General features: G+C 51.6%; 1 protein-coding gene across 2 annotated transcripts; it reads left to right on the top strand.

The window, feature by feature from the left end:
- The first annotated feature begins 25,803 nt into the window (after positions 1-25,803).
- Positions 25,804-86,566, top strand: ELFN2 (extracellular leucine rich repeat and fibronectin type III domain containing 2). Of its 2 annotated transcripts, none has more exons than XM_073330283.2 (3): positions 25,804-25,892; positions 64,338-64,410; positions 82,303-86,566. In XM_073330283.2, exon 3 carries the CDS (start codon positions 82,835-82,837, stop codon positions 85,238-85,240), a length of 2,406 nt encoding a protein of 801 aa, XP_073186384.1. In that variant the 5' UTR covers positions 25,804-25,892; positions 64,338-64,410; positions 82,303-82,834; the 3' UTR covers positions 85,241-86,566. The 2 variants fall into 2 exon arrangements, with proteins under 2 accessions (XP_073186384.1, XP_073186393.1); XM_073330292.2 differs by lacking the exon at positions 25,804-25,892 and adding an exon at positions 45,724-45,905.
- The last annotated feature ends 14,547 nt before the right edge of the window (positions 86,567-101,113 follow it).

Raw genomic sequence — 101,113 nt, 5'->3', positions numbered from 1 at the left:
GAAGTCCCCGGGGTAAGAGAAGTGATTTGGGGTTTCAAGTTAACCAGAACAGGGAAAAGCTTCTGGCTGGCCTAATTCAGCCTAGCGCCTAAGAGAGGAGTCGACAGTGCCTGGATTCTCTCCCGCCCACGTCTGAGATCTCAGTGCTTCGATTGAAAAAGCCAATCATATCTGAAGAAGTGACAGCAGGTGCAGAGGCAGTCACAGCACAACACAGTGGGTGATGAGGGGGCGGGGGCGACTAAACAACACACTCTGAGCCTTGTGGGAAGACAAGCTGCAGAAATAGGAGGAAAATGCTGGCTCAGGGCCTCATCTGGTGTAAACTGGCAGAGCTCCATTTACCCCAGCTGAGAATCGGGCCCTGAAAGGGTCGAGTCCTTCAGCAGGTGTGTGAGTCCAAACCTTCTTAAACTGGTGGAACATTTCCTTGCCGTACCAGCAAGCACCGCTCCTGTGGAGAACATCTGCTCTCATGAAGAGCCTGTAAACTAATGAGAAGAGCAGGATGTGGAGGAAAGTAGGGTTGTGTTAAAGTGAACTACAAAAGGGCCTGTGGTAACTGTTCCGGTACTATACTAGAAAGAAAAGGGCTCCTCAAAGCAGACACAGGGATCCAAGAGCATTTCTTTAAGCACATAAAAGCCAGCTTAAGGGGACACTGGCAACTTGAAATCTGATCGGTGTTAAAACCTTGTCTTAAAATCAGGTTTGAGAACTATCCCTATCCCTGTGACGGGGTTTTACAATCCCGTTTTATTGGGAACACTCTAATGTGAAAGTTTTTGTGGAATTTTTTTCACTGTTCTCCATGGCAACATTTTGAGGCTTGAGCTGTTTTGACCAGCTCTATTAGATGTTTGTCTCTCATGGGCTGCTGTGAGACACTCCCCCAAAGAGGTGAACCTGACTGAGGCCCCAGGCCTGCAACTGATGGAGCAGAACCCCATGGACTGGAGTGGGGGCTCCCTGTGTCACGGTTCACATGATCAGGGCCTAACTGACTATCCACAAAGGGTTTAAATCCTGGTTCTACTGGTATCGATGGGAGTTTTGCCTCTGACTTCACAGGCGCCAAGATTTCACTCCAAGAGGGGAAATGGTGACACTAACTATGCACTGAAACAAGATGGGAAAACTAGTGACAACTATTTGTGCCCCCTCTGTTCGTTCAGGTACTATCATCTGGGGTGTCACTTGTGACAACAGCAGGTAAAATAAACTCAGAGGGGTCTGTGGTGGCTAAACTGATGTGGCCCCTTAACTGCTGTCCCTTGACAACTTGAATTTTCTGCCTGGTGCAATTTGATCTAGCTTGAATTCCAAGAAAGCTAAAAACTCATTCATTCCACTGTTTACAATGTGTGCGATTAATTATGGACCCCAAGATGGGGTGATTTGCCTATCTCTGATGTTTAAATTGCTTCCCAAGATTGAGTGAGCCCAAGTTAGTTATTCAGACATCTCGTCTGAATGCACCTCATTACAGCACCCATTGCTTTCTGTTCCCGGAGCCAGAACTTGTTATCAGTGAGCTTTGAGAAAAATTAAATGGGACGCTCTGTGCTTGGATTCTCCTAATCTGGCCTGTCTCCTGCTGGAAATGTTGCAACCCTGCTGCAAACGGGACTGATCAGGGGCCTGTGGGGTGGGGAGAGACTGCTGTGACCCCCTTGTAATCACAACCAGAGCTGGCAGGGACAAGAGGATCTTCTGCTGAAGGCCCCTGGGGCAGTGTCCTTTGGGGGTATGCAAAGGAGTAAGGGTGAGATTGAGAAAGGGTCTGGGAGTGAAACCCAGCGTGGGGAAATTGGATAGGGCTGGGAAGGGCAGCAGGAGCCAACCTTCTCCCTCCCCTGCCCAAAGTCAGCTTCATTTGTGGGGCAGGCCAGTAAGATGGGGTGATAAAGAAACAGGGGCAAGGGGCTGCTGGCATAGGAGGGAAAGGGAGGGGAAGAGGAGACAGCCAGAATGGGGGACCGAGATAAGGCCAGATCCTCTGCTTGGGAAAATCAGTGTCGCCTCATTGACTTTAGTAGCTGCTGATTGATGCCAGCTGAGGATGTGTCCCATTGGGAAGGGGTGAGGACACGTGACTGAGTGTGGGGAGGAGAGGCAGCCTGTGAAGGAAAAGGGAGAGAGAAAAGGGAGAGAGGCTGGTCCCCGCTGTTGACAGTCAGGCCAATCCTGCAGTTAAGAACAGTCTCCATCGCTCACTCGGGTCGGACGGTGCTTCAGTGACGAGGTGCTTCTCTTGCTCTGGGGAGCCGTTCCCTGTGCCACCGCTGTCATTATTTATACTCATCCTCTGCAACGGCTGTGCGGCTCGCGGCTGGGGCGGGACAGCTGTGATCTGCAAAGCACGCACGCCTCTCGCTTTGTTAGCACCCGCTGGTGCAGGCTGGAGAGTCGCAACAGCCTTGCTCCAGGGCAGATCACCACAGCTCCGATGCCAGTCCAGCCCTGCTGCAGCTAGAAGGGTAACGCTGAAACCCGGGAGCTGCCTCTCCTTCCCCTGGCCACTGGTGGGAGGGAGCGGGGGAGACTTTTGCTGTTGGAGATCTGCTTCTCCCGTGGGAGACAGCTTGCTGGTCATTAGAGCTAGTGTCAAGCATTGAAAGGCTCCCTGGCCCATAGTTCCCAATCCTCTTAGGCCCAGATATACAAAGGGATATATATATATTTAGGCACCTAACTCCAATTGATTTTAATGGTGGGTAGGTGCCTAAATCCCTTTCCTCATGTTTATTCCCGCCCCCCCACACACACACTGTTCCTCACACATTCATGTCAACTGCTGGAAATGGCCCACCTTGATTATCACTACAAATGGTTTTTTTTCTCTCCTGCTGGTAATAGCTCACCTTACCTGATCACTCTCCTTACAGTGTGTACAGTAATACCCATTGTTTCATGTTCTCTGTGTATATAAAATCCCCCTACTGTATTTTCCACTGCATGCATCCGATGAAGTGAGCTGTAGCTCACGAAAGCTTATGCTCAGATACATTTGTTAGTCTCTAAGGTGCCACAAGTCCTCTGAAATCCCTTTGAGGATCCAGGCCAGTGTAATTAGCTGAGTTGGAATTTGATGGGGAGAACGAGGCGAACGCTCTTACAAAAAGTGCGCTGGGCTCTTTAATGGCCAACAGAGCGGAGAGGACCTTATGTCTCAGCCAAAAGACAGGACTTCCCCCATCCCAGTGGGTCATAATTCCATGCTGGACTGGGCTCACCAAGGAGAGCATCCTCATAGCCGCCCACACCACGTTTGCACCGTACCTGCCCGGTCCTTGGAGGTCAAGCAGTGATTGGGCTCAGAAGAGCCGATGTGCTCCCAGTGCTAGGCGCGCTGGCTGTTCCATTTGCAATTGGGTTGTACGCCAGGGTTGATGTGTGTTTACTGTCTGTACCGCAGTTGCGCCTATAGGCCTCCGTTGTGCTAGGTACGGTGTAAGCACATGGACTAGACCTGCGCGAGGAGTGCTTTGCTGGTCTGCTACAGCAGCAACGGGGCTCCCAGGGCGGGCAAAACTGCACTTCTGGTGATGTGGCTTATTAGCGTCATCGAGTTTAAGGCTAGAAGGCATCACCCGATTATCCAGTCTGACCTCCTGCGTATCGCAGGCCCCCAGCACCCGCACACGAAACCCAACAGCCGAACTTCGACCAAAGTGCTACAGCCCGTGGGAGACTTGATATATGCTGCAGGCAGAGCAGCAGAGGAACTGAGGTGCACCAGTGTCCGAGGCCCCTGCAGTGGCAGGGAAATGGTTGAGAGACACCCAGATATGACACCTACACCCACCCGCTGTAGAGAAAGGCGAAAGACCCATAAGGGACCTGGGGCAGGAGTCCTTCTCGACCACATGTGTGGCTAGAGCCTGAGCACATGAGCAAGAAGCAGCCAGCTGAGCACCTGAGAGAGAAAACGTTCAGGGCCCTGGCCTGGCCTCCTTATTCCAGGACCCCTCTCCCAGCAGCAAAATAAGGTAGGCCTGCAAAAATAGAGCTTTGCTGGTGAGACGGTGTCTACACTAGGGCCTTTTGCTGTCATAGCTGCATTGGTCAGGGATTACCCCTGCCCAGCATAGCTATGCCAGCAACACTATGCAGTATAGCCTTGGCCTGAGCCAGAGACTGTCCCTACCCCCAAGAGCTTACAGATAAATAGGCTTGATGGGAAGGTGTGGGGAACAACAACATAGAGAGCTGAAATGCTGTGCCAAGGTCACACAGCAGAGCCAGAAATCGAATGCCGGAGTCCTGCCCACCTGTTGGTGTGTGAAACACAGCTCAGTTTCTTGGAGCCTTCTGCTAGTGCCGACTCCTTTGGAAGGAGCCAGCACACTACCCAGTAACATTGACGTCTGGTGAGAGGGCCTTAAAGTCAGTCTCCTATCACTGGAATCCCTGCTGCAGAGGCTGGCCAGACTCATTTCACTTGTGACTGTGCTCTGCTGCAGCCACTAGGGAGCCTGCAATAGACTTATTTTACCAGGGGCTTGGTGTGGGCCAGAGGAGTGAGAGGGACGATGCCCCTGTACAGCGGGTGGGGGGAGAGTCGAGCCTCCCCCCCTCAATCCCCATGGTGCTCGGTTCAGCGTTATACAGTGTCTGTTTTTAGAAACAGTGGCAGATTCGCAAACTGAGCCGAGTTTCCAAAGGGACCTATAAAACAAACAGCCTGCCATCTGCTCTATTGTCCTGGACTAGCAGCTGGGGCTGGGGGAGAGGGAGCCCGAGCAAGGGGAATGGAGGGAATGAGAAAAATGAAGGAGATAGTGAAAGCAAACAGGGGGTGGGGTGACGCAGAGGAAAAATGGGATAAGAGAGAGCGAGAAAGCGGATGAGAGCATAGGGAGGGTGAAGACATGAGCTAGAGAGGAGGAGAGGAAAGAAAGGATGAGAGAAAGAGTCTGAGGGGAGAGCACAGAAATAAGAGTGAGGAGCGAATAAGAGGCAGCTGAAGGAGGCTGGGAAGAGCAGAGGCAAGCGAGGCGGGAAGGCTGGAATGGGGGGCGGTAATTGAGAGAGGAGCGAAGTGAAGCGGGAACATGCAGAGTATAGTCCAGGAACAGACCCCGATGCCCCGCACTCAGACAGCCAGGGCAGCGCGTTTCTGTCTCTCCTGCAGGCCCTGGAAGGTCTCTCTCACTCTCCCACCCAAATCCGGATTGCAAAAGAAACAAATGGGACAGCGGGGCCTGCGTCGCCACCCCCACGCAAGGCTCCCACCCTGCCTTGGCTTTTAGTGAGTGCCACAGGGCAGAGATGGAACGCCAGGCTTGGCAGCAGAGTAAATAACAGCGACATAGGTCTCTCCAGCTTGGGAGGGAGGAGTCCTGGTTTTAATCAAAGGTAACTAACAGCTGGTATGCTCTGACCCATAATCCAATGGGAAAAGACCCTTCCAGAGCAGCCACGTGCCCGCTGGAGGGGAACAGCAGCGCCTGCTCCGCACGGCTAGAACCAGAGGGAGCAGTGATGGGAAAGACCTAGTGGGGCAGTTAGTCTGTCCTGCCTCGCCAGTACAGGGTTGTTCTGGACAGTGTGTCCTCCTGGGCTTTCCCAGGTCTAGTTTTCAATTGTCCCAAGCAATGGGATGGCCAAGCACATGGAGTGCACGCTGTAGGCCAGGGGGGCCAACCTGTGGCTCTGGAGCCCCATGCGGCTCTTCTGCAGTTAATATGCGGCTCCTTGTAGAGGCACCGACTCCGGGGCTGGAGCTACAAGCGCCAACTTTCCCATGTGCTGGGGGGTGCTCACTGCTCAACCCCTGGCTCTGCCACAGGCCCTGCCCCCACTCCCCCCTTCCCTCCCCATCCCCTGAGCCTGGCGCCAGTGGGTGGGAGATGCTGGGGCAGGGGAGCTGAGGGGGGGCTGCTGACGTATTATGGTGGCTCTTTGGCAATGTACATTGGTAAATTCTGGCTCCTTCTCAGCCTCAGGTTGGCCACCCCTGCTGCAGGCAAAAGACCCGACTGGCTGCTACCCAGCCTGCATCCCCCTGCTGGGCTCCATTCCATCCACTGTGGAGATGGGGCCAAGCCGAAGCTCTGCATCCAAACCTCTCTGAATGTTGAGCTGGTTCTGAATCAGAGTGGAGGTCAAGACTGGCCCCAGATCTGCAATGGGCTGCTCCAAACACTGAAGTCCCAAACGCCCGTAAACCCTGGAGCAGTTGGCATCTGGGTCGAAATTCAATTACAGGGAAAGACTGAGCCAATCCTCACTACGGTGTGTGCCTCAGATACCTACCCAATGGCAGAGGCACCTGTGTGGGCGCTATCAGTCATGACCTTCATCAAGTTTTTATGGGTCTCTTCCCTGCTCCCCACCCGACCCTCCCTTTCTTGTTGCAAGGCACTTTTCAGGCTTTCATAGCAACATGGTGAGCACAGAACCTGTGGCTGTGTTTGCCAGAGCATCACCAGCCCTCCCTTATCATGGCTAGAAAACATACTGTTATGGTGAGAGTTGCCAGGTGTCACAATTACACACAGTGTTCCAAGCTGTTTTTCCTCTTAGTGTGTGAGCAAGTTTTTAGTCTTGGAAGAAATGAGTGTGTGTTGCGTTGTTGTTGGGGTTACACGAGGTTCTGGGTAGAGAGAGCTGTGAGAGTGGCAGGAGAGTCAGCTCTCTGCCATGCTCTTTGACTAGAGTCCATTCTTGAGGCTGAGTTACTTCCTGGGAACCAGACATTGGTGTTCGATAGAGCCTTGAAAGAAGGGATTGTCTTGCCTCTATTCCAGGACTGGTGTATGTGTGTAAATATGCCAAGTTACACTTTGAGTACACCAAATTCCCCATGGGGAGGCTGATCTGCAAGACCCCCGATATCTGCCACTGCTCAGCAGAGGAACAATGGGGTTACTGGGATCGAAAGAAGGGGCAACAATACCATATGTGCCCAGATGCAGATGGACACTGCTCTCTTTGAGGCCCAATCCTGCAAGATTCAGAGCTACTCCTGGAGGTGCTGATGGCCCTCATCTCCTAATGACTTCAGTGTTCAACAGCTCTGGAAATTTGTCAGCACCTGGCAGGATGCAGCCCCTCATGAGAACCCCAGCTGGTACTCTAAGGAACAATCATGCACTGGCTGGTGAGGTGCGAATGTGAGAGAAAAGGTCACTTAAAAGGTATTTTCCAGATCTACTGCTGGGATTCTATGTTCCTCCCATCTGGAGAGCCCTAGCCCCACTGTGTGCCTGCACAATGCACAAACACACACCTTCCTAGTGTGACACTGATTACCAGTGCAAGAGGGGAGCTAAGGCCAAGAATCTCTAGCGTGTTAAAGCACCTAACGCCCATTGATTTCAATGTAAGTTAGGAACCTAAATATGATTGAGGATCTGGGCCATGTGTTCAGTTCATTCCATCATGAAAGCCCCTTCCCCACATGTATGTGTGAGCAAACACATACACACCTCTCCCCCAATGGGAGATCATAGACACACTGTTCACCAAATGGGACCCCCAACTGTGCCTCTAGATAGATCCTGCTCCAGTGTTAAAAAGGGAAGGGAATTCATTCTTCATGTCCTTTCATTCCTGGGCATCTTTTCCACTAGTCCTCCTCTACCCCTTGAATCCTATGTTGTTTCTCTGCGCAGTGAAATGGAATCCTTCCAGGTATAAATCAGGATGTCAGGACCCTGGCTACAGGGGTGTGGGTTGAGGCTGGGGCCTGGTTTGGAAGGGACTCAAGAACATGGTCTGAATTCAGTCTAGAGGGTCAAGGCCAGAAGCAGCAGGCCGTACCCATGCCATGCCAAAGCATCAGGTTGGAGTCAAGGTCAATGGGCCACACCAGCCTGGAGCCAAGTGAGTCAGCCAAAGTAGGGTTAGCAGAACAAAGGCAGGGTAAGGTGTAAGTTGCTGAGTTGAGGACTAGGAACTGAGGCAGGGTGAGGCATGAGCAAGGAGCAGGGAACCAGGAACCAGGACTAGGCGTGAGGCCAGGTATCAAGAGCAAGGCTGGGGCCAGGAATCAGGAGCAAGGCAAGGTATCAGGAATGCACAGCAGGGTCTGTTTGCAGAAGAAAGCCAGGGATCCACCTAGTTGCACAGACAGCCTCCAGATGTTTATTAAATAGCATGCTTGGGCCAATCAGAGACCGTGGTAGGCTCTTCCAGTCAGGACCTCTGGGCGCAGGACATCCAGTGGTGCCTGAACCCACAGGGCTCTTAGATTGCTGTTCCCCACTACACCAGAGCTGTTGGGGGTGGTGTGGATATGACAGCCACCCAGAAATCAGCACACCTGGGTTCCAGACCCATGGATTCTCACACAGAAGCTGTTAGAAACATCACAGGACTCATTCCTGCTTTGTGGGCAATCTTTGCCTCTGTCCAAGTTGATGTGTGTGACAGGTTCAGTCACAGAGACCTCCTGGGACTGTCACCTGACGTGCTAAAGTTACCTCTGAGCCCATTTTCCCTGCCAACTTCAGACTCCAGAACACTGCCTTGTTGAGTCAGACACGCTAGCCTGCTGCAACACAGAGCCAGGTCTGGTCCACACCCCCACAGCTGCAGACTTTAACCAAAAACAGCTCAGCAGGTTACCTATCAAGCTCCCAATGGGATCCAAACACCAAATAAATCTGTTTTACTCTGTATAAAGCTTATATAGGGTAAACTCATAAATTTTGCACCCTTTATAACACTCATAGAGATATGCACAGCTGTTTGGTCCCCCAGGTATTAATCACTTACTCTGGGTTCATTAATAAACAAAAAATGATTTTATTAAGCATAAAAAGTAGGATTTAAGTGGTTTCAAGTAATAACAGACAGAGCAAAGTAAGTCACCAAGCAAAATAAAGCAAAAATACACAAGGCTAAGCCAAATACATTAAGAAACTATTTACAGGTAAAATCTCACCCTCAGAGATGTTCAAATAAGCTTCTTTCACAGACTAGACTCCTACCTAGTCTGGGCCCAATCCTTTCCCCTGGTACCATCTTGTTAGTTCCAGCAGACATCTTAGGTGGAAAGCAGGGGTGTTCTCATGACTGGCAGCCCCCTTTTATAGCTTTGGCATGAGGTGGGAATCGTTTGTCTCTCTGGGTTCCCACCCCTCCTTCTAAATGGAAAAGCACCAGCTTTAAGATGGATTCCAGTATCAGGTGACATGTTCACATGTCCTGTAAGACCCCAGCCTCCATTCCTCCAGGGCTGGCCTGCAGGTTCCCAGGAAGGTTTGCAAGTAAACAGAGCCATTTACAGGTAATTGATTCTGAAGCACCCTTAATGGTTTCCATTTAATGGGTTTACATCAGTAATACAAGTTTATATCTTATTTTCCTCACTTCAGACATAGAAATAATACAGGCAAATGAATAGGATGACTACACTCAGTCGATCATAAGCTTTGTAATGATACCTTACAAGAGACCTTTTGCATGAAGCATATTCCAGTTACATTATATTCACACTCATAAGCATTTTTCATAGAATCATAGAATCATAGAATGTCAGGGTAGGAAGGGACCTCAGGAGGTCATCTAGTCCAACCCCCTGCTCAAAGCAGGACCAATCCCCAATTAAATCATCCCAGCCAGGGCTTTGTCAAGCCTGACCTTAAAAACTTCTAAGGAAGGAGGTTTCCAAAAACATTATGGAGTGCAACGTCACAGATGTGTGAGCCTCTTCTCAGTGCATTGCACCCTCTAACTGGTGCCTCTTACTCTGAGAGAAGAGCGTGCGGGTGTGAGTGGAAGGGCATAGAGGGGGAGAGTCGCCAGTTACATTTTTGGCCAGTCCAGACTGAGTAGCCAACTCCATTCAGCACCATGGACAGCCCAGCCAAGTGTGGCTTTAACCCCACTCACCTGGCAGATCCCCTCCCAGCTGGTGTCATTATTAGATCATTCTGGAGGTTCATTCAACCCAGTTGGGGCTCATAGACTTTTAGGTGAGAAGGGACCATCATACTCATCCCTGCTTGCTTTGTTTTGCTTCCTAAACAGCAGTGGCTTTCATTTTGCAGCCCTTTGGCTCCTCTTTATGAACCAATATGCAGAGTCGATGGCGCTAAATATGCAGCTGCTCTGAAGCTGCGGCTTAGATTTGGGTTATTTTTTGCAGACAAATCCTCTTTTCTATCAGATTTGACATCAGACAATCCCTCCAATGCCCTCTCTTTCTCGCTCCCTGTGTCTTTCACTATCTCATTCTCTCTGTCAGCCTCTGCATTTTTCTTTCCCTCACCCCTGTCAGCTCTTTCTCTGCATCTCTTCCCTTCTCCCCTCATTTTTGATTCCTGTCTATTTTCCTATAACCATCTCTCCACATACACAGTTTTCTCTTCTCTCCTTAACCCTTGCAGTGCCTCTCTTCTTTCCCCTTTTTCCATAGTTATCTCCTTTGTATCTGTTCCCCCTCCCTCTTTCCTCCTTTTCTCACCCCTCCCTTCTGAGCTGCTCATTTCCAAGGAGCTGTGAGTTTATCAAAGAGCTGCCTCTTTTCTCTGGAGTCCTGCATACAGAGATCAGGCACAAAACACCCAGTGGGGGCCTATCTGGCATGGCCCTCCTACAGTGGATGAAGCCTGGAATACATAGCAGAAGCATTAATCATTTTTCAGGCCAAGCCCTTGCATCCCGGTCAGTCTAGTGTCACACCTCATGGATGATACAGGCCAATAGCAGCACAAAGAAGGAATCAAGGAGGGAGTAGACACAGGCACCTAGAGACTTTGGTGGTAGGCACTATAGAAAATCCATAGATAGGCAGATTAGATTAGATCAACTGCATTCGTCTAGGGTTCTAATAACAACTCTAATCCTCACTGAACAGCATTATAATATGCGCTTGCACACAGGTAGCATGGGAATGGTGTGGGAAACTGCACAGACACTTACAGGAGCAGAAGGGGGGAAACAGTACCTAGGGACTTGTACCCAAAGTCCATTCCAGCCAAGGAGCCACAGAAATCCCCTTCTGAGTCTCCTCCCACCAGGGTTCTGCACCCAGAGGCCATTCCAGAGGGACACGGGGATCCAGTTCGGAGTCTTATCCAGTTCCTCCTCCCAGAGTCCATTCCAGCCTATTCAGGAATCCAGTTCAGACGTTTCCTCCAAGAGTATACAAATCGAGATACACCCCAGAGTGGGTCCTGATCACTCCCTGGCAGGATACCCGTAACTCTTATTGACTTCAGTGGGAGCTATTCTGTAGGGGAAGAATTGGGTCTGAGGCTTTATGTGGACTCCTGGAAAAAATTGTCATCAGGGCTAACCAATCATTTTGCCTGTGTTTCTGGACATTTGCAAGAGTACCAAGGGCATTTACAAAAGCCCCTACAACTCCCACCCTCCATCAGTTACCCTCTCCCTGGTGTTCAGCAGACTGTAACACGTAAGTGCTGAGTTCAGCATGGGATCCAGACTACATGTCCCTTTTCCTAACAGATCCAGAAGGGGGTGCTCTTCTCTGGCTTTCCATTCCTCCCGGAATGGTTTCAGGGCCTGATATTCTGCTTTCTTTAAAGATGGGCCCGTCAGTGTTGTGATGCAGATGACAAGGCCCTCCTCAGCCCCCTGGCACCACAGGGTAGTCAGCATTAGGTTGCTGCAGCAGGACCAAGGAGGAGGGGTGAGCGGATGGGTCTGGCAAGACAGCACAGCCAGGCTATTCAACACCAGTATCTCAGCAAGACAGACTGCGTCCTCAAGTGCAGCCCAGAAGTCACTTGTGAAAGTGATGGGCTTTCCCTGGGGGGAGCTGCTTTTTAAGGGAGCACTGGAAAGCTGGCATTCTGATATTTTTACCAAGCAGATTTCCGAACCTGTGGTACGCCTAAAACAAGAGGTGAGCGAAGCTTGGAGATTGCTCCAGTTTCTCATCATCAGGTTGGTGTATCTATACAGGAGGTTTCGGTTAGGGCCCAGCTCTAACTAAAAATGAAAAAAAAAAAATCCCATTTACTTTCCACCCCTGCTGCTGTTTGTTTAGTTTTTGCATTTCTTTTAGCTGGGAGGATGAAGACAGAGCAGTCAGTTTCACTTCTGATTCTAGGTGCCTGCCCCTCTCCTGCAAGGCAATTAAGCGGATGTGAAATTCTAAACAGGGGAGTTGTCCCTCTCCAGTAAACTAAACTACTGCTTGTGAGCCATCTTAAGTACTTGGCTGGATTGGAGGCCTGGTCAGTGTCACCCTCCAGTTCTCCTAGGCTCACAGGATCCTGTGCTGTTTGGCTTGCAGAGGCTGCAGGAAAACGATATTCTTTTGAAAGCAAACTGTGTTCACTGAAGGTGGGTTTGTTTCTTGACAAAAGAAAATCCCTGAAAACATTTCCATTGATGTTTAGGGTTTCACCAAACCTAAATTGTGGACTGAATTGACCTGATTGCATCCTTTCAAATGCCAGCTGGTAATGCTGTGTCAGGGGCTGATCCTAGCTGATACTTAGCTCCTTCAGTTGGCATTGGAATTCGGAGGAGACAAGGATGCTCAGCACCTGGCAGGAACCATCTCTGAGTCTCTCTAAGCCCCACACTTTCCTCTGGGGCCAAGAAATCCCAGCTGTGTTGAGCCAGGAGGCAGGCAGATTCCCCACTCCTGCTTTCTGTTTACCCATAATAATAATAATTCTGTTTTGTTCATAATAATAATGAATACTGTTATTTAGCATTTCTCTAGCACCTTAATTCCAAGGATCACAAAGAGACCAAATGATACTAATTAACCCTCACAATGCCCCTGTCAGGTCAGGATTTTATCCTCAGATTGGAAAACTGAGGCACAAATAGACTGTGGATCAGCTCCTCAGCTGGTGTAAATCCACGCTGGCTTCAGTGGAGCTACATCAGTTTACATCATCCAAGGCTCTGGCCCAATGTGACCTTGTATTTAATAGTAGAACTAGGATTAGAATGCAGGAGTCCTGGCTCCCAATCCTATGCTCTCACCATTAGACCTTTTACTGTCTCATCTCCCTGGCTGGTGCACCAGCCCCTTCCGCTCTGTGGTGCTAGAGAGTCAGGGAATACAGGCAGGGGAAACATTTTCAGGAGCTTCAAGGAACATGCTGGGCTGACAAGGCAAAGCATGCGCGTGCTGGCATTGTTTAGGGCCTGCTAATGGGTCCTGGGCGGTCAGTTGAGGGATGTCGCCTCCATAGTCCTGGAGACATCCATAAAGACAGGATAATACTCTGTGGCAAGGCCTTCATCTCCCCTCTGTCACCACTCAGCCTGAAATCTGAATTATGCCCAGGCTCCTGGGAGAGGCCTCAGGTCATCCCTGACCAGCCTCTTTGGCTTTATTTATTCTTGGATTAGACGGGGCAGGCAAGAGGAGGGGATGGACCCTTCATCCGAGACTGGGAACAGATCCAAATAGTCCTTGGGAGTCCCTGCTGTGTCTCTGCAGCAACAGTAGGGGAGAGAGAGAGAGAGAGAGAGAGAGAGAGAGAGAGAGAGAGAGAGAGAAGCACACACACACAGAGGCAGACACAGATTTATCGCTATTTATGTCCTTGCTTCTCCAAGGATTTCCCATCACGCTCACGCACTGGCTCTGCTGCGGTCACAGCGATGAGGTTGGCCAGATGATGGACTCATTTGCATAACTGATCCAGCAGTGACTGTAATGGTAGCAATGTGTGTGGGGAGGAGGGGGGGAAGGAGGGAAATTGAGGCCAGACTATCTGCAGGAGAGTTACCAACCATGTGTGTATGTGTAAGGGAGTGTGCAGGGTTTGGAGGATTGTGAAGGAGCTGGCAGTCCAGCGAGAGTGCCAGCAGGGGGCACTCCAACACCACTACTTACTCAATGCCCCCTCAGGGCTGAGCTCTTGGTTGTGAGAGCAGGCAGATTCCCAAAGCTGACTACCCCTTCCCTGGCCCTCCGCCTGTTTGTGTGGTTTGGATCTCGGGTGTGGGGTGTGTCTTCTTGGGTGAGGGGGTGGTGAACAGGGATCTTCCCAGTCACAGCAGGGGGACTACAAACCCACTTGACTTTCTGCAAGATGAAGTAATAGACAACACAAGTGGTATGAGAGAAATGTCTAGGAGACAGGCTGTCGCTCAGACACACCCGCACAGTCTTGGTTCACATAAACATTCAATCACACTTCCCTGGCATGGCAAATCAAGGCATCGCATTCATAAACACACACACATCCACAGACACACGCTCCGAGGATGGGTACGGTAAATATGGAATCTTAGGGACAGCCTTTCACCTTAGGGTTACCCACTCCAGTCTGGGAAACGGAACAGCTTGGGGGCATTGTGGAATGGGTTGCTGAGCCTTTCACTCCTAGGTTGGGATGCAAAGCACCTCATCTCGGGTATTAGCACTCGGGCATCACAGAGGTGGGTGCATACAAATATTGTGGGCTGGATTCTGCTCCCCTTACTCACACTGCATAGGCTCTTACTTCACATGTGGGTCCAGTGGTTTCAGTGGAGCTATTCATGGAGTAAGATGCTACTCAGTGAGAAAGGGGGGCAGAATCGGGCACTAATGACTCAAACCTCACAACATCCTCATGAGCTAGTTAATGGGTAGAGAGAACTCCCTTTACTTGTCACTGGGGGAGAGCAGCACCAGCTTAATAGCACATTGAAACACTGCGCAGCCAGATAGGCCAGGAAGTGAAGAATACTATAGCTGCCTGCAAGTGGAGAGGGAATTTAATAATTCTCTAGCACCTTCATTCCTAGCATCTGAAAGCACTGGACAGTTAAAGAAGTACTGCCTCACAGCACCCCTCGCAGAAGTGATCTTATTGCTAGACTCGTCTTACACAGTTGAGCTACAGCCTAGCTTGGCCAGCTTGCATGTGCTAAAGCACAACCTTAGTCTTGACTAGACCGCTAAAGGTACTAGTTAGGTTGAGTTAGCTAACACGATCCACCAGCTCACCTGTAAAACCTGGTCTAGAGAAACAATAATACCTAGCAAAAAGAACAAGAGGACTTGTGGCACCTTAGAGACTAACCAATTTATTTGGGCATAAGCTTTCGTGGGCTACAGCTCACTTCAACGGATGCATAGAATGGAACATATAGTAAGAAGATATTTATACATACAGAGAACATGAAAAGGTGGAAGTACCCATACCAACTGTAAGAGACTAATTAATTAAGAGGTGCTATTATCAGCAAGGGAAAAAAAACTTTTAAAGTGATAATCAAGATGGCCCATTTCGGACAGTTGACATGAAGGTGTGAGGATACTTAATATGGGGAAATAGATTCAATTAGTGTAATGTCCAAGCCATTCCCAGTCTCTGTTGAAACCTACGTTAATTTTTTCCCCCCTGCTGATAATAGCTCCTCTTAATTAATTAGCCTCTTACGGTTGGCAGTGATGGAGAATCCACCACAGCCCTTGGTAAGTTGTTCCAATGGTTAATTACTCTCACTGTTAAAAATGTTTGCATTGTTTCTAGTCTGAATTTGTCTATATTCCGCTTCCAACCATTTCTCTTTCCCTGCTAGAGTGAAGAGCCCATTGTTAACTGTTTGTTCCCCATGGAGATACTGATAGACTGTCATCAAGACACGCCTTAGCCTTCTCTTTGTTAAGCTAAATAGATTGCGCTCTCTGAATCTGTCACTACAACGCATGTTATCGAATCCTTTATCATTCTCGTGGCTCTTCTCTGAACCCTCTCCAATTATCAACATCCTCGAATTGTGGTCTCCAGAACTGGACACAGTATTCCAGCAGCACTCACACTGCTGCCTAATGCAGAGGTAAAATAATCTCTCTACTGCTACTGAGGGTGCTACTATAATACAAATAAAAACTCGATTTGTGAGGAGGCAGGGTCTCTTTTTAGTAGACAGGTGTTCCCTATTATGAATGATGTTGATTGATTCTTCTCTTGGCAGCCCCAGCAGAAGCCAAGTATTGAATGGGCCATGGAGACTGAACAATCCTCTTCTTCACTGCCCATGAGATGAGGCTGGAATCCATTCCTGGTGGGCCCTGACATCCATTTCAGGCTCTCCTAGTCTTAGAGGCTGCATCCAGAAAGCATTCCATTTCCACTTCTCCCTCCTCTTCTGGGGGGCTGCATCCTGTACGGTAATGCGTTCATGGTACCAGATTCTGATCACAGTTTCACTGGAGTAAAACTGGTTGGAGTTACTCTATGTTTATAACAGTGCAACACAGAGCGGACTCTTGCCCACAGTATTTTGGAAACCCTCTAGTGGTGGTTCTAATTGTAACATATAGTACAGGAAATTGCCTCTTGGACTACACGACCCAGAATCCTTACGAGGAAGCTGCTGGGCGTATCCTTTTGGGGTGTACTGGGGGAAATAAAACATGGTGAAGTTGCAAGCATCCAGATCCCTGTCTTTTCTTACCAAACCCAAGCTCTGTCTGATTTATAAACTGCTGGAATTCTTCTGCAGTAAACGGTGGCCTGTTAGCAGACACAACTTCCTCAGCTAATCAGTAAAATGCTAACAAATTCAGTGAGCACTGAAATTCAGTTTTGGTTCGCCTCCCTCTCCCACAGGCTGCCTCCAGAACCCAGGACAGATGAGCCCTAGAAATCCAGTTCAGGAAAGTTTGAAAAGAGGAAACAACAGGCGCAATGCACAGTATTTAAAATGATACTTTTTTGCCTTTGGAGTTTGGCTAATTTATCATCTATAAAAGTCTCTGCATAATTGTGTCTTGATTAAAATGATATAATTAGGCGCTCTGGATCTCTCTCTCTCCTCTCCCTAAGATTATTTCTGTCTAATTGCTTTAATCTGTGTTTTCATGCACCCACTAGAAAATCAAAGCATGCTCCCATGAGGACAAGAGTGAGAGGGAATAAAGCCTGCGACTCATTAAGCACGGTGGAGAGAGGAAACTGCATCTAAATCACAAATGCGTTAACAAGGTGAAATAAATGTAAAAAAAAAAAGAGAGAAGATTTAAAATTAAAACTCAACACCTGCCTTAGATTTTAATATTAATTAAGGACCTACTGAATAGCAAATTGTTCCTCATTAAAGCCATCTTCCTGCCTTATCGATGGGGCGGAGATGGGGTCGGTTGGGAGATTAGATTCTCTTTATCCATTGGCATTCTGGAAGTGAAGGCAAAAGTGTGGCCCTCAGGGAGTAAAGGGTGGGGAACTCTGCTGGGTGGAGATTGCAGGGCAGGTGGAGGGACTGGAGAGGGGAATTATGGGAAAAGGGCCAGGAGGCCCAATCCAATTCCCATTAAAGACAATGGCAAGGCTCCCTGTGACTTCAGTGGGAGTTGGATGAGATACCAGGTGAGAGCGCTGCATAGGTACCAGTGACAGGCGCCTGACAGATGGATGGATAGATAGTAATAGGCATGAGATGGATAGGATGTAAGGAAATATTGTAACAAACAACAGAAGATGAGGTTTGGACTAAGAAGTAAGAGCAACCTTTAATAAGTTCCTGGCCATATTTCCAGTTTGACTCGTTCTGTTAAGTTCTGGAATCCTGAAAGCAGAGGTGAGCAACTAATTGTTAAGAATAATTCATTCAACCAATGGAACCTCTTTTTCTGCTTGCAGATCACAATTTATATGTTATTTCAATTTTCTTGCATTCGTTAGGTTGATTGCAAATATCCCACATTCAAACCACATTGCTGAGTTGTGATTGGTCAGATAAGTCACATGCATTCTTTCCTGCTCTCTGTTTGAGTGAAGATGCAAGAAGCATTTCTGGTGAAGGTACTTGTGTGTGAACAGTCATTTTGGTCTCCATGGTATTCACACCAGCTGCAACTCTGAAATTCATATTCTGCCAACATTTTTGTGAGCAAAACGTTATTGCTCAAACTCTTATGGAAAGTGAATGTGAAAGGGGCATGGATATGGCCAAGTGGATCCACAGAAAGCGTTGCCTGAATAGCTGCCTAAAGGTATTTGCATTATTCACCCAGCACCAGTGGAAACCACCTTTACACTGCATTCACCTGGCATGGGCTTTGAGCCAGACACTGAGGGCTCCATCCTCAAAGAGCTGAGCCCTCTGGTCCCAACCCAACAATGCCCACAAACAGTCCTGTTGACTTCAGTGGAACTGTCCCTGTGCAGGCTCGAGTGCTCTGCTGGAGCACGGGCCGAGGGCCTTACTGAAGGCAATGCCAAAACTCCCATATGCATCAGCGGGGCCAGGATCTCACCCCAAGTGCTCAGCACCATTCAGGATCAAACACCAAGAGGGAAGCAGCTGTCACCTCAGTGCAGCAGCTGAAGGGCTAATTTGTTAACAGAGAGAGGGAGGAACTACCCATGGTATATGAGTTCACGAGGCCAGTTCAGCATCCCTGTGGCCCTGCTCTAATTAAGTGGAGTCTGTCGTCAAGTTACTATTTTATACTGTATCAATTTTCGGTTCTTTAGAATATTTATGATCCATGGGTTAGTAAGTGACATTCTATAGGCTAGGATTGTATATAAGGGAGATAGATATGTAAAATATTCATAATGTTATTTGTTTTGATAATTTGTGACAGTGAAATCTGTAGCCTTCAATATTTTTGTATAAATCTAATAATAATTGCATTACCATCATTACTACGTGTTGAGCACTTTCCATGCATATAGGAAGATTCTCTCTCTCTTTCTCTGGTTTTTTGACTGCACCTATTACTGTGCTATAGAAGTCTGTTCAATTTTCCTTCTGGGATCTATATTTTTGTTAAACAAATGTCTCATTTAATATCTTAGCTATCTCTCACTAAACACAGGTCAATCAATAGCCTAGAAAGGGCACAGAAGAAATAAAGAGAGTCCAATCCTGCTGCCTTTGAAATGGATGGGAGTTTTGCTGTTGATTTCAATGGGAGCCAGGACTGGATCCTTTGCCATTAGCTATGGGAGAAGGTGGGGAGGGGCCATGACCTTTTCACATCATAATCTCCATCTCCCAGCTCTGCCCTGGGAATTGATGATGCCCCCACTCTCGTCCCCTCCATGGGCCACACTGGCTGGGATTATTTCCCTGTGGCTCACTGTGGGCTCATTTGTTATTCTCACCCTCAGCTCATGAGAGGGTTGAAATCCCACTAACAACATCTACTGCTCCCACATCTACTGCTTCTCATCTCCTGCTCCCACAGCCCTTCCAAAAGTTGGGGAAACTGAGGCACAGAATGGTGTGAGGACTTACCCAACACCACACAGTGAGTCAATGGTACTGCCATGATCTCAGGTATCCTGGCTGTCAGTTAGATGCTCGATCCACTATCCCACACTGCCTTGAATCAGGCTCCTGCTTGACAGTGGAGAAAGGGAGGGAAGGAGAGAGAAGGCCTGGAAAGGATACACTGTCTGTTTGTCTGTCTCCTCCTTCCCCCATTCCAACTGTGGGTTTTTCTTTTTTAATATTTATTTTATCTCATTCCTGACGTGAAAGATTAAAACAGAAGAGATTAAAAGATTACCCAAAGTGGATGAGACGGAATGTGCTGTCTCTCTTCCTCTCACTGGGGTAGAAATCTAGGAAACCTCACTCTCTCTCTTTGTCTCCCCCTGCCACCTCTTTCCCCACCCTCCTCTGTCTCATCTCCCATTGATCTTTGAAGATCAAAAGGACTTTTGATTTTGAAGTACACAAGTCTGTCCGTCTGTCTTGAAGGCCACTTTCTCATCCCTGTCCAGCTGTCCCCTAAGGGGGTGATTGAAACATGGTGTGCAGGTCAACAGGCATTTGCGAGGTGGGGTGGGGAGGATGGAGATATGGCGAGGGGGGGGATGGGATTGATGTGGAAAGCTGTCTGCCTGGGATTGGTGCAGCCATCATAATGATATCATAGCTCCCTTTGTATAGCTGCTCCCTGTGACTCCAGCTCCACTCCTTTTCCTCTCTTCCACGGGACACCCTCATTCCCCCCTGTAAGTCCAGGAATCTGTCCCCTCCAAGGAGGCCCTGGGACATGCCAGGATCAGAGGCAGCCTGTGTCTCACCCAGGGCTCCATCCCCATTCAGAGAGCAGGGTATGAAGGAGAAGCCTGGGATAGACTGAACATTGGGGCCAAGCTCCTCTTTCACCCCAGCAGAGGGAGGAATGGGTGGGGTCTGACAGGGGGAGCCATGAGTGGGAAGAAGGCTGGAATGGAAAGAACTGGAGGTAGGATTCTCCTCTCTCTCTCCTGCAGGCCAGGTGGGAGGGGTGTGTCCCATCAGGGTGACATTCCCTAGAGCCCATAGGCAGCTCTGACATGTCTTTTAAGCAGTGGGTCTAGACTCAGATTCAGATGTAGCAGAGATCAGCTCCAATTCATTACACGGAGCCTGGGGACAGAGAGCGGAATATCCCTATCTTCCGTTAGATACCAAACTGTGCCTGCCTCCCATTAGGCATACGTCACCCAGAGCCCCTCGTCCTGCACAAATCCATGGCTCCGTGCAGGGTCCTGATGGCTCCCTCCCGACTCTGGAGGTACACGATGCTCTTGGGTACATATCTGAAAACCTGACCTCATCCTGCCTCTTCAGACTAGGTAGTGGGATTTATTACTCTCCTCTTGAGTGGGGTTTGCAATGGACTGAGCGATGAGTCCGGCTGGCTCAGATTGCCAAGGGTAATTTGGCCAATGCCAGCAGTGCCATGCCCACCCCTGGGCAGGGGCGGCGAGTTATATCTCCACGTGGTGCCTTAGCACCAGCAATATTCAGAGCCCAGGGGCCCAGCTCCACCAATATTTGGGGCTGGGTGACCCCACCTGCTGCCCCCCTGCACCTCCCCTGAGTGTCCCCCGCCGACTCTTGCTGCCTCTGGGAGCCCCCCAGCAGAGTGTCCCTGCCTCTGCCTCTTCCATGCTGCCTCTCCACAGCAACTGCTGCTGCAGGGTCCTAGTGCCCCCTACTCCGCTGCCAGGGCACACTGACCCTGAGCCTGCCCTTCCACCTCAGACCCTCCCCTTTTCCGGCGGGACCCTCCACCAGCACAGGGGGCCCCTCCGCGTGCAGGCACCTCTCCTGCCCCATGCTGGGCAAGGAGGCAGCCCCATCCCTCACCCCCAGTGAGGCTACAGTCAGGGGCAACAGCAGGGGAGGAGGCACACGCAGCACCCCCTGGCACCCACCACGGGGGAGGCGAGGGAGATTCCTGGACCTGAGAGGGGTCCTAGGAGCACATGCAGTGACAGTGGTGGGGGTGAGTGTGCTGCCGGGGGGGGGGTTAGGAAAGGGGGGCTCCTCCCCCAGAGCTCGCTGGTGCCGGCAGGGAAAGGGCTGGGGGGAGTCCTCCTCTCTGGCCCCTGTCCCGGAGCAGCCTGCCTGCACCCCAAACTCATCCCCAGCCCTGCCCCACTCCAGAGCCCACACCCCCAGCCAGAACTTTCACCTCCCCACCGCACCCTCAACCCTCTACCCCAGCCCTGAGCCCGTCCAACATCCCAAATCCCTCATCTCCAGCCCCAGCCAGAGCCCTCATCCCCCTGCACCCCAACCCTCTGCCCCAGCCCTGAGCCCCCTCCAACACCACAAACCCCTATCTCCAGCCCCAGCCATAGCCCTCATCCCCCTGCACTCCAACCCTCTGCTTGAGCCCCTAGCCTCTCTAACCCCCCAAAACCCCCAGACACAGCCCTCACCCTCACACTCCTACTCTCACCCTGAGCCCCTCCCATATCCCAAACCCCTCATTCCCAGCCCCAGACAGAGCTCTCACTCCCTACACCCCTACTCTTGCCCTTAGCCCCTCCCATACCCCAAACCCCACATCTGCAGCCACACCCCACAGCCCTCATCCCACACCCCCTCCCTCTGCACCCCCTCCCATCACCAAACTCCCTCTCAGAGCCTGCACCCCAATCCCCTGCCCCAGCCTAGGGCCTACACCACAGACCTCCTCCCCCACCCAAACTCCCTCCCAGAGCCTTGGGCAGGTGGGGGGCTGAGTTTGGGCAGGGGCGGGTTCTGGGCACCACCAAAATTTCTACAAACCTGCCACCCCTGCCCCTGGGAGCTGATTTCTAGGGCAGTGAACTCTCCAACTCAACTCACCTGTGAGCGCCTGCTAGTCAGCAATCCCATAGACGTGCCAAGGGGACGACGTTCAGTCTGCCAGTGCCGGTAACATGTCATTGGAACCGGCCTCTATATACAGGGCTGTTAGGGCAGCAGTTGGTACTGGTACTATGCCAAATGAACCCAATCTCTGTGTTGCAGAAGCCAGTACTGGTAACATTAAAATAGACCCAGGCTCCATTCAGTGCAGAATAAGGCTCTGGTATAATCATCATCATCATGAATACTACTTAGCCCTATGTAGTGCTTTCCATCTCCCAAACAGTGTACATGGAGCAACTAGTTAGTCATGTAAAATGGACCTGGCTTCTCTGAACAGGGCAGCAGGTGCAGAACAAGGTACCAGTTAATGGACAACAGGCCCTTCCCTTCCCTTCCCTTCCCCCTCCCTCTTCTTTCCCACCTTCTGGAGTCCCTGCCCCACGCTGTGAGTGCGGGAACGTCCAACAAAAAAAACCCTTCCGCCAACTTTGTGTTTCTCCCTCTCTCTTTCTCTCCAGCTGCCTGCGAGGGAGGTTCAGAGAAAATAATGAACTAAAAGCCAAGGCCCAGAGAAAGCTGATTCATCCCACGCGCAGGGCCAGCGGCCGGCTCCAAGGAGAGCTGTAAAATCAATCTGTCACTGCTCACCGCATTATAGATCAGTGGAGAGATTCTGACTGCAGCGAGAGGCTGAGCCTGGCCTCCTCATGGGTCCCTCCTTCTTTCCCTCGCAGAGCAGGGAATCGGAATGCAGCCCCGGGATGAGGGACTGAGACAGACGGACAGACGGAGGGAGGGAGGGAGGGAGAGAGAGAGCTCAGCTGGCATGGTGATCAGAATCCCTCTCAATGTGACCCCTTCCCCTGCCACCACTCACCAGGCTCCAAAGGCAGATTACCCTGTGCATACAGCCACTTTCCTCCCCTCCCCCTTCCCACTCATGGGGTCACACCTGGATCAAGAAGTGTGTGTGTGTGGGATGGGGGGAGATAGGTTGAATGACTTCCTCCCCTCATGCTCCTTTGGGAATGGCTTGCACCTTCCCTCCCCAAACACCCTGAGGGGGCTCTATGGGGCTACTTCAACCCCCCTTCTCCAGAGTGTCATACAGATGCCTTAATGGGGCCCAGACCCTACACCCTTGTCTGCTTACTGATCTTTGTGGAGGGCGACGTTTACGAAACTGAGCGCTGAGGGATGTCTGGAAGGCTAGGCTACTAATGTGGCAGTGGACAGGGGAGAGGAGAAGGCCTTGCTTATTGGGTGATGAACTGGGAGAGGGACTGTCTCTACAGCTGACTTAGGTCGAAGGTGTGGAAAACATTCTTAATGTGTATAGTCTATTCAGCCATGGGATAATCCCCCACGGACATTTACAAATGCAGCGGACAAAGCCGTGAAGAATATATTGCAAGGAAGAATTCTGCACTGGACCAGGGGATGGACCAGATGGGGCGTAATATATCTTGTCCATTCATAGTCCCTTGGATTCTCAAGTCTGTGTGTGTGCACTGTGGGTGGTTTTCCTACAGCTGTGGCTGGGCAAGATAAAGTAGTTTTCCTGAAGCTGGAGAGAGAGTGAGAGAGAGAGAGAGAGCGTGTGTGTGAGAGATACAATTATTCTTTGAGGCTATTGCCAATGCAATATGTGTGTGGAGTGCAGGTAGTTGGTTTCCCTAGCACTGGGGTACTTGTGTGTTTTGTGTATGGGAGAAAGAACAGCTTTTCTGCAGCTATTGCATATGTGAGGGCTGGGGCTACTTTTCCTGCAACTTTGAATCTGAGAGTAAAGGAAGGGGCTATTTTCTCTACACTTGTTGCCTGTGTTTGTGTATGTCTAAGAGATGGGGCGGCTGGGTCCAATTTCAGTAGTGTTGCAACCGCACAGCTGGAGTGATGCTCTGAACCACTCCGGCAGCAGTGGCTCTGATTTAGTATTGGACCACTTCTTAAAAGTGGTTGGGCCCTGGCCCTGCCCCGGCTCTACCCCGTGGAACTCTGAGCAAATGTAAAAACCTCGCCCCCCAGCCCTCCATAATTAGTGCCACTGGGAGGGATGTGGATAGTTTTGTGTGTGTGTATGTGTGTGCGTGTGAGAGAGAGAGGAAGTGTGTCCTAGTGTATAGAGCACTGGACTGGGAGTCAGGAAATGTGGGTTATATTCCCGGTTCTGTCACTGGCCTAATTGCTTACCTTCGGGGAAGTCACTTTACTTCTCTATGCCTCAGTTTCCCCTAACTGTAAAATGGGGATAATGATACTGACCTCCTTTGCAAAGCACTTTGCGATCTATAGCTGAAAAGAGCTAAGTATTATTATTATAACAGAGGAGAGAGTTTCTCTATAGTTGTTCCCCACACTTGCGTGTGGTGTGTGTGTGTTTGATAGATGGAGTAGTTATACCATCTTATTGTTCTGTTTAGACAGGCCTAGCACAATGGGCTCCGAGTCCATGACTGGGGCGCCTTGGTAATATCACAATACAAATAGTAATAATTAATAATAACATAGCTGTTTCATATGCTTGTGCGGATATGTTTGATCAACAGGGTAGTTTCTCTAGAGTTGCTGCATTTTTGTGTGTGATGTCAGTTGTTTCCCATCAGCTTCTGTGTGTGTGTGTGTGTGAGAGAGAGAGAGACAGAGAGATGAGTAGTTTTCCAGAAGCTGTTGTATGTGTGTTTATATTTGTGCAGAGCTGCTGGTTTCACTCCAGCTGTTCTTTGTGTGCATGTGTGCGTTGGGAGAAGGAGATGTGAGCGGTTTCTCTGCAGCTGCGTTTGAGGGACTTGGACCATTTCCCTTCCATTGTTGCATGTGTGTGTTTGGGCGAAAGACATGAGGAGTTTCTTTGCAGCTGTTGTGTCTGTCTGTGTGTGTTTGTGTCTCAGAGAGTGGCCAGTTTTTCTACAGCTGTGGTGTTTGTGAATGTGAGGAACAGAGCTATCTTCCTTTCTGCTGCTGCATATATCTAGGTGTGGGAGGGCAGGGGGTTGGAGGCAGGCATTATTTTTCTACACCACTTGTGTGTGTCTGTTTCTGTGAGGGATACGATGATTTCCCTGTAGCTGTTGTGCTTGTGTGTATGGGGAACGATAGTGTCTCAGCAGCTATGTAGCTGCATGCCCAGCAGCTGTTGCATGTGTGGGATCGTGTGAGGGGAGGGGTGTAGTGCCCAGCAGCTGGTGCATGTGTGCGATCGCGTGAGGGGAGGGGGTCGTTCCCAGCAGCTGTTGCATGTGTGCGATCGCGTGAGGGGAGGGGTGTAGTGCCCAGCAGCTGTTGCATGTGTGCGATCGTGTGAGGGGAGGGGTGCAGTGCCCAGCAGCTGTTGCATGTGTGCGATCGCGTGAGGGGAGGGGGTAGTCTCCCAGCAGCTGGTGCATGTGTGTGTTTTAACATATCTAACGGAGGCCCACCCCCTTACCTGTGTGCACCGGAGCTGTGGCTGGGCAAGGCGGTGCAGCCTGGGCGCTAGCTCCAGGGGAGACAGACCTTCGCTTGTCACAGCCTGCCCGGCTGGGAGCAGCAGCCTCGCCTCGCCCCAGAGCCCGGGCCGAAGTCATCACTGGCGGTTTAAATGCCACCACGGCCCCTTCTGCCTGGTGCTCCCCGTGATGCAGCTGCAGCGGCGGCCAATCCCCCGCCTGTCTCCGCCCGCCCCGGCTTCAGCCTCCGTCTCCGCCCGGCCGGGGGGTCGTGAGCCCGGCCGCTGGGCCTCGGGGCAATGAAGCAGCTGGGGGAGAGGGGAACCCACCGTGCAAAGGGGTGAGGCCGGGGGAGGGGGCCCCCCCGCGCGCGCACACACACACACACACACAGGCGCGCGCGCGGCGGGAGCGCCAGCCCTTGCAGGAGCGATCCTCGGAGCCAGGAGGGGTCTGAGAGTCTCCCCGCGGGAGCGGCAGGTACGTGTCTCGCTCGGCGGCGGCTGTGCATGCACCGTGGGGCTGGCTCCCCGGCTCTTCGTGTCGCCCCGTGTCTCCCAGCCAGGTTAGGGCGAGAAGGATCAAACCCGCCTCTGCATCTCTCCCTCCCCCTTCCGATCTCTCTTCGAAGCTGTCACTGCTTTGGGGCCGGGGGGGGGGGGGGGGAAGGCAGGTGAAGGAAGAGCAGCGGCTCCGAGGGGCTGGCCGGCCAGATGAAGCACACGTGAAGAGGAGAGGGAGGGAGCCGTGCGTTGCACGCCCGTGGTCTCTCTGTGTGCCTGGGGATCGTGAATAGCTGCCGAGTCGGCGGCGTGCAGCTGGGGTCGGCTGGATTTCCCCATTGCAACCCCTGCGGGAGCAAGAGGGGTAGGTTTTAATTTTTTGCTGGCAACTATAGGGGCAAGAGAGAGATTGTGTAGTCCCCCACCCACCCCCACACACACCTTTTTCTCCAGCCTCTGTGGCTTTGCAAACTTTGGCGGGGATTCTTTGCAGAGGCAGGGGTGCGTGGGTGGCGGGGGTATGTTTTGGGTGGGTGGGGAAAGTCAGCCCCCGGCTGCTGTGCCTGGCTCCCCCGTGCTCTGCTGGCAGGCTCCACTGGCTGCAGGAGGCTCCCCGGGAACGTGTGGTGTGTGCCTGCAGCTGGCCAGCGCCACAGGGGCCAGCCCAGAGAGCCGGGTGCCTGTGTGTGTGTGTGCTGGGAGCAGGGTGCCCGCGCGCCGGTTTATTGCACCCGAGAAAGTGTGCCCACATTTGTATGTGTCAGCAGCCCCCTGCTTTGGACCATGGGGTGAGGGGAGGAGAATCTGAACAAGAGGGACCAGACGCATCCCATTGTCATCCCAGGACAGACCGTGGAGCTGGCCGGAGAGCAGCCGGTGCTGCAGTAGCCGGCACGCTCGGGAGGAGCTGTCTGCGCGTCTGCTCCTGTGTGCGCGTGGGGCCGCTGGCCGCCGTGCACATGTGTGTCAGCATGCATGCAGGCATGGGCGCCCCGGGACGTGCATGCGTCCTCCCGTGGGGGCACGTGTGAGTGCCCACGGGTGCCAGGCTGCTGCAGGTCGGAGAGAGTGCCCAGCACATGCATGCACGTGTGGCTGGGCCTTGGAAGCGCTGCGTGGTTCAATTTTCACCCCTTCCCCCGCGAGGCCGGGGGGCTGAGCGGGGCTCTGGGCCGGTCGCTCTGGGAGGTGGGCGGCCGGGCCCATGCCCGGGGGGAGCTGGCCTGCGCCGCGCTGTGTCACGCCCGGGGCAGGGGTGGGATCGCTGGGGAGCGGGGCCCCAAGCGCCTGGGCCTGATGCGGCCACCGCGGCGCTCTGCGCTGAGCAGCCCCCGCCGGTGTGGGTCCGGGGGAGGTGCAGCCTGCCGGCAGCGCTAACGCAACAGCCCGGGAAAGCTTCGTTTGCATGGAACATGCATTATTAATCTATTTAAATACCGCCGCCCCCCGCCTCCCTTCGCCGCCCCCTCCCTGTTTGCGCCGCAGGAAGGCACAGGCGAGGAGATGTCAGGGGCCGCGGTGCGGGAGGAGAGGGAGGGGCGAGCCCCGCATCAAACAGATTGCCCCCTATATGCCCCCTCCACATGCAAGGCAGCAGCTCCACAAGGGTGCAAACCTGGGGACTGGCAGCCCTGGCCAACAGCTAAGGCACTATAGGCAGGGCTGTGTCTGTGGCCCTCACCCCCTGGTGATGAGCCTGGGTGGGTGAGAAGACCTCTCCAGGCACTGGGGGCATGGGATCTACCTGCCAAAGAGCAGGGCTGGTTCTGGGTGGGTTATTGGGTTCAGCTTGTGTCATACAGAGTGGATTGCAGGATGGGATTAAAACAAGAAGACTGTTAATTTCACATAGGTAAACTGATCAGATGAGGGTAGAAATGAGAGGGGTGAAAAGTGGCTTAAATTCCTCTCTCCCGCTTGGCATTTCCCCATGAATGGATGCACCCCGGAGCATGCCATGGGAGATCTTAGAGGCCATGCCAAAGCCAGTTCAGGCAGGCGAGATCTTAGCAGTCTCATCAAAACTAGTTTAGGCTCAGTCAGAAGACCTTAATGGCCATATCAGAGCCATTTCAGCCATTAAAAATCGTAGCAGCTGCATGGAGGCCTGTTTAGATCCTCGAAAGCTCCAGTAGATCCTAGCAGCTGGGTCAGAGCCAGTTTAACTCAGAAGAGCACTTCACACCATCATCTGACAAAAGACACACCTGAGCAATGCCTCACTTTAACAAGAACCTGGCCCATTGTAGACCATGTGGCCGTGTGGGGTCGAGGTGGTACAGCCATCGCATATAGAGAGGTGTTGGTGCCATTTGTCCAGGGAGCAGTCCCCATTGCATTGAGTGTGGATGGTTTTGTTTCCTTTTTCAAAAGAACAGAAGCGCTGGCCAGGATGACAGGATGTCCCTGGTGCTGGCAGAAAACCAGGGAGTGCTATCCCCTGGACATATCCTTCAGTTTCTGCAGCTGGGGTAAAATCTCCTGGGCCAGCCCCAGCCAGGGTCACCACCGTTTTGAAATTCTCTGGATGGTCATGGTCTTCTTGGCTTTGGCCTGCATTCTTACAGGCAGTCAGGGAATCTCAGTTTCACATGAGGCTTTGCAACTAAGTCACATAGCCTCAATCGGTGATGATGTTGAGTCAGGTCATAAAGACAGGAATTCTAGCACCACATGGAATGTTGGGGTGTCAAGGGACAAAATATTCTGGACAGCACATTTCTAGAAAGAAGGTGTTTATAGAATGGCTTGTGTTGGGCTGAAAGGCAAGAGTTCAGAGGTGGGGGACCAGGTTGAAGGTCAGTGACTCTCCTCTCTCCAGAGGTGATCTGGTGGGAGAGCTTTCCTACCGACATGAAAGAGGATTAATGTTGTACATAATAACAAAAAAGAGCCAGGTATGCTACTTTGGCATTGGTGTCACAGGAATGACATCAACGGTAGGATAGCCAGTTGGGAGCTTCAGGCGGATGGTCTTGTGGTTATGGGCATTGCACTAGGTTTCAGAAGACCTGGGCTTAATTCTCACCTCTACCACATACTCCTTAGGTGATGTCAGGCGTGTCACTTACAGTAGAGCCTCAGAGTTACGAACATGTCAGGAATGGAAGTTGTTGATAACTCCGAATTGTTCATAACTCAGAACAAAACGTTATGGTTGTTCTTTCAAAAGTTTACAACTGAACATTGACTTAATACAGCTTTGAAACTTTACTATGCAGAAGAAAAATGCTGCTTTTAGCCATCTTAAAATGAAACAAACACATAAATAGTTTCCCTACCTTGTCAAATCTTTTTTAAAAACTTTCTCTTTATTTTGTTGGTAGTTTATGGTTTAAAACACTTTTGTACTGTATTTGTGGTGGGATTTTTTTTTGGTCTCTGCTGCCTGATTGCATACTTCCAGTTAGTTCCAAATGAGGCATGTGGTTGATTGGTCACTTCGTAACTCTGGTGTTTGTAACTTTGAGGTTCTACAGTAATTTATCTGTGCCTTGGTTCCTCATTTATAAGATGAAAATTAACATACTTACCTACCTCATGAGTCATGGGGGTTTGGAAGATGCCCACGTACTACAGTGAGGAGAACTATAAAAATACATAAGAGATGGAATCCATAAAATAATTTTCTAATACTGAGGAGACTGGCTTTATGTGCTCCACACATGCCAGTCAACAGAAACTCAAAGACAGTGAGATCTCTGCCTGGCTGATGTATGGAGGAGGGATGGGACTTGGGCCCAAGGTATTTTAGGGGGAAACAAGGTGATCAACCATTAGTCTGGTGTTAATGATCTTAGGGTTTACACTGGGGTCATCAATACTCACAAAGATAATTAATACTACAGGTGGCCCTGGGTTGGGAAGGTAATGTTGCTAAATAGCACTCTAAATGTGGAATGGTATCCGATACCATGGTGATGAATATGGTATGAAAACCCAGATCTATCTATCTAGCCATACCTTGCATAATCTAATATGTTGGAAACTGAGTCCAAAGACCCCTCCGTCCCAGTCTCCAGCTAGTGATGGGGGATGCATCTCCTATTACTGGGCTCTGCCTCAGGCCCAGTGAGTCTTGTCCAACCATGCTGAAATCTGAAGAATCTCAGGCATTCTGAGAACTTAGTCAGGAAGAAGCTTTGTTGAACCTATAGAAAAGCACAAGGTTACCAGGGTTGGGAAGAACAATTTTGAGGTCAGTGTTCTCATAGGAGAGATTTTATCCAGAGGGGCATGGATGGGTTCATCTTAGTAGAGCACTCGGTGAGTTTTGGCTTAAAGTGTCTATATAAATGCAAGTTGCCGTTATCGGCATTGTTGTGTCTGTGCTGGTGGGTACCAATGTAGAGGAGGAGCAGTGACTATTCACTGCACATACGTATATTGGCTTGTTCTCTGGCACGTGTGTGGGTGTTTGGTTTTGGTGGGTGGCCTGTCTTGTGGGTGAGGTGTGGGGGCTGGGAGTAAGAATACCTGGGTCCTATTCCTGGCTTTGCCCCTGCTGTCCTATGTGAGCTTTGGCAAGTCACATGATTGCTCTGTGCCTCAGTTTCCATAGCTGAAATATGGGCCTAACACTCACAAATTGTACTTCATTAATGACTATTGGTACAAGCTAATGTTTGTGACGTGCTTTGAGATCATTGGATGGACGATGCTCTAGACATTCAAACTCTTACCCTGATTGTGTCCACTTGGCTATTTGGGATATGTCAGGGCTCACATCAGTTCTTTCTGTGGCTTGTGTGCTGGGACTGTGTTAGAGTTGTTGGGGTATCTGAGGTCCTCTCTCCTGGATGAACTAAGTGAGCTAGTTGTTGGGGGGAGGGATAGCTCAGTGGTTTGAGCATTGGCCTGCTAAACCCAGGGTTGTGAGCTACTCTTTGTACTGGCACGTGTGTATGAACCACTGCCCCCTCCTAGACTTGATCAGTCTTGCCCAGGTATATATCAACTCCCTTTCCTGTCAGAGCTCCTGTTCTGCTTCTTTAACTCCATGGGCAGAGAGTTTGTGCTTCAAAAGATAAAGCTCTTGAATTCTATTCCCTGGTGCCAGCTGTATGTAATGAGCTAGCTCTCATGGTGTCTGTATATGACAACATCCAGAGACGACATGCCCTGGAGCGAGTGGCTAATAGTTCCTCTCTGCACTGCTCTAGTGAGACCCGCCTAGAAAACAGCGCTCAGTCCTGGGTGCCTCGCTAGCAGAAGGATGTTGACAAAGTGGAGTGAATTCAGAGAAGAGCCACAAAAATGTTTAAGGGGCTGGAGGGACTGATTTATGAGTTAAGATTAAATGCACTAAATATGTAGAGCTTGGTTAAACGATGACACGATAACAGTCTGCACACAGTGAAGAGGTGGAAACACCAAGGAGGGAGAGGAATTATTTAAGGTGGCGCAAGATGGTGTAAATTGGAGTAATGGAATGAAACTGAGCAAAGGGGAAAAATTTCAGCTGGCTGTCAGGAAACACTTCCTGCCGGGAGGCTCGGTTAGGCTACAGAAGGGTCTCCCAGGGGGCGCGTTGGAGACGTGATCGCTTGGGGCAATTAAAGATAGGCAGGTGAAAAATACTGCGGGGAACAGTCCTGCCTTGGTGTAGAGTCAGGAGGATGTGACTTAAGAGGCCTTTTCCGTCTCTAATTTCTGCATAATCTTGTGCTTCGGCTGACTGCGTTTTTCATTTTATTGCTTTTCTGTCTTGCTGCTGGGGAAAACTGCAGACATGGTTGAAAAAGCCAAGGGAGCCCAGAGGAGAGGGAATCTGCCCCATTGTAGACTGAGCTTGCAAGGGGGAGTAAGGCCCCCACTCCCAAGTGTTCTAGAGACATGGTATAGGAAGTGGCCTTGGGGGTGGGTCTGTGATCAGATGGGAACTGTGTCAAAAAAAAAACTTGCTCGAATAATCTAGGTTTGAAGGACCATTTCAGGGGGATCAGCCCCCCTCCCTGTCACAGACAGTCCAGCACCAGGGCAGTGGGGCGAGGGGGCTTGGCTCTGCCCCACTCACAGAGAAGTCCAGCACCAGGACAGCGGGGTCAAGGGGATCAGCCCCCAGTCACAGAGTAGGACAATGGGGTCAGATAAAAGGATTAGCTGTGAGATGCTAATAGTGTAGCAGTGGGATAGAAGTCCAGGAAGGTTGAAGGGACTTCAGAGGGATTAGCTCTGTCACAGACAATCTAGCAAGGGGACAACATGTTCAGTGAGTGGGAACGGGGATTTGAGGGGGATTAAGTTTTAGTCACAGACAGACGGGCACCAGAAGAGTGCCCTTGGGGAGGGGAGGTAAGGTGTCGGGGGAATTAACTCCATACCACAGACATTCTCCCTAAGAGGGTTCCGGAGCAGGGAAGGTGTGACACAGACACCCATTTGTGGGTCAGTACGGTGTGTCAGCAACTCTTGTCAGGCCTGACATACTCCTTACACCTCATACACTGGAGTCAGGCTGATTATTTAAAAGGTAACTTGTAGTATATCGTGTAAAATGTAATAAACACACTGGTCATTAATGTCACTGTGAAATGTTTGTAACTCCTCAGTAGGTGTAATTATGGATTCTCGCTGCTATTCTGTCCTGGAGACTACAAACAGACAAAGGTGACAACACAGGTTTCTTCTGTATAAAGGGCAAAGGAGATATCATGGTAGATGCCCTGTCCAGGAGAGAGGGCCCTGACCTGCTGTGTCTGGGTCAGCCAGTGGCTAACCTGCCTGCAACTTTGTAAGGGGGGAGGTGTGACCCTAAGAGCAGCCCAGTGCCAGAAGGCAAGGGGCTCACTGGTAGCAGGTGATGGGTTTCAGATGGCCTGACCAATTCAGTGTACTCCAACTCACTATGGTTATAGTCTGTATCTAAAGGGTGTCAGGCAGGCTATCATTGGAAAAGTAATAACTCACTGATCATTAATATTTTTGCATGATGTATACATGGGGTGTGTACAAAAAGTTATGAATATGCCCTAGATTTATGTTCTTAAAATGTATTTGGCAAGCAGTGAGTAAGCACATTAGACACACTGATGTGTAGCTGGTTCTCTGACTAGCTGGGACTTCAGGCAAAGACAGTGAAGGTCTATTTTTTACATATTAGGTGAACAAAGCTATCAAGCCAACAAGTCAGGTAGGAGACGACGTGGCATCTGTGTCCCAGTAGGAGAGAGAAACTTGGTCCGGGTTTTACTTTTCAAAGAATACGTTGCAAAGGTTTACTGGTCAGTAAAAACCGGGAGGCTGCATCTCAAGTGATGTTGATTGTGTACAATCTTACTGTGTTATAAAAGTGTATCGAGTGAGGTCTTTTTTGAAAGCTAATATCACGCTGGTGATTAATATAATTGTGAAATGTGTATATTAACGGTATCTGAGGAAATATGGATACTTAATGATATTATGCTTTAAAGTCAGTGACCCAAAGGGAGAAACAGGTCTCTCCCAGACAGGAGGGATTGAATGTCACAGCTATCTACCTGTTTCCAAAGAAATTAAGCAAGGTGTGGCCAAAAACAATGGAAGCCCCATTTACAGAGAATTTAGCAGGGGGGTGGGAAGACCTCAGGAAGGAAGAACAGCATGAAGTCATCCTGAAGCAAAGTCAATGAACTTTGAGAGAGATGCTTTCAAATGTTTACTGGACTATAAAAGGAGGGGCAGAGAACCCCTAGGTGATCCCTCACTAGGCAGACACAAGGGAAGAGAGCTCTTCTTGCAAGCTGAGAAAGATGGGTCCTTCAACCAATGTGGGGGTTGAAGTGTCTGGAAACTGAATATAGGTGAGAAACAGGCTTAGGCAAAGCTCTTTCACCTAGGAAGACAAGGGAAACCAGCCTCTTGTTCTTCTGTGGAAGATCCCAACTGAGGGAAAGTCAGCCATGACTGGGAAGAAGAATGACTGGTGAGAGAAACCATCTTGAACAAAGCCTGTATCTAGCTAGATTAAGTTTTAGACTTTTAGAAGCATTGTTTTGTTTTGTTTTACTTGTAATGCTTTCTGTTGTCATTCGTTATGCATGAACTCAGTTAATCCTCTGCCTATTTTGATAATAATTTTTTTTATTTTTCTTATAAACCAACTCAGTGCTGTGTTTAAAGGGAAGGATGTATTTACCCCAGTTAAGTTAATAAGCTGTGATGTGCTTTTGTGTCTTCAGAAGAACAAAAGAATCATATTATTTCTCTGAACTATCCAGGACAGAGCTGGACATTGTAGAGCACATGGTTTTGGGAAAATTCAGGACTGGTAAGGTGTTGGGGTCACCCTGCAGATAGTAACCTAGGTGGGTAGAGACCAGGGAGGGTGACTGGTTTGTTGCTGGAGTTAGAGCTGCTGGATCAGGGCTGCAGCTATACAGAAACACTCAGGGTGTGACATGCACGTGTGTTGCTAACTGTGAACGTCCCAGGCAGGGAGTTACAGGGTAGGAGGTGACACAACGCCTCTCTGGTCTGGACTGCATCCCGAACTCCATGACAGAAAGTCGTCTTTGATAGCAGTTAGTCCTGAGTCACAGTCCAGCCCCAAGATAGCAGGGAAGGGATGACCCTACTGACACCCACCATGTGAATTGCTTGTCTTGCGCCACCTTGCTGAACTAGCTGGACCCTTTTTTGGCATTTATTGTACACAATCAGTTGATCTGACTTCTTATTCTTTTGGGTTCAACCCCCCTACTCTCCCCTTGGGGTATCTGGAGCCCGACTGTCGCACCTGTCGTTAGCCCTTCCCCAACATGGGCTCATATGGAAGATCTCAAGGCAATTTTGCTTTCCTGGCCCCTTCTGGAATTTGATTCCATTTCGTTGTTAATCTGGTTGTAAAAAACAACTTGTTTCTGCAGTTGCAACTTCCTTCTTTCTTGTTCCATCTGAAATCTGCTATTTCTACTCTTCTCATTGCTCAGTAAAAAAGCACAGCATTGTACAGAGTCTTTCATTCACGCCAGACCCCAATATGCCAGAGTAGAATTAAACAATAAATAATGGCAGAGGGACACAGGCCGGAGAGAGAAGGGGTGTTTGCAGAGGAGATTTGAAATGATATGGCAGTGAGAAATGGGGAACAGGAGATGCAGAGAAGGCTGTCATGCCAACAGTGCTGGGATTGCATGAAAGGACAAAGAGGAGGCTGGTATGATATGAGTGGAAGAAACAGGGAGGGGGCTTTGTGGTCAGTGGAGAGAGTCAAGGTCCAGGAGGTGGGGTGGAGCAAGATCACAGAGGGCTTTACAAAAAAGGAAGTTGCTTGTGTACTGCATTCTGGGATATACGGGGACCCGATGGTGTCTCAGAGTGATGTGTCTGCTCCTTTGCATGGGTGAGATGTCCAGCAGTGTGATTCTGCACATGCAGGAGCCTGGAGAGTGGGACCTGGGGAGGCTGGAGAGAAGAGAGGTCAGAACCAAGGCCCAAGGAGATGAGGACCTGGATGGGAATTTTAAGGCAGTGGTGGACATACAGGCAAGGCTGTGGAAGTGATGCTAGGCAAATCTGCAGACACAGGAAATGGGAACTTCAGGAGGACACTAATTGTTGGAGACAGGAATCAAGGAAGGAGCTAGAGGAGATGGAGCTGTGTTTGAGGAGGCTCCGAGAGGAGCATGTCTGTCTTTGAGACATTGAGCATATGGCCCATCTGTGTTTGCTATTAGCAAATATTTCCAATGGCTGGAGATTGGACACTAGATGGGGAGGGCTCTGAGTTACTATGGAGAATTCTTTCCCAGGTGTCTGTCTGGTGGGTCTTGCCCACATGCTCAGGGTCTAACTGATCACCATATTTGGGGTTAGGAAGGAATTTTCCCCCAGACTCCCGCGGGGATAGGCCTGCAGGCAGAGAGGAACAGGGCAGATTGCTAAGGAGGGACAGAACCTGAACGGGAGGAAACCAGGGCTCTAGAGGAGGTCTGGGGGGAATGGAGTGGTCCATGGCAATGGAGGTGAAGAGGTGGGAAAAAGGAGCGAGCAGCAGCCTACAGAAGGAGGTCAGCTCTAAGGAGGGAAAGTGGTTTTCAAGCCATCCAGATTAAGGGCTGAGGATGCTGCTGCGTGAGGTGGCTGGTGAGAGAACTGCTCTCCCTGGTGCTTTGCTGAGAAAGGGAGAATTAGGGATGGGTTATGGAGACCGTTAGGGTCTAGGGAGGGCTGTGTGAAGAGCTGGGGAAGGGACCAGCTGCAAGCGGGGTACTGAAAGTGGTTGTAATGTAGGGAGGAAGAAGGGGGACTTAATGATGAGAGAGGGAAGGAGGGATGAGGGGTGGTCGAGTGGCCCAAGGTGAGGGAGGAGGGGAAGGAGGAAGTAGCAGAGGTGAGCAGCATGGGGAGATCTATGGCACAGAACAGAGCTGCTCTGTCTGTAGCATCCAGTAATATCACCAGACTACAGAATCACTGCCTTGCAGAGCCTCTGGTTTTTCATTCCCATAATCTCCCCCCTTGTCCTCCTCAGCTATTGCTTCTCTGGCTGCTCCCCTGGCCCTCTGCCCAGTTTTTGGAGGCCCCGTCTGCAGTGTGGCACCCACCAGGATGGCATGCAGCTGTAGTCTACCCACAACCAACTAGGAGAATCTCCTGGGTTGTATCCCATCTCCTCTCCCAGCAGGCTCCCACGCTAAGAGCAGACTGGGGGCTGCTCTGTTCATCATCAGCTCCAGTCTCAGAGACCTCCTGGCTGGGCAGTCTGGGTTAATATTGTGGGTGTTTCCCCTTTCCCAGATCCTCTTTGTAGCTTTCAGGATAAAAGGCAACTTTCCAGGTAGACTCAAGCAAGAGGGAGGGTGGTGGGGACAGTCACGTGCAGCACGTGCTTGCCGTGTAGGTGAGGGGCACAAGGGAAGGAGAGGGAGTTTGGGGTGAAAAACCGGGTCCCTGGAGTTTTCCACATCCCTGCCATTGGTACCATTATGTTTGCTGGAGATACCTCCTGCCCAGCCTCTCCCACCCGTAGGTAGTCCCTGCAATATATTCGCTCCATCTCTGTCCCTCCTTCCCCCCTTCCGTCTCCTACGCCTCCCTCGCTCTCCACTCTTCCTTTCCCTCTCTCTTCTGTGCTCTCTCTCCTCCCTCTGTCTTCTCCACCCCCACTCTCTCACCTAATGCCAGCTGGGCCATGGGTCTCTGTTTGTTTTCCTTAATCCATATTATGGATTATTGACAGACCCCACTGCAATGTTTGAAATCAAAGCCTTTATCTTGAGTTGCGCCAGGTCAGGAAAACATCTTAGGGCAGCAGCAACTTTTTCATCTCTGCCTTAAAGCAACTGAAAAATGGCTCAACAGGATTAGAGAAGAATGATTGCAAGAATGGCTTTGGTGGGGCGGGCTGGCTGGCTGGCCTGAGGGGTGAGTGCTCTGCACTGCCTTGTGGGAGAGCTAGGTCCCTGCTGTGGCTTTGTCAGCCCCGGGACCATCAGGGGCCTGGGAATGCTGCAGGGAGCAGCCCTGGTGCTAAATGTCACTGCCGTGTATGATGGGGACTCTAACCAGCTTCCACCACAGCAAGATACTGATGCTTCAGGGCCTGATCCAAAGCCCATTGGGAACCTTTCTATTCAAGTGAGCGTTGGATCAGGCCCCAAGTCTCCATCTCTGCAGTTATGGGTGCTAGCGGTCAGGGAAAGAGGGATGGGGGCGACTTCAGCCCATTGGGACATGCCTTCCTCCAGAGCATGATGATGATAGATGTGTGACGTGCTAGGGATCCAACGGCGTGCACCCGTGAGTGTGCCAGGCTGCCCCTCTCATGTGCCTTGGCAGCTCCACAAAGTCTCCCCGTGTGTTTCTCGGAGCAGCGACGCTCCGTGGGCGCTGAGGGAGGGGCAAGGCCGTGCTGTGGGGGTGCCAGCAACATGCTCCCAGCACGGCCCTCAGTGCAGACATCCTTGCCATCGCTGGCTCTTCAGTTTTTTTCTCTTCACATTTTGTGAGTGAATTTTTCCTGCCCATGAAAATAAAGGACTGAAATCACTGTCTAGAGGCAGTATAGTGTAGGCAGGCGCTGGGTGAGCTTCCCACCCACAGCTCTGCTGAGGCGCTCCAGTCCAGACCCACTTCGCCCCCTGCTGTGCAAGTCTTCAGCTCCCACCCCCAGCTCTGCCCCCACTGCCAATGCACCTTATTCCTAGCTTTCAGCACCCTCCGCTAGTCCAGCCCAGGGCTCCCCACCCACAGCTCTGGCTGTGCAGGCCTCTCCTGACCTGCAGCCTCCCCTCTCCTATTCCACTGCAGCAGATCTCTCGGCCAGAGCCAGTCAGTCCTGTCTGGCAGTAACAGAGCGGCTTGGTTCTGGCTTGTGGGTTTGAGCGTGCACAAACAGCAGACGAGGCTCAGACCCACTGAACTCCTTTAACTTGTGATCTTAAGCCATGGGCAGAGCCCCAGCCTCTAGCAACCACCCACTGCACTGCCAAGCCTGCCCCCATTACACTATCCCTCTGTACACTAACCTAGCACCCCAGTCCATTCCTTACCTGGTCAAGAAATGCATGTGTGAATTGCATCCCATCTTCCCAGAGATCCCTTGTCTGCCTCCTTTGAGTTCCTTTCCGTGTCAACCCCACATGCTTTGGAGCAGTCACCACTGGTGCCGTGCTGGCCCCCTGAGATCTTTGCTTACTAGCCCTCCTCTCCCACTGAGGGTGAGCTGGAAGACCAGAGGGATTAGTGTGGGCTGAGCACTCTCACTCCCTGAGCGATCTGAGTGCCCCTGAATTACCTATCGTGGTGGAGGTAGAATCCGGTCAGGATAAGCTGCTGTTCTGCTTCCGAGGCCAGTGATCTGGGACTTACCCCCAGGGATGAGGGGCTGGATGTTGGCAGAAAGGAATGACGCTCCCTGGTGCATTGATTTGCCCCTGTGTCCCTTCACTCGTTCTGGCCCAGAGCACCTCCTCCCCTCAGCATGGGTTATCATGGGGGAATCTCACATCACCTCAATCCCAAAGGGCATTTGCATATGCGGCAGGGGGAAGGACGGCCTGTTTATTTTTAACGTTGTGCTTTATCTCTATTAATAATGCCACCTCTGCCTCACATGCTAATTAAGATTCAATAATGTTAATTTAATCAAGAATTCGGGCAGAGACCACACAAGATTGGTTGGATTAAGTTAACTTTATGGGCTATTAATGTGTCTTCTGGAGGGGCACTTCATAGTAATCAGAATCTAGCCAGAATGGCAATCAGACACTTGGTCTCTCTTTCTGCTTAAGGGGGCCCTAGAAATGAAGCAGCAGGTTATGCTGCAAGGCAGGACGATTGAACTGCATTGGCAGGGCTGTGGGGCGTGTGTGTGTCCAGGGCTGGAATAGCTGGGAGGGGAGGGCAGGCTGCAGGTGAGGGTTGAAGCACCTTGGCAGAGTTGTGTGTGGCGCTCAAGATTGGCATGGGGGAAGAGGGGCCACAGATCAGGAGTGAGGTACATCGGCAGAGCCCAAGAGTGGAATAGCAGGTAGCGCTGGGGGCCAGGCTCAGAGGGCACTGGTTGAGCTGTGTCTTTAAATATTAACAGGGAGGTTTTCCTGGCTGGAGCATCACCAGTGAAATGTTCACTAAATTTGCACTGGGGTCAGACTGGGAGAGGGGCTCCTTTTAGCCTCTTCGGCCATGTGGGGACAAGACTGGGAAGAGCTTTCTGAGCCCCATGGAATGGCCTCTGGATGCAGCCCCCCAGGAGCAGTAGAAGAACCCAACCAGGATTTTCCCATAAGGCTTTGTTGAACCAGGTGGGCAACACTGGTGAGAGGGAAGTTTCCAAGGTTGGACTCTCCCACCTGCAAAGGATTAATTGACCCACTGATGGGCAGCGAAGCTTCCTCCAGCTGATGAGGAAGGGTCTTGAGGTTCATACCACATTATCTATGGGGAATCATTTCAGGGGACCTGGGACAAAGTTCTAGGGCATAAGTTTGTTTTAGGGCTGGAGGGAGCTTTGAGGCTTCATCTTCAATTAATGGGGCTATGTGATGATTCAGGATTTTCTCCATGAGGTTTGGTCAAAGGTTTGGGATTGGATTCCAGATGAATGGGGGAAGATTCAGGGCTTGAAGTTCAATTTGAAGGACTTTGGGCGAAGGTTTGGGTCAGGGCTTGAACTATATGCTTGGGTGAGAGTTTGGGACTTGCCTCCAGGTGCATGGGTGGATGTTCGAGGCTCTGCTCAGGGGATTTGAGGGAAGGTTCCCATTTGGGGGTTTGGTTCAGGTGCTACAATTTTGTTTCAGTGGCTCAGTTCAGAGGGTTTGGGTGAAAATCCAGGGTTCAGAGCAAAGACAAAGACTGGGGTGTTGGACAAACATTTGGGGCTCAAGATTTTGGTTCAGGGCACTGAGGTGGTTTGAGTCAGGTAAGGGGCTCAGATCACAGCATTTGGAAGAAGACTCCTGGGCTGCTTGATTCTGAAGTTTGGCCAAGAGATTGTGGGGAAAAGTTCAGGGTTTGATATTGGATAAAGGCTCAGTACCCATGCTGCTCCTGCCCTCCTTCAGATCAGAGGCATTAGGCAAAGGCTCAGGCTTTAGTGCACAGGGGTTAGGTGAAGGTTCAAGGTTGTGGTTGGGTTCAGGGATTTGGGTGAAGGTTCAAGGTTGTGGTTGGGTTCAGGGGTTTGGGTGAAGGTTCAGGCTCATGGTTGGGTTCAGGGGTTTGGGTGAAGTTCATGGCCATGGTTAGGTTCAAGGGGGTTGCATGTTGATGCAGGCATGTGGCTGAAGGTTTATGGTTCAGATCATGTTGGGATGAAGATTTCAGTCAGATCTTCTTTCATCTGGTCTGGTTCGTGGCTCCTGCCTCATCAGTGGGAGTCGTGTGTTCCAGGGGTGGATAGTGCTGGGTAGCCCATGGAGGTCTCTTCCTTGCATCCTCCAGACCAGAATTGTTCTCTAACACAAGCCCCTGTCCTCCAAGCCTGCCTCCGCCCATCCCAGTCCCCTCAGTCTAAGTATAAAGAGCAGGGAACTAGCTTCTGTGTTCCTGTTGGCAGTGTCTGTGTTGTGCTCCCCAGCCAGGGGAGAGTAGGGTTCCAGGCATGTACCAGGGATTGTGGGGATTGGTCTACCTAGCTCTGGGGAATGATTTTTAGGGCTGAGCACGCTGCAGTCACAGAACGAGCGAGTGAGGGAGGGTGAGGAAGGAGAAGCAGAGACTGGGAGGAGAGCCAGACTGTCTGCTTCACCTTAGAAAGGAACACCCTATGAACAACCACACGCACCCACATGCAGTAAAGATACACCCGATCTACATTGTACACAGATACCCTAACAATGTCAGCCATGCAAATGCTATACAAACAGAACATACGCACAAAACCACACACAACAAAAACAAGTTATCCACAAATCCCACAGATGCCAGGCACACAAGTGCTATACATACAGAATGCATTTGCACACATCACACAAACACAAAAGTTACACACAAATCACCTCACTGATACAGGTATTATGCAAACAGAACATGCTGACATGCACACAGAACACCCCCCCAACATACACACAAGTTACACCCACTTCACCATGCTCACACTGGCGCGATGCATACAGAACATATTCACATGCACACAGAACACACCTCTACACGTAGGCACAAATTGCACACCCATCACCACACTTGCACAGGTGCTGTGCATTCAGAATGTATTCACATGTCACACACATGCAGAGGCTACACACATGCAGAAAACGTTCACAGAGGCACACGCCGCACACCAGTTATCCACAGCGATTCTACACAAATGCTCAGGCATAACATTGTTGGTACATGTGCATGTGTGTGCATGGGCATGTCAGACACCACACCTACATACATACATACACAGAAGACAGCATACATCACTCGCAGCCCCACAAACACACCATTCAGACATACATGCGCCCTCTCTCATTCTTTGTTTAACAAGCTAAGGTGATTTTGCCATGTCATAAAGCCCAACAGCGGATGGTGAGAAGGGCAGGTTTAGGGTGACAGCTCCCAGCTCCATTGGCAACTCTTGTCAGTGCTTAGCTCAGAGCTGAAGATCCACCTTGCCGCCTGCATGAGAGAGGCCTTCCCCCTGCTACTGCAAGAAACACAGACTACAGAGCCCTTTTAAAGTGCCCTTCCTACAGCGCTTTCACTGGAATAGCTGTCAGCTCTGTGTGGCTGTAATGGGGGTCAGCAACAGCCACCAGTGTGGGTAGCATGTGTCGGCTTTGTTCCGGTATCACGGGCGTGCCATCCCCTGCTCCGATGTACTGTCTCTCCTCTCCCCTTGCAGCCTGCATTATTTATCACCTGTAATGCAAAAGAAATGTTAGCGGAGAACGTGAGGCGGGGAAGGCACACAGGTGCAATCGGGGAGGAAAGGATACTCACCGCAAGCCAGGTCCTTAGGACCGTGGGTCCCCTACAGGTCAGAGGGCGAGGAGAGGGTTCCTCCAGAGAGCTGGCATCACACAGGGAGGGAGATTTAGTTTTGGTACTGCTGGGGGGGGTGGAAATGTGGGGGTCCCCAGCCCTCTCTCTATGCTCTTTTGTGGGGCTGCGTAAGCAGGATCAGAACCTGTGTTTGTGTTTGGTGTGTGTGTAGGAGGGGGAAGGGAGGAGTGTGTGAGCTAAGGAGTGGGGGTGTGTGTGTGTGTGAGTGTGGTGCAGGGGTGTTTGTGTTGGCTAGGCAGTTTTGTGGGGGAGAGTGTTTGTGTGTCTCAGTAGCTGTGTTGATGATTGTGTGTGTCGGTTGTGTCTGTACTTACCTTATCAGAGCAGACACACACACACACACACACACACACAGAGACAGGACCGTATCTTGGTGGCCTTCCTCCATTTTTCCTGAGCTATCGCTCAGGGAAATCACTCACTGATGTCACTGGGAAGTCCACCTTGATAGGGAGTCGTTGAAACTAGGGCAGGCTTGTGTCCTGCAAAGGCCTGTGCTCTCCTAGTCCAGGGACTCCTCCTCCGGTCTGTGGAGCTGAAGTTGGGGGAGGGCAGGATCTGCCCCTCGCCCACACCAGCAGACAGGGTCTGGTGTAGGCCACACTTCACCTTTCCAAAGGGTGGCACAGCGTGTGCTGTAGTGAGTGCCTGGGGCCTTTCCCGTGCCTGAGCCAGCACAAGCCCCCCAGGAACTGCTGGGTGGGGAGGGGAGCTGCACCTGTGGCCTCCCCCACATTGACTGCCAGGAGTTGAAGAGGTGGCCCATTGCCTTCAATGAGGGCTTTGCGTGCGCAAAGGCTTCAGGATTCGTCTGCTCTGCCTGTGCCTCCTCCCACAAAAACCCAGGTGCACACAGGGCAGGCAGGTGTGATAACCCTGACCTCATCCCCTGCTGACACCGGGGCTGCGCTGGGCTCCCTGCTCACACCTACACACACTGCGCATTGCGTTTCTGCTCATACAGACGCATACTGTACAGGTACCGGGACACACACATCTCCCAGACGGACACAAGCCCATTCACATCCACACCATCCACACAGACACAAACTCATGCACAGCCGGCCACATACCCGAACCCGTACGCTGTACGTGCTCCTTCACCCTCCCCCCATGAACCAATCCACGCACATTCATTCACATCTACACCCAGCCTGACACCCCCGTACATCATCTGTGCACATTCACATGCGCGCACGCAGACAGGTATTCTCCTCTCTAACGAGGCACAGACACACTCGCTTGACCTTACACGGGGCCCCGCTCACCCGCAGTCATGAACTCTGAACCTCACGCAGTGGCATTACCATGCCTGTTAGCAAGCCTTACAGAACTCTATTCTTGATGTCCCTGGCATCCAGCCTGCCTACATCTCTCTGCCACCCTGTCCCACCCGTTCCCTTGTCTCCCTGTCCCTACTCGGACCTAGAAGAAAACTGTCACTTTCCCCTCCATCCCCCCACCTTCCATTAGGGTTCATGCATTACTTCACTGTGTTTAGACTTTGCAGTCACGTCCCCTGATGCCGCTATTAGCCAATTTCACAGCACTCTGGGCTGGTGGGACCTCACACTCTTCTATGCATGCAAATTATACCCATCCGATGCCAATGGAAAAGAGGAAGGAAGAAGGAGGGAGGGAGGAGTGTGAATGTATGTAGGATGCTTTTCCTCTAGATGCTCAGTCACTAAGCTGCAATGTTTATTGGTGAACAGAGAGATGGACAGCGCTGGAAGACTGGAGAAATGGACCGAACCAGAATAAAAGGATAAAAGAGGGGGACAGTCAAAGCTGACTAGATGCAATTGTGTGTGTGTGTGTGTGAGAGAGAGAGAGAGAGTGAGTGTGTGCAGTGCACAGGTGTACAGAGCAATACACTGATTTCCAAATGAAGTTCCTGTTTACCAGCTATTTGGAGAATGTCACTTTTTTGCATGCACTGGGATGTGTTGGTGTTATGTGTGTAGTCTTTGTTTGTCTCCTGGTGTATGTTTGGTGGTGGTGTCTGATGACAAATATTTGTGCAGGTGTGTTCATGTGTATTTGTGCTTGTGTGGTGGTGTATGTTTGTGGTGTGGTGTTTGGTGTGTATTTTTGGTGTAAGTTTGTATGTTATGTGTGGTTTGTATTTATAGTATATTTGTGAGATATTCATGTCTGAATGATGGTGTTTGTACATGTATCCATATCTCTGTGTATGAATGTTTGTTTGTTTAATGGAGTGTGTTTGTGTGGTGTTGTATGTGTTCAAGTGGTCGGTGTGTGTTGTGTAATGGTGCATGTTTGTGTGGTGGTGTGTTTGTGTTTGGCATGTATTTGTGTTTGTGTGATGGTGTATGTTATGTATAGAATGCATGAGCATTTGTGTGACGAGTATCTGAAAGACAGCATATGTTTGGCTGTGTGTACGTGTGTGTGTGTGTTGTGGTGGGGTGGGCATGTTGTGTATGATTGAGAGAAATGGTGAGCCTCTCATTCGGTGGTGGAGGTTTGGGTTTGTATGTTTGTGTATGAACAGGTTGGTGTGTGAGGCTGTGGAGGGGGCTGCGTATGTCTAGGGGTGGAGTATATGTATGAGTAGGTTGGTATATGGGGTATGTGTAGGGCGGTGTGTGAGTTTGTGTGTGTGTGTGTGTGTAAATGTGGGTGTCAGTAAATTCATGTGTGAGGCTGTGGGGGTGTATGTGTATGGGGCTGGTGTGTGTGTATCTGTAAATTGGTGACACTGCAGGGGGTTGTATGTGTATGGGGCTGAGGGGGTGTGTGTGTATCAGTATGTTGGTGTATGAGGCTGTGTATGTGGGCGGTGTATGTATATGGTGTGTGTGTATCAGCAAGTTGGTGTGTGAGGCTGCATGTATGGAGTGTGTGTAGGGTGGTGTGCGTGTGCACAGTAAGTTGGTGTGTGGGGTTTGTGCGTGCAGTGTGTTTGTGGGATTACAAGCGTGCCGGTGTGTATGGAGATATAGTTATACTTTGCCCCTGTGGGGATCAGTTAGACAGCAGACCCTCCCTGTTCCCACACTGCCAGGTGCTGGCTCACTCCTATCACTGGTGGGACTGCTCAGGCCTTAGGGTAGAGGCCACGTTCCCCTCCATGCTTCAAGGCTCTTTCCCTCAGACCGTCTGTCTGCCCCTCTGTCTGTGTCCGCTTGTCTCTTCCCATGAGCACTGACATGCCCCTGCTAGGTTACACCCTGCACTGCCTGTGGACTCAGCAGCTGTGCATCTCACTCCTTCTGTCTCCGTCTTATGCGCGCACCCGCACACACTCTCTCTCTCTGGATATTCATCTGTGGTATATTCGGTTGCCATTGGAAACCTAAGAAAGAAGTGTATATCCCTTCCAAGTCTTAAGCTGTTTTTTCCCCTCCCCGTTCCTTGCAAAAGGCGAAGACTTTTGCAATGAAACGGTGGCAGCTTTGGTCCATCAAAGAGCTGGAACAATGAGTCACTGCCTGCTCTTCTGTGTGATTGAAAGAGTCCGTTATATAGCTCTGAGGGGCGTGAGGGGGCGCGGATTTACCTGTCCCTATTTCCATGTACCCCGGCATTCAAAGCACGGCATCCCGAGGTAAGAAAACCTAATTGTGTGTGTGTGTGTGTCGCTCTCTGTGTCACTCGGTCCCCAGAGGTGGGGGTGTGAAGGCTGAGTTTCTGCAACATTGTTGATTGAATCTATGCTTAAACTGTTACCCATGGTTAGGGGCTGATGCCACCCCCTGATCTCAGCGATGCATGCATGGCACGGGAGGGTCTTTTGCAAATCTGTAGGAGGAAGCGGTGCAGGTTTGCTGTATGTAATCCGGAGCTTTCTGTCTCTCCCCTCCTCCCCACATATGCCTCTCTCTCTCTTCCTCTGTCTCCTCCCTGCTCCCCTCTCCCCCACATTTCTCGGTGGAAGGGACAGAGATTTTTACGTTGCTCAGCAAAGAGGTAGGGTGCAGTCTATGGTGCAGCCACCCGCTGTCCCTGTGCACTCTCGCATGATGTTGGGGTGCATTTGGCTCCTGGAGATGCATCTCACAGCAGCGTACTGAGGGGTGTTGTACTGCAGGAGGTGCTGTTCCAGCATGGCATTGGGTGGTGGGAGAGAGAGGGCTTTGGAGGCCACTGTCCATCTAAAACTCCAATGTTCTCTTGCTCTCCATACCCCAGCATGGCGTTAGGGCTCACTTACAGGTGGAGGCGCTGTCCTCCCTCATGTCTGGGCGCTCCATCTCTTTGAACACCAGATTGGTCCTGGGAGGCCTCCTGGAGCTGGGGATAGAGCGCAGGAGTCCTGACTCTGAGCCCCGCCTGCTTTAACCCATTAGACCTTACTCCCTTCTCAGTGCTAGGGCTGGCTCAGACCTGGCTCCGAGCCCCGCCCCCCACTTTACCTCTGCTTGGGCACATTCCCTCGCTGAGCAGCCCAGTATAGCTTTTGCAGGTGGTGTGGTGCTGACGGTGCGGTCTGTTAGTGCTCCTTCTCCCAGCGTTAGGACCACGCTCCTTCTCCCAGCACCCCAGCACAGGGATGAGGGGTGCTGTGCTGTGCTTCATATCTGGACATGCTCCAGTGCCCCAGCACAGAATGGGGAGCGGCACTGTGCTGCTGCAGGGGCTGACTTTCATTACCAGACCCGGACCTGTTCCCCTGGAGCAATGGGGAGTCATGCCCTCGTGAGCTGGATGGGCTCCATCTCCCCAGGCAGATGCCAGGGGCTGCTGTGTTGCTGGGAGATCCGTCCTTCGTATCCCATCCCACGGCCCATCCTGCTCGGAGTTGTGGGACCCAGAGATACTAGTGACACTGTTTCCAGCTTGGCAATGGGCTGCGCCATGCTGAGGGAGTTGTTGTCCCTCGCGTGGCACTGCGCTAGGAAGGGGGTGTTGAGTTGTCTTTCATGGCTTCCGACTCCCAGCAGGCTCTTGCAGAATGCGGGGGAGCTGGGATAGAATAGAATAGGAGCAGGGAGCGTTGTGGTGCTGAAAGTGCTGTTCCTACTCTGGTGGTAGGAAGCACTGTCCCCGTGGCGCTAGGGGGCGCCCTGTGGCTGAGTGAAGGGACTGTCCCCGTGGCACTAGGGGGCGCCCTGCGGCTGAGTGAAGGGACTGTCCCCGTGGCGCTAGGGGGCGCCCTGCGGCTGAATGAAGGGACTATCCCTTGTGGCGCTAGGGGGCGCCCTGCGGCTGAGTGAAGGGACTGTCCCCGTGGCGCTAGGGGGCGCCCTGCGGCTGAGTGAAGGGACTGTCCCCGTGGCGCTAGGGGGCGCCCTGTGGCTGAGTGAAGGGACTGTCCCCGTGGCGCTAGGGGGCGCCCTGCGGCTGAGTGAAGGGACTATCCCTTGTGGCGCTATGGTCCCAGCTGGATTAGAGCAATGTGCTGCTGGAGGTGGTATCCCCAGCATGGCACTAGGGGGCACTGTGCTGCATGATAGACTGTCCATATCTTAAACCCATTTCATCTCCCAGCTGCTGGTGGATGAGCCTTTAGTTATGGTTCACTATATTTCCTCTGTGTATGTGTGTGGGTTTACGTGCTACATGAGTCCAGTCCCTTTCTACACTCCTCTTATCATAGACAGCCTCTCAGCTCTCCAAACCCAACCCCACCCTAGCTACACAGCGCTCAGCCTTCAAAGTGTATTTGATGGGTATGTTCTCCTTCCATATATCATGAGCACCTTCCCCTCTGGCTTTTCTCTTCAGTAGATCCTATCCCCATCAGCATTTACCTTCCCTGCGTCAAGCCCCCTTGGTTTATGTGGAATGGGAGGGGCTTTCATTAATGCATGGGATGTCTGTGAATTTTTTCGCAGGCAGACAATATTTCCAGGCGATCTTTCCCCCAGATCCTTCTGGTTCGCACTTTTGTAGAGGGTGGTGACTCTATTGCTGATATGTTGTTCTCTGTCTGGGGTGTGAGCGGGCCTTTGGGGTGGGACGTAGGCGTGAGCAGAGAGCTCTCTGCTATGGATGTCATTTCTTTTGGACACAAAAAGCCAGCTCCCTGTGAGGTGGAAAATCAGAAGCCATTCAGTGCTGGTCAAATGACCCAGCCTCCTGGGGCGCTGTTTTGGCAGTGACTCAGCGAGAAGAGCGCCTCATCCTGAGTCATGCAGACCTCTGCCTGTAGCACCACCCACCGCAGGGCTCAACTGCCTCCTGCTGGGCTGTGGACACCACCTTCAGTAGCTCTGCCTCCTCCAGCACCAGGCTGGGGTATTGGGGTCAGCGCTGAGCGGGGGGCAGTTTCCCCTGCCTTTCTGCGAGCTCAGCTTCGCTGTGTTGGAAACGGAGCAAAACATGTGCATTGAAGGGTTAAACGCTGAACAGCTGTATTTAAGCTAGCAGGTTACTTCTGGTGCATGGGAGGCAAGTGGGAAATTGGGAGGTAGAAGGGCTGGAACACACAGGCCCTGGGAATTGTGGGATAACATTGGTGGACTGTCCAAACTTGAGCCTGGCATCACATGCTTTAGCTACGTCCCAAAAGTGGGCAGGCTGAGACATTCACTGTAGAGGAACATGGGCTCGCGCTATGCCCAGCTGAGTCAGGAAGCCCGTGTTCTGGGGGCACACGTCCCAAGGCTTTATGTGTGGATGGTAGGGGCATCTTGGCTTAAACCTGTATCAGAGCCCACGTCAGACCTTCACCTTAGAGAGAAGAGCATCTCCTGCTGGATTACAGAAATACCTCCTCCTGGGCTTTCCCCAAAGGGCTGGTCAGCGAGAGAGAGTCGTGCTGCCCCAATGAGAGACCCCAAATCCTGCTGAACGGCGGGGGTCAGGGATGTCAATCTCCCTTTATATCCCAAGGCCAGAAGGTTTGGGATGGTGTTTCCAGTGTGCGCCTACCACTCGGGTGAGGTAGGAGGTAGAGGCCTGGAATCAGTTCCCTCAGTGAAGTCAGAAGACAGCATGAAGTACTGGAAGGAATGAGGGTCTGGGAGCCAGACACTCCTGAGTTCTGCTCTCTGCTCTGGGAAGCCCCTTACATGGGAAGCCTCTCTGTGCCTCAATTTACCCACCTGTGACATAGGGATGACAATGACTGGCTTACACGTGAGGTCTTGGTAATGTCTACAAAGCATGAATGCTATGGGGGAGGGGATGATGAACAGGAGAGGTGGCTGCTCCCCCTTCCAGGAAACTGAATTGGGTGGCACCCTCCTGGGTAAGGGGATGCAGCAGGGGTGTGGAGGAGAATCCCTAATGGAAAGTCTGCTGTGTGCCAGGGCTGAAGCAGCGAGACTCTCAAGCCTCTGTTTGTTTGCAGAGAGAAAGGGAGTTTGTGGCTTTGCACTTTGGAAACAGAATGAGAATTCATTGACGATGGACAGACGTCTTAACTGGATCTAACTGAGCAGGCATGCTGTGTGTGTACCACTGGAGCTGTGCCAACCCTGTCCCACACGCGCTGCTGGGGATGCTGAGCATGGGGCCGCGATACACCCAGGGACAGAGCCACACATAACGGAGAGAGAGAAAGTACCCACCCAAGGAGAACACGGTGGGAGAGAAAGGTACAGGGAGTGGAAGGAAGAGGAACATGGGGAAAGGGGGAGAGAAAGGGAGAAAGGCTGAGTGATGGGAAAAAAGAGAGACAGAAAGATACACAGCAGAGAGAGGCGGGGAGTGAAACACAGAAGGAAGTGGAGAGCTAGGTGGCAGAGAGGGAAGGGGAGTGAAAGGAAAAGGCAGATACCTAGTGAAGAGGTAGCAGCATAACCAAGGGAGGGAAGGATTGAGAGTAAGAGAGAAAGAACAATTGAAAAGGAAGGAAGAGAGAGAAACAGAGAGCCATGTCGCCTCAGGGAGGTGAGGCCATGGTCCGCCTTGGTGAGAGGTCCAAGGTGGGGGTCAGTTATTCATTTCTCCGCACATTACACAAAGATTATAGTTGGGAGGCAGACACCAAGGAGATGGCAGCCTTTGTACTGGACACACTGGCTCATGTGATCAGGGAAGTGCCGTATTGTCCAAGAATGCAACTAGTAGTGAGCAGGATGAGACTCTGAATCTGTGCCATTGGCCTCTCCGAGGCATCTCCCCAGCTCAGAGAGTTAATGGGAATCTCCTGAGACTCCAGGCAGCTGGTTCGAATCCTGCTTCTGTTCAGCTTTGTCCTGTGTTCTGAGTATGGAGGTCAGAGGCATTGCTGGCAGACCCCTCCCTAGTGTCCTCTGCCGTGCTGCCTGCTGGTTGTCTCAAAGGAAATGGCAGGAAATAATCAACAAGCAGAATAAACTAGTCAGTGAAACTCAGAGGAGAAAGACACCCCTTCCCCCCATATTTGATATTGCAATGACGTGGCTAGGGTGTGTGTTCAGGCTGCCCTTTACTGGATGGAATCAGAACAGTCCAGCTGTGTGTCAAAGACCATAACAGCTAGTGGAGATTCTCCTTTAGCTCATGTGGCAAGGGCTTGGGATTTTGGAGCAGGACCAAGTCCTGTCCCTCAAGGTGCCATGAAATCCTGCATTGCCATGATGTGAAGCATAGTGACAACTGTGAAGTGAGTGGCTCCGGCTTGGTGGCCACAGATTTGCCTGAATATGTGTGAACAGCTGTTTCTGTGCTTCCAGACAGCTCCCAGATAATAGATAGGGCCACAGGCCCACGCTGGCTGGCCCTTTGAGGCAAGCTGGGCTCAGCCGTCAGCCTCACTGGTAAGCTATGGGCTAATTAGTGACCCCAGAAGGGCGTAATGAGGCTTAATGAGACAGACTGACCCTGGCAATGAAGCAGGGAGAGCTGGGAACACAGTGCAGGAAGGAAGAACAAGGGGAGTTCCCCTGAGGAAGTCAAGCTGAGGTACCCACAGGGAGCAGGATGGGCTCCTGTCAGGGAGAGGGGATGCCCTGAATTAAGGCCTGGAGACACCCATGGGAGTAGGTTAGGTGCCTGTGGGGGAGCCATGAGATAGGGCCTACAAAGAACAGGGAGATTCTCAGACGTAAACTGCTGGAGTCCCCAGCCACGGGAAGCAGTGGGGGAATCCTGCTGGGGAAGAAGTGGTCCAAGAGAATCTGTGCCGGAGCCAGGAAGCAGAGGATTTCAGTTGAGTCCGAGATGAGCAGAACTTTTAGAGCGGCCATTGTGAACCTCTCCAGTTACCCCAGAAGGAGAGTGAATTGTCACGTGACTTGGCCTGAGGTCTGAGCCATAGAAGGAGTTGGGAGAAGACCCTGGCTGTGAGGCCAAGGGGGTCCGAGAGGCAAAGTCCCCTGCAATGCCACATCCAGGGACAAGGGGGCGTTGTTAAATGAGGACAGCCACATTAACACACATCATCAGGGTCTACAGTGGATGGTTGATCATAATGACAACTGGTTATACACCCAAAGCACAGCCTCGGAAATCCTAGCTTCATATCGTCCCTGTGAAACAACAGTGGGAATCAAGTATCTTGTATGTTCACTTGGGGATCCTTGATGGAACAGTGTGCTCTGAAGGGATGTGGGGTTCATGTATATTATGGCTGGGTGAGTCTGTCGAGATCTGAGCAGGCTGCGTGGAGCTGCAACATGTGAATGGGTGTGTTGTGTTTGTGTATTCATGTGCAGGCTTCGTTCGTTGCCTGTCAGATACGTGGCGCATGTGACCATGTGCTTGGATGTGTGTGCGTGTGGTTGGCTTCCTGCGGGAGCAGGTGGTAATCAGACATGCAAACCCAGGTATTCTGGTGGCTTGCACCCTGGGGATTTTCTTACACATGTGTGCTTTGGCATGTGTGTGTTAGCCTGATCTGATCCCCAGGACCCTTTGAAGTTGGTACGAGCAATGAGAAGGCTGTGAGCAGTGCTGGCATTGAGAGAGGGATACTTGGATAATGGGGCTTCTTATTTGAGTTCCTAGCATTTCCCATCCTATTTTATGTCTCTTGGCTGATTCAGAGCTGAAAGGCAATCAGTGGAGCTAACAGCTCTGCATTGTTCATCTCCCTCTCTGATTTACTCCTTTTCATCCTCTCTGGGTTTCATCTCCTCCCAGGTTCACACAGCCCTCAGCATTCAGGTCAGTTTCTCTTCACTGAGCCCTGGGCTGTAGAAAGTCAAACCTTCGCTCCCCAGCCCTGAAACCTCCAGCGAGGGGGCCAGGGTCAGGCTGGAACTCACTAGGAGGCAACAGACCCAAGCAGATAAAGAGAACAAGGCAAGTTTGGGATGGAGGTTATGCAGGGAAATCCATACTGATCACCCTCAAATGCTTTGTGCATTTAAAGTGACTCAGCGCCCCAGTCCCAAGGACGTCGCTGAGAGGCTCAGTGATTCCTCTTGTGTCAGTCTTCACAGCTGGGAATATTGGGGAGAGTTCTACTGCAGACCTGTTCTTGCCTGGTAACAAAGATGAGGAACTTTCAGATGCGGAGGTGTGAGGAGAAGATGTGCTGGAACAAACTGATAATTTAAAAATCAGTGTCGCTAGGCCCAGGTGGTGCAGCCAAGAGTTCAGAAGGAGCTTAGGTATGAAGCTGCTGAGCTGCTAACAAAACCATGCAATCTCTCATTAATGCCAGCCACGCTGGCAGAGGGTAGCAAATGTTGTACCTACATTTAAAGAAGGCTTTAGTGGTGATCTGGGGAATTATAGACCAGGGAGCTTTACAGCTGTACCTGGCAAATTGGTTGAAACAACAATAAAAAGCTATGTTGATGATATCTGGAAGATGATGATTTGATAGGGTCTAATCAGAACAGTTTCTGCACAGCAAAACTGGGTCTCCCTAATCTCTTAGAATTCTTTAAATGTGTCAATAAAGTAGCGGATAAAGGAGAACAGGCTGACAATTTATTTAGACTTTCAAAAGGCCTTTGACACACATGACTACTAAAGAAGCATGGCATGAGAGGCCAAATATTGGCATGGTCATTAACTGGCTGGGAGACTAAATCAAGGAATGGGATTAAATGATCAGTTTTCATCATTGCAGAAGGTTAAGAGTGGGGGAACCTCATGATTCCGTACTATGTCCTGCATTGTTTTAATATATTAATGATCTGGAAAGAGGTAGTGAGGTAGAAAACATTTGCAGGTGGCACAAAGTTATTTAGGTTAGTCTGGACCAGAGAGGGCTGTGAGGAACTTCAGAGAGACCTAACCAAGCTAGGTGAATGGGCAACACAATGGCAAATGAAATTCAGTGTTGATTAAAGTAATGCACCATGGAGTGGAAGATCTAAACTACTCGTGCACCTCATAAGGCTCTAAATTAATTGTGTCAACCCACAAAAGCGACTGTGGCTTCATTGTAGACAGTTAAATGAAAACCTCCGCTCAATATGCAGATGCATTCAAAAAATCAAACAGGATGTTAGGCTGCATAAGGAATGGGATAGAGAATAATACGGAAAACATTATGCTTTATATAGATCAGTGATGCAGCCTCCTCTGGAATACTGTAAGCAATGCGGGTCACCCTGTCTCACAAAGGACCGTGAAGAATTAGAGGAGGTTCAGAGGATAATCCAGGGAATGGGAGCTCTTTCATATGAAGAAAGGTTGAGATTGTTCACCTATAAAAGGGAGATTAATAAAGGGGGATATGATTAAACTCTATAAAGCAGTGACTGGTCTAGAGATGGGAGCTGGGGAGCTTCTGTTCTCCCTGTCCCATCCCACAGGAGCAAAGGGCCATGCAATGAAACTGAAGGGTGGCAAATTCAAAACTGATAAAGGAAATACTTTTTCACACAGTGCATCATTAGACTGTTGCTCTTCTTGGGGCACGCAGGGCTGTGAGCCACCTTGTTGCCAGCAGTCTCCAGCTCGAGCGCGTCTTGCCTGTGCCAGCTGGGTATTAGCTTCTAACACAACCAGCCTGTCAGCCACTCAGGCGCTCTCCTCTGGGCTGTACGGGCCCTGCCTTTGCCCTGCAGGTTGACTATGAAAGCTCCCCAGCCTCTGAGCCTTCAAAGTGTCCTCCTGTGGTGTCCAGCCCCTTATCATTGGATACCCCCAGAAATCCCAGGCTCTCCATTCCCAAGGGAAGAGTGTACCCCAGTTCAGCAGTTTTACCTTAGTTCACTGCTCCCATAGGTGACTGGGCAAGAAAATGGCAGATGAAATTCAACGTTGATAAATGCAAAGTTATGTACACTGGAAAACATTAATCCCAACAAAAACAACAAGGAGTCCGGTGGCACTTTAAAGACTAACAGATTTATTTGAGCATAAGCTTTTGTGGGTAAAAGCCTCACTTCTTCAGATGCTCCTTGTTGTTTTTGTGGATACAGACTAACACGGCTACCCCCTGATATTAATCCCAACTACACATATAAAATGATGGGGTCTGAATTGGCTATTATCACTCAAGAAAGAGATCTTGGAGTCATTGGGGATAGTTCTCTGAAAACATCCATTCAATGTGCAGCGGCAGTCAAAAAAGCGAACAGAATGTTGGGAAACATTAAGAAAGGGATAGATAATACAGAAAATGTCATATTCCCGCTATATAAATCCATGGTATGCCCACACCTTGAATATTGCGTGCAGATGTGATCGCCCCATCTCAAAAAAAAAAATCTTGGAATTGGGAAAGGTTCAGAAAAGGGCAACAAAAATTATGAGGGGTATTGCTGCTCAGCGCTCTCTAGCCAAAGGGAAGTAGACTCTTGCAACCCTCTTGTACTCCTCTCTCTTTACCCCTCATTCGGATTCCATACACTGAAGTACCTTGCTCTGCTGGAGCTACCTGATTCTTTGATGACTCACGCAGAGTTGCTTCCATTGGAAATGAAAAGAGATCAGACCTAAGCATGTATATCTCACCTTTTCAAGAGGTTAAAGGCTCTGATACCACTGGAGGTAATTTTGGAATACTTAGAAATGTCCATTATAGCACCCTGAATCTCAGGGGCTGAGACACGACTACATCACCTCTATATTCCAGCACCCAGGAACCTCTGGGATCGAGACCTGGTGGCCTCACCTCTGCTATATTACAACGCCTAGAAACCTCCATCAGCAACTCACCGCTCCGGCTCCCCTCCTCTTTATCACAGTGTCCAGGAGCCTCCTGCACTGAGACATAAGTGGATGATCTCTGCTCTATTACAGTACTGGGAACCTGCAGCGTTGTGACAGGACTTCATCATCTTTGCCTTGTTGGGAACCTCAAGCACGATGATGCAGTGACATCACCACTGCTATATAAAAGCAGCAAGGAACCCCTGGCACTAAGAGATATCTGTGTCACTTTCACTATTTGACAGCCTCTGGGGACCTCCAACACCAAGCTACTGTGGCAGCTTGTCTGCTACATGTCTGCTCTTGTATATTAGGGCATCTGGGAACCTCTAGCACTGAGCCATAGCTGCAGGAATACAGCACAGCACCTGGGAACTGCTTCTGCCTGGACACCACAGTGGCTGGAGCTTACAGTCAGAAGGGGGATATCTGGATCGTCCCATTGTGGTCCTGGCATTTAGAATGTACAAATTAATTTCTAAAACGCCCCAGAGAAGAGGAGTTTGTCATGTTACAGACCTGACTTGTAGATTCCGGGGAAAATCCTGAAAGCTTTTGGTAATAGAGGTTTTAGTGAGTTTAATGCCGATGGAATTAAAAGTCTCTAGGCACTCGCAGCGAATGGATTTACATCAGGGAGATTAGGAAAGGGAAAACGTTATTGGTGTCCAGGAAACTCAGGGGAGCAGCTGTCAGCTGGTTTAGATGGAAAGTTCCCCAGCAAACAGGCATGCTGTCATTCACAGTGTTTGCACTCAGTTTCATGCATACACACTCACACTCGCATATGTCTGCCCAATCCTCAGCTGGGCACTGGTGTACATTGTTCTATGTGTACATATGCGGGCATGTTAATATCCACACATGCCTATGCACATTCGAAGGATAATACATTTTCTGCTGTGTGTGCGCGCACACATGCTCACAGGTGATCTTGTCATGCGGATAAACTCTGATGGATCTGAACTGCCAGTCACAGACACACCTCTGCGTGTGTACTCACATACTAGTATCTGCACTGACATGCTTATATGGATCTGGGCTCACTCAAGCCTGCACCACCGAAATAAGCTGCGTGGGCCCACTCAAGCCAGGCATCCACCGAAATAAGCAGTCACACTCATGTGCACAAGTGCTCACACACCCTCCATGCCTTGTAACAACTGGGGCAGACACATGCTCACACATATGCTAATACACTCTCCCACACACGTGCATGAATATTCCCTCTGATGCACCAACTCTGAGAGTAAGAGTGCAGGTAGGTGCCCTTACAATCTCCGATGCACATGAAGGCACTCCTGGGAGCCCATGGCCTCCAAAATACTGCACAGATATATGTGCTAGATAAGTGCACACAGTGCAGTCTCCTCCCACAGGGACTTGCATTCTGACCTTGCCCTGGAAAGTGAACCTGCCAAATGGGCAGGCAGATGCAAAACAGTAGCACCTGCCCATTTCTCAGCCGTGTTTCTAGGGGGACCTTGGAGATTTGGGCCTTGCATTCCTTTCCAGAGCTGGGTGTTGGGAGACCCATGACAGCGTTGCCAGTCAGGAGAACAAGGGTAACATAGCTTAGGGAAGGAGGCAGGGAAGGGGGGTGACCGAGAGGCTCAAGGTTCCATTGAAGGGTTTTCCGCCTTGGCTGCAGAAGCCGGGAGAATGTGGGACTGGTTTCTCTCCCTCCCCTTCCCTTGTCGTTTCTCTCCTGACTCCTCGCTGTCTGTTGACATGCTGTGTTGTGTGCAGAGATGCAGGTTAACTCAGGGAGGCTTTTCCTTAAGTGAGGGGTTCTCAAGTGGAGGAGTAGTTTCAATCCCACTTCAAAGATCTTTATCTCCTCTCCAGTCTGGGAGAGCCGGCTGGGAGATCAGGGAGGATTTGCTGATGCAGAGAGCTCTCCTCACCAGGCAGAGGCAGGGAAAGAGAGAGATTCCTAACCAGGCAGAGTCCAGGGAGCAGAGAACGGGGTGCTGCTAACTGGTAGGCCCACCCCAGTCAGTGGGGTGTCTGTGTTTCCTGTTGGGGTGGTGGCAGGAGCTCTGTCCCACTGGTGCTATCCCTTGGGTCAGTGCGGCGTGTACTGCAAGGAATAGGTTAGGATGCTTTGCCACCCCTGCGGGGATGTGTGGTGGTGCCCTGTTCCCTGGTATTCCCCTCCTAGCTCAGCATGGTGTTTCCTTTGAGAACACCTGAGGTCTCCTATGAGGCACTCCTGGGAGAGCCCATCTCCTGTAACACCACGACTCACAGCATAGAGGTCACTTCGCCTGTTCCAATACACTGAACAGACATGCAGTAGCCTTTGCAACACAACACCCCTGTGTGGTGGGGGGAAGTGGCATAGAGAGGCAAAGGGACTTGCCCACATCACACAGCGAGATGGTGTAGGAATAGAACCCAGTAGGAATAGAACCCAGGTGTCCTGACTCCTTGTCCCACACTCATTGCTGCAGAGCCCCATGCTCCCCCGAGACTCTGGGGATGTTGCTACAGGGATACCGTTTGCTGGGACAGTAGGTAGTGCCCTCTGAGGGAAGCATTGGGATGCCAGGCATCACCTGGGAGGCAGGGCTGCCCTGTCCATGATACAGTGCTGCCCCAGTGGTGGGTGGATGCGTTGGGGTACTTTCTCTGGAAGGAGAGAGAAAGCAAGGGACATGGAGAGACTGGCTAATCCTGGAGTCTCCCGAAAGGGCGGGCACTTGTAGGGGCTGCCGGAGCCAGGGCGGGGATGAAGTGTTGTGCATGAAGGAGAGAACGGGGCTGCTAATGTACAGTGCTGAGTGATGGGGAGTGAAGGGTGGTGGGGCGGGTAGCCATTTTCCCTAGCATGCTGAGGCTTCATCACCATCTCAGACTCATTAGCTGGGAGATTTGGCTCTAAGAAAACACCATGTTTTTTACATAAAGCCCGAGATTTGAATTTGCAAATGTTACAGTGGAAATTGGGGAAGGCAGTGTTAGTGAGTGGCCATGTCCGGGAAGGGAGCGGCTGGCGCACCAGAGCTAGCCCAGTGGCACGGCCAGATCCTCAGCTGGTGTAAATTACATTGGCTCTAATGCAGTGATGGTCTCTGACACCCCCAGGGGGTCCAGCCTGGCATCCCTAGGAGGTGGCTGCAGGATAGCACTGGGCTGGCTTAGCCACATTCAAGGTCCTGGCTCATCAGAACATGGTGGTGTGGCTCCCACCCTGGAGTCAATGAAAGCAGCTTGTGGGCAGCCTCTAGGCTAGCCCAGGCTGGTTGGGATTTCTGTGCCACTCTGTGGCCCGTTGGATAGCAGCACTTCGCACGTTGCTGATCAGCACTAGTCAAACTGCACCTCTCAGTCTCTGCCTCTGTCTCTGTCTCTCGGAGTCAGTTCTCATCTCTTTCGGTTTCTCCCTTGCTCATCTCTCCTTCTCTTTCTCTTCTCCTCCTCCTCTTCTTTCCCTTGTTCTCTCTCTTTCTCTGGGCCTGATCCAAAGCCCATTGAAGACAATGGAAAGTTATGCTTTTTTCCTCTCATCTCTCATTGTCTCTCCGACTCATACTTTCTCCTTCTCCATGAATCTCCTTCTGTCCCTAGTTCTCTCTGTCTGTCCTTCTCCTTCTGTCTCTAACTCTGTGCCTGTTTAATAGCACTGTGATACTTACCACCAAACCTTTCATGAAGGTTTCCTAGGGTAGGAAGGATGTTCTAGTGGCTAGGGCCCTAGACCAGTCATCAGGAGTCCTGGGTTCAATTTGCAGTTCAGCCACAAACTCGCTGTGTGGCCTTGGGTGAGTCACTTAATCCCCCCCATATCTCACTTCCCTATCTGTAAAACTGGAATCCAAGTGTTTCTCCTCCTCCCAGGGAGTGCTGTGTAGTGCTCAGATGCTCTGGTGTCATGGGCCAGATGGGTGCCTAGATAGACAGGCTGATGTGCCCATGAGCTGGGCTTGCTCTGATTTGTGTGGTTGTGGAACTCATTAGTCATCAGTATTTGGATGAGCGCCAGGTGTCTGTGAAAATGCCTGTGAGTCCCTGAAGTTGCACAGACAATTGTGCGGCAAGCGCTTGATCCGTTACTTGATATCGTCCCGTTGAAAACGTGTCAGCCATCCGATCGGTGAGCAGCAGTAACGCGATGGGATGTAGACAACCAGCCAGCCACACAGCCCTGCCAGTGACGAGTCAGAGTGCGCAGTTTGCAGAGGACCCAGAGGCTAAGAGCACTTTGTCCAAACACTCTGGAGAATGAGGAAAGCAGAATCAGGCAGTTATTTGCTCCCCAAAATACAGGGGCTGGTTTCGGAACCAAGCTAAGCGTGACCAGCTCCAGCAGGCATGAGTACCGTGCTGTCTCTGCCTCTTCTTTTTGTCTCTCTGAGTGTCTCCTCTTCTTTCCGGTTTCCTCTCTTTCCCTCACTTGTGGTCCGGCTCATCTTCCATCTCTCTCTCTGTCTTCACTCCTTCATGCTCTCTCTCCTCCTCTTCGTTCTCTGCCCTCTATCGCCTTCCCCCTCTCTCCTCTGTCTCCCCAGCTCTCCAAGAGCAGTAGGGACCTATCTTCTGTAACTCCTCCCCTGGCATCATACACCTGGTACCAAACCCCAACCGGGCTGGCTGGGGGTTGCTCACACCAGATACCTGCAACTTGCTTGCTACCATGTTAGAGTTGCCATGGGAGATGGGGGGGGGGAAGGGAGGGGGGAAGAGCCTTCCCAGCAGCCGCAGCCAAAACTCCTCCGTTGAGCAGAGAACACCCCCGCTTTAGAGAGCACGCCACAGAATGCTGGCTTGGAAGCCCCCTAATTAGTGTCCCGCGTGTCCTGAACGGAGCCCTTCATTACCACTGACGTGATTGCAGGAGGCACAAATTAGCATGTGTTTCAAGGTGGGATCAGTGACAGAATCTGCTCCAGTCCCCTCCCCTCCCCTAAACCCATCCCCCCCACCCCAGGGATCCTGCCAAGAAGGGGCGTTGCCCCAGAATCCCATTCTCTTGGTTTACTTGGGGGGCAGGAGGGGGGCGGGGGGAAAGAGAGAGTGCATGAAAGTAGATTCAAACCAACAGCAAACAAGGCCTCCACGCTCCTGTGACCTCCTCCCGACACTGTTTGGAGGGATTGGAAACCCCCTTCCCCCTCCCTCCTCTCCCTACATATGTGTGCGCAGGTCGGGGGTCATTACCGTCCCCACCGGTGTCTCAGGAAGCCTGTGCCTGAGCTCAGAGGGCGCTAATTAGCGAGAGGACTGATGAGATTAGAAATTAAGTGTTTGTTTTTCTCCTTTCCTGTGGTGTTTTTTTTTTAATTGAGCAGATGGAGAGTTTGGAGTCACAGGATGGGAGGCAGCCAGGAGCCTAATTGGGCGTCGAAAGCCCTGTGGGTGTGGGGTGGACAGGAGGCAGCGCCCTCTGACACACACACATACACAATGCTGTGCCAGCCACAACAAACCCTGGCTCTGCCATGCAAAGGGCTTTTGCCCCCTGCCGGCTTGAGTGGGGCATCCCCTCTCTACTTCCCGTCCCTCTGCATGCAGTGCTCCCCTAAGGCCTGACCCCCTCACCCCCAGGCACTTGCTCTGCTGGCCTGACGGGAATTCAGTCTCCAGCTTCACTCAGGCCTTGCCTCCTTCTCTACCGCACGGGAACCCGATCCTGCCCCTGGCAGAGTCCCCCTCTGAGGGTGGGGGGCTGATTCCCCATCACACGAAGGCCCCTTAATATCACTCTGGCAGCCTGGAAGTGGATGAAGCCAGTCTCCCCTCTGGCTGGAGCAGATTTGGCATTCAGGCTCTGGGCTAGCCCGGCCTTCAGCCCCCAGTGTAGGGGTCCATTGAGGGCAGGGAGGGGGCATGCCCACATGGCACCGTACCACAGCTGTCCTCTGCTCCCAGGGCTCAGAGGGGGCTATGGGAAAGGGAATATGAGTGGCAGCAGCCCAAAGGCTGCGTGGGAACACAGGACGGGGATTCAATTCACTGCTCTGCTCGCTCCCCCAGAGCCAGCCGGGAAGGGTGTGCATAGGGTTACCACTCTTGCCTATCCCGCGGGAGATACACCCAACACGGCCCAGGCTGGGAGAACTGTGGTGCCAGGGGGCCAAGAAACAAAGCAGCACTTAGCGTTGGTGTACAGTGCCCCCCTTTGGCGGTGTGTAGCTGGGCTCCCGTGAGTTGCCCGTTTCATTCCCCGTGGTCAGAAGGCTGTGTCTGTGACGGGCCGGCCTGGAGAAGTGGAGGGGAATTGCCGTGATTATGAGGGCCCTCAGCTGTCCAGCTGGGCTGGGGTGGAGGCAGGGGAAGCAGCTGAGGGACTGTAATGGGGGAGGCAGCTCCTGGCTGGGACAGGTGGCTTTGAGTCACAGATGTGGAACAGCCTGTCACTAGTCCAAGCCAGATCCCTAGTTTGAAGTGCTGAAAGGTGTAAATGGGAGCACGGTGATGCCAGCTGCCTAGCAGAGGAGGAGGGGCTGAGCGGGCACGTGCCGCAAACTGCTTGGCATCTCCTGGGAGAGTGAGTAGGCTGCGGGCAGACCACAGCTGCCTTTTGGCACAGGTTAGAGATGGAAAATCCCTTCTCTGGCGAAGCTAGCAGGGATGGCCCCCTTGTATTCCTTGTGCTTCAGAGCCCTGAGTTTGAAGCCTGGGACACTCTGGTCTAAGTGCCTGAAACGAGCTACAGTAGTCCAGGAGGGCAGGGGGTGCAAGTTAATGGCAAGAATAAAAAGCCAAGGGTGTATCTGTGTGTTCATGTGAATGTGCCTGCGAGTTTGTGCCTGTTGTGTATCTGTTTGTGCCTGCATGGACGCCGGAGGGGGTGTGGTTGCATTTCTCAGTGTGGAGGCCGTGTGTCTGTTTGCATGGGTGTCTGTGTTTATGTTGTTGGCGTGTGCGGGAGGTGTGTATCTGTGTAGGAGTCCGTCCCTGCTCCCTTTGTCACCTTGGCGCTCTTCACCACTTTGCCCTGCACCCCTCCAAACAAACAGACAGGTGGGAACCCAACCCCCGCCCCATTACCACCACATGGTAGCTGGAGTCCTGGTTCGGATTCATTGTTCGTGTTGCCAAGGCAACAGAAAGCCAGCGAGTAAATGAAAGTATCCTCCCCAGTGCTTAACACCCCCATGCCGCAATGTAATAATGTCAGAATAGAAATCTGGTTCACACCCCCCCCTCCCGCTCCAATTCAACAGAGACCCCCCCTGGATACCAATAAAGTGCCTGCCAGAGCCTTCAGTTGATTGAAAGCAGAGAATTAGGTTTGGGGTGGGGTGGGGGAGGGGGAAGCATCTTCACTGTTGAAGTGATTAACGGTTTCAACGTTGTTCCCTGCCTTCGCTGCACAAGAAGGGGCCGTGCCTCTTGAGAGGGGGTCAGGCCCTGCCCACAAGGATCAATGTTGAACATCAGCGGAATCGTGGTCCTAGCTGAACTGGTTTCTAAGAAGGTTTGGCTGGCCAGCACGACTGGGAACCAACCGGTGTCAAAACCAAGCTTAAAACCTGTGTTCTTGCTTAACACAAGTCATTGTAGTACCGGTAAGGATGGGGCCTTAGAGACATTCAGGGAAAGTCAGGACATAATGAGGCCAGGACTAAGATTCCCCTCCAGCTGAGCACAGAAAATCACATGCTGGGATACCTGCTGAGCTCAAAGAGGATCTGACAGATACACTCTGTGCTAGAGTCAGGCAGAAAAGGGTCTCTCCAACTCTGCTAGCTCCCTGGGAATAATGTATGCCTGCCTGCAATGGGAATACCAGGATTTACCTTGGTGGGGAAGAACTTGAACAGGGCTGCTGTGGTCCTTGGAATGCACTCTGGGGGTAGCCCCTGGGAGGAGGGGAAGAACCTGAATTGAATTTATTGAATGCTTGCTCCAGATCTCGGGCTTTGCAGGGGTCCTTAACACCCAGGAGAAAATCCTTCCTCTACCACCAGCATGAGAATATGCTGTAGTCCAAACACTGGTTTCTTTTTCCTGGTGTGGCCGTCAGTCGTTTCATTAGGAGTCTCAGTGAGTCTTTGGCTGGATTTCCCCCGGGAATCTGATTTCAAAGCACCCTAGTGACTACTAATGTGTAAATACAGTGTGCCTCAGCATGGCAATGTGATAGCATGAGTGGTTTGGAGCTGTTAACTCTTCATCTGTCAGAGACCATCCCCAGTGAAAGCCCCTCTGCGTGACAATTTGTGCAAACTGGAAAGATGATTGGCATGAGTCTCCTGCTTCTGGGCACGCTTAGTTAACAATGTGGTTTAGTGGACCCTGGGTCACCTCCCATGCAAGTGAATGGGGAGGCAGCAGAAGTGGCCTATGGAAAAAGGCATAGGGATCATCTGATGATTAGTTTAGTGATGTACAACAGCAGCTGTGTAAAACAAAACAAAACAAAAACCTATTTCACAAGCGTTAATTAACACAAGCGAAGGGGGAAAACCACAACTTTTCAAAGGTTTCACAGAGACTATAAACTGGCAGCACAGGGGGGAAAATGTAATACATGCAAATTAATGGCATAAATTTTGGGTTACTTTACTTCACAAATGTTAACAAGTGCATAAAAAAATATTCTTTCCCAGTTTCCCGTCAATGCGTATTTAATTCTTTCCCTTTTTTTGTTTTGTTTTCAGTATATCACTCCGAAATTAATTTGGACTCTTTTTCTTTTTCTTTTCTTTTCTTTTCTTTCTACTTTCTAATGTGCCCATAATCATAATATCTAGGCATGGATGTTGCAATATTTAATCTTTCTCTGTCTGTCTGTCTCTCTCTTTCTCTAGCAGTCAGTGGACCCCCAGCCTGGTAATTCTATACCCAACACTGCCAATTTCCAAACATACATTTTTCCCTACTACAGGTAGACTAGTGAGGCAAGGAGCAAATTAATGGGACAGCTGAACAGCCTAACTTGTTTACCAACCACTCAAATTGGTGTTTGATGCAACAGGGCATAGAGACAGAGATAAATATATGGGTAGATAGCTGGATTATCCCATGGATTCGCTTCCAAACAGCCGTCTCCATCCCTCATGCTATAACCCTTCTTTCCACTTGTTTGTTTCCATAGAACTGGAGATAATGAGGGGATTCCAGCTCCTTGCTGAGACCGGGATACCATGAGTACTTCTCCCATCTCTCAGGTGTGTCTGCCTCCTGAGTGCTTCCTGCTTTGCTTACAGTTAAAACCAAGGACTTAGAAAACACTTTAGTGAGCTCTGCAGAAGCCACTCTTGCTGTCCTGCCTCTATCCAAGCCAGCAGGACCACCCCAGCCTGTATTGTCAATGTGAATTATAAATTTCAGACCTCAGGCCCATGCTGGTGGCTCAATGGAGGGAAGTAGAATCTCATTTTGACCTGGAAAACTGAGCTGAGCTGATTGTGGAAATGGCGGGGAATTAATATGGAGCAGGGAGTTGTATTTCATAGAATCGTAGACTATCAGGGTTGGAAGGGACTTCAGGAGGTCATTTAGTCCAACCCCCTGCTCAAAGCAGGACCGATCCCCAGTTAAATCATCCCAGCCAGGGCTTTGTCAAGCCTGACCTTAAAAACTTCTAAGGAAGGAGATCCCACCACCTCCCTAGGTAATGCATTCCAGTGTTTCACCACCCTCGTAGTGAAAAAGTTTTTCCTAATATCCAACCTAAATCTCCCCCACTGCAACTTGAGACCATTACTCCTTGTCCTGTCATCCGCTAGCACTGAGAATAGTCTAGATCGATCCTCTTTGGAACCACCTTTCAGGTAGTTGAAAGCAACTATCAAATCCCCCCTCATCCTTCTCTTCAGTAGACTAAACAATCCCAGTTCCCTCAGCCTCTCCTCATAAGTCATGTGTTCCAGTCCCCTAATCATTTTTGTTGCCCTCCGCTGGACTCTCTCCAATTTTTCCACATCCTTCTTGTAGTGTGGGGCCCAAAACTGGACACAGTACTCGAGATGAGGCCTCACCAATGTCAAATAGAGGGGAACGATCACGTCCCTCGATCTGCTGGCAATGCCCCTACTTATACATCCCAAAATGCCATTGGCCTTCTTGGCAACAAGGGCACACTGTTGACTCATATCCAGCTTCTCGTCCACTGTCACCCCTAGGTCCTTTTCTGCAGAACTGCTGCCGAGCCATTCGGTCGCTAGTCTGTAGTGGTGCATTGGATTCTTCCGTCCCAAGTGCAGGACTCTGCACTTGTCCTTGTTGAAACTCATCAGATTTCTTTTGGCCCAATCCTCCAATTTGTCTAGGTCCCTCTGTATCCTATCCCTACCCTCCAGCGTATCTACCTCTCCTCCCAGTTTAGTGTCGTCTGCAAACTTGCTGAGGGTGCAATCCACACCATCCTCCAGATCATTCATGAAGATATTGAACAAAACCGGCCCCAAGACTGACCCTTGGGGCACTCCGCTTGATACCAGCTGCCAACTAGACATGGAGCCATTGATCACTACCCGTTGAGCCCGACAATCTAGCCAACTTTCTACCCACCTTATAGTACATTCATCCAGCCCATACTTCTTTAACTTGCTGACAAGAATACTGTGGGAGACAGTGTCAAAAGCTTTGCTAAAGTCAAGGAACAACACGTCCACTGCTTTCCCTTCATCCACAGAACCAGTTATCTTGTCATAGAAGGCTATTAGATTAGTCAGGCATGACTTGCCCTTGGTGAATCCATGCTGACTGTTCCTGATCACTTTCCTCTCATGTAAGTGCTTCAGGATTGATTCCTTGAGGACCTGCTCCATGATTTTTCCGGGGACTGAGGTGAGGCTGACTGGCCTGTAGTTCCCAGGATCCTCCTTCTTCCTTTTTTTAAAGATTGGCACTACATTAGCCTTTTTCCAGTCGTCCGGGACTTCCCCAGATCGCCATTAGTTTTCATTAGTGGCCAATGGCTCCGCAATCACATCTGCCAACTCCTTTAGCACTCTTGGATGCAACGCATCTGGCCCCATGGACTTGTGTACATCCAGCTTTTCTAAATAGTCCTGAACCACTTCTTTCTCCACAGAGGGCTGGTCACCTCCTCCCCATGCTGTGCTGCCCAGTGCAGTAGTGTGGGAGCTGACCTTGTTCGTGAAGGCAGAGGCAAAAAAAGTATTGAGTACATTAGCTTTTTCCACATCCTCTGTCACTAGGTTGCCTCTCTCATTCAGTAAGGGGCCCACACTTTCCTTCACTTTCTTCTTGTTGCCAGCATACCTGAAGAAACCCTTCTTGTTACTTTTAACACCTCTTGCTAGCTGCAACTCCAGATGTGATTTGGCCTTCCTGATTTCACTCCTGCATGCCCGAGCAATATTTTTATACTCATCCCTGGTCATTTGTCAAATCTTCCACTTCTTGTAAGCTTCTTTTTTGTGTTTAAGATCAGCAATGGCAATTCATAGTTTTGGCCACAGTCCTGCTCTTTCACACCCCAGAGACCTTGTTGCCAGTGCTCTGTTTCAGCACCATGGACAGCAGTGCCCTGACCTAACTTCCCTCTTTAAAGGAACATCAGGTATTTTTGGAACACCAGAGGGGAAAGGGGAAGAAGGGTGACATGACAGGCTGGAGTGTCCGGTCAGTAGTAAATGGGAGACTATATTTTTAGAAGCAAGGGGGAGAGGAGAAGAGAGAGAAAGAAGATGGATCACTCAAAGGCAAGAGGGAGCGCCCAAGCAGGAAGAATCTCTTGTGTTTGGGAGATGTGGGTAGGATCAGTATGGATGCTTAGAAAGAATCATCTGGGCCCTGGAATGGGACTGTGCATGTGCTTAAAGTTGGTCATGTGCTTCAGTGGTTTGCTGATTCAAGGCCCGAAAGTATGAGCAGAGGTAGAGGGAATGAGGACTGGACGATGAGCAAGAGGCATAATAAGGTATGGATGTGGGCCTTTTATGAGGGCTTTGCGGAGAGCAAAGATGGACTGTGACTGAGGGGATCTAGGTTAAATTCCCTGCTCCAACACAGACATCCTGTGGGGCTTTGGGTGAGTCACTTAATCTCTTTGTGCCTCAGTGCCCCATCTGTAACATGGGGATAACAGTCCTTTATGAATATAAACAAATAACCCGAGTATGGAGGGACAAAATTAGAAAAGCCAAGGCACAAAACGAGATGAAACTAGCTGGAGACTTAAGGGTAACAAGAAAACATTCTACAAATACATTGGAAGCAAGAGGAAGACCAAGGACAAGGTAGGCCTCTTACTCAATGAGGGGGGAAAAAACAAAATGTGGGAAGAGCAAAAGTGCTAAATGACTTTTTTCTTTTAGTTTTCACCAAAAAGGTTAGTAGTGAGTGAACATCTAACATAGTGAATGCCAGTGAGGTAAGATCAGAGGGTTAAATAGGGAAAGAACAAGTTAAAAATTACTTAGACAAGTTAGATGTCTTGAAGTCACCAGGGCCTGATGAAATGCATCCTAGAATACTCAAGGAACTGACTGAGGAGATATCTGAGCCATTAGCGATTATCTTCAAAAAGTCATGGAAGACGGGAGACATTCCAGAAGACTGGAAAAGGGCAGATATAGTGCCCATCTATAAAAAGGGGAATAAGGACAACTTGGGGAATTACAGAGCAGTCAGTTTAACTTCTGTACCCAGAAAGGCAATGGAGCAAATAATTAAGCAATCAATTTGCAGGCACCTAGAAGATAATAAGGTGCTAAGTAACAGTCAGCATGGATCTGTCAAGGACATATCATGTCAAACCAACCTAATAGCTTTCTTTGACAGGATTACAAGCCTTGTGGATAGGGAGGAAGTGGTAGATGTGGTATATCTTGACTTTAGTAAGGCTTTTGATATTGTCTCGCATGACCTGCTCATAAACAAAGTAGGGAAATACAACCTAGATGGAGCTACTATAAGGTGGGAGCATAGCTGGTTGAAAAACTGTTCCCAGAGAGTAGTTATCAGTGGTTCACAGTCAAGCTAGAAGGGTATATCAAGTGGGGTCCCGTAGGGATTGGTCCTGGATCCGGGTCTGTTCAGTATCTTCATCAATTATTTAATTAATGGCATAGAGAGTACACTTACAAAGTTTGCAGACGATACCAAGCTGGGAGGGGTTGCACGTGCTTTGGAGGATAGGACTGAAATTCAAAATGATCTGGACAAACTGGAGAAACGGTCTGAAGTAAATAGGATGAAATTCAATAAGGACAAATGCAAAGTACTGCACTTAGGAAGGAACTATCAGTTGCACACATACAAAATGGGGAATGACTGCCTAGGAAGGAGTACTGCGGAAAGGGATCTGGGGGTCACAGTGGATCCCAAGCTAAATATGAGTCAACAGTGTAACACTGTTACAAAAAAAGCAAACATCGTTCTGGGATGTATTAGCAGGAGTGTTCTAAGCAAGACACGAGAAATAATTCTTCTGCTCTACTCCATGCTGGTTAGGCCTCAACTGGAGTATTATGCCCAGTTCTGGGGGCCACATTTCAGGAAAGATGTGGATAAATTCGAGAAAGTTCAGAGAAGAGCAACAAAAATTATTAAAAGTCTAGAAAACATGACCTATGAGGGAAGATTGAACACACTGGGTTTGTTTAATCTGGAGAAGAGAAGACTGAGGGAGGACACGATAACAGTTTTCAAGTACATGAAATGTTGTTACAGGGAGGAGGGAGAAAAATTGTTCTCCTTAATCTCTGAGGATAGGACAAGAAGCAATGGGCTTAAATTACAGCAAGGGACGTTTAGGTTGGACATTAAAAAAAAACTTCCTAACTGTCAGAGTCGTTAAGTACTGGAATAAATTGCTTAGGGAGGTTGTGGAATCTCTGTCATTGGAGATTTTTAGACAAACACCTGTCAGGGATAGTCTAGATACTTAGTCCTGCTTTGAGTGCAGGGGACTGGACTAGAAGACCTCTTGAAGTCCCTTCCAGTCATACACTTCTATGATTCTATGATACCTTTGTTTGTCTTGTATATTTTGACTGTAGGCTCTTTGGGGGAAGGACTGTCTTTTACAATATTTGTACAGTGCCTAGTACAATGGAACCCTGATCTCAGCTGGGCATTACCATTACTACTACTACATCCAGTAAAGAATGGGAAAAAGTGTAGAATAGAGAGTAAGGAGCTGAGAGAGGGCAGAACAGTGGGATAAACCAAAACTAAGGAGGATGTGAATTTGGGGACCCCTTCTATCTGAATCCCCCAACTTTTGGGTGACTTGCAATAATAGCTTTGGATTTGACCCCTATACCTAAAAAGGGATGCAAAAACATATACATCAATCTTATTATTTTATTTCATTATTGATTTATTTTACACTGATCATCTGTTCCTTGAATGGCTTTTGAAGGGAGTGTAGTGTAATGAGTAGACATAGGTTATTGTAGGTAGGAAAATGAATAAGCATGTTTCTAAGCATGAAGAGAACTGTAATTGCCAATGGGGGTATGAATCACTGGTTAGGAAATCATTATTATTGGATAAGTAAACAAGACTCTATGGAGCAGTGATACTCAGACCTCAGTGGTTCAGGAGCCAAATTAGCAATCAGCATTACCCAGAAGAGTCACAGTAGTGTGAATTCATGGTTTCACTTAATATATTATTCTCACATCAAAATGACTGACCAAGTATTCCACAATTGGTTAATAACATAGTAAAAGCATCCTGATTGATTAATAACTTAGATTGGTTAATACTTAAATCACACAGTGTTTTAATACCGTGCTGCAAGGAGCCGCAGGAGACGTGTTCAAGAGGCACTTGCAGCTCCCGAGCCTCAGTCTGAGTATCACTGGCACATAGCATTGAACAAGCGAATATTACTGAAGAAGAGAGAGATTCATAAATAAAGAGAATATTTGGATAAGTAACACTGAATAAATGAGGAGATGTTCAGTAACTGGAGTGAACATGCCTGGGGCTGAGAGAAAGAAAGAGGGAATGAAGGACAAGGGTCTTTACTCAAATGAGAGGAAGACTATAGAGTGAAGAGGAGGAGCATTATTGCAGAATTAGCATGACTGACTGACAGTGTATTGAATTACTCTGATTTTCCTAGAGTAATGGTGCAAATGTGAGAGTTGCTATTCAATTGAGTATGGGTGCATGAATGAATGAATTGCGGTTGTACTGATTAGGGGTGGAATGAATGAGTAACTTGGACTCTCCTGAACAGGGGTGAAATGGAGTGGCTGAGTGAGTTGGGGGTGTATTGAGTAGAGGTAGGAGGAGCAGCTGAATGAGTTGGGGCTGTATTGAGTAGGTATAGGGAGTAAAGGATGAGTGAGTTGGGTTGTGTTGAGTAGGGTTAGAGAGGAGTGAATGAATGGATTGTGGCTGTACTGAGAAGGGGTAAGAAGAACTGGAAGAATGAGTTGGGGCTGTATTAAATAGAAGTAGGGAGAAGTATGACTGTATTGGGGCTGTATTGAGTAGTGATGGAGTGGAGTGAATGAGTGAGTTGGGGTGTATTGAGTAGACGTAGGGAGGAGTGGATAAGTAAGTTGGGATGTATTCCGTAGGTGTAGGGATGAGTGAATGAGTGAGTTGTGGCTGTACTGAGTTCAGATGGAGGGGGTGAGTGAGTTTGGGCTGTATGAAGCAGGGGTTATTTGAGTGAGTGTGTTGGGGCTGTACTGAACAAGGCAGGGAAGAATAACTCCATGCAGTCGCTCATTTTTGAAGAGGAAAGAGCCATCGTTCAGTGAGAAGTGTTGAGTCAGTCCTGCATGTGGTTTTAGTGAATGGTGTTGCTAGGTGGAGGATTTTGAATGGGTTCAAGGCAATTATAGAGTGAGCTGATGTAGTTCATAGAGAAACAGATGTAGGTGGATAATGGTTGAAGCCAGTGTTAAGTGGGAGAGCCACTCGCTTGGTGAGAGGAACCCTAGGATTTTTTGGTGGAAGTACCCACTCTGAGAGGGATAGGGTGACTCAGTGCAACTGCTGATTCAGTGGGTGGGTGGCACAGCTGGGTTGGGGTAGATACAGACTGATCAGTGAAGCAGTGTGATGTACCTAGGGGACAGTAGAATTGAGTTGCCAAAGCCATCCTGTCTGTAAATATGGTGCAAATACAGTTCCATTGGCTTCCTTTCCTGGGTTTTCCTATGTGCTGGTTACCCTAGTAGATGAGTGGGCTGCCTGGGCTTTCTTATGTGCCCATAACCCTGGTATCTGGGTGCCACTTGTGCTTCTGTTTCTACCATGTTTACATTCCTGTTTGCAACCCTGGTCTCCTCTGGAAGGATGATAGTAAAAGAAGATTGAAGGAAGCTGACAGAGGGAGAGCGTACCCAGAAAACCCACCTAACCCCAAAGAAATAACTCCGACGAGCAGGGAGAGTGAGAGAGGGAAGGAAAAAATGACGAGAGAGGGAAAGAGAGAGAGAAAGAGAGAGAAATATTCTGGAGACTAAAAGAAATTACCATACACCGGGATCCTGTTATTCAACCTAATTTTCAAAGGACTGCAGCTGTCGCGCTGAGATAATCAGTTAATTATAACAGTCATTGTGTTTTGGCAATGGAAGAAAAAACCCAGGCTCTAAAGCAAGTGGAGGTGGGGAGGGAGAGAGGCAAGGCTGTGTCAAAATGCATGTCAAGTGTTAGCTCTCTGGTGGGTGGGGGAAAGTCCTCCCCAGCAGTGCCTAGGAGCTGCTGCCGCCCAGGTGTTGAGGATGCAGAGAGTAGGGTTGCATCCCTTTCCTTGGAAGAGGGTGAGTTCGAAACAAAGGTGCAGCCGTAAGTGTAACTCATGAGGCCAAGTGAGCACGTGACCCCTTCTGTGGCAGAGCCACAGAGCATAGGTGCTTGGCACTGCTCCTGGTGAATCAGAGGTCTGTGCTTTGGAGCCAGAGATCGTAATTTCACTCTGATTCTGGGGGCAGAGCAAAATGCATGTGTCTAGCTGCCATGATGAGCAGGGCATGTGCAGAGTTGTACCAAGTTTGGTAGCAATGCCTCTCCCCATGCGGGTCTGTACCTGAGTTCAAGATGGGTGGGCTGCAGTTTGCACGCTGCCCTAGAAGGGATGAAATGGGAGTAGGTCTCCTGGAGGTCGGCCTCTCACAGGGAACGACAAAGAAGGAACATGAGAGAGGAGTGGGAGTGTCTAGGTCAGGGATTTGCTAGACCTCAAAGCATGGAGTGGTATATTGAGGGGGAAACAGTGGAGGAACCTGGGCAAACTTCATTTATTTGTATCCCAAAGACAAGAGCTGTGCTGTGGGAGGAATTGTTTTCAGGGGATGCCGGATTGCAGACTGGCCTTCTCCAGCATGCTGCCTCCCTGCCACAGCCAGGGCTCCTTGGCCATTCCCTGCTGCAACTCCCCCTTCTCCCACCTGCATCCAGCGCTCCCACCCTGTTCCCTCCAGAGACCTTTCCCCACAGCCAGCTCTTCCGCTGTGTTCCCTACAATGACGCCCCACAAAACCAGCACTCCCACCCCATTCCCTACAGCGACACCAACCTCAGTCAGTGCTTCCGCCCTGTTCCCTACAATGATTGTCCCCCAGGCAGGACTCCTGCCCCTTTCATAGAATCACAGAATCATAGAATATCAGAGTTGGAAGGGACCTCAGGAGGTCATCTAGTCCAACCCCCTGCTCAAAGCAGGACCAATCCCCAATTAAATCATCCCAGCCAGGGCTTTGTCAAGCCTGACCTTAAAAACTTCTAAGGAAGGAGATTCTACCACCTCCCTAGGTAATGCATTCCAGTGTTTCACCAACCTCCTAGTGAAAATGTTTTTCCTAATATCCAACCTAAACCTCCCCCACTGCAACTTGAGACCATTACTCCTTGTCCTGTCCTCTTCTACCACTGAGAATAGTCTAGAACCATCCTTTCTGGAACCACCTCTCAGGTAGTTGAAAGCAGCTATCAAATCCCCCCCTCATTCTTCTCTTCTGCAGACTAAACAATCCCAGTTCCCTCAGCCTCTCCTCATAAGTCACGTGTTCCAGACCCTTAATCATTTTTGTTGCCCTTCGCTGGACCCTCTCCAATGTATCCACATCCTTCTTGTAGTGTGGGGCCCAAAACTGGACACAGTACTCCAGATGAGGCCTCACCAATGTCGAATAGAGCGGAATGATCACGTCCCTCGATCTGCTCGCTATGCCCCTACTTATACATCCCAAAATGCCATTGGCCTTCTTCGCAACAAGGGCACACTGCTGACTCATATCCAGCTTCTCATCCACTGTCACCCCTAGGTCCTTTTCCGCAGAACTGCTGCCTAGCCATTCGGTCCCTAGTCTGTAGCTGTGCATTGGGTTCTTCCGTCCTAAGTGCAGGACCCTGAACTTATCCTTGTTGAACCTCATCAGATTTCTTTTGGCCCAATCCTCCAATTTGTCTAGGTCCCTCTGTATCCTATCCCTGCCCTCCAGAGTATCTACCACTCCTCCCAGTTTAGTATCATCCGCAAATTTGCTGAGAGTGCAATCCACACCATCCTCCAGATCATTTATGAAGATATTGAACAAAACCGGCCCCAGGACCGACCCCTGGGAACTCCACTTGACACCAGCTGCCAACTAGACATGGAGCCATTGATCACTACCCGTTGAGCCCGACAATCTAGCCAACTTTCTACCCACCTTATAGTGCATTCATCCAGCCCATACTTCTTTAACTTGCTGACAAGAATACTGTGGGAGACTGTGTTAAAAGCTTTGCTAAAGTCAAGAAACAATACATCCACTGCTTTCCCTTCATCCACAGAACCAGTAATCTCATCATAGAAGGCGATTAGATTAGTCAGGCATGACCTTCCCTTGGTGAATCCATGCTGACTGTTTCTGATCACTTTCCTCTCATGTAAGCGCTTCAGGATTGATTCTTTGAGGACCTGCTCCATGATTTTTCCGGGGACTGAGGTGAGGCTGACTGGCCTGTAGTTCCCAGGATCCTCCTTCTTCCCTTTTTTTAAAGATTGGCACTACATTAGCCTTTTTCCAGTCATCTGGGACTTCCCCCGTTTGCCACGAGTTTTCAAAGATAATGGCCAATGGCTCTGCAATCACAGCCGCCAATTCCTTTAGCACTCTCGGATGCAACTCGTCCAGCCCCATGGACTTGTGCACATCCAGCTTTTCTAAATAGTCCCTAACCACCTCTTTCTCCACAGAGGGCTGGCCATCTACTCCCCATGTTGTGATGCCCAGCGCAGCAGTCTGGGAGCTGTCCTTGTTAGTTAAGACAGAAGCAAAAAAAGCATTGAGTACATTAGCCTTTTCCACATCCTCTGTCACTAGGTTGCCTCCCCCATTCAGTAAGGGGCCCACACCCTCCTTGGCTTTCTTCTTGTTGCCAACATACCTGAAGAAACCCTTCTTGTTACTCTTGACATCTCTTGCTAGCTGCAGCTCCAGGTGCGATTTGGCCCTCCTGATTTCATTCATAGAATAGAATCATAGGATATCAGAGTTGGAAGGGACCCCAGAAGGTCATCTAGTCCAACCCCCTGCTCGAAGCAGGACCAATTCCCAGTTAAATCATCCCAGCCAGGGCTTTGACAAGCCTGACCTTAAAAACCTCTAAGGAAGGAGATTCTACCACCTCCCTAGGTGGTAGAATCATTCCTACATGCCTTTCCGCCCAGCAACTCCCCCACAGCCAGCACTTCTGCCCCCTTCCCTACAGGAACTCCCCCCACAGCCAGCGCTCCCACCCTGTTCCCTACAGCAATTCCCCCACAGCCAGCGCTCTCTCCCCGTTCCCTTCAGCGACACCAACCTCAGCTAGTGCTTCTTCCCTGTTCCCTACAATGATTCTCCCCCAGGCAGCCCTCCCACCCCGTTCCCTACAGGAACTCCCCCCACAGCCAGCGCTCCCGCCCCATTCCCTCCAGCGACCCGCCCACAGCCAGCGCTCCCGCCCTGTTCCCTATAGCGTCTTCCGCCACAATCAGTGCTCCCACCCCGTTCCCTACAGCAACTCTCCCACAGCCAGCGCTCCCACCCTGTTCCCTCCAGCGACTCCTGTTGAAGCCAGCACTTTCTGCTTTCTTGTGCACATTGGTTCCTCCTGTGCAGTCCAGGGGAATAAGACGGAGGAGAGACATTGAAGCCCTCCCTTCCCTTGTCAGGCAGAGCGATGCAGAGAGCTCTGATGCTAATAACTGTTCTCAGAACCTCTGATCTCCTGTTGCCCTGTCCCTCCCCTTCTTGTGCCCACCTTCCCCTTCCCTGCTGGGAGCTGCTGTGGGTTCTCCAGGTGGACTGAGTTGATGCAAATTCCCCATAACCTTTGGTAGTACTATGAATATATAAAGTGCCTAGGTCACTTGGGAAAACAGAGGGTGCTCTCTCTGGCCTGCCTGGGAAGTGGCTCCTGCATGGAAGACCATTTCTCCAGCCCTCAGGTCTCCTAAATAAGATTTCCTCTTTGAAAGCTCCCTCATCTGTGTGGTGCTCTTAAACTCTTGAGCTGCTCTAACTATCTCTCCAGAGCTTTCCCTTTCCTCCTGTCTGACAGATGAGGGATGTAATCGCTGCAAAGGGCTTATTTACATCATTCCTTTCCTTTCGATGTGGTTACTTTTTCCTTGAAGATGTTAGGCTCCGCACAGATTTTCCTGTGCTCCTCACCACAGAGGATATGTGTTCTTTTGCCTCAGGCTAGGTGTGTGGAGAAGAGGGTGGCTCTGGGTTGTCAGCTGAGCTCAGCCCCTTCCGTATTAGCACTGGGGAGGACTTGTGCTGAAAGCTTCCTTTGAGCAGTACCCAGCTCCGCCCTTCAGCCATACCAGCTCCCCCACAGCGGTGCCCCATCAGTGCCAACCAGGGTGCAGGCTCCGTGAGCTTCCTCACAACGGTGCCCCGTCAGTGCCAACCAGGGTGCAGGCTCTGTGAGCTTTCTCACAGTGGTGCCCTGTCAGTGGCAGCCGGAGTGCAGGCTCCGTGAGCTTCCTCACAGCGGTGCCCCGTCAGTGCCAACTAGGGTGCAGGCTCCCTGAACTTCCTCACAGCAATGTGCCTTTCAATATCGATCAGAGCTTCAGAGGAGTTAGTTTTCCCACAGTGGTGCCGTGCAGGACTCTTGCCCGTGAACCTCCTCACAGCGGTGCCCGCTGGGAGACTTTCTTTGTCACAGTGCCCTCCTGTAGTAGCTAGGAGTCCAATACCGTGAGGCAGCCTCTCAGCTGTACTCTGTTAGAACCAGCCCATACTCCTGCACTGCCAGATTCCTGATCCAGTGTGTCCCTTCCGGGGCCAGTGATGTGAGCGTCTATGCAGCAGTAGCCTATCTGTGTGCTCCCAGACCTTTGCAATGGAAGCTTCTGCATGGCAGTGCCCCGTTGGCTAGGGTGCAGGTAGTGGGAACTTCCCCATTCAGTTCTAGCAGCCAAGATTCCAGCTTCCTTGCAGCTGGGCCCTGTCGATGCCAGCTGAGCCCTCTGCAACGTTCACCTCCTTGGGAAGCCCTGCATCACTGAGTGCTGGCACTCAGACAGTGGGAGCTTCCTCAGCTTAGCGCCCACCCAGTACCAGTGGGCACTCTAGCACTGTGAGCTTCCTCATAGCAGTGCCCTGTCCGTGCCAGCCAGGACTAGAGCCACGTGAGCTGGGGCTACGACAGTGGAAGCTCTCCTGCAGCCCGCAGTGCCCCGGGTGAGGGAGAGAGCTGTCATTTAAACCAGCCGTATATGGACCCGGCCGTATCTATGTCAGCACAGAAGGGCAGGGGGTGATCTGAAGCTACCCACCAAGCAGAGCCGTGGCGGGGGTTAGGCGGCACGTCACTGACTCGGGGTGGTTGGAACTCAAATAACAAGCCACGGGGCAAAAGCTGAACAAATCTTGGTGGGGCAGAGCAATATTGGGGGGCATAAGTGCCAGCTTCATACTGGGAGAGTCTGCACAGGGATTAGAGAGAGCGAAAGAGAGGGGAGGGAAATGTGGGGGGCGGGGAGGAGAGCCCAGTTGAAAACAGAGCAGGCCCCAGTGCAGGAGAGAGAGCCAGCCAGAGGCAGGCAGGTATGTGGAGGTGAGCAATCATCTGGACAGGGCGTGGAGAGGCAGAGAGGGAGGGTGGCTCAGCCTGCTTCTGGATTTCCAGTCCCGCAGGGAGCAAGTAGTGTTCGGTGGGTTTTTAAAGCATAAATTTCTAATGGGGAGGCTCTTAGCACCGTTTATGTGATGGTAGAATAAACGCCGGCTTCCTAATGCGCTGGGCCCCGCGGGGAGGGGATGCGAATGGCATGTTGGCAACGCAGGCCCCAACTCCCAGGATTTCCCTTAGTGACTTGTGCTTTCACTGACACATGGGGCCTGCGCTTGGGCCCCCTGAACCTTCCGGGCACACTGAACCCACCCCATTCCCTGACTCACTGACCTCTAAAACCCCCATTACTGCTGACTCACTGACCCCTGAATACCCCAGCACCACCCTGACTCACTGCCCCCAGATCCCCCCAACTCACTGACCTCTAAAACCCCTGACTCACTGACCCCCCCAGTCCCCTGGAACTGCCCTGACTTACTGCCTCTGATCCACCCAATTCACTGACCTCTAAAACCCCCAATCCCCCTGAAACACTGACTCTCCCCCCCCAGTCCCCTCATATTGCCCTGGCTCATTGAGCCCCACCCACATCCCTGATCCCCTCAGACTCACTGACCCCTCCAATCCCCCAAAGGCTTACTGACACCCCCCGATTCCTCCATACCATCCTGGCTCACTAACCCCCCAGTCCTCTGACCCCCTGTCACGGATCCACAGGATCAGTGCTACGCCTCCAGCTTTTGAACAGTCTGGTGGAGGAACCCCTTAGATATGCCAGACCCCCCAGGGGTCTCATTCTTCCTTCCGGGCAGGCCACGCGGTCTCAGAGCCTCCTGAGACTGACCCTCTGGGCCTTCAGCACCCCTGCTTCACCCTGTGAGCTCTGCTCAGTGAGTCCGACTGACAGACCCCTGGTAGAGACTTGTGCACTTGTCAGGGACTCAGCCAGCATTGGTAGTGACGCTCACGCAGTGTTGTCAAGACAGTGGGGTTTATTAGTCAACTGGAACGCAGCATAGGAAGTGCTTAGGTTAGCACAGTGCACTGAAGGTTAAAGCAAAATCCTCTGTGGTCAGCCCCGAGCAATTCACCAGCTCAGCTGTCGAGAGCTCCATTTTTGGGTTCTGGGTCTCTCTCTGACTTCCTCAGTCAGTTCCCAGGTGAGAGAGCCCCAAGCTTCCTCCATAACCTACATCTCCCGCCTTTCCAGCCTTTGTTCTCAAGCTGCTCAGCTTCCCTGCTGAGAGGCGGGGAACTCTTCCTCTGGGTGGTTGGTTGCTAGGTGTCAGCAGCCCGGCGTTTGGGCTTTCCAGTGTCTTCTCGGGTTTTCCAGTGATATGGGTCAGCCTAGGCCAGTCCTTTCTCAGACTCATTCAGTCCGCTCAGACAGCTCGGCAACACATACGCACCCCTGTCTGTTAGCTGCCCTGAGAGCAAATTTAATCCTTTCCCCCCCACTCCCCACAGGATAGCAATGCAAAGTATAGGGGAAATTGAGGCATGCACAGGCTTCATAAAAATATTACCAAAAATTCCCACTTTGTCACAAAGGAAGTTATCTGGGGGGCCGCAACCCTCTGCTCTGGGAGAGGTGTCATCTCCTCCTGAGGTTCCTTCCACACCAGCCCCATGGGGCTTCTCTTCTTACCTGCATTTCCCCAGCATGCCCCTTCTCCCCACCCTAGTCTGCAGCTGCTCCCTCCACCCACCGCGCATATCATTCTCTCCCTTGCTGGGGCTTCGGAGAAACAAGAGGGAGGATTGTGGCCAAGTGTGGTGTCAGCACCCTCCCGGCCAATACTGAGGACACTGCTGTTTCCTGGGATTGATGGACTCATCTGCTGGCTGATTTATAGCAGGGCTTGGCTGCAGGACACCATGGTCCACTTCCCCGCCCCTGAGTGGCGGATGCCTTGGCTGTGATGGCAGAGGCAGGAACGGGCAGAGGAAGGAGAGGCATCGTGGGGTGCTGCCCTGAAGGACAGTGCAGGGGGTCGCCCCAGGAGGAGAGAGGGGGCTGATGAAGCTTGCTGCAGGAATGTGACGACCGGCCCATTTATTGGCTAGGAACTCTGCCTACGGATGAGCCAGGAGCCAAGGCACGGAGATGGGAGAGCTGGGGTTGGGAAAACCTCTCCCATCCTGTGCCCTTTACCCTTGGGAGTGCGAAGCTGCTGTCCCTTTGCGTGGGAGGGGGACTGCATAGGGATCCAGCATGAGTAGAAGCCAAACATGGGGGGGCCACAGGGGACTAGTGTGCCATGGTGTCCCCCAGCCCTTACAGGCACACCTCGTCCTCATCCCCCCTCCCCACCAGCCACCTCCTTCTCTTCCAGCCAGATCTGACTAGCACGGGTCGGGGCTCCTCTGCACAAGTCATGTTGGCCGAACCAGGCTTGCCTCTGCAAGAGAGGAACCTTGGGCCTGTCCTGGGTGCTGCCTCCCCTTCAGCTGTGCAGGCGCCACCCTGCACCAGTGTTCGGGTGGCTCTGCACCCCAGAGCTGGCCCGGCGACTGGAGCGTGGGAGCTTGCGGCAGTTCCCGCTTTGCTGTCAGTTCCAGCCAACATAATGAAATGGGCTGAAGCCAGTAGCAGCGCGCCAGGCCTAAACAGAGTCTGGGCACTGCATCCATGGTGAAGAGGGGTGGGGGGTTGCATTGGGGACAACTAGCCAAGGGGAGGTTGCCAAGCCAAACAGTAGCAAAGGTAGAGGTACTTGTGTGTGTGAGAGAGAAACCCAGTTCAGTTCTTCCCCTCCCCGCAAGGGGCTGCTCCCACAGTCCACCTGAGGGTGTGTTGGGAGCCTTGCTCCTGGGGCTGTCTCTGGAAACTACATTTGTCTGTCTGTTTATCCCTTTCCCTTGTGTTTGTGGAGCTGGCTGGATGCGTGCAAGCAGGGAACCCAGAGGCCATGCTAAGGGAGAGGGAGGGCCAAAGAGAACAGCGTAGGGGTGCGGGACAGCAAAAACCTCTCAGATGGACCTAGGTAGGGAGACAGCCAGCTCCAGTGGGAGGTGGGGAAGAGCGCTAGGGAGCGACAGGAGCAAATCAGCAGTGACCCAGTTGGGGCCAGCTGAGTCTCCTTCCCTTGACCCACAGGGGGATGCCGAGTCAAGGCATTATTTATTATTACATTAAGACTTGAAGACAAGAAGAGCCAGACCTTGGAACCCAGCACCACTGGCTACAGCACAGTCCCTGGCCACAGCAAACCTGCACTTCAGCCAGGGGCCGTTGCATGATGGTAACAGGCGGAATAAGGGTGGAGGCCTCAGCCAGGCAGCGGTGGGGAAGGGGTCTTTTCCTCCCTCTTGTTGCTTGGATCCCGCTCAACCTCCGCCCTTGCCCCACTCCTTCCTCCCCCTGCCCTCCCCTTTGGCTCTTGGTTTTCCTTTCTGGGTTATTGAATATGTAAATGTCTCTCTCTGACACCATCTCTGATCCCTTAATCCGGCTGCCCTGGTAATTCTGCAGCCCCAGATCAGCTCAGATCTCTCCACAGACATAAGCCTCCTCCTTCAAGGGTTTGCGTTTCTTCTCCGCTCCCCCCCCCCAGCCACCTCTTCTTTCTTTCTGCCCTTCGGGTCTCTGCACTGGAAATTGGTTGGGCTTTAGCAGCAAAGGGTTTAGCAATATCTTTAGTGAGCGTCCCTGGAAAAAAAAAGAAGAGTGAAGACAGAATCCTTAATCTTAAATAACTAAGATGCATTTTTTTTTCTCTTATTTCTTATAGCTCCCCCTTCCCGTGCCCCAGTTGGAGAATGGGAATGTCTCCTTAGCCCCCAGCAGAGGGCACTGAGCCAAGGCTGGGGATGCACTGAGAGCATAGTGGGAGAGGGGGTCAGTGGGCGAATGGGGATGTGTCAGCAGGTGGTGCTGACGGAGAAGGGCAGATCGGGCCAGAGAAGGGAGACTGCAAATGACTCCTTGGCACCAGCAGGGGATCTCTCACAAGAGAGGGGTGTGTTGGCAGCCCCTGGGAAGAGGTGACTCCAGGATGGAGCAGGGAGGATGTTGGCTTGGCGACAGTAGGGGGTGCTATTTTCCAGGTTAGGATGACTCTCCGAGCCTGAGAGTGGGGGGGACAGCAATGTTTCCCTGCCACCAGCAGGGGGTGCTCTCCCACGGTGGGGTAAAGCGGCTGATGATCCTTTCCCTTCATCCTAATGAAGCTGGCTAGATTCTTTAACCAGCCTGGGCAGGAAATAGTTTGGTCTCCCTCCCTGGCAGTAGGCACCAAGAGAGCACAAATAAATAAAATTAATAATACAGCACATGCTGCCCACACCACACTGGGGTGCAGCTCTGTATACCTGTCCTATGCCAAGTAAAGCAGCCAACCGTTGCTGGAGGGCTCTGACTGACAGCCCCCATCCGCCCTGTGCCAACACAGCCCTCTGCTCCAGCATGGGTGTCCGGCGCTCACAACCCCCTCTCCCCCGGTTCCAGACTTCCCTCTCTGAGCCCTGCTTGCAAAGGCCGCGTTGTCCCCAACCCTCGCCTGCACTGAGACGAGGGAATTATTTTCGGAACGAGAGCGGTTATGCAACCAATGAATTATTTATCATTTTGCATCAAGGAAAAAAACCCCATTTAGTTGGGATTCTTATTTATTTATCGTCAGTACGCGCGCACGTTTGTGTACTGCGCGATTTCCGTTCTCTACACCAGCTGAAACTCCTTGGGGTTGGGTTGGCTTGGGTTGTGTTTCTTTATGCTCTGGAGTTTTAAGCCGATCATAACACAGCCGTGTCCCTCCCTCTGTTCCATCCCACCTTTCCCCCCCCCCCCACCGCAACCAGGCTGTGATTCCATTACATAATGAAACCCAAGTACCCTTCTAGCTATCACCGATACAAGATTATGTTGCAAGGGATCCCTTTGCCAAGGCTTATCAGTGTAGCAGGCAATACCACCTCCCCCCCCCACAACGCTCTCTTTTCTGCTCCTCCCTGTCCCCAAGAAACTAACAACCCTAGCTGTCTTTTTCTGTATTTCAAAGCCCCCTTGACTGATGCCTCCACTTGTCTCTCATGTGTTTCCTTTCCAGATTCCGGTGACAGATGGATCGCTCGCTCGCTAGCTCTCTAGCTCTCTATATTTTTGTTTTCAAGATGTTTGATCTGAAGTTCTGAAGCATCTCGGAGGGGACCCAGGAGAGGGGGAGGAGGAGCAACCCAGGGAGCCCAGCGACAGAAGAGGCAGCTCCTCCGAGACACCTGGGGGTCGTGGGGGAAGGCGGAGAGGGTGTGGGGAGGTGTCGTTCCTGAGCCTCCAGGAAGATTAGTTGTTTAATTTTTGTTTTGTTTTAAAGAGAAGCACAGATTTCCGCTCGCCCCCCCCCTTTCCCCCCGATTGGGAGCGGCAGGAAGGAGTGGATTTTGCCCCCTGCTGCTCTACACCCCGGGGTTGGCGCGGAGAGAAAGAAAAATGTTGGTGACAGCACCGGATAGAACTGAGGTGCCTGTGCCCTCCTATCGCTAACCACCAAGGGAGCGTCGCCTCTCGTCCCCTCCCTTTGCTCTTCGGAGGCTCGTTTTCCTTTTTGCCAGCAGGGGGAGGGGGGGGTGCCGCATCCAAACATGCTGCTTCTGGGCTTGTGGGCAGCTGCCCTGCTCTGCGTGTTCTCCCCTGGCATGGTGCGTGGCGACTGCTGGCTGATCGAGGGGGACAAGGGTTATGTGTGGCTGGCCATCTGCAGCCAGAACCAGCCTCCCTACGAGACCATCCCCCAGCATATCAACAGCACAGTGCACGACCTGCGCCTGAATGAGAACAAGCTCAAGGTGGTGCTATACTCCTCCCTCAACCGCTTCAGCAACCTCACCGACCTGAACCTGACTAAGAATGAGATCTCCTACATTGAGGACGGGGCTTTCATGGGCCAGGCCAACCTGCAGGTCCTGCAGCTGGGCTACAACAAGCTCACCAACCTGACGGAGGGCATGCTGCGCGGCATGGCCCGGCTGCAGTTCCTCTTCGTGCAGCACAACCTGATCGAGGTGGTCACACCCACCGCCTTCTCTGAGTGCCCCAGCCTGATCAGCATCGACCTGTCCTCCAACCGGCTGAGCAGGCTGGAGGGGAACACCTTCACCAGCCTGAGCAACCTGATGGTGTGTGAGCTAGCTGGCAACCCCTTCAACTGTGACTGTAGCCTCTACAGCTTCCTCACCTGGCTGGTGGTCTTCAATAACGTCACCAAGAACTATGACCGGCTGCAGTGTGAGACCCCCCGAGAGTTCGCCGGCTACCCGCTCCTGATGCCTCGACCCCACCACAACCGCAACGCCATCACCATCTTCCAGTCCATGTGCCGGGGAGGCACCATCCCATCCCTCTCAAGGATCAACCCCACCCCCTACACTCCTGACTCCCAGAGAGACCTGGATGAGAACTCGGGGTTCAACCCCGGGGACTTCCTCTCCGTCGAGCCCCCAGCCTCCTCCACCACCGACTCCTCATTCAACCCCAGCATCAAGCTGCACCACGTAACCATCACCTCAGCCACCTTGGTGGTGACGATCCCCTCGCCCTTCAGCAAGATGTACGTGCTGGTCCAGTACAACAACAGCTACGTTTCTGATGTCACGACCCTGAAGAACAAGAAGGAGTTTGTCACCCTTAGCAAGCTGAAGGCCCACACGGACTATACCTTCTGTGTGGCCTCCATCCGCAACTCCAAGCGCTACAATCACACCTGCCTGTCCTTTGCCACCAGGAGCAAGGGGAGGGAGGACCCAGTGCCCAATACCTCCACCACCACTCATTACATCATGACCATCCTGGGCTGCCTCTTTGGGATGGTCATCGTCCTGGGAGTGGTGTACTACTGCCTGAGGAAGCGAAGGATGCAGGAAGAGAAGCAGAAGTCCCTCAACGTCAAGAAGACCATCCTGGAGATGCGCTATGGCTCGGATATAGACACCAGCTCCATCGTCCACACTTCGCAGAAGCTGGGCGAGCCGCCCGTCATCCCTGTCTCGCGGATGTCCTCCATCCCTTCCATGATGGGGGATAAGCTGCCCCCGTCCAAGTCAATGGAGGCTGGGATGGAGACCCCCAAAGTTACCACCAAGGGCAACTACATTGAGGTGCGGACTGGCGGCGGGGATGCGCTGGAGAGAGCCCAGCGGGACGATGATCTGCGTGAGCTCGACAACGGCCAGGGCTCGGCAGCTGAGATCTCCACCATCGCCAAGGAGGTGGACAAGGTCAACCAGATCATCAACAACTGCATCGACGCCCTCAAGTTGGACACGGCCTCCTTCCTGGGAGGAGGGAGTGGTGTCGACTCGGACATGGCATTTGAGTGCCAGTCCATCCCTGCCAGCTCCTCGGGTGGGCTGGAGCGGCCCGGCTTCCTGTCGCCACCCTACAAGGAGAGCTCCCACCACCCCCTGCAGCGCCAGCTGAGCGCGGATGCGGCTGTGGCCAGGAAGACCTGCAGCGTCTCATCCAGTGGCTCCATCAAGAGTGCCAAGGTCTTCAGCCTTGATGTGCCCGACCACCCACCAATGAGCAAGTCAGATTCCAAGTACATTGAGAAAGGCAGCCCACTCAACAGCCCCCTGGATCGTCTTCCCCTGGTATCCCCAGGTGCCATCCACCACCTGGAGGTCAAACCTTCCTACCATTGCAGCGAGCACCGACATTCCTTCCCGGCCCTCTACTACGAGGAGAGTGCCGACACCCTGAGCCAGCGGGTGTCGTTCCTTAAGCCTCTCTCCCGCTCCAAGCGGGACTCCACGTACTCCCAGCTCTCCCCCAGACACTACTTCTCGGGCTACTCTTCCAGCCCCGAGTACTCGTCCGAGAGCACCCACAAGATCTGGGAGCGCTTCCGGCCTTACAAGAAGCACCACCGGGAGGAGGTTTACATGGCGGCTGGCCACGCCCTGCGGAAGAAAGTCCAGTTCGCCAAGGATGAGGATCTGCACGACATCCTGGATTACTGGAAAGGAGTCTCCGCTCAGCAGAAGTTGTGACTCTCTGTTTAAAAGGAAAGAAAAAAAACCCAACAACCACCAACAGAAGAACCACTTGACTGTGAACAAAAACCGAACAGGCCCCTCCCGCCATGACAAAAACGAACCGAGAACCGTTTCTTACAAAGTTTACAAAAAAAAAAAAAAAAAAAGGCAAACAAAAAACAAAGTCCCGCAATGAATTGTCTCTCCTGTGTTATGGGGACCACTGTTCCTCCTGCAGCTGGTTGGGAGGAGCCGCCTGCTTTGACACTGTGGTAATGATGCTGACGGGCTAGCGGGAGGGAAGGACGAAGAGGGGGTTAGGCATGGGCAGGGGGCAGAGAAGGATGCTAACCAGCCCTAGACTAAACCACTAACCATTGCTTTTATGTTCCTGTTGTTATTTTGTTCCAGATGGTGGGGGGTTTTTAAGGATGGGAGTGGGGCTCCTGCTTGCTCCCTTGGGGGAAGCCCCCACCAAGAGAAAATGGGGGATGTCACAAAACAAAGAGCCCCTCCTTGGCATTTTAAGGGTTTGGGGGTCTTCAAGGCTTCCTTCCACCCCCCCAAGACTTGTGGGGTTTGTACAGACTCTAGCATGTAACTGGAGGCTCTCTCTTTTTCCTCCACCTCGGACTCCATTAGGGTTCCCTGAGCTTGGGTTTGGGTCTCCTGGCTTGTGGCCACATCAGCCTCCCTTGTTCACTGAGGAAGGGAGGTAGGGCACACAGCACAGGGCTCTACCCGCCACCGGTGCATTTCAGAAGAGAGGTCACCGACTTTCTTAGACCCCGGGGAACCCCCCACCCCCACCCCCAGCCGAACAGTCCAGTTGTCTTCCAGGAAATGCTGGGGAGCATGTTCTCTGGCATGGCAAAGTGGGGTTCGCTAACGGCAGGGCGATGGGGGAGTGGGGAAGAAGACGGGAATTCCCAACTGCACTGAGATCTGAAGGGTTCCCCCTCTCACCCCCACCCCTGCCCTGCACCAGAGCTGGGGAGGGGCACGCGTCTGCCACCTCCTTCATTTGTGCTGCAGGTTCTGCACCCCCCCTTGTGCTTCGTGGGGGAAGAGGGGGGATCAGACCCTTGAGGAGGGCCTAGGGGAGGAATAACAGTCACAGGATGCTCCTATGCCTCCTCCCACCCAGCTAGACCAGAGCAGGGCCCCCTTCTCCCTGGGTGGGAGGGGGTAGAATGAGTGGATGGGACCGGGGACAGCTCTCTATTGCCCATTACACTGGATGTGTAAAAAGATGAGTCTGGAGAGGACAGTGTGGGGGACCTGGATTCCACACGAATAGGGCACATGCACCTCCCACAGATAGGCGAGAGCTTGGAGAAGAGGGGGTAAAATATGGGAGGGAGGGAGAGAGAGAGTGTGGGGAATGGCCAGGGGAAAGAGGTTACAGCCCAGGAGATTGGTTCTGAGGCAAGGGGAAGGGGGGAGCAGCCTTGGGGGATGATTTCTTGGGCCCTCCCTTTGTGGGCTCTGTCATGGAGGTGGTGTTGGGATGGGAGAGTTATCTGCTCCTGGGCTGAGCTCTTTCCCTGCCCTCTGCAAAACTCCCAACAGGCCTCCTCCTCCTCCTCCGTATTGGGCTGGTCCTCTGTGCCACTTGCCATGGTGCCCACCCATCAGAGGGAATCCCCAACGTGCCTGCAAACCCCACATGCCCAGCCTGCTCCCCTCCCCACACTGCTCCCTGCGACTTGGGCCCTAGCTCCCCGCCAACTGGGGAGAGGTAGGGAAGGGGGCTATAGCCCACTGCCCTCCCTTCCCCCTGTCTGAAGAAACCAAAAGCACAATCTTTGGCACCCACCAAATCCCCGGCCGTGTCCTTTATTGGGGAGCCTGCTTGCAGGGTGGGGGTTGTTTCAAGTCAGCTGGCCACCCCTCTCCCCAACCTTTGACAATCTTTCCCCTTTCTCAGGTGGGAGCAAAGCAGAGGCCGAGGTCTCCCCTCCCTCCAGTCCAACACTGAGCTTGTCTCTCCAGGGGGAGGCTGCATTGTGGCTGGCTCCAGCCTCTGCCCCAGGCCATGCACAGAGCCTGGGAGGGGGGCATTCCCTCTGAGGAGCTGCTCAGAGCCCAGGGGATGGTCAGAGGCTCTGGCCGCGTTGCAGGGTTGGGGGGCAGGGGAGACAAGGATATAGGGCCCGGGTATCTCTCCACACTGGGCACAGGTACCAGTATCTGTCAGACAGCTTGGATCCTATTAGCAGGAGCTAGTTAGTATAAACAGATTCTCACATGCGGCAGTGGAGTAGCCCTGTCGGTCCTGGGATGGGAGAGAGCCAAGGTGGGTGAGGTAACAGCTTTAATCGGACCAACTTCTGTTGGTGAGAGAGACCCGCTTTCGAGCCATCGACCTCGCCCGCCTAGTCTTGTCAAACTGAGTCTCGGCTATTCGTGGGCAACAGCACCATCCAGTGACCGGTGTGGTAAATCCCAGGGGATTATTTCCTAGGAGCTCGCAGAGTGTATTCCCTATGGAGATTGTTGGGAAGGGATCCCAGGGGTATAATCCCAAGGAAGGGCCTAGGGAAGGAATCTCGGGATATAGTCCCCATGACGATTCCAATGTTAAATATCCTAGTGCAACCCCAGGCTCGTGTTTCCTCAGACCCCTTTGCTTGTCAGCGTGCAGCATGGGCTCTTTGGCCCTGCGCTGACCCTGGCCGCAACACAGCCCTTCTGCCCCCCGAGCTTGAGTAGTGAGGGGAAGGGTGAGTGGGGATCTGGGGTTCAGACCAACTCCAGGGGGCTCATAAAACAAGTGAGCCTGCAGATGAAGGGAAGGGGTCAGATGGTGCTGACTCCCATCATTTCAGGAAAGGGTGAGGACCTGGTGGGGGACTGACGGGACTGAATCCTGTGTATACCTTGTCCTGTTATGTTTCCCTCCCCTCTGCTTTTCCTCAACGGTACTGCCAGTGCCTGGGAAGTCCCATAAGCTATTCTACATAGCCACATGGTGTGGGGTGAGCTGGGGTGGGGGTGGGGGGGCTGTACTTTGCCAGGATCTCAGCTCCCATTCCATCCCCCAGGGGAGGAAAGGAGATGGAGAATAAGGGGGGTGGGTGAAGCGGTGGGGGGCTGCTGCTGGTCTCCTAGAAGGAGAAACTCCTCCTGTTGCCTGGGGTGGGGTTGGGGGTGGGTTTGAAGGGGTGTGCAACCCAAGCTCCTGCCCCACAGTGACCCCCAGCCTTGTGGGGGGGGGGGAGCTTTGCACAAGAGGACTGTTCTGAGGGGATGGGAGGGGGAACAGCCCGCCCCTCCTCCCCGCTGCTGGCTGGCGAATGGGAAGGACCGCCAGCGAAGTACACACACACCATGACTGAAATGAGCAGATCTAACCTTATCTTTGCATGATGATTTGACTGTATTTTTCTGAGCAAACACCTGTTGTGTATGTGCCATTCTTTGAGATTTAACCCCCTCCCTCTCCCTGGTCCCTCCCCTCCCCACCTTCACCCTGTTGTGATTGGACAAGAGACTTAAGATCTCTGGAGGGAGCGGACGCCAAAGAGAACCCAAGCCAGGTGCCTGAGCTGAACGATGCCCCAGCCCTTCACGCTGCAATATCCATCCCCCTCACCCCATCCCCCACAAGTTTCCTAGCTCCTGGTTAGGGTAGTGGCTACCTCATGGTCAGGTGTGATGGGCCTGGCCCTGCAGCCCTTGCTCACTCTTGTGGTCGTTAGCCCCTCCTCCTCCTTCGGCCCCCACTGTTGTCAGTAGAGCCACTTGCATGAGCAAGGCCCCCAGCCTGAACCCATGAGTGAGGCCAGTCAGTGGAGAGACAGAGTCTTGGTTTGGGGTGCCCCAGCTTTGGGCACCCCTCTGATGTCTTCAGGCCTGATCTCTGAAGTCAATGGAAAGACTCCTGCTGACTTGAGAGGGCTTTGGAGCTGACCCTTTCCACCCCCCCCTCAGATAGCTGGCAGGGTGGAGCTTGGATGGGGGGCACTGTGTGGTGGAACTGCTAATGCCTTTGGGATGGAGGGGTGTGTTAAGGGGGCCACCCTGAGTCTCCTGCCCTGTCTGGAGTTCCTGGACCTCCAACTGCCAGGCTGTGAAACCACTCAGAGGAAAGGGTTTTCTTGGGGCAGACTCAGAGCCTGAAGCTTATGGCTAGTTTCTTGCTTTGTTTCTGTGCTGGTGGAGAGAACCCAGGATTTGTTGCAGGGACGACAGGAATCTCCGATCAGTTGGCTGGAGCAGAACTGGTTTCCTTTGCCCTTGGGATGGATGCTGGGTGCAGCCCCCCGGGGAGAAGGGGAAGTACTTGAGCTGGATTCCTGTGCCCCTGGGAGGGACTCTGAACCTTGAGTGGATTGCTGTTCCCCTTGCAAGAGAGGCTAGGTTCAGCCCCCACTTGTGCTGTATAATACTCATTCCTCGCTGCCCTGCGTCCTATGTCGTACAATTCCTCCCCAGGCTGCTGTGAAATATTCATGAACTACAAATGAAAATTAATGTCAAGAAATGCTGGCTGAGGCGGTGTCCATGTGTTTGCAATGCTAATCAGCGCCCCTGCCCGCCAGAGCCTCTCTGAGGCAGCTCGCAAGGAGAAGGGGCACAGGGGAGCAGGGGTGGGCAGCAGAAAGCAAGAGGAGGGATGGATGGGCTCAGAGAGGAGCGAGGGATGGGATGAGACAAGAGAGGGAGAGAGAGATGATAAGGGAAGGTGGCAGAGCGGGAGGTGGGGGAGTTGGAGCAATGGAGAGGAAGTGGAAGAGGGAGACAGGACAATGGAAAGGAGAGAAAAGGGTGGGGATGTTGGAGAGGAGGAAGCAGGTGGGGGCAGGGGAGAAGGTGAGGTTGACAGAGAGGAGGAGGAGTTCGGGTGATGGAGGGGAAGGGCAGTTACAGTATACAAAGGGAGGATAAAGGAGGAAGGAGGGATGGCAAAGATGTAGAGGTGGGACTAGGGGAGGGGTGTCGGGTGGGTAGAGGAAGTGACAGAGGGCTGGGATGGACTGTGGAGAGGAGAGAACAAAGAGGGAAGAGAGAAGGAGGGATAGAGGGGATGGAGGAGACTGAAGTGACTGAATGGAGGAGCAGATACGATGTCTGAGAGGCAGCGGTGGATGATGGGATGACAGAGGAGTAGTACCGAGGAGGCTGGGTCGATGGGGTGGCTCTGACCCCTCTCTGTGGGTACTGTGCCACTTCCTCGTAGGGCTGGATACAGGCAGCAGCGTGGCAGGGAGCTGGCACTTAGAGCAATGGGCCAAGTGGGGCAACAGTGCGCGTCACTGGAAGGCCAGCCCAGTCAAACCATGGCTAGAAGCATATCTTGGAACACTCCCCCTCTGTGGATGCCTCCGCTGGTGAAGATCCTCCCATCTGGAACCTGTCAAGCGCAGCTCCCACTGCCTCAGCCTGGGATGTAGGGAGTTCCCCTGCATAGCTCAGCATGGGGAGTGCATAGCGAGTCCTGCTACCCAACGGGAGGCACCTTGGGGTGGCCAATCAGTGCCTGGCACACATGAAGCTGCCCAGGTTTGTAGGACATCCCTTCCTGGCCAATGGCATCCCAAGAAACATGGGAACACAGATTTGAAAATGAGCTCCTCACTCTAGCAGAGGGAGGTGTAACACGATCTAATGGCTGGAAGTGGAAGCTTGACAAATTCAGACTGGAAATAAGGCATACTTTTTTGAGAGCGAGGGTAATTGACCATTAGGATAACTTACCGAGGGTCGTGGTGGATTCTCCATCGCTGGCCATTTTTCAATCAGGATTGGCTGTTTTTCTAAAACATCTGCTCTAGGAATTAGTCTGGGGAAGTTCTCTGGTCTGTTATAAGGAGGGCAGGCTACATGATCACAGTGGTCCTTTCTGGCCTCAGGATCTATGTCTCTATGAACAAGGCAAGCTACTGGTGGTGGTGAGTGGCTTGTTCTTAACTCATCTCCCCATGGGGATCTGCTGTCTTGGAGAATCTTCCCTTCCCTCCCCCGGAGGTTTCTGGCATTTTACCCCAAGAGGGAAGAGTAGAGGCTGTGACACATTGAAGTCTCTTGTGGCACTGGCCTGTCTCTGTACCTTGCTCCCACCAGACCACCTGCCCCCACACAGCCAGGGGCTGTCTCTGTGCTGCTCCCCCCAGCCCTCTCTGGGTGGGGTGCCTCCATCTCCTCTCCTTTTCCTGGAAGGGATGGATTTCCCCTTCTCCTCTGCTCCCTCCTTCCTCCCATCAGGCCGCACCATCATAGGGACACTTGACCTTTGCCTACATTTCCCCACCCCACATGAGGCCTTGCTCTCAGGTGACCCCTGCTCTAGAAATCCTACTTCCTCTGCTCCTGGGCACACTGGGGAGAAGGCTGGTTGTGAGGGGTCAGCCCAGCTCTCCCACCCCCATGGCTTTGTCACAGGAACAAAACCAGAGGGCCAGAGAAGGGCAGAGAGCCAGCGGTTCCCTCTCCAGTGCCCACCCCATGTGTCCCTTGAATGTAATGCAGATCCGGAGGCAGCTGCCCAGATTGGTTCCTCGCCAGCAGCTCCTGTCCCTCCTCCTGTAACGACCCTGTGACCCTTGGTTGTGTATGGACACATTTGATTTTTATCTTGTTTTTATTTTTATCCCCTCCCCCCTTGTTTTAAACTGAATGGCACGAAATCGTTTTCCCTCAACTCGGAGATTCCTGTATGGAGAAAATCAATTTCTATATTTGCAATAAATTTCTTATAAAAAAAAAAAAGCAAACAAAAAACAAACAAAACGAATTGAGCAAGTCTAAGTCTGTGTCTGAGTCTGCTTGTCTCTCACCGCCTGGCTTTCCCCCTAGTCCCCCAGGAAGGGCTCCCTGGGGTGGAATGGAGTTGGGGCGGGGCGCTTCCTGGGATGGGGGAGTGACCATAGGATGCACTGCTGAGAAAGTCGGTGATGGTGGGGAGTGACAGAAATTAGCTGGGGGACAGAAAGAGCAAGATGAATTGCTGAATTTCCAGCAGTGCTTAGCACCCAGCAGAGTCCACTGAGAACAAAGGCATGCCCATGTTGCCTCCATCTCTGCTCTTGCCCCGCATCTGCTCCATTTAGCCACTGCCTCTCTCCAAGTCTACTCCGTTTCCCTCCTACGTCCCACCTCCTCCATGTCTTGTTAACACCATCCTGCATCCTGGTCCTTTCTGTTCCATCCATCCCACACCCAGTTCACTCCCCACTTTGTTTCCCTGCCCCCTGTAACTTTGCACCCCTGCGTTCCAGGTCCGCTCCTGCTGTGTTTCCATGTCCAATTTCTCCAAGGTCTGTGTGTTCTCTAGGGCTTCTCATACTATTCAAATGCATGTGGATTCGATTGCACACATCTAATAGCAGCTTTTGAGCAGCCTCTACTTCCTATCTGTATCAGCAAAAGCAAATGAGCCAGCCCTCAGATGTACAGATTTTACAACCTGGGCTGGGGAGGGAAGTTGGGCCAAACACACTTTCTGCTCCCCCCGATCTCAGGACTGCTGGGGACTGACACCGCTCCCTCCTAACGCAGAGCAGCCTTGGGGATGTTCTACGTTATGCCTTCTGCAGCCAGCCACTACACTGACAGTGTTATGTGCAGTTCTCCGCCCCCCTCTTCCCCAGATAAGTTCCTTTCCTGTCCGACATCACTTTGTAGGGAGGGGGTTACTAGGGCTACAGCAGCTGTGCCTCACTCAGGGATTCCTCTGTGTCAGGAGGAGTCCCTGGCTGCCCTTCTAGGGTACCTGGCTGGCTGTTTTTCTGAGAATTCAACTCTCCACATCACTCTGTACATGTAGAGCTACAAAGGACAGGCTTGGGGAGACCGGCTGAGGAGGACTCGAGGAGGTGAGCATGCTCTCGTAAGAAAGAGGAGGCCTGGGTGTAATCAAGGCCCTTTGTACACCACGGAAAGGTGTTACAAGCTGCCTGGATTCTGCATCACTAGTGTAGCTCACGAAAGCTCATGCTCAAATAAATTGGTTAGTCTCTAAAGTGCCACAAGTACTCCTTTTCTTTTTGCGGATACAGACTAACACGGCTGCTACTCTGAAACCTGGTGCAGACTAGGGAGCCTGAGGGATCTATGGCTATTAAATGACACATCTGGGAGGGTTTAATGAATTAAATATAACCATTAACAATCCAGTCAGTACAGTACCCCCTGGCATTTATTTTGAGATTAGATTTTGTTCACGCTGGCCCCACGTTCTCAGTGTCTGGTACATCAGAGGTTTGGGTCAGCATGTCACAGGGTGGCTGGCCCTTTAAGGCGAGATGGGTCTGAGCTGGCCTGTGTTGCCAACCACTCTCCTCCCCAGGAGGGGAAAATGAAGGCGGTCAGGTGACTCAGTGAGGCCTCTGGGGTGGATAAGGAAGACACCTGGAGAGAGCATGGTGGAAGTTGAGGGCTATGGTAGTGATGATGCAAGGAGGCTTCTGCAGAAGACTTTGAGCTAGCAGGAGAAGGCTGATTGCCTGTTGCCCTGCCCTGGGACCTGGCCTCTGGCCTCCAAGCCCTGGCAGCAGGTAGGCAGAATGCAGTGCATTGTAGTGTTGCCATTTCTCTTGATTGTTTTTTTCCTTCTCACCAGTGACAGGATCTGGGCAGGGGCTGACCAATCTGGGATGGTATGGGAAGCTCCAGCCCCCTAGGGAATTTGAGCCCTCTGATTTGCTGCTGGCCTTCTGGGACTGGGCAATGGATCAGAACTGCTACAGGCAGAGCTGTCTGTCTCTCCCCCTCCCCTCAGCACCCCAGTGCTATGCTGGCAGGAAGGGATGCAACGCAGAAAGAGTAAGAGTTCTGCAGCACAGGGGGCTTTGTTCCTACCCCCTCCTCTCCTGTGTGCAATGGGGACAGGACAGTTTCCCCCCTTTCCTCTCTCCCTGCACAGCCCCCAGCCTAGGAAGGGGTAGAGGAATAAAGGGCCCCTGGATCTGCCCCCTTGCTTGGTAGGGGGAGAGGGGACCCTGCTGCAGCCCCCCCAGGCCTGGGAAAGGAGGGTGAAGAATCCCAGGAGGAGCAGAGGTGAGGTAGGGGGGCTGAACTGGAGGAGGCAGGAGCTGATGGGGGCAGAACTGGGGATGGAGGAGGCTGAGGGGGTTGTATTGAGGGAGGTGCTGAAACTAGGTGGATGGGGACAGAATTAATTGCTGGGCAGGGGATGGGCAGATATGGGGTGAGAGCTCCTGCGGTAGGGGCTGAAATCCTGTTACGCGGCAACATTGGGAGTGTGAGCAGCACTGTCATGCGCACGGTGGGCGAGGGGAGTTTAGAAATCGGACACAGACCGGAAACAAACCCCACAATTTAATCCCCAAACCCCCCAACTCATGAATTTTGGGGGGGGGTCCAACTCCTGACCTTTGATCTCCTGAGCATGGAGACACTGCTGTACCCCAGCAGAGATGCTGCGGAGGAAGGACTGTTGGGAAGGCTTGGCTTTGAGTTCCATTTGTTTTGACAGACTCTGTGGTACCAGTCCAGATGGAGCCAGAGGCGAGTAATTGGAGGGCAACTGGAAACTGTGTAAGGGCTTAATAAACTGGACCCCAGAAGCGGAGTCTTGTTTTTGAATGCCTTGGGCTGTGGTGTTTCTAAGGAGCCCTGAAGAGAGGAAATTCAGGCAGAGGTGCTGCAGGGCCACCCCACGCCGTGAGGGTGTGTGCTGGAGGCTGTGACTGTTACAAGGGAGACTGTATAAACTGCATGGTAAAAGCTACCAGGTGGTTTTGGTAACCGAGTAGGGGGCAGTCATGGCTTGTGGCACCCAGGAAGGCTCTGGAGTCACTTTGGGATTATGGGGTGACCGCATGAACCAAGTGCTTCTGCTAAATGTTCAGCAGTGAACCAGTCACCAGTGCTAAATTGCCATTGTTTGGTTCCAGGGGGGAATGTACAATCCAGTTGAATTCAGTTGTCTCAGCTACTGTTTCAGGCTGCCTGCAGACTCAGGAAGTCAGTGTTGCATCGGGCTGAACTCAGTTCCTGTTTTCAAGGGTATTTTCATGCCATGAGGGCTAGAAACGTACCAAACACCAGAATTTGTGTCTTTTTTTTTTTTTACCCCCGGCAAGGGGCGGAATCAATAGCAAGTCGCATGGCTGCTGATTACACAGGCCCTTGGCTATAATGTTGTGTGCAATGTGCTGGGATGTGTGCAGTGTTGCCCTCTACTGGCTGGACTGTATCAGGCCTGGCAGTGCGCCCCTGTCTGTCTGGTGTCCAAAGCCCGCGGAGATAGGTTTCACTCGTAAGGCTGCAGAATCTTCAGGGTGTGTTTCAGTGGAACGGCAATAAGACGTGGGGCCCGCGATCAGTTCCACCTCCATGCTCAGACAGCAGCAGCTACCAGGGCCAGCCCTACGTAGCTCATTGGCCAGGCTGGAAAATGTTTTTGGCATCCTCCCAAATGGCTGAGTAAAAACTAACCCCCCCGCCCCCCCTGGAAGTTGGCACTGAGGCTGGCTGCCTTGATTACATGCCCCTGAGACTGGCCCTGCCAGGTATGATACCCTCAGCTGGTTCTTTAGAGGCCTACAGGAAATGGGTGGGTATTTCAGCTCCTTGGGAACTCACAGCCACCCCACCAGCAGCACTAACTGAGTCCCTGGCCAGCAGAAACGGAAGCCAAAGATTAAATTGGTCAAGGAGACTGAACTGCCCACTGAAGGCTGAGACACATCAGTGGAGCAGAGGGATGCTTGCCATGTTGGGCTAGCTCTGGGGATACAGAGAGGGCTGCCAGGCAGCCTATATAAATATAAGGGACTGGAGGGGGAAGGGATATTTCTGGCCCAGGGCTCTAGTGTGGGAAGAGGTCTAGGTATAGCCTTGGTTCTCTGCCCTCTAGAGGGGACTGGAGGTGTACACAAAAAACAAATGCACACAACAACCATTTTCAGCAGAGGACCGAGGAGTGATCCTGCCAAATAAGGAGGGTTACCATACATCCGTATTTTCCTGGACATGTCCAGCTTTTTGGTTCTTAAATCGCCGTCTGGGAGGAATTTTTAAATATCTAAAAATGGCCGGGATTTTGCCATTATTTTTCTTCAAAGAAGAATTGATCATTCAAGAAAGAGAGTGAATGTTGATCACTTGAGAGAGTGCCCGCTTTTCCCCACTTGCTCCCAGTGCTTGCGCCATGAAACAGCTGTTTCGTGCCGCTGGGAGGGAGGGGGGAGGAGGAGGAATGCGGCATGCTCAGGGGTGGAGGTGGGGCTTGGGGGGATTTGGGGAAGGGGTCCAATGGGGCAGGGAGGGGGTGGAGTTGGGGCGGGGACTTTGGGGAAAGGGGTTGTAATGGGGGCAGGGAAGGGGTGGAGTTGGGGCGGGGGGCCACAAGCAAATCTCCTCTCTTCCCCCCCCCCCCCCCGGTGGAGTGTCCTCTTTTTTGAATGTTCAAATATGGTAACTCTAAAATAACTACCTGTATTGGTCTAACTTCTATCCCCATGCAGCAAATATTGGTGGGGGTGGGGAAGAAATCCCTAAATATCTAAAGGGAATGGGGACTGGCTGATGAAAGGAAGGATGGTCCAGTGGTTAGAGGCCAAGCTTGAGCTGGGGTAAATCTGGGTTCAATTCCCTGCTCTGCTGTAAACCTCCTGTACGATCCTGGGCAAGTCACTTAGGCCCACAGCCTCAAAGGTATTGTGCCTTCATTCCCTATCTGCCCAATAGGGAAGTGCTGTTATTCCCCATCTCCCAGGGAGCTGTGAGGAGAACTACCCTGCCTGGGGGATGCTCAGATACTCCAGTGACTGGGTACCTAGAAGAGGCATCCAAGTGCCACAGATGGATCGCCCGGTTTTGCAGTCAAGGTACTGGCCTGGGGATGTAGAAGATCTGTGCCGAGTGCCTGGCTATGTGACAGAACACCTTGTCTGACTCTGGCCAAGTCACGTGACCTCTCTGTGCCTTAGTTCCGTATGTGTAAAACGGAGACACTGACACTGCTGTTGCCCTGCCCTTTGTCACTATCCTCTCTTGCTCTGTTTTTGTACAGCTCCTAGCACAAAGGGGCCCTGGCACCAGCTGTGGCCGTAACACAAATACTGAAGGTGGGGAAGGATGAGGGTAACAGAGTATGGTGTGTGGGATGATGAGTTTAGTCCATGAAGCCGGTGACTCTCCCTCTTGCTAACAGATCCTTGGAAGCATTTGTGTGGCGTCTGGCCTGCAGGCAGCGGCAGGCTGGCAGCGCGACCAAGCCCAGTCGGTCCTGCCTTGGGAAATGAATCAAAAGCTGCCTCGCTTCTTAAATAACAAAGCTAAAGAAAACCCTTTAAAAAAACAAAATGAAAAACAAATCAACAAAATCGCGCCTTCCAGGATGTATTCTCCAGCTAGAGAGCCCAAAAGGGCAGCTTTAAGAATTCATTGCAGCTCGTGTACTCAATTTTCCAGCCCAGTGCCTTGTCCCGCTTGTCTCGCTCCGGCTTCGGAAGGGAGAGGAGACAGAGATGCTGCCCGGAGCGCAGGGGAGAGATGTCTGAATAATGCCACTGAGTGAGAGCTGGGGACGTCTCTCAAGAATTGCAGGGAAGCGAGGGAGTGGGGAAGAGTAGGGCTGGTTCTAGGGTTTCTCTGCTTCCCTTGGCAAACAGGAAAAGATCTTCCCCACCAGCTTGGAGTCCCAAACCGTTACTGGGCATTTTCCTGTGCCTTCTATTTTGCTGCCTTAGGCTTCTGGCTGTTTGGATCAATCTGGGGAGGAGAGAGACACAGGGCAAGGGACTCTTTTATAATCATGGGTACAAGCCTCAGCCTGCATGGTGCCAAGTGGGGACCAGATCCACAGCTGGTATAAGGGGGCTGGGGGCTCAGTGGAGTTATGCCTAGGAGGTAGGGATCACTGCAATATTTATTATAGACCTGTGAACCCAAGACATTGATTCGCCAGGGCAGTAAGGGATTGGGATGGACTCAGAGGACGGATGCAGGAGACGAGGCTGTAGAGGCTACATCAGTGTCCTGTGTTGTATTTCCCAGCAGGTGGCAGGCAGGAAGCTGGGGCAGCGTTTGGAGAGTTTGTGGTTTTGCATGTCTCTAGCACCTTCCGCCAAAGGAGCTCGAAGTGCTTTACAAGCACTGGGCCAAACTCAGATCCAGCATTAGCAAGTCCAGCTCCATGAAAGTCTCTGAGCTGCTCCTACTTCCACCAGTCTGAACAAGGCCCATTAACTGCTTAAATCCCGCAGTGCCCTGTGAGGTAGGGAAATACCATTTCAGATGGGGAAATTGAGGCACAGAACAGTGAAGTGACTTGCCCAAGGTCACCCAATGGGGTCAGTAGCACAGAGAGTTGGAGTCCTTTGTTCTAACCACTACCTCATCCAGAAGAGTGGTGTCTCTGCTGTCTAGATTCTAGTCAAGCTGCTATACAGCACCCATCACGGTAGTATCTGAACACCGTCTAGCTGAACATGACTAGAAGCTGTTGTGTGTGGTTCCTTCTCCTGGGGGGAAGGATCGTGAAGGGGCACCTCATCCCCTCATCAAGGAGGCAGGGAATATCTGTCACAGCCCATGCTGCCTGGAGAAAAAGCGAGTTGCTGCCTCAGTTTACCCCAGGCTCAATTCCTCGTTATTATGTCCCTGCTGTCCATCTGCCCATGTCCCCCATCTCTCTCACGCGCTGGAGTGGCAGCCAGGTATTTGTGATTGGTATTGGTATTTATTTGTGATGCTGTCTGCTGAGCACTCTGTGGCAGGAGCTGCCAGAACGAAGCTGTGATTTAGATAATAAGGGCTAATTACAGGCTTCTGGGGGCTCTGTTTCCACACAGGCTCTGTGCAGATAATACCCCCACTTTCAGGACCATCTCGGGGAATGGAGCAGGAGGGAGGCACTGAAGAAGTGAAGCTAATGGCACCAAAGTGGCAACTGGGAAAAGGGTGCTCTTTCCCTCTCCACAGGGGTGGAAGAAGTGGGGATGGGGCAAACTGCTGCTGGCCATAGGACAGGCCTCCTCACAGCCATCAGAGAGGCCCTGGCATGTGCAATTGGACATGATGCTACCTGCACTGGGCATGCAGGTCAGATCAGGCATGGGCGTGAGTCGTCCAGGGACGGTTCTCCTAGCAGGGGCATCTCTGGCAGATGGAAGTTCTAACAAGGGGCTTCAGGAGGCTACAGGGCCAGGGATCCATGGGGCTCCTCCTGCAGGGAGGTCACTGAAATCCTTCCAAGAGAGCATGTAGGTGTTGGCAGATCAGTGGCTAGCCAACGCTGAACAGCGCCTTGCTCCCCAAAGCACACAGGGTGGCAAGCTCTTGTGTGTGTGTGTGTGTTGTGGGGGGATCCTTCAGCCCCTTCTACACAAGCTTAGGCAGAAAAAGACCGTGTACCCCAGGAGTTTGGAAAGGGGCTCGGAGACACAAATATCCATGCCCCCTGTCACATGCCCCCAGCAGTGGGCATCCTCTTTCCACTGGGAGCCCTCTATCACATGCCTGTGGGCACCAGAGGATGGCAAACGCTTCCTAAAAGTGGCATCCGAACCAAGACCCTGCCCTCACTCCGCCCCTTCCCCCGAGGTCCCATCCCCCGATTACTCCTCTCTGCCCCCCCACCACTTGCCCTTATGGATAGTAAAAGGTGGGAGGGCCATCATTGCGGTAAGGATGCTCGCTGAAGAGGGGGCCACGTCTCCCAGCATGTGCCTGCCAGACAGATGCGGTGGCTCTGCAGAATTTTAATGTTGGGTTGGTAGAGGAAGGGGGTGGGGCGAGGAAAGTAAAGGGGGGAGAGGATGTTCCACCTGGCCGTGGTCATGCGTCGCGCTGACGGATGGCTCTGACCTTGGAGAGGAAGCTGCGGGCAGCTCCGTCTCTGCCACCACGGGGAGCTGAGCTGGGCATGGAGTTGCGGAGAGAAAGTGCTTGAACAAGGGGAAATAGAGCTTGACTCATCAGCCCCCTTGGGAACGGCTGAAACATTCGGGTGACCTCCGAGAGGGGCTGAGGCCTGCGAGCGGCAGAGAGCCTGCCACGCTAACCACTGTGATGCTGTCCCTGCACACCCAGCCCTGTCCCCACCAAGAGTCTGCAACTGCCCGCAGTTCCTAGCACTTCTACTGTAACCTCCATCATTCCCTGACCAGACTCTCTGGGAGTGGGTGGGGGCTGATGGCCACTGGCCTGACCGCACTAACCTGCTGCTGGACTGTCTGTAAGACTGAGTGAGGACTGAGATGCCTGAAGCCACTAGCCAGCTGTGTGCCAGACTGTGATGGAGGTCTAGCTGTCTTCCTTGTGCTCTCTTTCTTCTCCCTGAACAACACCTGCTACTAAACAGCTGGGAAGGTATAGAAGACGTAATCAACCAGTGTGTATTCAGGGACCGGAGAACAGGATGGGGTAGCAAAATGAAGACTTTCGTTGCTCATGCAGAGACATTGTCTCAGAACAGGGGTAGGACAGTCTCTCTCCATAAGGCTCCGGGGTGGCCGCTCCTGGGATTTTGTCCCTAGTCCTGGGCCCAGAAAGATCTCAGCAAATTGAAAGGAGCTCTGAGGAGAGCACCCAAACTGACTGGGAAACTAGAAGGACTGATACACAAGGAAAGATTCCCAGGGATAGATCAGCCCAGCAACGACTAACAACTAAGGGGCAGGAAATGACAACAGCCCCAACCAAGTATGTCAAGGGCACACGCTCTGAGGAGCCACAGGAGTTATTTAGGTTGGTGAAACCTCCCAGGGTTTGCACTAGAAGTACTGGGATGAAATGAAGAAAGGGCCGATTAAGGCTGAGTAGCAGAAAAATCTTCCTAATGGGGAAATGTATTAGACTGTGGACTAGATTCTCCAAAGGGGTGGGGGTGGGGGTAGAAACATCATCACTTGGGATATTTAAAATTAGAGTGGGACGGACACACACACGCTCCCCTGCACTGGAGATCGG

The sequence above is a fragment of the Lepidochelys kempii genome, chromosome 1, assembly GCF_965140285.1.
Source record: "Lepidochelys kempii isolate rLepKem1 chromosome 1, rLepKem1.hap1, whole genome shotgun sequence".
NCBI classification, from domain to species: Eukaryota; Metazoa; Chordata; order Testudines; family Cheloniidae; genus Lepidochelys; species Lepidochelys kempii.
The sequence above is the reverse complement of the archived record's forward strand: the minus strand, read 5'-3'. Positions and strand labels throughout refer to the sequence as shown.

What these genes read in the sequence shown, in the direction of transcription:
- ELFN2 (XM_073330283.2), top strand. Translation starts at nt 82,835, where the DNA reads ATGCTGCTTCTGGGCTTGTGGGCAGCTGCCCTGCTCTGCGTGTTCTCC.